This window comes from Salvelinus namaycush, chromosome 15 (assembly GCF_016432855.1).
Source record: "Salvelinus namaycush isolate Seneca chromosome 15, SaNama_1.0, whole genome shotgun sequence".
Taxonomy (NCBI): Eukaryota; Metazoa; Chordata; class Actinopteri; order Salmoniformes; family Salmonidae; genus Salvelinus; species Salvelinus namaycush.
The window spans coordinates 1,708,491-1,851,397 of record NC_052321.1 but is presented as its reverse complement, the minus strand read 5'-3'; the positions used below and the strand labels follow the sequence as shown (position 1 = coordinate 1,851,397).

The following is a 142,907-nucleotide window of genomic DNA, read 5'->3' as shown; positions in this document are numbered from 1 at the left end:
CGACAATACGGTACCCTACAGATAGCCGACAGACCTGCTATAAGACAAGACTGACCCGGCTAGTAAAGACAATACGGACCCTGCTAGAAGACAAGACAGACCTACTAGAAGCAAACAGACCCTGCTAGAAGACAAGACGACCCTGTCTAGAAGACAAGACGACCCTACTAAAGACAAGACTGACCCTGTAGAAGACAAGCAGACCCCTACTATAGACAAGACTGACCCTGCTAGAATTACAAGACGGACCCTGCTAGAATACAATACGGGACCCTGCTATAAGAACAAGAATACGACCCTGCTGAAGACAAGAACGGCAACTCTAGAAGTACAAGACGTACCACTGTTAGAAGACCGACCCGACCCTACTAGAAGATCAAGACGGACCCTGCTAGAAGACAAAGGACGGACCCTGCTAGGAAGACGATACAGACCCTACTATAAGACAAGACGACCCTGCTATAAGCCAAGACGGACCCTGCTAGAAGACAACGACCCTGCTAGAAGACAAGACGGACCCTGCAGAAGACAAGTACGGACCCTGCTAGAAGACAATACGGACCCGCTAGACGACAAGACAGACCCTACTAGAAGACAAGACGGACCCTGCTAGAAGACAAGACGACCCCTGCTGAAGTCAAGACAGACCTACTGAATACAGACGGACCCTTCTAGAACCAAGACGGACCCTGCTCGAAGACAACAGACCCTGCTAGAAGACAACCGGACCCTGCTAGAATACAATACAGACCTGCTAGATACAAGCAGACCTACTGAAGACAGACAGACCCTGCTAGAATACAAGACGGACCCCTGCTAGAAGACGAGACGGACCCTACTAGAAGCAAGACGGAACCCTGCTAGAAGACAAGACAAGACACTGCTAAAGACGAGACGGAACCCTGCTAGAAGCAACAACCCTACTATAAGACAAGACGACCCCTGCTAGAGAAACACGACGGACCCTTGCTAGAAGACAAGACATACCCGACTAGAAGACAAGCCGGACCCTGCTATAAGTACAAGACAGACCCTGCTAGAAGACAAGACAGACCCTGCTTAGAACAAGACGACCCTGCTAGAAGACAAACGTACCCTGCTAGAGACAGACAGACCCCTACTAGAAGACAAAGACTGACCTGCTAGAGACAGACGGACCCTGCTAGAAGACATACGGACCCTGCTAGAAGACAAGACGGACCCTGCTAGAAGACAGACGGAGGACCCCTTCTGGAAGACAAGACAGACCCGCTAGAAGACACGACCTGACCCTGCTAGAAGGACAAGACAGACCTACTAGAAACAAGACGTACCCTTCTAGAAGACTACGAACCCTGCTTGACGACAAGACGACCCTACTGAGAATATGTTATCCTGACTTGTTCCAATACATAATAACATATAATAAGGGCCGTAGTCCTCTGTTTTGTCTCTGTTTCGTCTCTGTCTCTGATAACCAATGTTTATGTTCAGATCTCATCAAAGAGTGATTACATCGACCATTCCTTTGGTATCGTAGGAAGGCGTCTAATTTTGACGTTTACTATCCATTCCCTTTGTTAGATACTTGGATTTCTTCAATGCATCTTTGGTTTGCCTATACACTGTTAGAAGAAATGGTGCTATATGGAACCAAAAGACGGTTCAATGGCTCACTTCATACAGTGGCCTAATAGCCCTCAAAAACATTATGTGAAAGAAACTGTGAAGATAGCAACCTTTCACCGTGTACGCACAGAAGAATCCCACTTTGTTACTTGAAAAGTTTTGGAAAGGCCAAGAGGTTTGCATTCTGTCTATTGGTGTTCCGTTTGAAGGCGTTCCGTTGCATGCGTCATTTCTCCGTGTGTTGTGTGGTTTAGTGTGTGTGTGTGTGTGTTTGTGTGTGTGTGTGTGGTCTCTGTGTGTGTGTTCTCTGTTGTGTGTGTCTCTGTGTTGTGCGTGTCGTGTGTGTGTCTCTGGTGGTGTGGTGTGGTGTGTGGGGTGCCTTGGTGTGTGTGTGTGTCGTGGTGTGTCTCTGTTGTGTGTGTGTGTGTGTGTGTGTGTGTGTGTGTCGTGTCTCTGTTGTGTCGCGTCTCTGTTTGTGTGTTGTGCGTGTCTCTGTGTGTGCGCGTCTCTGTGTTTGTGTGTTTGTGTGGGTGTGTTCTGTGTGTTCGTGTGTGTGTGCACCGTAGTTTGTTGTTGACCAGAGTTGTTAAAAATCCATTCTAGTCGGCAAGTTAGCAGACAGTGGACTGGAGAAGCATTGCAGAGTGATAGATGAGAGACAGATGATAACTATCCCTCCCTGTCTGTCTGTTCTGTCCCACTGTTACACCTACTATTAGAGCTCTCAATGTCTCCTCTGGACAGATTTCCGTGATTACAGAATTTTTCATGAACTAATGAAGCAATGCCGATGTCGAAAGGTATACGGCACCTTATCATCGCTAAATTCAAGTAGTATAGAGTTACTGTAACTTAAAAAGTAATCAAGTTTTCAAAAAAAGTTGTCGATCTATAAACTTGATATTAATGGTGATATTGTGAGATGGTTAGCACAAGAGAACACTGGGAAAATACCTGCAAAAGAGATATGGATTTTAATAGTTAAATTTTATAGAAGGGATTTGAGTAAATGTTTTCTGAAATGTTCACAAAACCTGCTCCATTCACAAAGTATATAATACGTTCTCCATCAATTCGTTGGACCTTTACCAAAAAGCTTACACAACTAATCATGGTATTTAGACCTTAACGACCCTAATCTCTGAATAATATGTCAGTAAAGACACACACTTGTTTAACAGCTTTGGAGCATTTTGGGTGGGGTCCACCCATAGAGCATACCTTGATTCTCTATGGCTGGTTTCAGTCGTGCAGAGCCGCGAGTGCGTGACAAGCGCCAGAGGAACTTGGCTACAGGCTGTTTAGTTTAACCTGAACCAGCAACAGGACCGATCCTGGCAACCCGAGGCAAAATGCTGCATAGCACACAGCCACATCCTGCAAGCTTCACTAATTCCATTTTCTTCCTGGTTTTGCAGAATCAGATACAGAAAACCTATGTTCTGTAAGAGAGACGTGATAGTCCAGCTGTGTTACGACCCTCCACTGAGAAAAAGAGACAATTCCAGCTACGTAAGTGCAAGAATATGGGTGAAGGTAAGTTTGTTAAAGTGACACGTAAGGAATTTGTGAGAGAGATGAAACATTAGTAGTCAGTCATTCGTTTCCTCTTGTGAGTACAAACAACCAACATGGTTGTGTGCTGTGGAATAACAGTGTGATTGTTTTTTCTGGGAAATGGCTGTAAAACAGTCAGGTGTCTGTATGTTAACGTCAATATCATCATAGCACGTGAAATGGACCAAGATCAAGAGCCACCTGATTCAGCACTCTTTTTTTCCTTCTACTTTCCTATAAACCTCTCCCTACCTCTGCCTCTTCCTTTCCTCCCTCCCTTCACCCTCCACCCTTCATGGGACCTTCACTTCTTTATGATGATTTGTGATATTCCCCGTGGGAATAGTGAAGCCGGAGCGCTTTCCAGGGCCTTGTTGTTGCCTCATCCCAATCACAACAGGGAACATGTTCAGTCAGACCACCTTGCCGTCTGGGAATGTACTGTATCGCTGCTCGCGATCCCCGTCCTTACTGGCCGTGGGATCAGAGGCGTTCCACTCTCCGCTTTCAAAAAACACTTCTCCGCTCTCTCTTTCTCTCTCTTAACTCTCTATCGCGAGGGCTTCTTTCAAGACGCTCAAGACCCAGTTTTTTTTTTTTTTTCAGTCTAAGTGTCTCGTCTTGTTCTGTGAGTCGAAGGAGAAACACACTCCTTTCTTCTCAATCTTGGTAAATAAATCCTGTTTTGTGCATCGTTGTTCAATCACTCCTGCGCCCACGGCGGGGGCGCATGGTCTACATTCTTAGTTCACAAATGCTGACATATAATAACTATATGTCGTAACATGTTTATCTCTATTAAGAAATTGTCCTGTAAAACTTGTTTATACTCTATATTAGACTGTCTGTAACTGTTTTATCTCTATATAGACCTTTTCTGTAACATTTTTAGGTTACTCTATATAAACTTGTCTGTACATGTTTTATACTCTATATAGAACTTGTCTGTAACTTGTTTATACTCTATTATAGAAATTGTCTTAATTGTTTATACTCTCTATAGAACTTGATCTGTACTTGTTATACTCTATATAGAACTTGGCTGTACTGTTTATACTCTATAGAGAACTGTCTGTACTGTTTCTATTAGTATCTGTACACTGTTTATATATAGTATCTTTGTACATGTTTAATAATAGTATCTGTACATGTTTATAATATAGTATCTGTACATGTTTATATACATTATCGTACATGTTTTATTAGTATCTGTACTGTTTATATAGTAGTATCTGTACATGTTTATATATAGTATCTGTACCATGTTGTCGATATAGTATCTGTACCTGTTTATATACCGTATCTGTACATGTTTATATCATAGTATCTGTACATGTGTAACGGTATTCCACCTCCTCTTCATCCGAAGAGTAGGCGCATGATTGAACCAAGGCGCAGCGTTGTGAAATGACAGGAATTTGATTAGACACGACAAAACAACGAAGACAAAAAATGACTATACTTGACTAAACTAACAAAATACCCAAACGAATGTATACAGACCTGGAGCGACGAACTTACATGAAACACGAAGAACGCATAACAGAAAACTGACTAAACCAAACCGAACGAACCAAACATACCGAGAACCAAAAGTAACCTCCCCCCCCCCCCGACCCCCCCCCTCCCCCCCCCCCCCCCCCCGTGTGTCGTAACATACTGACACAGTAGACAACCACCAACAAACAACAGTGTGAACACACCTACCTTAATATTACTCGCAATCAGAGGAAATGCAAAAACACCTGCCTCTAATTGAGAGCCATAATTTTTTTTAGGTCACCCTTTAACCAAATAGAAAACAGAAACATAGACTGCCCACCCAAAACTCCGTCCTGACCAACTAACACATACAAAACTAACAGAAAACAGGTCAGGACGTGACATACCCCCCTTACGGTGCGAACTTTACGGGCCGCACACAGCACAAAGTCCTAGGGGAGGGTCAGGGTGGGCAATCTGACCACGGTGGTGGCTCAGGCTCTGGGCGAGGGTCCCCACCCCCCCATAGTCAATCGCAGCTTACGTCTCTCCCTCAGAATGACCACCCTCTTACTCACCCACCTAATTACGGGTAACATCAAAATAATGGACGCTCCGGACAATGTAGCTCGGAAAGATAGGTAGTTCGATAGAGAGGTAGCTCGGATAGAGATGGGTAGCTCAGGATGAGAGAGGTAGCTCAGGATAGAGGGCAACTCCGGACTGAAGGCCTCTCGACAGAGAGACAGCTCTGGACTGAGGGGCAGTTTCTGGATACTGGCAGCTCCGACTGAGGGGACGCTCATGTTGCTGGCGGCTCTGTACGCTCATGGCTGGCCTGACAGGCTCTGGACGCTCATGCTTGCTGACGGCTCTGGACGCTCATGTCTGGCTGCGGCTCTGGACCTCATGCTCGCTGAACTGGCTCCTGGCAGAATCCCTAAGTCTGGTTGGCGGCTCTGGCAGATCCTGTCTGGTTTGCGGCTCTGGCAGATTCCTGTCCTGGTTGGCGGCTTGGGCATATCTGTCTGGTTGGCGGCTCTTTGCAGATCCTGTCTGTTGCGGCTCTTGGCAAATCCTGTCTGGTTGGGCGGCTCTGGCGATCCTTCTGACGAATGGCTCTAGGCGGCTCCTGACTGACTACGGCTCCTTGAACGGCTTGGGACAGACGGGCGGCTCTAATTGCTCGGGACAGACGGATGGCTCAGACGGGCGCTGGGGAGACCGGATGGCTCAGACGGCGCCTGGGGAGACGGGATGGCCTCAGAACCGCGCTGGGGAGAACGATGGCTCCGACTGCGCTGAGAGACGGCCGCTCAGATGGCGCTGAGGAGACGGATGGCTCAGATGGCGCTGCGGAACTGATGGCTCAGATGGCGCTGCGGAGACTGATGGCTCAGACTGATCCTGTCCTGGCGGAAGGCGTTGGGCTGCTCCTGTCCTGGCGGAAGGGCTCTACGGCTCCTGTCTTGGCGAAGGCTCTACTAGCGGCTCCTGTCTGGCGGAAGGCTCTGTAGGCTCTGGCAGACGGGCGGCTTTGCAGGGCTCATGGCAACGGGCGGCTTTTGAAGGGCCCTCATCACAGAGGGCAGTTCATAGCTGCGCTTGGGCAGACTGGACAGTTCAGTCTCCGTTGGGCAGACGCAGACCTGGGCCGGCTATACGCACTGTCCTGGTGCGTGGTGCCTGGGGAACTGGAGGCACCGGACTTGAGACAAACGCACTTTCAAGCCTAGTGCGGGGAGCAGGACCGGTCACACTGGACTTCCAAAGCGTACTATTTGCCTGGTGCGGTGGTACCGCACTGGTGGCAACCAGGCTGAAGTGCACGCACATCAGGACGAGTACGGGGATAAGGAACAGTGTGTACAGGTCTCTGGAGACTCACAGGTGGCTTGTGCGTGTGCCGAACTGTAGGACTGGGCTGGGTGGAGACACGCACCATAGGAGAGTGCGTGGAGAGGAACAGGGATCTGAAACGCACTGGAAGCCTGGTGCGTGGTGTAGGCACTGGTGGTACTGGGGCTGGGCGGGGAGGTAGCGCGGAAATACCGTGAACCCCCGTGCAAGCGGACTGGCTCCCTTGAGCTTGAGCCTGCCCCACTCCTTACCTGGTTGAATGCTGCCCCGTCGCCCGACCATTGCGGGAGTGGAATAACCCGCACCGGGCTATTTAGGCGAACCGGGGACCATGCCTGTAAAGGCTGTGCCCTGTATGCCGTCCCAAGGAGACCGTACTGGTGCCAGATCTGTTTATAGGCGTCTCATGCACTTGGCTCAATGCTCATATCTAGCCCTACGCAGTGTCGGGAGGTGGAATACCCCACCGGGCTAATGCAACGTAACAGGAGACACGTGCTCTCCTAAGGCGTAACACGGTGTCTGCCGTACTCCCTCGCTCCACGGGTTAGCTGGAAGTGGGCGCAGGTCTCCCTACCTGCACTTGGCCCCTACCTCTTAGCCTCTCCCCCAATAAATTTTTGGGGTTTCTCTTCTTCGGACTTCCTTGCTATCCGCGTACCTTCATATCTGCACTCCTGGGCTGTGGCTGCCTCCTCTCCTCCCCAGAGCGACCGAGTAACACAAACCTTCGCACCATGGTCCCCTTTCGTCTAGATCTCCTCCCGACTCCAGAGATCCTGCATTCGTTGGTTTTCCTGGACCACTGTTCCGTGGTCCCCTCCGCTGCTTGGTTCTGGATCGGTGGTGTTTCCTGTAACGGTAGTCCCTCCCCTCTTCATCCGAGAGGAGAGCATGGCATTGAACCAAGTGCGCGTGTGAAATGACATGATTTTATTAAGACACGACAAAACAAACAAGACCAAAAAAAAAACGAACTATACTTGAGATAAACTAACAATAACAAAACGAATGTAGACAGACCTGGACCGACGAACTTACTGAAACATGAAGAACGCAATAATTAGGAAAACTGCTACAACAAAACCGAACGAAACAAACATACCGAACAGTCCCGTGTGGCGTAAACATACTGACACAGGAAGCCAACCACCCACAAACAAACAGTGTAAACCCTACCTTAATATGACTCTCATAGAGGAAATGAAAACACCTGCCTCTAATTGAGGCCTATTATGTAACCCTTGTAAACCAACATAGACACAGAACAACATAGACTGCCCGCCAAAATCCCGTCCTGACCAACTCACACATACAAAACTAACAGAACAGGTCAGTACTTGAACATGTTTATGATTAAGTATCTGTATCATTTTATATAGCATATCCGTACATTTTATTATATAGTATCTGTACATGTTTATATATAGTATCAGTACATGTTTATATATAGTATCGGTACATGTTTATATACAGTATCAGTACATGTATATATACAGTATCGGTACATGTTTATGTACAATATCGGTACATGTTTATATACAGTATCAGTACATGCTTATATACAGTATCAGTACATGTTTATATACAGTATCAGTACATGCTTATATACAGTATCAGTACATGTTTATATACAGTATCAGTACATGTTTATATACAGTATCAGTACATGTTTATATACAGTATCAGTACATGCTTATATACATATCAGTACTGTTTATGTACAGTAATCAGTACATATTTATACCTACGGGGTTCAAAAGTTTGGACACACTACTCATTCACAGGGTTTACTTATATTTGTACGATATTTTCACATTTACGATAAATGTGAAACATCAAACTATAAAAAACACCTATGGAAATTCATGTTATAAACCGAAAAAGGTTAAAAACTATTGTTTTGTATTTGAGATTCTTTCAAAGTGCCACACGCTTTGGCCTTGATGCAGTTGCACACTCTTGGCATTCTTTTCTCTACTCAGCTTTAATGGGTAGTCACCTGGAATGCATTTCATTAACAGGTGTGCCTTCTTAAAAGTTAATTTGTGGAATGTATTCTTAATGTGTTTGAGCCAATCAGTTGTGTTGTGACAAGGTAGGGGTGGTATACAGAAGATAGCCCTATCTGGTAAAAAACCAAGTCCATATTATGGCAAGAACAGCTCAAATAAGCAAAGAGAAATAACCGCCACAGGAATGGAAGACCCAGAGTTACCTCTGCTGCAGAGGATAAGTTCATTAGAGTTACCAGCCTCAGAAATTGCAGCCCAAATAAATGCTTCACAGAGTTCAAGTAACAGACACATCTCAACATCAACTGTTCAGAGGAGACTGTGTGAATCAGGCCTTCATGGGCCTAAATGTATTCTGCATAGCTGTCCTTTTTACTTGCATAGAGCTAGCATGAAAAGCTGGAAAAAGAAATCGCCCAACTTGCGCCACGTGTCAGAATAATGATCATGCAGACTCGCTGCCTGCAGTCATGATGGTAGTTCATAAAGTTCACCCAGCAGCATTATGGAGAATATTTTTTGGTTGGTTCACACCAGAGAAATATACATGTATATCTCTATGAACAGAATGAAAGCATACCCAAATGCGCTTCAGCTCAGCTTGAGCTAAAAGGGACTCAGGTGCTCAGCTCAGGGACTTGATAATCCCCAAAAATCTTTCTTTACACCAAGACACTTCAGCAGGTGACTATGTGTAGAAAAACCAAAGCAAAAGGAACTCTCGGTATAGAAGTTTGATTATTCACAGGACACACAAACAGGCTTATTTTATTGACTTTGTCTGGTATAGTCAAACTATTGGTGTGTCCTGGGGTAAGGAAGTCTTTTTGTGATCTCTATATATGTCTCTGATCCACAGCAGAGGGATAAATGTCATGTAATACTATGACATAGGGTTGCAACATTCCTGTAATTTCCCCAAAATTCCTTGGTTTTCCTTAAATCCTGGTTGGAGAACTCCGGATTTCCTGCTTATTCATTTCTGATTCTGGGAATCTTCCATCCTGGATTTCTGGAAAACCTGGAATTTGGGGAAAGTTACCATAATTTTGCAACTCTACTCCGACATGTTCTAATTTATGACTACTTAGTTAACAGAAATTGTCTTTATGTGTGGTGAATAACGTGATGAGAGTGAGGAGCAGGTAGGTAACCTGAGTTGAGTTGACTCTGAGGGGAGCAGCCAGCGCTAGCCGGCATAAGGGAGACCATCAACAGCGGCGACTATGTTGGACTCAGTAAACCTTTCTGAATGAATACCCTGTCGGGAGAGAGGGGAGGGAAAGTGGAACGAGGGAATGGAGGAGAGGGAGTGAAGGGTGAAAACTAGGGATGGGGGAGAGAGAAGGGAAGGGGGGAACACGAGTGGGAGAGAGAGTGGAGTGAACGGGGGGATGAGGTGACTGGAGGAGAAGGAGGGAGGGGGGAGGAATGGTAGGGAGAGAATGGGGGAACCAAGAGATTGAAGGGAGGGAGGGGGTAACAGAGATAGAGGGAGGGAATGTGGAACGAGGGATGGAGAGAGGAGTGAAGGGGGGAACGAGGGATGAGAGAGAGCGGGGGTGAGGAAGAGAGGAGAGAGAGAGAGGGAGGGAAGGGGGGAACAAGAGATGGAGAGAGAGGGAGTGAAGGGGGGAAGAGGGATGGGGGAGAGAGGGAGGGAAGTGGGGGAGGAGGGAGAAGGGGGGACCAAGAGTTATGGGTGTGAGGGAAGGGGGGAACAAGAGATAGAGGGAGGGAATGGGGAACGAGGGATGGAGAGAGGGAGTGAAGGGGGAGCGAGGGATGAGATAGAGGGGGGATGAGGGAAGGAGACCCAGGAGGGAGGAGAGAAAAGGGAATGGAGAGAGGGGGAGGGAAGGAGTATGAGGAGGGAGGGAAGGGGGGAAAGAGGGATGAGAGAGAGGGAAACCGACGAGGGATGAGAGAAGGAGGGGAGGAAGGGGGAATAAGGAAAAAGAGAGAGAAGAGGGAAGGCGGGGATGAGGGATAGAGAGGCAGAGGGAGGGAATGGGGGAAAGAGCGAGGAGGAGGGAAGGGGGGACGAGGGAATGAGAAGAGAGCGAGAGGGGAGGGAAGCGGGGGAATGAGGGGATAGAGATAGAGGGCGGGAAGGGGGAAATGGAGGGTGGAGAGGGAGGGAGGGTAAGGGGGGAGAGAGAAGGAGGAAATGGGGAATGAGGGGATGGAAAGAGGTAGGGGGAGAGAGTGGGGGGAGGCGAAGGGGGGAACGGGATGAGCGAGAAGGGGGGGGGGAGGGGGGGAAAAGGGGGGGGAAAACAGGGGGGGAGAGAGAGAAGGTGGGGATGAGGTATGAGCTGAGAGAGAGCTCGCGAGGGAAGTAAGGGGGCATGGGAGCACAGGGGAGATAGAGGGAGGGAAGGGTAAAGAGGGATTGAGAGAAGAGAAGGGGAAGTGGCTGGAAAGAAGGATGAGCGGGAGGGAAAGGGGAACGGGGAGGGAAGGGGGAAAGAGGGATGGAGAGAGAGAGGGAGGGAAGGGGGGGGAAAAGATGGGATGAGAGAGCTAGTGGAGGCAAGGTGTAAAGAGGGAATGAGATATCGCGGTACATGGCATGTTGTACATCAGGGCTTAGCCGAGATCGTGGAGGGCAAGGAAGTGGTGGTGACACTATATGTATGGCAGTGCATGTGGAAGCCCATCCGTGCTTGAGAGCTTAGCTTGGGAGTCTGAACGAGGGTCAAGGATGGGATGAGAGAGAGAGAGAAAGAAGAAAAAGAGGTGCGAAGGATGACTTCCTTCAAGATGAATGTGGACTGTCATTATGTAAAACACCACAAATCAAGATTGAGTGTGAATGGAGGAGGTTTGGAGGAGATAAGAGGAAGAGGAGGAGGACAGGGTCAAAAATACTTGGAGGAGGAGAAGAAGGAAGGGAGGGGGGGTGGTAACTTGTCATTATGTAAAACGCCACAAATCAAGATCGAGTGTGAATGAAGGTTTATAGGAGATGGTCGGAGGAGGAGGAGGAGAAGGAAGTGAGGGGGGGTGGTAACTTGTCCACTCCTCTGCAACAGGTTAAACCTGAATTCAAAGCTAACAAAAGCCAGTGATTGCAGGGTGCTGAAAATAGGAAGGAACAAGCAAACAAAACAGAAGAAGAAATGAAACAGTCTTTGTTCCTCCTGCTGTCCTCTTCTCCCAGGGTTTCTCTCTCAAAGCTCTGTCTTCAGCTGAGGGTTTCTCTCTCAAAGCTCTGTCTTCAGCTGAGGGTTTCTCTCTCAGCTCTGTCTTCAGTCGCATAACGGGGGTTGGAGTAACAAGATCATTGTCACCGGACGACCTTTTGGGGGGGGGGGGGGGGGGGGGGGGTGGGGGGGGGGCAATATGTACCCAATATCGGCAACATGGCGCAAACATACAGGCTACGTCATACACAATGCACAGCACGCGACGCACACAGGAAGGCACACAACACACCACAACACACAAAGATCACACACACATGCATGTAGCACGCAGGAAGTCATAAGAAACACACCCATACAGACACACACACACTATTATGCACGAAGAAGGCACACACAAAAGCCATCATGCAGGCACACACACCATACATACACACACACAACACACACACACACACACACACACACACACACACACACACACACACACACACACACACACACACACACCACCGAATGCCGCTCCCAAATATAAATATACAGCCACTCAATTACACATAATTATACATTCACACAGCAATACTAAATCAGGCACTAGCTGACACGCTGCTACACACACAAACATACATAAATGACCATTATGAAAAATGAAAAATGAAAAAGGAGTGTTCTGAAGAAATGACAAAATATTAGTTTTAGGATTAGGATGTGTGCGTGGATTGTCTAAACACAGACCACTATGTACATACATACTTCTCACAGCACGTACAAAGGACGCTGCCAGAAGCATATGCAGCTGTGTAACAACTTAGCTGAGGTCAAAAGGTAAGACAACGAGTCCCTTTTCTCCCCTCATCTCTTTTTCCTTGATTCATTCATTGTTTCAGATCAGGGCTGTCAAAACACTAATGTTACAGCGGTACAGTCATGGCAACACTGTCATAATGTTACAGCGGTACAGTCATGGCAACACTGTCATAATGTTACAGCGATACAGTCATGGCAACACTGTCATAATGTTACAGCGGTACAGTCATGGCAACACTGTCATAATGTTACAGCGGTAGTCATGGCAACACTGTCATAATGTTACAGCGGTACAGTCATGGCAACACTGTCATAATGTTACAGCGGTACAGTCATGGCAACACTGTCATAAATGTTACAGCGTACAGTCATGGCAACACTGTCATAATGTTACGCGTGTACATCGTGGCAACACTGTCTATGGTTACAGCGGTACAAGTCATGGCAACACTGTCATAAATGTTTACAGCGGTACAGTCATGGAAACACTGTCATAATGTTACAGCGATACAGTCATGGCAACACTGTCATAATGTTACAGCGGTACAGTCATTCATAATGTTACAGCGTTACAGGTCATGCCGCACTAGTCATAATGTTACAGCGGTACAGTCATGGCAACACTGTCATAATGTTACAGCGGTACAGTCATGGCAACACTGTCATAATGTTACAGCGGTACAGTCATGGCAACACTGTCATAATGTTACAGCGGTACAGTCATGGCAACACTGTCATAATGTTACAGCGATACAGTCATGGCAACACTGTCAGAATGTTACAGCGGTACAGTCATGGCAACACTGTCATAATGTTACAGCGGTACAGTCATGGTTCATAAGAATAGTTTACAGCGGTACAGTCATGGCAACACTGTCATAATGTTACAGCGATACAGTCATGGCAACACTGTCATAATGTTACAGCGATACAGTCATGGCAACACTGTCAGAATGTTACAGCGTACAGTCATGGCACACTGTCATAATGTTACAGCGGTACAGTCTGGCAACACGTCAAATGTTACAGCGGTACAGTCATGGCAACACTGTCATAATGTTACAGGCGGTACAGTCTGGCAACACTTCTAATGTTACAGCGGTACAGTCATGGCAACACTGTCATAATGTTACAGCGGTACAGTCATGGCAACACTGTCATAATGTTACAGCGGTACAGTCATGGCAACACTGTCATAATGTTACAGCGGTACAGTCATGGCAACACTGTCATAATGTTACAGCGGTACAGTCATGGCAACACTGTCATAATGTTACAGCGTACAGTCATGGCAAACACTGTCATAATGTTACAGCGGTACAGTCATGGCAACACTGTCAAAATGTTTACAGCGGTACAGGGTCCATTGTAACACTGTCAGAATGTTACAGCGGTACAGTCATCATGGCTAAACACTGTCATAATGTTACAGCGTAGTATGCAACTGTCAAATGTTCAGCGGTACAGTCATGGCAACACTGTCATAATGTTACAGCGATACAGTCATGGCAACACTGTCATAATGTTACAGCGGTACAGTCATTCATAATGTTACAGCGGTACAGTCATGGCAACACTGTCATAATGTTACAGCGGTACAGTCATGGCAACACTGTCATAATGTTACAGCGGTACAGTCATGGCAACACTGTCATAATGTTACAGCGGTACAAGTCATGGCAACACTGTCATAATGTTACAGCGGTACAGTCATGGCAACACTGTCATAATGTTACAAGCGGTACAGGTCATGGCAACACTTGTCAGAATGTTACAAACAGCGTTACAGGTCATGGCAACACTGTCCATAATGTTCACGGTACAGTCATGGCAACACTGTCATAATGTTAACAAGCGGTACAGTCATGGCAAACAACTGTCAATAATTTTTACCAGCGGTACAGTTCATGGCCACTGTCCATAATGTTACACGCGGTAACAGTCATTGTGCAACACTGTCATAATGTTACCTACAGTCATCATAATGCGGTACAGTCATGGCAACACTGTCATAATGTTACAGCGGTACAGTCATGGCAAAACACTGTCATAATTTACAGGCGATACGTCATGGCAACACCTGTCATAATTTTACAGCGGTACAGGTCCATTGCATAGAATGTTACAGCGGTACAGTCATGGCAACAGTCGCTGTCATAATGTTACAGTACGTCGGTCCATACATGGCAACACTGTCATACAACCATCATGTTATATTAATTTTTAGAATTATAAAGTCAGTCATGGTGGCAAATAGGATGGGAATTTTGTTACAGCGGTACAGTCATTGGCAACACTGTCATAAGTTAACAGCGGTAACGTCGTTGGCACACTTCAAATGTTACAGCGTAAAATAACAGTCATAGCGTAAGTATAAACATCGTGCAACTGACATTAGCTCGCATCCCAGTCATTGCACTCAATGTCATAGTTACAGCGGTACGTCATGGCACACTGTACATAAGTACAGCGTACAGTCATGGCACACCACTTGTCATAATGTTACAGCGGTACAGTCATGGCAACACTGTCATAATTGTTACAAGCGGTACAGTCCTGGCAACACTGTCATAATGTTACGCGGTACAGTCATGGCACACTGTCAGAATGTTACAGACTTACAGTCATGTCAACACTGTCATATGTTACAAGCGGTACAGGGTCATGGCAAACTGTCATAATGTTACAAACAAAAGCGTGTACAGTCCCCATGGCAACACTGTCATAATGTTACAGGCGGTACAGTCATGGCAACACTGTCATAATGTTACAGCAGGTACAGTCATGGCAACACTTCATAATGTTAACAGGCGGTACAGAGTCATGGCAACATCACTGTCAAAATGTTACAGCGGTACAGTCATGGCAACACTGTCATAAATGTTACGGCGGTACAGTCATGGCAACACTGTCTAATGTTACGAGCGATACAGTCAATGGCAACACTGTCATAATGTTACGAAAGCGGTACAGTCATGGCAACACGTCATAATGTTACAGCGTACAGTCATGGCAACACTGTCATAAATGTTACAGCGGAAAGTTCAATGGTTACAGGGGGGTACAGTCCCATGGCAACACTGTCATAATGTTACAGCGGTACAGTCAATGGCAACACTGTCATACTGTTACAGCGGTACAGGTCATGGCAACACTGTCATAATGTTTACAAGCGGTAGTCATGGCAAACTGTCATATTTAGCAGCGGTACAGTCATGGCAACACTGTCCATAATGTTACAGCGTACGAGTCATTGGCAACACTGTATAATGTTAACAGCGGTACAGTTCCATGGCAACACTGTCATAATGTTACAGCGGTACAGTCATGGCAACACTGTCATAATGTTACAGCGGTACAGTCATGGCAACACTGTCATAATGTTACAGCGATACAGTCATGGCAACACTGTCATAATGTTACAGCGGTACAGTCATTCATAATGTTACAGCGGTACAGGTCCATGGCAACACTGTCCATAATGTTACAGCGGTACAGTCATGGCAACACTGTCATAACTGTTACAAGCGGTACAGGTCATGGCAACACGTGTCATAATGTTACAGCGGTACGTCATGGCAAACACTGTCATAAAATGTTACAGCGTACAGTCATGGCAACACTGTCAAATGTTTCAGCGGTATACAGTCATGGCAACACTGTCATAATGTTACAGCGGTACAGTCATGGCAACACTGTCATATGTTAAACAGCGGTATACGGTCATGGCAACACTGTCTAATGTTACAAGCGGTACAGTCATGGCAACACTGTCATAATGTTACAAAGACGGATACTGTCTGGCAACACTGTCATACATGTTACAGCGTACAGTCATCCATTCAAATGTTACACGCGTACAGTCATGGCAACAACTGTCATAATGTTACAGCGGTAACAGTCATGGTGGCAACACTGTCCATAATGTTTACAAGCGTACAGTCATGATGCAACACTGTCATAATGTTCCAGAGCGGTACGGTCATGGCAACACTGTCATAATGTTACAGCGGCGGTACAGTCATGGCAACAACTGTCATAATTTACAGCGGTACAGTCATGGCAACACTGTCATTACGTTACAACGCGGTACGTCTGGGCAACCTGTCTATGTTACAGAGTAAGTCATGGCAACACTTCATAATTTACAGCGGTACAGTCAAATTGGCAACACTGTCATAATGTTACAGGGTACAGTCATGGTCAACACTGTCATAATGTTACAGAGACGCGGTACAGGTCCATGGCAACACTGTCATAATGTTTACAGCGGTACAGTCATTGCAACACTGTCATAATGTTACAGGCGGTAACAGTCATGGCAACACTGTCATAATGTTACACGCGTACAGTCATGGCAACACTGTCATAATGTTTACAAGCGGTAAAGTGCATGGCAACACTGTCATAATGTTACACGGTACAGTCCATTGGCAACACTGTCATAAATGTTCACAGCAGCGGTACAGTCATGGCAAACACTGTCCATAATGGTTACAGCGGTACAGTCATGGCGCAACACTGTCATAATGTTACAAGCGGTACAGTCATGGCAACACTGTCATAATGTTACAGGCGGTACAGTCAATGGCAACACTGTCAATAATGTTACAAGGCGGTACAGTCTGGCAACACTGTCATAATGTTACAGCGGTACATCATGGCAACACTGTCAAATGTTACAGCGGTACAGTCATGGCAACACTGTCAAAATGTTACAGCGGTACAGTCATGGCAACACTGTCAGAATGTTACAGCGGTACAGTCATGGCAACACTGTCATAATGTTACAGCGATACAGTCATGGCAACACTGTCATAATGTTACAGCGGTACAGTCATAGGGTCATATGTACATGTTACAAAAAGTGTTACAGCGGGTACAGTCATGGCAACACTGTCATAATGTTACAGACGGTACAAGTCCATGGCAACACTGTCATAATGTTACAGCGGTACAGTCAGGCAACACTGTCATAATGTTACAGCGGTACAGTCATGGCAACACTGTCATAATGTTACGCGTACGTCATGGCAACACCTGTCAAATTTACAGGATAAGCGGTACAGTCATGGCAAACTGTCTAATGTTAGCAGCGGCTACAGTCATGGCAACACTGTCATAATGTTACAGCGGTACAGTCATGGCAACACTGTCATAATGTTACAGCGGTACAGTCATGGCAACATGTCATAATGTTACAGCGGTACGTCATGGCACACACGCTGTACATAATGTTACAGCGGTACAGTCATGGCAACAAACACTGTCATAATGTTACAGGCGGTACAGTCATGGCAACACTGTCATAATGTTACACAGCGGTACAGTCATGGCAACACTGTCATAATGTTACAGCGGTAGTCATGGCAACACTGTCATAATGTTACAGCGGTACAGTCATGGCAACACTGTCATAATGTTACAGCGGTACAGTCATGGCAACACTGTCATAATGTTACAGCGGTACAGTCATGGCAACACTGTCATAATGTTACAGCGGTACAGTCATGGCAACACTGTCATAATGTTCAGCGATCAGTCATGGCAACACTGTCATAATGTTACAGCGGTACAGTCATGGCACACTGTCATAATGTTCAGCACAGCGACTACAGTCATGGCAACACTGGTCTATAAGGTTACAGGCGTACAGTCAATGGCAACACTGTCATAATGTTTACCAGCGGTACAGTCATGGCAACACTGTCATAATGTTACAGCGGTACAGTCATGGCAACACTGTCATAATGTTACAGCGGTACAGTCATGGCAACACTGTCAAAATGTTACAGCGGTACAGTCATGGCAACACTGTCAGAATGTTACAGCGGTACAGTCATGGCAACACTGTCATAATGTTACAGCGATACAGTCATGGCAACACTGTCATAATGTTACAGCGGTACAGTCATGGCAACACTGTCATAATGTTACAGCGATACAGTCATGGCAACACTGTCATAATGTTACAGCGGTACAGTCATTCATAATGTTACAGCGGTACAGTCATGGCAACACTGTCATAATGTTACAGCGGCAGTCCCATGGCAACACTGTCAAATGTTACAGGGTACAGTCAGGGCAACACTGTCATGAATTTAACAGCGGTACAGTCATGGCAACACGGTCATAATGTTACAGGGTACAGTCATGGCAACACTGTCATAAGTTACAGCGGTACAGTCTTGGCAACACTGTCATAATGTTACAGCGGTACAGTCATGGCAACACTGTCATACTGTTACAGTCGGTACAGTCATTGGCAACACTGTCATAATGTTACAAGCGGTACAGTCATGGCACACATGTCATAATGTTCACAGCGGTACAGTCATGGGCCAACACTGTCAGAATGTTACAGCGTTACCAGTCATGGCAACTGTCCATAATGTTACAGCGGTACAGTCATGGCAAACTTCAAATGTACAGCTACGTCGCAACACTGTCATAATGGTACACGCGGTACAGTCATGGCAACACTTTCATAATGTTACACGCTACAGTCATGGCAACACTGTCATAAGTTACAGCGTACAAGTCATCATATGCAGACGGTAAAGTCATGGCACACTGTCAATGTTACAGCCGGTACAGTCATGGCAAACTGTCATAATGTTTAGCAGCGGTACAAGTCATGGCAACACGGTGTCATAATGTTACACGCGGTAACGGCTGTCATAAGGGGCAGATGCACTGTCTAATGTTACAAGCGTACAGTCATGGCAACCTGAATAGTTACAGCGGTACAGTCATGGCAACACTGTCATAATGTTACAGCGGTACAGTCATGGCAACTACTGTCATCATGTTACAGCGGTACGTCATGGCAACACTGTCATAATGTTACAGCGATAACAGTCCATGGCAACACTGTCATAATGTTACAGCGGTACGTCATGGCACACTGTCATAATGTTACAGCGTACAGTCATGGCAACAAACTGTCATAATGTTACAGCGGTACAGTCCAGGCAACACTGTCATAATGTTACAGCGGTACAGTCATGGCAACGACTGTCATAATGTTACAGCGGTACAGTCATGGCAACACTGTCATATGTTACAGCGGTACGTCATGGCAACCGTCAAATGTTACAGCTTTAAGTCAGCAACACGTCAGAAGTTACAGCGGTACAGTCATGGCAAACTAGGTCATAATGTTACAGCGATACAGTCATGGCAACACTGTCATAATGTTACAGCGGTACAGTCATGGCAAACTGTCATAAATGTTACAGCGGTACAGTCATGGCAACAACTGTCATAATGTTACAAGCGGTACAGTCAAAAGTCAGCGGTACATCCTGGCAACGACTGTCATAAATGTTACAGCGTATCAGTCATGGCAACACTGTCATATGTTACAGCGGTACAGGGATCATGGCAACACTGTCATAATGTTACAGGCGTGTCATGGCAACACGATCATAATGTTTACAGCGGTTTTAACAGTCATGGCAACACTGTCATAATGTTACAGCGTACAGTCATGGCAACAGACTTCGTCATAATGTTACAGGCGTGTACAGTCATACGGCAACACACTGTCATATGTTACAGCGGTATAACAGTCATGGCAACACTGTCATAATGTTACAGCGGTACAGTCATGGCACACTGTCAAATGTTACAGCGTACAGTCATTGGCAACACTGTCATAATGTTACAGCGGTACAGTCATGGCAACGAATTTACAGCGGTACGTCATGGCAACACTGTCATAATTTCGCGTACAGATCATGGCAACAAACTGTAACCTGTCATAATGTTACACGGTACGTCATGCAACACTGTCATAATGTTACAGCGATAAACAGTCATCAAGGCAACCACTGTCATAATGTTAACAGCGGTACAGTCATGGCACCAACTGTCATAATGTTACAGCGGTACAATCATGGCAACACTGTCGAATGTTTACAGGCGTACAGTCATGGCAACACTGTCATAATGTTACAGCGTACGTCTGGCAACACTGTCATAATGTTACAGCGGTACAGTCCATGGCAACACTGTCATATGTTACAAGAAAAACGTACAGTCATGGCAACATGTCATGAAGTTACAGCGTACAGTCATGGCACACTGTCATAATGTTACAGGGTACAGTCATGGCACACTGTCATAATGTTACAGCGTACAGTCATGGCAACACTGTCAAAGTTACAGCGTAGTCATGGCAACACTGTCATAATGTTTACCGCGGTACAGTCCATGGCAACACTGTCATAATGTTACGCTCAGCATAAGCGTACAGTCATGGCAACACTGTCATAATGTTACAGCGGTACAGTCATGGCAACACGGTCATAATGTTACAAGGGACGTCAGGCCAATCACTATCATAAAGTTACGCAGGCGGTACAGTCATGGCAACACTGTCATAATGGTTACAGGAGGTACAGTTCATGGCAACACTGTCATAATGTTACAAGCGTACAGTCATGGCAACACTGTCATATGTTACGCGGTACAGTCATTGTCATAATGTTAACAGCGGTACAGTCATGGCAACACTGTCATAATGTTACGACGGTTACAGTCATGGCAACCCTTCATAATGTTACAAAGCGGTAACAGTCATGGCAACACTGTCATAATGTTACAGCTGGTACCGTCATGGCAACACTGTCATAATGTTACAGCGGTACAGTCATGGCAACAGCACTGTCAAATAATGTTACTAGCGGTACTTCATGGCAACACTGTCATAATGTTAACAGCGGTACAGTCATGGCCACACTGTCATATAATGTTTACACAGCGTTACATAAGTCATGGCAACACTGTCATACATGCCGTTACAGCGGTACGTGTCATGGCAACACTGTCATAATGTTACAAGAACAGAACGTAACAGTCCAATGGCAACACTGGTCAAATGGTACAAGAAGAGCGGGGTACAGTCATTGGCAACACTGTCATATGTTACAGGCGATCAGTCATGGTCAACACTGTCTAATGTTACAGCTGTATACAGTCATGGCACACACTGTCATAATGTTACAGCGATAACAGTCATGGCAACACTGTCATAATGTTTACAGCGGTAAAATCCAAAGTACGCACATCAGGCACATCTGTCATAATTTACAGCGGTACAGTCATGGCAACACTGTCATACTGTTACAAGGCGGTACAGTCATGGCAACACTGTCATAATGTTACAGCGGTTAGTCAGGGCAACACTGTCCATAAATGTTACAGCGTACGTCATGGCAACACTGTCAGTAATGTTTACAGCGGTACAGTCATGGCAACACTGTCATAATGTTACAGCGTACAGTCATGGCAACACTGGTCATATGTTACAGCGTACAGTCATGGCAACACTGTCTAATGTTACAAGCGGTACAGTCATGGCACACTGTCATAATGTTACAGCTACGTCATGGCAACACTGTCATAATGTTACAGCGGGGTAGCAGCTCATGGACTGTCATAATGTTACAGCGGTACAGTCATGGCAACACTGTCATAATGTTACAGCGGTACAGTCATGGCAACACTGTCATAATGTTACAGCGATACAGTCATGGCAACACTGTCATAATGTTACAGCGCTGAGTCGGTCATGGCAACACTGTCATAAGTTACAGCTATACAGTCATGGCACACTGTCATAATGTTACAGCGTACAGTCTGGCAACACTGTCATAATGTATACGCGGTACAGTCATGGCAACACTGTCATAATGTTCAACGCGTACAGTCATGGCACACTGTCATAATGTTACAAGCGAGTACAGTCATGGCAACACTGTCATAATGTTACAGCGGTACGTCATGGCAACACTGTCATAATTTACAGCGGTACAGTCATGGCAAACACTGTCATGTTACAAGCGTAGCGTCATGGCAACACTGTCATAATGTTACAGCGGTACAGTCATGGCAACACTGTCATAATGTTACAGCGTACAGTCATGTGCAACACTGTCATAGATGTTACAGCGGTAAGTCATGGCACACTGTCATATTGTTACAGCGTACAGTCATGGCAACACCTGTCATAATGTTACGCGGTACAGTCATGGCACACTGTCATAATGTTACAGCGGTACAGTCATGGCAACACTGTCATAATGTTACAGCGATACAGTCATGGCAACACTGTCATAATGTTACAGCGGTACAGTCGATGTCAACACTGTCATAAGTTACAGGGTACAGTCATAACCACTGTCATAATGTTACAGCGGTAACAGTCATGGCAACACTGATCATAATGTTACAGCGGTACAGTCATGGCAACTGTCATAATGTTACAGTCGGTAAAGGTCATGGCAACACTGTCATAATGTTACAGCGGTACAGTCATGGCAACACTGTCATAATGTTACAGGCGTACCAGTCATGTCAACTACTGTCACTAATGTTACAGCGGTACAGTCTGGCAACACTGTCATAATGTTACAAGCGGTACAGTCATGGCAACACTGTCATAATGTTACAGCGGTACAGTCATGGCAACACTGTCCATAATGTTTACAGCGGTACAGTCATGGCAACACTGTCATATGTTACAGCGGTACAGTCATGGCTATCATAATGTTACAGGCGGTACCAGTCTGGCAACACTGTCATAATGTTACAGCGGTACAGTCATGGCAATACACTGTCATAATGTTACAGCGGTACAGTCATGGGCAACACTGTCATAATGTTTACAGCGGTAGCATCATGGCAACACTGTCATAATGTTACAGCGTACAGTCATGGCAACACTGTCCAATTTTTACAGCGGTACGTCATGGCAACACTGTCATAATGTTACAGCGGTACAGTCATGGCAACACTGTCCATAATGTTACAGCGCGGTAACAGTCATGGCAACACTGTCATAATGTTACAGGCGGTAAGTCATGGCAACACTGTCATAATGTTACAGCTACAGTCGTTACACTGTCATAGCAGCTACAGTGGTCGGACTGTCATAATGTTACAGCGTACATCATGGCAACACGTCATATTACAGCGGTAGCAAGTCATGGCAACACTGGTCATAATGTTACAGCGGTATTCATGGCAACACTGTCACAATGTTACAGGGTACAGTCATGGCAAAACAACTGTCATAACAGTTCAGCGGTACAGTCATGGCAACATGTCATAATGTTACAGCGGTACAGTCCTTGGCAACACTGTCATAATGTTACAGCGTGTACATGTCATGGCAACACTGTCATAAGTGTTACAGCGGTAACAGTCATGGCACACTGTCATAATGTTACGCGATACAGTCATAGGCAACACTGTCATAATGTTCAGCGGGTAGTCATGGCAACACTGTCAGAATGTGACAGCGGTACAGTCATGGCAACACTGTCATAACGTACAGCGGTACAGTCATGGCAACACTGTCAATAATGTTACAGCGGTACAGTCATGGCAACACTGTCATAATGTTATAGCGGTGACAGTCATGGCAACACTGTTCATAATGTTACAGCGGTATCAGTCATTGGCAACACTGTTCATAATGTTACAACAAGCGGTAGTCATGGCAACCGGTCCAGAATGTTACAGTCGGTACAGTCATGGCAACACTGTCATAACGTGACAGCGTAACAGTCATGGCAAACACTGCTAATGTTACAGCGGTACAGGTACATGGCAACACTGTCATAATGTTACAGCGGTACAGTCATGGCAACACTGTCATAATGGTTTACAGCGGTACAGGTCATGGCAGGACTGTATAATGTTCAGCGATACAGTCATTCATAATGTTTACGGTGGTACAGTCATGGCAACACTGTCCATAATGTTACAGCGATTACAGTCATGGCAACACTGTCTATAATGTTACAGCGATACAGTCATGTGGCAACACTGTCAGAATGTTACAGCGTTACAGTCATGGCAACACTGTCTAATGGTTCAGCGGGTACAGTCATGGCACACTGTCAATGTTTACCGCGATACAGTCCGGGCAACACTGGTCCCTAATGTTACAGCGTACAGTCCATGGCAAACACTGTCAGAATGTACGCGGTACAGTCATGGCAACACTGTCAATAATGTTACAGCGGTACAGTCATGGCAACACTGTCCATAATGTTACCGCGGTAATCAGTATGGCTAAACACTGTCATAATGTTACAGCGGTACAAGTCATGGCAACACTGTCATAATGTTACAGCGGTACAGTCATGGCAACACTGTCTAACTTACGCGACAGTCCATGGCAACACTGTCATAATTTTACAGCGGTACAGGTCTGGCACAACTTGTCATAATGTTACAGCGGTAGCAGTCATGGCAACACTTGTCATAATGGTTACGCGGTACCGTCATGGCAAACACTGTCCATAATGTTACAAGGCGTATCATCATGGCAACACTGTCATAATGTTAACGCGATACAGTCATGGGCAACACTGTCCAGAATGTTACAGCGTACAGTCATGGCAAACACTCATGTCCATAATGGACAGCGGTACAGTCATGGCAACACCTGTCTAATGTTACAGCGGGTACATTCATGCAGCACTGTCATACTGTTACAGCGGTAGTCATGGCGACACTGTCATATGTTACGCGGTACAGTCCATGGCAACACTGTCATAATGTTACAGCGGTACAGTCATGGCAACACTGTCATAATGTTACAAGCGTACAGTCGTGGACAACCTGTCATAATGTTTACAGCTGGTATCAGTCATGGCAACACTGTCACAATGTTACAAGTGTACAGTCATGGCAACACTGTCAATAATGTTATCAGCGTTACCTATGGCAACACTGTCCATAATGTGATCCAGCGGTAACAGTCATGGCAAACTGTCATATGTTACAGCGGTATAACAGTCATGGCAACACTGTCCATAATGTTACACGCGGTACAGTCATGGCAACACTGTCCCGTTGCTACTGTGACTTACGAGGACATTACTCACCTCTGCACACAAACAAACACACACACACACACACACACACACACACACACACACACACACACACACACACACACACACACACACACACACACACACACACACACACACACACACACACACACACACACGGAGCAGGACCCTTAAGCCCCAAAACCTCCTCAATTGTATTCAGCCTAATTATAGTACGTATGCCATTAAGGATCTCCAGCAGGTTGACTCCTCTGTTTCTAATGAGCGGAGTTGGACTCCTTTTCTTTCTACAGCGGCAGGTTGACTATCCTCTGTTTCTACTGAGTCAGGTTTGACATCACTCTGTTTCTAAACTGAAGCAGGTTTATGACTCCATGTTTTACTACTGAGCAGGTTGTACTCCTCTGTTTTCTACTGTGCAGGTTGACTCCTCTGTTTCTACTGAGCAGGTTTGACTCCTGTTTCTAAGGAGCAGGTTGACTCCTCTGTTTCTACTGAGGCTATTGTTGACTGATCCTCTGTTTTCTACTGAGCAGGTTGACTCCTGTTTCTACTGAGAGTTGACTCCTCTGTTTTCTTTCTACTGAGCAGGTTGACTCCTCTGTTTCTAATGAGCTGGTTGACTCCTGTTTCTACAGAGCAGGTTGACTCCTCTGTTTCTACTGAGCAGGTTGACTCCTTGTCCCTCCCTCTACTGAGAGGTTATCTTTTCTACTGAGCAGGTTGACTCTGTTTCTACTGAGCAGTTGACTCCTCTTTTTCTACTGAGACAGGTTGACTCCTCTGTTTTACTGAGCAGTTGACTCCTCGTTTCTACTGAGCAGGTTGCCCTCCGTCTGTTTTCTACTGAGCAGGTTGACTCCTCTGTTTCTACTGGGCAGGTTGATCCTCTGTTTCTAATGAGCAGTTTGACTCCTCGTTTCTACTGAGACAGGTTGACTCCTGTTTCTACTGAGCAGGTTGACTCCTCTGTTTCTAACTGAGAAGGTTGACTCCTCTGTTTCTTACTGACAGGTTGACTCCTCTGTTTCTACTGAGCGGGCAGTGTTTGACTCCTGTTTCTAACGAGTTCATGTTGTTGACTCCTCTGTTTCTTATCTTACTCGACTGAGAGCAGGTTGCTCCTCCTGTTTTCTACTGAGCAGAGGAGAGGTTGACTCCTGTTTCTACTGAGCAGGTTGACTCCTGTTTCTACTGAGCAGGTTGACTCCTCCTGTTTCTACTGAGGCAGTTTGATCCTCTGTTTCTAATGAGCAGGTTGACTCCTCTGTTTCTAACTGAAGCAGGTTGACTCCTGTTTCTAAGAGCAGGGTTGACTCCTCTGTTTCTAATGAGCAAGGTTGACTCCTGTGTTTCTACTGAGCAGTTACTCTCTGTTCTAAGAGCAGGTTGACTCCTCTGTTCTACTGAGCAGTTGACTCCTGTTTCTACTGAGCAGGTTGACTCCTCTGTTTCTACTGAGCAGGTTGACTCCTGTTTCTACTGAGCAGGTTGACTCCTCTGTTTCTACTGAGCAGGTTGACTCCTCTGTTTCTACTGAGCAGGTTGACTCCTCTGTTTCTACTGAGCAGGTTGACTCCTCTGTTTCTACTGAGCAGGTTGACTCCTGTTTCTACTGAGCAGGTTGACTCCTCTGTTTCTACTGAGCAGGTTGACTCCTCTGTTTCTACTGAGCAGGTTGACTCCTCTGTTTCTAATGAGCAGGTTGACTCCTCTGTTTCTACTCAGCAGGTTGACTCCTCTGTTTCTACTGAGCAGGTTGACTCCTCTGTTTCTAATGAGCAGGTTGACTCCTCTGTTTCTACAGGTTGACTCCTCGTCTACTGAACGGGTTGCTCCCTGTTTCTACTGAGCAGGTTGACTCCTGTTTTCTAATGAGCAGGTTCTACTCTGTTTCTAATGAGCAGGTTGCTCCTCTGTTTCTACGGAGCAGTTGACTCCTCTGTTCTACTAAGCAGGTTGACTACTTTTTCTAACTGAGAAGGGCGTTGACTCCTCTGTTTTCTACTGAGCGGTTGCGCCTCTGTTTCTACTGAGCAAGTTGACTCTCTGTTTCTACTGAGCAGTTTAATCCTCTGTTTTTCTACTGATCAGGTTGACAATCCTGTTTCTACTTAGTCAGTTGACTCCTCTGTTTCTAATGAGCTGTTGACGTCCTGTTTCTTTCTACTGAGAGCAGGTTGACTCCTCTGTTTCTACTGAGCAGTTGACTCCTCTGTTTCTACGGAGTCGAGTTTACTCCTCTGTTTCTACTGAGGAGCAGGTTGACTCCTGTTTCTACTGAGCAGGTTGACTCCTCTGTTTCTACTGAGCAGGTTGACTCCTCTGTTTCTACTGAGCAGGTTGACTCCTGTTTCTACTGAGCAGGTTGACTCCTGTGTTTCTACTGAGCAGGTTGACTCCTGTTTCTACTCAGCAGGTACGGCTACACTGTCCCTACGGCAGGACAATACATTTTCGGGCTTATGGGCCTGGCGGGATGGAAGGACAGGGATTTGAGTGGTTTTGTTCAAGTCCTAATGATTACACTTTCTGAGACCAATGATCCATATCATGTTCTATATGGCCAGGCGCTGGGATCGTGCTGCTGCCTTTAGAAATCTGGGCTTCAGAGGTTTTGTTTGGTAACTCAATACAGTGAAGACATATGAGCTTTATTATGTAGATGACCTGGCATATGATAGGTAGTGAACCTGGGGCGGCAGGTAGCCTAGTGGTTAGAGCGTTGGGCCAGTAACCGAAAGGTTGCTGCATTGAATCTCCGAGCTGACAAGGTAGAAATCTGTCGTTCCCCTTGAACAAGGCAGTTAACCCACTGTTCCCCTGTAGGCTGTCATTGTAAATAAGAATTTGTTCTTAACTGACTTGCATAGTTAAATAAAGGTTATAAAAATAAATAAATAAACATATGTAAGGTCAGTGATACGAGGACATAGAGGTTGCACGCTGTTACTAATAATAGAATGTTCTGGACTGGCAGAGTAGCTATTTAAGGAATAGAAGGAATGTAATGAAGAGGATTTCATACTGCCTGAATTCCACATTTAAAGACATCTCAAGGAAAAGAGTTTGATAGTGAGCATCAACAGTTGTAGATGCGTAAGTAACAGCCTCTCAATGGGGCTATCGACTTCTCAACCTCAAAAAAAAGCCCCATTGAACAGGAAATTACCTGATAATTTGAGGGTAGTCTTTAAGATTAAGAGATTGTTAAATTGGCACATGCTTCCGAAAGCAATGTTCCCGATGGGTGCTTGTCCTAAAACAAACATAATGATCCAATCAATGCAGAATCATAATTAAAGTCATACTCAAGGCAAAGGTATGCACAATCACACCCACCCAAACCATTCCTATAATGTTCTTCCTAGCATTGCCACTGTCACCGTCACCTTTATGAATCAAAGCCTCTGTATTCCTGAACGTGCAAGGAGACAAGTCAGGACAGGTAGAAAGGATTTAAGAAATTCCTGCTCTGCCACTACCTCATAACGACACAACATTCCTCTGCAAAATGGAGTACCACCTCATTGCTCAAAAGGAAACCAAACAGCCTTCCTGAAAAAGTGACATGCTGTACAGTAATAACATACCCTTCCTTCCTCTTGTTTTTCCTAATGTACATGTATTCTTCAGCCATGATTAGAGACGAATGTTTTGGCCGCCTGCAGGATTGTTTGCTTTTTGAAACTGGTTTGTCTGATGAAAGTGTACTTTAGGGACACTTGTCACCAACACCAACTGATGTGCATTCCTACGGAGATGGTGGGCATCGCCAACGCATGGCAACCAACGCATGGCAACCAAGGATGGCAAACGAGAATGAGTGACATCCATATAGCTAAACGCGATAGTTATATATGACAATATAAAAAATGGATACATAAATATAAATAATAGATAGTTAAACATGACATAACATAAATAAAAGATAGTTAAATATGACATAACATAAATAAAAGATAGTTAAATATGACAACATAAATAATAGATATATATGACATAATATAAATATTAGATAGTTAAATGACAATATAAATAATATATAGTTATATATGACAACATAAATATTAGATTGTTAAATATGATAACATAAATAATAGATAGTTAAATATGACAATATAAATATTAGATAGTTAAATATGACAATATAAATATTAGACAGTTAAATATGACAATATAAATATTAGACAGTTATATATGACAATATAAATATTAGATAGTTAAATATGATAACATAAATAATAGAATGTTATATATGACAATATAAATATTAGATAGTTAAATATGACAATATAAATATTAGACAGTTAAATATGACAATATAAATATTAGACAGTTATATATGACAATATAAATATTAGATAGTTAAATATGATAACATAAATAATAGAATGTTATATATGACAATATAAATATTAGCACGCATGAACATAAACAGACACACAGACACGAACACACACACCATCAATCATGTGCTTTACCTCCCAAACATCCAAAACAAAACACAATATCTCTTGCCCCAAAGACAGAACAATGTTAAATGTGAGATGCAGCAAAAAAGACAATGGTGTGATGAGAGGACTCCAACACATAACATAACGCCTACATACCCCTACTGATCCCAACACTATCCCTGAATCCTACACATGACATCTGATCCCAACACTAACCCTAACTCCTACACATCCCCTCTGATCCCAACACTAACCCTAACTTCTACACACCCCTACTGATCCCAACACTATCCCTGAATCCTATACATCACCTCTGATCCCAACACTTTACTTTGACACTGCATCCGTCATAGCGCATTAGACCAACATCTTAATGCACCCCCCCCCCCCACATCCACGACTGTGCGAGTCACACCTTCTACTGGGGCTTATGAAACGCCACAACCTTTCTCCAGTCCTACCCATTCAACCCCCCAGTAAAACGACCTGCAGCTCGCCTTTAACCTTGACTGTAGAACCAGGAAGTTGTTTGCATTCAAAGCTATTACAATGACAAAATATTAGGGGATTGTTTTTTGGAGTAGCGGATTGATCCTCCCTTACCCCCTGTGGGCTATCATAGCTAGATAGCTCAACAGCTGTAGAAACTCCAACGGTTGTTATAGGTGGGCGGATACAGGTGGTAAACTGAACTGGTCGGTCCACTATGCAGTATGTATGACCCTCTAAGGGCCCGAGTAAGATGGACCCTCTCCCCTTTGGCGCATAGCCCCAGGACCCCCCACACACACACACTCATATATGCATACACACACACACACACACACACACACACACACACACACACACACACACACACACACACACACACACACACACACACACACACACACTCATATATGCACACACACTCATATATGCACACACACGCTCACAAACACACACACACCCACACTCATATATGCACACACACGCTCACACACACACACACTCACACACTCATATGCACATACACGCTCACACACACTCATATGCAAACACATGCTCACACATACACACACGCTCACACACACACACACACGCTCACACACACACACACACACACACACACACACACACACACACACACACACACACACACACACACACACACACACACACACACATATTCATTCATAGTCACAGATCATGTTTCGAAATCTGTCTCGCCTACTTACTTATACTTATATACTGAGTACTAATCGTACTACATACTATTTAGAACATACTGTTTAGTAAAAATGGATGCAGTAAGCGTCACACACACATCCGTGTCAGGCGGTGCTGTTTAAGATGAGCGAGGACAATTTATTTTCATAAACATGGACTTATTTCTACTGCAGCATATTGGATGACTGTCATTCATATTCCATTCACCCAGCTCAATGTAACATGGATAGGTTTAGGATACTACTTGATACTCAACTTTTCCCTATACACATCATGAGGTTGCAACAACCTAGCCTACGAATGAAAGTGTTCAATGTAGGTACACAGGTCAAAAGACATTTTTAAGTTATCAAGGTGACAGACAGTGACACATTCAATCCCACCTTGCACACTTGCCTGCATCTAGCTGTTCTAAGGTGTAGTCATTAGACCAACAGTTACAAACGAGAGATTATTGGACAAATTCAGGTATGTTTATCCCCGTTTCGTTCCGTTTGTTTCCGTTTGAGAATGAATACACCCCTGATCACACGCAAACACAGTTCACTTTCATAGCAACCACATACAAACAGCATGATCACTTTGCTCATTGTATAATTCCTTCTGGCATCTATGCGCTCTCCTCCTCTCCTCCTTTTACCTTCGCTTTCATCCATGTCAATGTGCCAACTTTAGTTTGTTATTCACTGTGTCTCATAGCATCATTGCCATGGGCTTTGTCAGTTATTGTCAACACTGGCTACATGTCCCCAATGATTGAGTGAGTCTATTGGCAATTTCCCGTCTGACTAAAAACTCTGCTCTCTATGCAAAGTGATAGTACACTTCCAACTGCAAATTGACAACGTATCACATCAATTCCCTCAGCTTGTGTTGTTGTGTCCCCGTGTGAGGGAATATCCTTCCTACAGTATGAGGGTTGATTCTCTTCTTGTTCATGGGTGGGCTAAATCCAAGAGGCAGAGTTGTTCTGGTTATTAGTAATACAAAATAATTGTTTGCTTCAGGGCTGTAACTATCACTTATACAAATCACACACATATATATATATATATGTTTTATTTGTCTGCGTTTATAATGGAATTCACCTACTCAAGGTAAGGAGGACACTTTCCATGATCAAATAGTCTACAAAATGAAGCCCAGGAAAGGTACTCCCTCTACTGGACATATATTGCTATGAGATCTTGTGGGTGATTGAAGTTGAAGATGACAATGTTCAGTTTTTTCCAACAAACTAAATACAAAATATAGACTACATGTAATCTATTTGCTTATTCACCACAAGTAACAAATAGTAATACATCCTCACATTAAGACTGTCTGTCTGTCTGACATATTTCATCTTATCATAAATGTGACATAGCCTTCTCAATCTTGTCATAAATGTGACATAGCTAGCTTATTGTATCCATCTCCATCATTCACCTTTGTTTTATTATTTATATTTGACCATGGCTTTTCTCCAGTCCCCTTTGCAAATCCTCTGAATGTATTTTCATTTAACAAATTAGTTAGTCATGACTCATCTAGAACAGGTGTACAGGCGTGATCTCCGTGTGTTAAATTGGTGGGCCAAATATTTTCATCCCGTCTTTCACAGGCACAATACACCCTCCCTCTGTTGACCTTGCCTAAAGCTACAATTGCAGGGAACGCGTATGGAACCGGTGACTGTGACGCAGTGCAGGGCCTGTCAAATGCCCGTAGGACTGTATGGCACAATAGCAAAGCTTGCGTTTCATTAATCAACGTCAAAAATAACTGAATGGCATCAGATTATGATGATCTGTCACCAGGGTGGCCCCGGTTACCACCCAGTTTTAATAATAACACCATAGAAAGTACAACGCACAGGCCGATCCCAAATTGAACACATTGCTGTATCCTACCATTACACATGTCACAGGTATGTTGTGGTGGATAGACGAACAGTCATTGGAATAAAACTTTATGAACCTCTGGTTTGCAAGCGTATAGCTTTAATGTAGTGGTTATTTATTACAATTTGTTCTCCCATTATGATAAAATAAGTTTTTATTGAGGTAAAAAAAAAACATACTGTAAATAATAAACGCAAAAAACTAGACTCCTTCATACTGTAAATAATAAACGCAAAAACCTAGACTACTTCATATTGTAAATAATAAACGCAAAAACCTAGACTCCTTCATACTGTAAATAATAAACGCACGTGTTGACTCCATACATAGGTAGTTACCTCCATCATGTAGCCTTTTCTTAGCCTATTTGAAGAAGTGGCTCGTTGGCGCGGCCTACTGTACTGATGTGACAGTGCGACAGTTGAATGGAGCATATTATGCAAAATAAACAACATTGGCAAGAAAACAACTATTGTTAAATTCGTGGCAATAATTTCCATTAGCAATAGGCCTACACACAAAATAAATCACACGAATTTATTTTTTTTGGTGAATTTGTCTTCTTTATTTGCAAGATGAACAAACCATTTGGGCATGCAACTCCAATCTACTAAATTGCTCTCGTAGTCCCCCATCACCGCGCCAGTCATCCAAAGGATTGTAGTTGAAGGTTTCTCTCGCATTTTCTATCACAGCATCGGTGTTTGTTTTTGGTCTTTCTTCCAGCGGCATTCAAATGTATCTCTGTGCGTCATGCGTAACAGCTGTGTGTAAAATAGAATCCGGAAGTACAAGCATCCAAAGATGGCGTTCCTCTCGTAGAAGGGACTTACTGGAAAATTAACTATTGCTATTGTTTATTGATTGAAGTTGCATTTTGACAGATACATGATGTCTCTGGAAATGTTTGCCTGCTGTTGATGAATAGATATTTTCCTCAACCAGAATGGCGGGAGTAGAATATACTGCAGTCGGCGGCGATTCCTATACGGTGAGAATATGATGCGTCGTGGCGAGTGTTACATCCTGTTATGAACCGCAAATAGCAGTTTAAAAAAAGAAATGGTCAAATGTAGCCAAAGAGCGATGCATTAAGATACATTTTGTCAAATGTTCAGTCTGTAACTTGAAACAGCTGGATGAGTATGTCCAACATGTTTATTAGATCCACTGCCTGTTTTATTAGTTACATTAAGGCGTTTAAAGTTTTGTGATTAGTCTTATTCATTCGAAGATATCACATTCCATTAATACACTCTGTATCCATGCAATAACATAATGTGGGTGTGGCCTACATGTCACCTGTGTCACTGCCCACATATTTGAAGTGTCTCTTGAAATATTTATGACCCCTAAGTGAATGGATTTGTTTGTTTGCATTTACAGGAAAACCTAATTGGAACCTTGCTGGCCATTTTTGGTAATTTGCTTGTCAGCATCGCTGTAAGCATTCAGGTAAGCTCAGGCAACTGCCAACCCTCATGTTGTATGTTTTGGATATAACAAGGAGTGGGTGTCCAAAGAGACACAATATTTGTACAACAGTGGTTCTATTTAATAGTCTTTATTTTCCTGAATTCTCCAGAAATACAGCCATGTAACATTAGCAGGGACTAAGGACCCCCGTGCCTTCTACCGAACCAAAACATGGTGGTGTGGCCTGGCACTTACCGTTCTAGGAGAAGCAGCCAACTTTGTCTCCTATGCCTTTGCACCTTTATCTCTAATCGCTCCATTGAATGCAGTGTCTGTCATAGGTAAGCAAATTACACTTCACTCTCACTGCTCGGGAGCTTGGCCTATCATAGCCGGGGGTGTATTCACTAGAAACCAAAGAGAAGCGAACGGAACGGGGAGCGACCTACCTGAATTTGTCCAAAAGAAACTCTTGTTTTCATTGCAAAACGTTTCCCGTTTGGACAAAACGGTTTTCCGTTGCTAATGTTTTTTCTACGGTGCAAAACGTTTTGCAACAGTGTCAACTTATGAATACAACCCTGAATGTGGAATTTAATGTTGACATGAAATAAAAGGAAATGTGTCCCAGATTGAAGTTGTTTATAACTATATTATCGATATTTCGGAAAGCAAACAATGCCTACATGTAATGTGGCATTTATTTTAATCATGTTTAATGAACATTTTGTTTTTTCTTCTTTTCAGCAAGTTCAATCTTAGGTTTCATTTTCCTGAGAGAGAAATGGAAGCCAAAAGAATTTTTAAGTAAGTTCAATGGGTATTTTACATTTTATGATTCGGTGTTGGAACTGACATTCTGCTTTTGGCAAATTGTATGAAAATTATGCTGAGACAATGCAAATACTGGTCCCACTACACATGCTGCTATTTGCTATGGATTTTCGCCCATTCCCCCCATTTTGGGGAAATAGGCGAAAAGTCTCTGAATATTTGTTTGGATGGTTATTCAAAAACAATAAAAAAAAATGTACTGTATATGCAGCCATTTACCTAGCATTTTAGAAATACAAAACCCATATTTGGAAAGTTTGTGTCCCAAAAGCATTTCTATACAATGCATGTTAATGCTAACATGAATGCTTGTCTTTGACTAGAGCGATACGTTTTGTCTTTCCTTGGATGTATCTTGACGGTAGCCGGGACCTACCTCTTTGCCACGTTCGGACCCAACTATCACCAGAAGCTTACTGCGGAGAACATAGTGAAACAGGTCGTAGGATGGCCCTTCCTCTTGTATGTGGTAAGACATTTGATTCTGTATAGGAGAATGGATTGAGGGATTTCATAAATACTCTTAAGTCTACATACATTCTAATTATGCACAGAAAGGTGAAGTATCCGATTTTACGCCGCTCTGGACAAGAGCCTAACTTTTTTTCACCAGGTTGTTTTCTTTGGCAACCCGATTTCCCCCGCCTCTATGTTAGTTATGATAAATGGGCTATTTATAAGAGCCAATGTCCTGCTGTAATATCTCCTGTTGTTGTTTGGGTTTTCTACGGACAGTTACTGGAGATTATTACCTTCTGTCTTCTGCTGTACTTCTACAAGCAGCGCAACGCTAATTACCTTGTTGTCATTCTCCTGCTGGTGGCGCTGCTCGGTAAGTTGGACGACGGCAAAATATTAATGTTCAATATTTAGCAACAAAATACTATCAGCAACAGAGAACAGCAAAGGTGTGTGTGTGTGTGTGAAGACCTCAACCCACTGATAGGTAGAGCTGTGAAAAACAGTCCAATATTTGCTTGATAGGAATTGAACTCGGGTCTAAACAACGGAATTCAAAAAAAATGTTACGTTTTTCATGAAAGTTGCTCTTTACTGAAAGTTGCTCTTTTCACTAACGTTTCTCTTTTTAAAGGGCTTGTTAACCACCCTACTGCATGGTGCTTCTTCCCCAGGTTCTGTGACGGTCATCACAGTGAAAGCGGTGGCAGGCATGCTGGTTCTCAGCGTCCAGGGCACCATGCAGCTCAACTACCCCATCTTCTACGTCATGTTTGTCTGCATGGTTGCCACCGTGGTCTTCCAGGCTACGTGAGTGCACAGGCAGTTACCATTAGCTAACCCTTCATTCCATTTTCCAAGAAAATACAAATATTTGAGCATATACAGTCCCAGTGAAATGAATGCGTCCAAACTTTTGACTGGTACTGTATGTGGTAAGTACTGTATGTGGTAAGTATTCCATGAGTAGCCTACAGGGTAACTACATGTATTGTTTATATTATATATAAGGTCTTATGCTTTGTAAGACACTTGTATTGTGTTTGACTGCCACCTCATTGTGAATCCTCTCAGGTTTCTCTCCCAGGCTACTCACCTGTACAACTCCTCCATGATAGCCTGTGTAAACTACATCTTATCCACGTCCTTTGCCATTGTCGCAGGTAAGAGAGCTGCTGACATTGTCAATTTAACCTCTGTGGAATCACAGCTCAAGAAGATGTGAACATCAGTCTTTTTTTCCCTTCACATTTACAGGAGCCATATTTTACCTGGAGTTTAATCACGAAGACATTCTTCACATATGCATGTTTTTGTTGGGGTGAGTAGGCTGTTCTATAATTGTCCACTATTATATGTTTACATGTGTCAGACTGGACATATGGTGATATGGCCCCAAAACTAGGGCTATCAGACGATTAAACAAATGAGATGGTTGTTTTTTCCTATTAGTTAATGATAGGAAGTGCTATGTGATTGATAGCCATGTAATGTCTTATCTCTGTCCTTCATTAGATGTTTCTCTTGTTTCCTGGGAGTCTTCCTGATCACCAAGAACAGGAAGAGGCTAAAGGCCTTTGAACCTTATGTGACAATGGACATGTCGCAAGGTAATGAAGGTACAGTTCCCTTTGCCGCGACGCATGCCCCCCCCCCCTCCATTGTCCCCAATACGAATTCAATAGCTTGCCGACGTTGTACGGTAAATTCCTTGCATCTTCTGACTTTGATATCAAAACTCGCTTGACTGTCTAGCAACGTTAACAAAAAAAAGCTACCTGTGAATTATGATTGATGCCACCATGGTGTTCTCCACGCGACACAGGCAATCTAACGGGAACATTTTAAAAACAAATCTAGAAACAAAAAGCCAATAGGTCAATTGGTTTCTCTGCACCATTGCCATGAATTCAAAGTCACATTGAGTTAATGACATATGCCTTGTGTTATAGATTCACCTTATGTTATGAATTTACGTCATTCTCACCCCTTTTCCTAAACGCAGGTATTCCCACCATTCACGACAAGGGCTGGCGAGCGGTGCAGCCGGACTATAACGGTTCATTTTCCTATGGTGCCCTGGTTAACAATGACAGCGTGGTGCCCGCCACTCTACCAGAGCCGGATCATGACCAGCTGGCAGTCACACCCAGTCCCACCGCTGCCCCCTATAGTTCGGCTGACCTGAAGAACGACTGAGGCACCCTTCAGACGTGCTTCAAACCAATGCCCCCCCCCCCCCCCCCCCCCGTAGGCTGCGTCTCAATCCTCCACCCTTCTCCTGAAGTGGTGCACACGTCTGGAAAAGGGTTCAGAATAGGGATGTAACCATAGACTCAGTGTAGGATGATGTCATCATTACTATGTTACCCCCATCTGGCCATGTATAACATTAAGGAAGTGTTTTGTGGGTTGTCAGAATCATGCTGTACAGCAGTGGTTCCCAAACTGTGGGGTGCCCCCCCCCCCCCCCCCCCCCCCCCCAGAAAAAATAAACATTTATTATTGTTCTTTTTGGGGGGGGGCTCCCAGAATGCAGAAGGTGCAATTTCTAAATTGGGTAGTGCATCATCAGTTCCTCTTGTCATGTCAGTCATTGCCTTCCTTAGTGAGCTATGTATAACTTGTCAGAAATGTCCAGATCAACTAGCCCATGTCGGCTAACATTTTCTAGATAGTTTTTTTTTAGCCCTTAGATTTTATGTTTGAGTCACTCAAATATCACATTAAACATGACAAAATGTATAGCAATTTGAGAAAATTTGCTTTAAATGGGGGGGGATGTTCCCCAAAACTGGAAGGGGTGTTTGAGTGAAAGTTTGGGGACCCCTGCTCTACAGTAATTGAACTGAGCTGCACACTCCTCTTTTAATGTCTTCCTATCTCCGGACTGCAATGAGGGGCATTTCAACCATGAGACTTTAGCTTTATTCCTGCAATGATACATTAGCTTTACTTCTGCAAATCATTCCAAGAAAGGTACTGAAGTATCCTGAAGTTGTCACTGACCACGGACAAACATCGACCTGGATCCACGCAATCCAGGCCCATAGACATCATGTCATACCTTTGGACATTAATGTGCCTTAGACTAAAGCACCCTGCCTGTTTCTCCCTGCTGTTGTCTGTTCGCCACATAAGATTGAGTGACTTATTCCATGTTAATGCATTTCTGCAGGATTTCTTTCAATAGACTTGCCAATGAATACTGTCTGCAGTTTTCCTTGTATATTTTGCTTGAGCAGTTGAAGTCACCCCACAATTCTGCCTCTGACGAGCAAGACGGTGTACGACTGCTTAATCCGAAAATGACCAAAATGGTTATAAACTGTTATTGTTTGAAGTTATTTTAGTTGCATTTGAATCAGCAAGTTGTAGTTGGGACTATGGTCTTAAATGCACAATGATTGTGTGAATTTCATGTAAAACTGAAAGAAATGGTGGAAGATGTAAAAAAAAAAAACATATTTATTGTGTTTGAAACATATGATAAAGGTTGGAAGGCTTTACTCAAGTGGTCTTCTTGTGTTAGGAATGGATTTGACGCTCGGGCTTCGTATCTACATAGCGTCTGACTGGGAGTGCTGATCTAGGATCAGGTCCACCCTGTCCATGTAATCCTGGATCAGCACTTTAACTCTGAGACGCTTTGTGGCCCTGTTCTGCTCACCACACTGTCCATTTATAACAATGTCAATGAGTGTGACGCCACTTTTCCGCTCTTTTTAAATACATATGTTTTTTAAGTTGGAATCTACCATAGTTTAGCTGCAATTTATTATGTGGACTTATGGGATTCTGAATGTCTTAAGTTATATAGATGTTATGACCATTTCCTTGTATCACTGTGCAAGCTAAACCAATATGAAGAAATGTCCATGAGTGACTGAGCTGATTTACAATAGACTACTAATGTCTCTGGTCAACACTTGTTGTTTGTCATTCTGCCAGTCTTTTCTATGAATAGAAAATCCAGTGGCACTGGCACGACCAATGAGCTCACAGTATACTATTGTTTTCTTCCTGTAATGAATGATTTGTAACCCTTAACCTCATTGCCACCACTGCTGCTGTATTATGAACTAGGTAAGCAAATAAATAATATACTACTGACGTTCATGCAAAAGATTCATGTATAGATATGACCATATGAAACATTAAATTGGGAGGGTAACCAAATATAATTTTGGTGATGACAGAATGTCGTCGTTTTTCCACTAGGATGGATGAGCTGCAACAAGTCAATTTGGAATCTCGCCCTCTGAGGTGAGCTGAAATTGCGGAAATATTAGTTTTCTGACTTGATATTTTCCTAGTCATGCAGTTTTTGTGGTATGTTAACTATCTCAAATATTTACAACCCATTGTCACTGTCGCTATATATCACCGAAGAGCTTCAGTAAAGTACAGTGTGCCGTGTGTTTACTGCGTGCTTGCCACCAATCTTGAACACGAACATCCTCCCCTTGCTCAATTACCATTGGTAGAAAAGCGCATCAGCTGGGTTATCATTGGTCTCACCTGGCAGTGACCGGTGCTGGTGTAGGCTGCCTCAGATATTGTACAATAATCTAATGTAAAGAAACACTGCGTCAGAGAGATACATCAACAACTGTAACCAACTGTTTTTCTTCAGGCGACAGGGACTGTCTTGACCAGAAATCATATTGACATTCTGGAATATTTATTTTTGCTCAATGATAGTGGTAAGTCGTTTCAAGAGGCCACTATTCCGTCTATGTCACTATAAAAAAATATGTAAATATATGCGAGATTTTGATTCGTTGACATGTCGCTGTGTGTCATTTTGACATTGATGGAGTTTCGCCCTTAGTGACAGCTCAGCTCGCGCTAAGCTTTTATCTGGCTGCTCTTATGTAACAAGTTTTGAAACAAATCGGTAGCTTTTAAAGAGAGATAAGTAAATATTCCGTTAGGCTACAATGTTACAGCCTTGCGTTGTTGACATGCTGTGCAGTTTTGGTTTACTAATTTGTTGTAGTCTGTAGGCTATTCTGCGGTTTGGAAAGAAAAGTATGGCATGTACAGTTACGTTACCAGTCAGAAGTTTGGACACCTACTCATTCAAGGGTTTTTCTTTATTTGTACGATTTTATACATTATACAATAATAGTGAATACATCAAAACTAGGAAATAACACATATGGAATCATGTTGTAAACAAAAAAAGTATTTTATATTTGAGATTCTTCAAAGTAGCCACCCTTTGCCTTGATGGCAGCTTTGCACACTCTTGGCATTCTCTCAACCAGCACCTGAAATGCTTTTCCAACAGTCTTGAAGGAGTTCCCACATATGCTGAGCACTTGTTGGCTACTTTTCCATCACTCTGCTATCCAACTCATCCCAAACCATCTCAATTGGGTTGAGGTCGGGTGATTGTGGAGGCCAGGTCATCTGATGCAGCACTCCATCACTCTCCTTCTTGGTTAGCCCTTACACATCCTGGAGGATGTCATTGTTCTGTTGAAAAACAAATGATAGTCCCACTAAGCGCAAACCAGATGGGATGGAGTATCGCAACAGAATGCTGTGGTAGCCGTGCTGGTTAAGTATGCCTTACATTTTAAATAAATCACTGACAGTGTCACCAGCAAAGCTGGTACCTCCTCCTCCATGCTTCATGGTGGGAACCACACATGCGGAGATCATCCATTCACCCACTCTGCGTCTCACAAAAACACGGCGGTTTGAACCAAAAATCTCCAATTTGAACAGATTTTCACCGGTCTAATGTCCATTCCTCGTGTTTCTTGGCCCAAACAAGTCTCTTCTTCTTATTGGTGTCCTTTAGTAGTGGTTTCTTAGCAGCAATTTGACCATGAAGGCCTGATTCACGCAGTCTCCTCTGAACAGTTGATATTGAGATGTCTGTTACTTGAACTCTGTGAAGCATTTATTTGGGCTGCAATTTCTGAGGTAACTCTAACGAACTTATCCTCTGCAACAGAGGTAACTCTGGGTCTTCCTTTCCTGTGGCGGTCCTCATGAGAGCCAGTTTCATCATTGCACTTGATGGTTTTTGCGACTGCACTTTAAGAAACTTTCAAAGTTCTTGACATTTTCTGGATTCAAGTCTTAAAGTATTGATGGACTGTCGTTTCTCTTTGCTTATTTGAACTGTTCTTGCCATAATATGGACTTGGTCTTTTACCAAATAGGGCTATCTTCTGTATACCACCCCTACCTTGTCACAACACAACTGATTGTCTCAAACGCATTAATAAAGGAATGAAATCCCACAGATTAACTTAGAACAACAATGTACACCTGATAATTGAAATGCATTCCTGGTGACTACCTCATGAAGCTGGTTGAGAGAATGCCAATGTAACGGATGTGAAATGGCTAGCTAGTTAGCGGGTACGCGCTAATAGCGTTTCAATCAGTTACGTCACTTGCTCTGAAACCTAGAAGTAGTGTTTCCCCTTGCTCTGCAAGGGCCGCGGCTTTTGTGGAGCGATGGGTAACGATGCTTCGTGGATGACTGTTGTTGATGTGTGCAGAGGGTCCCTGGTTCGCGCCCGAGGTCGGGGCGAGGGGACGTACTAAAGTTATACTGTTACACCAAGAGTGTGCAAAGCTGTCATCAAGGCAAAGGGTGGCTACTTTGAAGAATCTCAAATATAAAATATATTTTGTTTTGTTTAACACTTTTTTGGTTACTACATGATTCCATATGTGTTATTTCATAGTGTTGATGTCTTCACTTTTATTCTACAATGTAGAAAATAGTTAAAATAAAGAAAAACCCTTGAATGAGTAGGTGTGTCCAAACTTTTGACTGGTACTCTACATCATTGTATTTCAGCTTGACAGCATACATTAAATTGTACAAATTGTATAAGGACTTCTTCCTCAACTATGATTATGAACGGTATAGTAAATTCTTATTACAATGTATTAATTTATAATCCAGGTTAGGTAGTGCTTCAATTATCCTTCTATTGGCCGCCAGATGTCACCCTATCCCACAACAGCTTTAGAAATGATCCTCAACTGATGTATTTGTTTAGGGCCCCGGTTCACCAATAGGCGCCCCGCGTGTCAAATTCGGCCAGCAGTTGATTTTATTTGCCCCCCATTCATGTTTTCTGAACACTTTTATTTATGTTGGACATAAAATACTGTGAAATCACCAGGAAATCAGTACAAAGGGATTTTAATTTAGGAAATCTGTTCCCAAGTATTCCCACGCATAAATAGAGAGACACGTGATCGTATCCCAATGTGATCAAGGTTTGAAATGATTCTGTTTTTGTCAAGTATTATATCTGGTTGGGATTCTTGCAGTCAATTTGCAGTGTACAAATTATTTATAACTATGTTCCCCCCCCCCTCCCTACCATCTGCTCAAGGAAAAATCTGCCCACTGCTGAATGTAATTGGGGATCCCTGGTGAAGGGAATACATGCTTGTGTTGAGGTCTTATAATGGGAAACACCCATAGACCTATAAGGACAAATAGGAATATCTGCAGTGTTCTGGTTTGATCAATATTCTCATCACTTGTTGACTAGAACTGTCTGTCTGACATAAGATTGTGAGACCATGCAAGGAGCAGGGAAATTGCACCATCAATGTATACAATAGATAGATTAGTTGATTACTTGAGACAAGTAAAAACAAAATACTTTATTTTTGTATCTTTCTCTCTCTCTCCAGTCTTGTCCCTGCTAGAAGTCCCAGAAAAGTTCAACCCCCCCAGCAGCTCACCTCTCCGCCTCTGTTTCCTGCCTCTGTGTCTTTGGACCTGGGTGGCCATGCTGCGGGAGGGGGCCAAGGCCTGGAGCAATGTCTCGGAGGCCTATAGCAGCGACCCTGAAGAGGAGGAGGAGGAGGACATGGTATGTGAGGAAAATGAGGACGGAGAGGAAGAGATGATGGACCTGAGTGAGCTGCCCACTGCCCTGTTCGCCTGCAGCGTCCACGAGGCCGTGTTCGAGGAGGACCGCCACAGGGTGAGACACTAGTGATGATGTCACTTCCTGGTTTGGTTTCACCACACCCCCTGGTTGGGAGCAATTCACTTTTTTTATCTGACTATCCATCAGAGGAGGCTGGTGGGAGGAGCTATAGGAGGACAGGTTCAATGTAATGTCTGGAATGGAATAAATGGAACAGTATCAAACACATCAAATATATGGAAACAACATGTTTGACTCCGTTCCATGAATTCCATTCCAGCCATTACAATGAGCCCGTCCTCCTATAGCTCCTCCCACCAGCCTCCACCGCTATCCATGCATGTGTGTGTTACCTTACATTAGTTCTGGATTAAGTTCCAAAAATAGCATGATGTCATTATTAGCTAGAATTTGCACCTCACACAGCCTCAGCCTGGCCAAATTCAGTCATCTCTCCCACAGTGGCTGCCAATGGCCCAGGAAGCACACCTGCTGCCACAGGGTTCATTGGTGACAATCGATGCCTGAAAACATCCCATGCTGGGGTCTGATATGATAACTCACACATCACACACTGTCCCTAGCTGAGCCACTTGCCATATTCAGTCACCTCTGTCAGAGTTATGTGTGCTCATGTAAGAATGGTATCATTGTATGAATGCACATGGGGTTAACTTGGCCTGTGCCTGAATACAGTACAATGATATAGTTATTGCAAGATCGTACACACACACACACACACACACACACACACACACACACACACACACACACACACACACACACACACACACACACAGACGCACACACACACACACACACACACACACACACACACACACACACACACACACACACACACACACACACACACACACACACACACACACACCGACACACACACCTAAACTGAACCTACGGGCCCTGTCCACCTCTGTGACACAGATCAAGGCCTGTCACATCTTTATCTACCAGGGATGACACACTTGGCCCAGGCTGTCTAGTGAAGGAGGGAACAAAACAAAACAAACAATACTTTTAAAATGTTCTGCCACTCTATTCCAATTAGGCCGTCACAGCATCCATCCCTCCAGCTGGCATGTTTCACATCCCACTCTCTTTCTATTCCCTTCTCTTTCACTCTCTGTTCCTTCACTAGTTCCCTCACTAGTTCCCTCACTATATCTGTTCCCTCACTAGTTACCTCACTCTCTCTGTTCCCGCACTAGATCCCTCACTCTCTCTGTTCCCTCACTAGTTCCCTCACTCTCTCTGTTCCCTCACTAGTTACCTCACTCTCTCTGTTCCCTCACTAGTTCCCTCACTCCCCCTGTTCCCTCACTAGTTACCCCACTCTCTCTGTTCCCTCACTCGTTACCTCACTCTCTCTGTTCCCTCACTAGGTACCTCACTCTCTCTGTTCCCTCACTAGTTACCTCACTCCCTTTGTTCCCTCACTAGTTACCTCATTCTCTCTGTTCCCTCACTAGTTACCTCACTCTCTCTGTTCCCTCACTAGTTCCCTCACTCTCTCTGTTCCCTCACTAGTTACCTCACTCCCCCTGTTCCCTCACTAGTTACCCCACTCTCTCTGTTCCCTCACTCGTTACCTCACTCCCCCTGTTCCCTCACTAGTTACCTCATTCTCTCTGTTCCCTCACTAGTTACCTCACTCCCCCTGTTCCCTCACTAGTTCCCTCATTCTCTCTGTTCCCTCACTAGTTACCTCACTTTCTCTGTTCCCTCTCTTGTTACCTCACTCTCTCTGTTCCCTCACTAGTTACCTCATTCTCTCTGTTCCCTCACTAGTTCCCTCACTCTCGCTGTTCCCTCACTCCCTCTGTTCCCTCACTAGTTACCTCACTCTCTCTGTTCCCTCACTAGTTCCCTCACTCTCTCTGTTCCCTCACTAGTTACCTCATTCTCTCTGTTCCCTCACTAGTTACCTCATTCTCTCTGTTCCCTCACTAGTTCCCTCACTCTCTCAGTACAAAAAAAAAAAGTATGAATGTATGTACTTGTAAGTCGCTCTGGATAAGAGCGTCTGCTAAATGACTTAAATGTAAATGTTAAATGTAAATGTTCCCTCACTAGTTCCCTCACTCCCTTTGTTCCCTCACTAGTTACCTCACTCTCTCTGTTCCCTCACTAGTTACCTCATTCTCTCTGTTCCATCACTAGTTACCTCACTCCCTCTTTTTTCTCTCCTTTTCTCTCTCTGTTCCCTCCCTCTGTCTCTTCATGCAAGTGTTAAACAACACACAATCATGCAACTAAAATTGGCACCGAATGCCCCTTTAAATGAATCACTCTCCCGTTTAATCCCCCTTTAAATCAATCACTCTCACCTTGAATGCCCCTTTAAACGAATCACTCTCACTTTGAATACCCCTTTAAATGAATCACTCTCACTTTGAATACCCCTTTAAATGAATCACTCTCACTTTGAATACCCCTTTAAATGAATCACTCTCACTTTGAATACCCCTTTAAATGAATCACTCTCACTTTGAATACCCCTTTAAATGAATCACTCTCACTTTGTGAACTTGGTTGTTTGTACATCCTTCCCTCCCCATCATTTTATTCCTGGCGTTATATAGATTCACAATTGCTTTTTTCCAGCTTTAATATTGCAGATTAAAGGCACAATCTATCAATGTAATTTTCTGCATCAAAGTTATTGCCATTTTCCGGATTGACTGACCTTCATGTCTTAAAGTAATGATGGACTGTCGTTTCTCTTTGCTTATTTGAGCTGTTCTTGCGATAATATGGACTTGGTATTTTACCAGATAGGGCTATCTTCTGTATACAACCCCTACCTTGTCACAACTGATTGGCTCAAATGCATTAAGAAGGAAAGAAATTCCACAAATTAACTTTTAACAAGGCACACCTGTTAATGGAAATACATTCCTGGTGACTACCTCATGAAGCTGGTTGAGAGAATGCCAAGAGTGTGCAAAGCTGTCATCAAGGCAAAGAGTGGCTACTTTGAAGAATCTCAAATATAAAATATATTTTGTTTTGTTTAACACTTTTTTGGTTACTACATGATTCCATATGTGTTATTTCATAGTGTTGATGTCTTCATTATTATTCTACAATGTACAAAATAGTAAAAATAAAGAAAAACCCTTGAATGAGTAGGTGTGTCCAAACTTTTGACTGGTACTGTATATCTTACTAGATCAGGATATTTAAGCTTCTATATTGTCACGTTCTGACCATAGTTCTTTTGTGTTTTCTTTGTTTTAGTGTTGGTCAGGACGTGAGCTGAGTGGGCATTCTATGTTGTGTGTCTAGTTTTTTCAGACGAAGAGGAGGAAATCTACCGTTACATATATATCCACTAGTTTTAATATATCCATAATATTCGTAATTTCCTTAAGTGTTTGAGGGTGATAGGTTGTATTGTGATTTCCTTTACTGTCCATTAAGGTATCGTATTATATTCTCCCACCATAATAATTGAGTCATGTATTAACTGTAAGCTCGCTAAATCATTATATTTTCATAGAAGCGTGGATCATCTTTAAAAGGATCCACATGGGAGAAATATACCCTCCAGCCCTTTTTTCATACAACTTTGTCTAATGGTGTATAATGATTTTCCTGTAAACAGTAGATATTATATTCCTTCTCTTTTAGCCAGGTAAAGACTGATTGTCTTTTCTTATTATCTACTAAGCCATTACAATTATAACTAGCTATACTTATTTCACCACTGACCATAACAAGTTTTGATTATACTTGCCATAATATTGACAAAACCTCCCCCCATCCCAAATTGGGTTGTCGTTCCAGTGACAGGCTGACCACCCCTGCACGCATGGATCCTAGGACTTTAAGATTTAGGGGCCCATCCTTTAAAAAGAGCACATGGTGCCACCTACAGTACAGAGCCAGATTAACAGCCAACATCATTTGGAACGCCTTCACCTCGGTTCTACTGCATCTAGTTATTTAAACATGTATACTGTGCCTTCGGGAAGTATTCAGAACCCTTGAATTTCCCCCCGTTTTGTTAGGTTACAGCCTTATTCTAAAATGTATGAAATAAAAAATGTTCCTCATCAATCTACACACAATATCCCATAATGGCAAAGCAAAAACTGTTTTATAGAAATGTTTGCTAATTTATAAAAAATAAAAAAATGAAATATCACATTTACATAAGTAGCACCTTTGTTGAAGCACCTTTGGCAGTCATTACAGCCTTGAGTCTTCTTTGGTATGATGCTACAAGCATGGCACACCTGTATTTGGGGAGTTTCTCCCATTCTTCTCTGCAGAGCCTCTCAAGCTCTGTCAGGTTGAATGGAGAGCATTGTTGCACAGCTATTTTTAGGTCTCTCCAGAGATGTTAGATCAGGTTCAAGTCCAGTCTCTGGCTGGGCCACTCAAGGACATTCAGAGGCTTGTCCCGAAGCCACTCCTGGATTTGTGAACCTTCACCACAGTCTGAGGTCCTGAGCACTCTGGAGCAGGTTTTCATCAAGGATCTCTCTGTTCTCCGTTCATCTTTGCCTTGATCCTGACTAGTCTCCCAGTCCCTGCCACTGAAAAACATCCGCACATCATGATGCTGCCACCACCATGCTTGGGATGGTACCAGGTTTACCCCAGACATGACGCTTGTCATTCATGCCAAATAGTTCAATCTTGATTTCATCACACCAGAGAATCTTGTTTCTGATGGTCTGAGAGTCTTTAGGTGCCTTTTGGCAAACTCCAAGCGGGCTGTCATGTGCCTTTTACTAAGGAGTGGCTTCTGTCTGGCCACTCTACCATAAAGGCCTAATTGGTGGAGTGCTGCAGAAATAGTTGTCCTTCTCTCCACAGAGGAACTCTGGAGCTCTGTCAGAGTGACCATCGGGATCTTGGTCACCTCCCTGACCTAGGCCCTTCTCCCCTGATTGCTCAGTTTGGCTGGCGGCCAGCTCTAGGAAGAGTCTTGGTGGTTCCAAACTTCTTCCATTTAAGAATGATGGAGGCCACTGTGTTCTTGGGGCCTTCAATGGTGCAGAAATGTTTTGGTACCCTTTCCCAGATCTGTGCCTCGACACAATCCTGTCTCTGAGCTCTACGGACAATTCCTTTGACCTTATGGCTTGGTTTTTGCTCTGACAATGCACTGTCAACTGTGGGACCTTATATAGATAGGTGTGAGACTTTCCAAATCATGTCCAATCAATTGAATTTACCACAGGTAAATCAAGTTGTAGAAACAGTTCAAGGATGATCAATGGAAACAGGATGCACCTGAACTCAATTTCGAGTCTCATAGCGAAGGGTCTGAACACTTATGTAAATAAGGTATTTCTGTTGTTTTTTTAAATACATTTGCTAAATTTCTCAAAACCTGTTTTCACTTTGTCATTATGGGGTATTATGCGTAGATTGCTGAGCAAATAATTTTATTTAATCAATTTTAGAATAATGCTGTAATGTAACAAAATGTGGAAAAAGTCAAAGGCTCTGAATACGAAAAGTATTTTCCGAAGGCACTGTATATTAAAAAAATCTTGCATATTTAAATATATTCCCACAATTGACAAATAGTATGCATAATAATATAAGTACTTCTATGAAGGATTGTTGCCCATAACAACGGTCGGTAGTAGAAATTCTACATTTTTGTCAACAGATATGGGATTAATTTACTCACTCACCCCACCCCTCCCAAACAAACACCTCTGCCCCTCTCTCCCCTTCCACCCATAGATCGACCTACACCCCCCCCCCCCCCCCCCCCCCCGCATGCACACACACACGCACAGGCACACACACACACACACACACACACACACACACACACACACACACACACACACACACACACACACACACACACTAACACACACACACACACACTAACACACACACACACACACACACACACACACACACACACACACACACACACACACACACACACACACACACACACACACACACAAGTACAAACTCAAATGTGCAACAGTTGTTCCATCCCCGACCCCAACTCAAGAGAAGACTTGATGTGTGAATGTGTTTAACTGTTTAAGAAAGTATGCCAAATTGATTAACCAATATCTAGCCCGAGCAGATGGAGCCCAGCCACACACGCTCTTCCCCCGTTGTGACCCATCTTCACAAGCACCTCTCTACAGTCAGACCATTTGATTATTCTGTGCCGCCAGGACCACAATAATATACCTCATCTTTAATTGTCCAAGTGTGAGTCCCTTCCTATGGGTTACTGCAGCCAGTGTTTGCCAGCACTGCCACTACCTGGGCGGGTGTACTCCACTGGAATTCCTACCGGCCAGGTACGAGGACGTCAAGGTTCTCATTAGCAGCTTTTAAAAATCCTTGTATATTATGTTCACCCTTCCGGGGGTCTTTGGCTTTTGGACCAACCCTGTCAGGGCTCAGAATCTTGAGGGGGCGGTTCTGCTTTAGTGGATCTCTGACCACGTTCACCTTTCTGTCACGGCTGCGTAGGTCCTTAGGGGTCGCTCAGGTCTGTGTCTAGGATATAGGGTTGGCACCGTTCCATCATGATAGGACAAAAATAAGCTAACTATATATTTTAATTAAAAAATGTACTGTGTATCCCATATCTGCGCAACAGTGAAGACTCTCGCTACAGAATGTCACAACTCCTGCTCGAAGACACACATGGGTTCTGGAAATGCCCCCTCACACTTCAGTTAGTGGATGTCAATATATTGTTCACTGTACACTTCATTTGACTAAGCCTGACTAAAACAATAACCATTTTGACACTTATTTGAATATTCAAAAACTGGCAGCAAAATGAGAAAACCTCTCAAAGGTTATGCAAAAACTCTCGACACCCCCGAATGTTGTAGGTAAGAGAGTAGGTGATCATTTTTGGTCGTTGTCTGGTTCATTGTGCATGAACACACACAAGGACACACACATGCATGAACACAGACAAGCACATACATGCATGAACACAGACAAGCACACACACACACACACACACACACACACACACACACACACACACACACACACACACACACACACACACACACACACACACACACACACACACACACACAAATATGACACAAGTAATTTTGCAAACAAAATATTACAGACAGATTATTTCACATATAATTCACTGTATCACAATTCCAGTGGGTCAGAAGTTTACATACACTAAGTTGACTGTGCCTTTAAACAGCTTGGAAAATTACAGAAAATGATTTCATGGCTTTAGAAGCTTCTGATAGGCTAATTGACATCATTTGAGTCAATTTGTCCCGAGAACCATCCTAATGGCTGCTAACCAACATGGCATTAGCTTCATCTTATGTATTTCAAGGCCTACCTTCAAACTCAGTGCCTCTTTGCTTGACATCATCGGAAAATCCAAAGAAATCAGCCAAGACCTCAGGAAAATAATTGTAGACCTCCACAAGTCTGGTTCATCCTTGGGAGCAATTTCCAAACGCCTGAAGGTACCACGTTCATCTGTACAAACAATATTCCGCAAGTATAAACACCATGGGACCACGCAGCCGTCATACCGCTCAGGAAGGTGACGCGTTCTGTCTCCTAGAGATGAACGTACTTTGGTACGAAAAGTGCAAGTCAATCCCAGAACAACAGCAAAGGACCTTGTGAAGATGCTGGAGGAAACAGGTACAAAAGTATCTATATCCACAGTAAAACGAGTCCTATATCGACATAACCTGAAAGGCCGCTCAGCAAGGAAGAAGCCACTGCTCCAAAACCGCCATGAAAAAGCCAGACTACGGTTTGCAACTGCACATGGGGACAAAGATGGTACTTTTTGGAGAAATGTCCTTTGGTCTGATGAAACAAAATATAACTGTTTGGCCATAATGACCATCATTATGTTTGGAGGAAAAAGGGGGAAGCTTGCAAGCCGAAGAAAACTATCCCAACCGTGAAGCACGGGGGTGGCAGCATCATGTTGTGGGGGTGCTTTGCTGCAGGAGGGATTGGTGCACTTCACAAAATAGATGGTATCATGAGGAAGTAAAATCATGTGGATATATTGAAGCAACATCTCAAGACATCAGTCAGGGAGTTAAAGCTTGGTTGCAAATGGGTATTCCAAATGGACAATGACCCCAAGCATACTTCCAAAGTTGTGGCAAAATTGCTAAAGGACAACAAAGTCAAGATATTGGAGTGGCCATCACAAAGCCATGACCTCAATCCCGTAGAATATTTGTGGGGAGAACTGAGAAAGCGTGTGCGAGCAAGGAGGCCTACAAACCTGACTCAGTTACACCAGCTCTGTCAGGAGGAATGGGCCAAAATTCACCCAATTTATTGTGGGAAGCTTGTGGAAGGCTACCCGAAACGTTTGACCCAAGTTAAACAATTTGAAGGCAATGCTATCAAATACGAATTGAGTGTATGTAAGCTTCTGACCCACTGGGAATGTGATGAAAGAAATAAAAGCTGAAATAAATAATTCTCTCTACTATTATTCTGACATTTCACATTCTTAAAATAAAGTGGTGATCCTAACTGACCTAAGACAGGGAATTTGTACTCGGATTAAATGTCAGGAATTGAGAAAAACTGAGTTTAAATGTATTTGGCTAAGGTGTATGGAAACTTCCGACTTCAACTGTACATATCCCAACCAGAAGCCATGGATTACAGGCAACATCCGCATCGAGCTGAAGGCTAGAGTTGCCGCTTACAAGGAGCGGGACTCTAATCCGGACACTTATAAGAAATCCCGCTATGTCCTCGGACGAACCATCAAACAAGCAAAGCGTAAATACAGATTTAAGATTGAATCCTACTACACCGGCTCTGATGCTCGTCGGATGTGGCAGGGCTTGAAAACTATGATGGACTACAAAGGGAAACCCAGACGCGAGCTGCCCAGCGACACGAGCCTACCAGACCAGCTAAATGCCTTTTATGCTCGCTTCGAGGAAAGCAACACTGAAGCATGCACGAGAGCACCAGCTTTTCTGGATGACTGTGTGATAACGCTCTCGGTAGCCGATGTGAGCAAGACCTTTAAACAGGTCAACATTCACAAAGCCACGGGGCCAGATGGATTACCAGGATGTGTACTCAAAGCATGCACGGACCAACTGGCAAGTGTCTTCACTGACGTTTTCAACCTCTCCCTGACTGAGTCTGTAATACCTACATGTTTCAAGCAGACCACCATAGTCCCTGTGCCCAAGGAAGCAGAGGTAACCTGCCTAAATGATTACCGCCCGTAGCATTCACATTGGTAGTCATGATGAGCTTTGAAAGGCTGGTCATGGTTCACATCAACAGCATCCTCTCGGATACCCTAGACCCACTCCAGTTCGCATACCGCCCCAACAGATCTACAGATGACGCGATCTAAATCGCGCTCCACACTGCCTTTTCCCACCTGGACAAAAGGAACACCTATGTGAGAATGCTGTTCATTGACTACAGCTCAGCGTTCAGCACCATAGTGCCCACGAAGCTCATCAATAAGCTAAGGACCCTGGGACTAAACACCTCCCTCTGTAACTGGATCCTGGACTTCCTGACGGGCCGCCCCCAGGTGGGAAGGGTAGGTAACAACACATCCGCCACGCTGATCCTCAACACTGGGGCCCCTCAGGGATATGTATTTAGTCCCCTCCTGTATTCCCTGTTCACCCACGACTGCGTGGCCAAACATGACTCCAACACTATCATTAAGTTTGCTGACGACACAACAGTGGTAGGCCTGATCACCGAAAACGATGAGACAGCCTATAGGGAGGAGGTCAGTGAACTGGCAGTGTGGTGCCAGGACAACAACCTCTCCCTCAATGTGAGCAAGACAAATGAGCTGATCGTGGAATACAGGAAAAGGTGGGCCGAACAGGCCCCCATTAACATCAACGGGATGTAGTGGAGCGAGTCGAGAGTTTCAAGTTCCTTGGTGCCCACATCACCAGCGAACTATCATGGTCCAAACACACCAAGACAGTCGTGAATAGGGCACGACAAAACATATTCCCCCTCAGGAGACTGAAAAGATTTGGCATGGGTCCCCAGATCCTAAAAAAGTTCTACAGCTGCATCAGCTGCATGGGCCAAGCTTCCTGCCATCCAGGACCTATATAATAGGCGGTGTTGGAGGAAAACCCATAAAATTGTCAGAGACTCCAGTCACCCAAGTCATAGACTGTTTTCTTTGCTACCGCACGGCAAGCTACACCGGAGCTCCAAGTCTAGGACCAAAAAAAAGGATTCAACATTATTTGGTATTACCATTTGGTATCAGAATAGTAACTACCGGGGCCTCCCGAGTGACGCAGCGGTCTAAGGCACTGCAGTGCTTGAGGCGTCACTACAGATCCGGGTTCGATCCGATGTGGTATCAGAATATGAGGGGTGTGTGAGGGAGTATTCAGTTAGTAACGAGAGAGAAGGAAGGGTGGAGTGGGATATGGAAAAGGTCAGGAAGGCTATTAAGGCGGCCCGTTTCTCAGACAGTCTATGCCAGCAGCCTAATCAGCAAACCGCAAGGTTTTCAGATGCTTTCAGTGCTGCTGGCGGGAACAATACTTGTAGGCTACTTTCACTGCCTATGGTGATTCAGGAAGACCCCCTATCACAAAACAATAGCACAATGCTTTTTCTGGTGCAGACATGCAGCACTGCCATTGAACAGTAGTGAAGCATCGGTAGTGTAGGGAAAAGTCCATTCTTAGTAACCCCGCACGATGTAAAGTGCTTTGAACACCAGGAAAATCCTAATCTAAAGTAATTATATCAAGCTTAAAGGGACACATCGGGATTTTGGCAGGATTAACTCACCAGAGTCAGATGAATTTGTGGATACCATTTTTATGTTTCTGTGTCCAGTATGAAGGAAGTTAGAAGTAGCTTCACAAGCCAATGCTAACTAGCGTTAGCGCAATGACTGGAAGTTGATGGGTATCTGCTAGAATGCTCATTGACAAAATCTTGAAGTATCCCTTTAACTATAATCAGAGAACATCATTACCATGATGGCATTGTATTGCCATTGTGCACTGTGGCATGTAAACCTCAGCTCATTACATCAGTGTTGGGATCAGCTCCTCACTACATCAGGGTTGGGGTCAGCTCCTCATTACGTCAGGGTTGGGGTCAGCTCCTCATTACGTCAGGGTTGGGGTCAGCTACTCATTACGTCAGGGTTGGGGTCAGCTACTCACTACGTCAGGGTTGGGGTCAGCTCCTCACTACGTCAGGGTTGGGGTCAGCTCCTCACTACGTCAGGGTTGGGGTCAGCTCCTCACTACGTCAGGGTTGGGGTCAGCTCCTCATTTACGTCAGGGTTGGGGTCAGCTCCTCATTTACGTCAGGGTTGGGGTCAGCTCCTCATTTACGTCAGGGTTGGGGTCAGCTTCTCATTTACGTCAGGGTTGGGGTCAGATCCTCATTTACGTCAGGGTTGGGGTCAGCTACTCATTTACGTCAGGGTTGGGGTCAGCTACTCATTTACATCAGGGTTGGGGTCAGCTACTCATTTACGTCAGGGTTGGGGTCAGCTCCTCATTTACGTCAGGGTTGGGGTCAGTTCCTCATTACGTCAGGGTTGGGGTCAGCTCCTCACTACGTCAGGGTTGGGGTCAGCTTCTCATTTACGTCAGGGTTGGGGTCAGCTCCTCATTTACGTCAGGGTTGGGGTCAGCTCCTCATTTACATCAGGGTTGGGGTCAGCTTCTCATTTACGTCAGGGTTGGGGTCAGCTTCTCATTTACGTCAGGGTTGGGGTCAGCTCCTCATTTACGTCAGGGTTGGGGTCAGTTCCTCATTTACGTCAGGGTTGGAGTCAGCTTCTCATTTACGTTAGGGTTGGGGTCAGCTTCTCATTTACGTCAGGGTTGGGGTCAGCTCCTCATTTATGTCAGGGTTGAGGTCAGCTTCTCATTTACGTCAGGGTTGGGGTCAGCTTCTCATTTACGTCAGGGTTGGGGTCAGCTCCTCATTTACGTCAGGGTTGGGGTCAGCTCTTCATTTACGTCAGGGTTGGGGTCAGCTTCTCATTTACGTCAGGGTTGGGGTCAGCTCCTCATTACGTCAGGGTTGGGGTCAGCTCCTCATTTACGTCAGGGTTGGGGTCAGCTCCTCATTACGTCAGGGTTGGGGTCAGCTCCTCATTTACGTCAGGGTTGGGGTCAGCTTCTCATTTACGTCAGGGTTGGGGTCAGCTCCTCATTTACGTCAGGGTTGGGGTCAGCTCCTCATTTACGTCAGGGTTGGGGTCAGCTCTTCATTTACGTCAGGGTTGGGGTCAGCTTCTCATTTACGTCAGGGTTGGGGTCAGCTCCTCATTTACGTCAGGGTTGGGGTCAGCTTCTCATTTACGTCAGGGTTGGGGTCAGCTTCTCATTTACGTCAGGGTTGGGGTCAGCTCCTCATTTACGTCAGGGTTGGGGTCAGCTCTTCATTTACGTCAGGGTTGGGGTCAGCTTCTCATTTACGTCAGGGTTGGGGTCAGCTCCTCATTACGTCAGGGTTGGGGTCAGCTCCTCATTTACGTCAGGGTTGGGGTCAGCTTCTCATTTCCGTCAGGGTTGGGGTCAGCTCCTCATTTACGTCAGGGTCGGGGTCTATTCGAAGTAAAGTCAGTCAATTCAGGGAGTAAACTGAAATTCCAATTCAATAATTTAAAAAGGTGCTTTTATTTTCAATGCCTTCTTAATAAACCTGAAAAGGATAAACTATTCATTTTAAATTGTTTTATTTATTTTTATTAAAACCACTTCCTAAATTGACTGACTTAAATTGGAATTGACCCCAACCCTGCAACCTGTGCTATAGTAGGCTAGTGGTGTAGTGGTAAAACAAAGAAAAGGTAGGTAAACTCTGATTGCCGGTCACGGTGAAAAAAGTGATTAAAATGTCTTGCAAAAAAAAAGTGGGTAAAATGCGTTTACTTGCATTTACCCTCCACTGCACCACTGGTAGGCTACAGTAAAAGCACCCCATTGGCTGTTTGTGAGCATCCATAACAACAGGAAGTAGGAGTGCTGAGCGTGCTGCAACACCCCCTGAAAAACAGAAGAAGACAAAAATATATACAGTGTATATATATACATTTTTATTTAAAAAATATATATACAGTATATATATATTTATTTATTTGATTATTTTTATTTAAAAAATTGTTTCACAAAAGTAGTGCCTTTAATAGTGCTGCATTAGCGGACCGATATAGCGTCTGTAGCGCGGGCAATCATTTTTTTTCAGCACCCCCTTTGAAAATACAGTAAAAAAATATATGTAAAAAGAAATCTACACAGCACCCCCACCCCCAAACTACTTCCCGCAGCTATGTGAGCAGCAGAGCCATATAGAGCAGAGGATAGTGTCATGGCCAGTGTGTTTGTTTGTATCTCGAACAGTGAGGTGACACCAGACAGAAGGATAGAGGGGATTGTGGAGAGAGAGAGCTACTGTGCTGCATGTGTTAAGTTGTCCTTCTATTTTTGGGACTCTGTCCCCGAGGGGGAACGTGCGGGAGGGTGTGCAGTGGGCTGAAGGTCACCTAGGGCTGGGCGATATGGACAAATATCATATCACAATATGTTTTTTTAAATTAGGTGGTTTTGAGGGTTTTTTAATAATAATAATTTAATAATTTTTAAATGTTTTTTAATAATAAAAGTTATAAATGTGCTTTATGAGTAGCGCGTGACCCTAGGGTGGCAGCACATACATTATTAGTGATGAATGTCTTGCTCGAGCTGTGTATGCAACTGGTTCACATCTGATGCTCACAGACATTGTGTATTAGAAGAGATTTCGGAATTATCTTCACCCCTCCAACCAGACATGCTTTATCTACTCATTTGCTGGATGCAGAGTTCAACAGAGTTCAAGTGAAGGTCAAGCAAATCATAGAGAAAGCAGACCGTATTGCAATCACCTTTGATGGGTGGTTGAAGTTTGTGGGCAAGGAATAATTAACTACATCATCTCCACCCCTCAACCATTATTCTACCAGAGCACAGACACAAGGGACAACAGACACACCGGTCTCTACATTGCAGATGAGCTGAAGGCAGTCATCAATGACCTTGGACCACAGAAGGTATTTGCACTGGTGACAGACAATTCTGCGAACATGAAGGCTGCTTGGTCTAAAGTGGAGGAGTCCTACCCTCACATCATACCCATTGGCTTTGCTGATCTTGCATTGAATCTGCTCCTCAAGGACATCATGGCACTGAAAACAATGGATACACTCTACAAGAGAGCCAAGGAAATGGTTAGGTATGTGAAGGGTCATCAAGATATAGCAGCAATCTACCTCACCAAGCAAAGTGAGAAGAATAAGAGCACCACATTGAAGCTGCCCAGCAACACCCGTTGGGGTGGTGTTGTCATCATGTTTGACAGTCTCCTGTAGGGGAAGGAGTCTCTCCAAGAAATGGCCACATCACAGTCTGCCGATATGGACAGCCCCATCAAGAGGATCCTCCTGGATGATGTATTTTGGGAGAGAGTGGTAAGCAGCTTGAAACTCCTGGAACCTATAGCAGTAGCCATTGCACGGATTGAGGGAGACAATGCCATCCTGTCTGATGTTCAGACTCTGCTTGCAGATGTAAGAGAAGAAATCCGTACTGCCCTGCCCACTTCGCTGTTGCTCCAAGCAGAAGAAACTGCAGTTCTGAAATAAATCAAAAAACGTGAAGACTTCGGCCTGAAGCCCATACATGCCGCAGCATACATGTTGGACCCCAAGTATGCTGGCAAGAGCATCCTGTCTGGTGCAGAGATCAACAAGGCCTATGGTGTCATCACTCCATGTCTCGCCACCTTGGCCTGAATGAGGGCAAGGTTCTTGGCAGTCTGGCGAAGTACACTTCCAAGCAAGGGCTTTGGGATGGGGATGCAATATGGCAGTCGTGCCAACATATCTCATCAGCCACCTGGTGGAAGGGACTTTGTGGATCTGAGGCTCTTTCCCCTGTTGCCTTCATCATCCTCCAAATCCCACCAACATCAGCCGCCTCAGAGCGCAACTGGTCCTTGTTTGGGAACACACACACCAAAGCACGCAACAGGCTGACCAATACAAGGGTTGAAAAATTGGTTGCCATCCGGGGAAACTTTGGGCTTTTTGAGCCTGACAACGAGCTATCCTCAACAAGGTTGGAAAGTGACAGTGAAGATGAACATCAGACTCTGAGGCCTCAAGAGGTGGACATCCAGGGAGAAGACATGGAAGCCTGAGAGGAAGACAATCAAAGCTTTAGTTTCTAGACTATCATTTTACAGATGTACGTTGAAAACGTTTTTGGGAGATGCGATGGATCATTGGAGATCATTTGATATTCCCTTTCTTTTGTTGTTCAGTGAAATCATCCAATGTGAAGAGTCAACTCACTGCCACAGGAATGGAAGACCCAGAGTTACCTCTGCTGCAGAGGATAAGTTCATTAGAGTTACGAGCCTCAGAAATTGCAGCCCAAATAAATGCTTCACAGAGTTCAAGTAACAGACACATCTCAACATCAACTGTTCAGAGGAGACTGCGTGAATCAGGCCTTCATGGTCGAATTGCTGCAAAGAAACCACTACTAAAGGACACCAATAAGAAGAGACTTTCTTGAGCCTAGAAACACGAGCAATGGACATTAGGTCTGGAATCCAAATTGGAGATTTTTGGTTCCAACCGTCGTGTCTTTGTGAGACGCGGTGTGGGTGAACGGATGATCTCCGCATGTGTATTTCCCACCGTAAAGCATGGAGGAGGTAATATGATGTGGGGGTGCTTTGCTGGTGACACTGTCTGTGATTTATTTAGAATTCGCCATCCCATCTGGTTTGTGCTTAGTGGGACTATCATTTGTTTTTCAACAGGACAATGATCCAACACACCTCCAGGCTGTGTAAGGGCTATTTTACCAAGAAGGAGAGTCATGGATGGAGAGCTTCATCAGAAGCAAATTGAGATGGTTTGGGATGAGTTGGACCGCAGAGTGAAGGAAAAGTAGCCAACACGTGCTCAGCATATGTGGGAACTCCTTCAAGACTGTTGGAAAAGCATTCCAGGTGAAGCTGGTTGAGAGAATGCCAAGAGTGTGCAAAGCTGTCATCAAGGCAAAGGGTGGCTATTTGAAGAATCTCAAATCTCAAATATATTTTGATTTGTTTAACACTTTTTTGGTGACTACATGATTCCATATGTGTTATATATTAAAGCATAGCAGTTAACTGCTATGCTTTATCTTGGCCAGGTCGCAGTTGTAAATGAGAACTTGTTCTCAACTGGCCTACCTGGTTAAATAAAGGTGAAATAAATAATAAAACATTTCATTCTACAATGTAGAAAATAGTAAAAATAAAGAAAAACCATTGAATGAGTAGATGTTCTAAATCTTTTGACCGGTCGTGTACGTAGGTCTGCACCATCACTGGTATTATCATGCTGTTTAGCTAATTATGTTTGCGCTGACTCAGTACATTTATTAGTGAGCTAGCAATTATCATTAGCAGCTAACAAGATTTAGGCCCAAGTTGCTATAAAAAGATAAACCAGCTGTTTGCAGATGTAACAAACAACAAACTAATAGTGTAATTATAGAATAGTAGTGGATTTACAGTGCAATAGGTAAGTATTGAGACCCCTTTACCTTTTCCACATTGTGTTATGTTATAGCCTTATTCTAAAATGGATTAAATTAAACATTTTCATCATCAATCTAAACAAAATTCCCCATAATGACAAAGTGAAAACAGGTTTTTAGAATTTTTTGCAAATGTATTAAAACATAAAAAAACAGAAATACCTTATTTACATAAGTATTGAGATCCTTTACTATGAGACTCGAAATTGTGCTCAGGTGCATTCTGTTTCTATTGATCATCCTTGAGATGTTTCTACAACTTGATTGGAGTCATCCTGTGGTAAATCCAATTGATTGGACATGATTTGGAAAGGCACACACCTGTCTATATAAGTTCCCACAGTTGACGGTGCATGTCAGAGCAAAAACCAAGCCATGAGGTCAAAGGAATTGTCCGTGGAGCTCCGAGACAGGATTGTGTCGAGGAACAGATCTGAGGAAGGGTACAGAAAACTTTCTGCAGCATTGAAGGTCCACAAGAACACAGTGGCCTCCATCATTCTTAAATGGAAGAAGTTTGGAACCACCAAGACTCTTCCTAGAGCTTGTTGCCCGGCCAAACTGAGCAATCGGGGGAGAAGGACCTTGGTCAAGGAGGTGGCCGAGAACCCGATGGTTTGGAGTTTGCCAAATTTGCCAAATGGCACCTAAAGAACTCTCAGACCATGAGGAACAAGATTCTTTGGCCTGAATGCCAAGTGTCACATCTGGAGGAAACCTTGCACAATCCCTACGGTGAAGCATGGTGGTGGCAGCATCATGTTGTGGGAATGTTTTTCAGCGCCAAAGACTAGTCACGATTGAGTGAAAGATGAAGGGAGCAAAGTATAGAGAGATCCTTGATGAAAACCTGCTCCAGAGCGCTCAGGACCTCAGACTGGGCGAAGGTTCACCTTCCAACAGAATAACGACTCTAAGCACACAGCCAAGACAACACAGGAATGGCTTCTGAAAAAGTCTCTGAATGTCCTGGAGTGGCCCGGCCCGACCCCGGACTTGAACCCGATCAAACATCTCTGGAGAGACCAGAAAATAGCTGTGCAGCGAATCGGAGAAACTCCCCAAATACAGGTGTGCCAAGCTTGTAGCTTCATAGCCAAGATGACTTGCAGCTGTATTCGCTGCCGAAGGTGCTTTAACAATGTACTGAGTAAATGGTCTGAATACTTATTTAAATCAGATTTTTACATTTTTTTATTTTTTATAAATTAGCAAAAACGTCTAAAAACCTGTTTTTGCTTTGTCATTATGGGGTAATATGTGTCAAGTTTCTTAAATTTGTGTTAGAATAAAGTGTGTAACCTATCAAAATGTGGAAAAAGTCAAGGGGTCTGAATACTTTCTGAATGCACTGTTATATTAAGAAGCAAAGTGAAAACAGCATCGTTGTCATTAACATTGTTGCATGTACTGCATTGATCATGTAGACTGAATGCAAGTGTCTCGTGCTCAAGGAACAAAAAATGTACTCCTTGAGTGACGGTGCGGGGCTAGGTCTGTGTGGGGCGGGGCTAGGTCTGTGTGGGGCGGTGCTAGGTCTGTGTGGGGCGGGGCTAGGTCTGAATGGAAAGCGGCATGGAAAGAGAGCGGAGAGAGATGACTCAAGTAGCAAAGTAAACTATAAAAATGGACCTTAGTCATGACATATCACATTTAACAAACCAAACATTCAAATACCATTATAGGAGGTAAAGTAAAATCCCAAACCGGTCCGTGCATCAATACAGGTATATCGTAAAATACGATATACCGCTCAGCCCTAAGGTTATCCATGATGCAGCGCAGATAGCATCCATCTTCCATCCCTCCTGCGGCCTTCTGGAAGCCTTTGGTGAGGTGAGCCTGCCTCTGGGTCAAGTCCATGGTTATCTAATGGCTAATCTCTTTGGTGAGGTGAGCCTGCCTCTGGGTCAAGTCCATGGTTATCTAATGGCTAATCTTTTTGGTGAGGTGAGCCTGCCTCTGGGTCAAGTCCATGGTTATGTAATGGCTAATCTCTTTGGTGAGGTGAGCCTGCCTCTGGGTCAAGTCCATGGTTATGTAATGGCTAATCTCTTTGGTGAGGTGAGCCTGCCTCTGGGTCAAATCCATGGTCTTGTAATGGAAAATCTCTAATCTCGACATCCAGAAGCAAATCTTCAGCAGGTCTGTCAGGAGACACTAGGTGATGGCTGACACTACACTGCTATCAAAGTGAAGTTTATAGCGCTTTTCCCACATCAGACCTCAACATAATTGGAGAGAAGGATCATTTCTCGCGCTGACCTTTTCGATTTAAGCAACGTAATGATTATAGGATGCGACATATGAAATATCATGGATTGCCTTGATCGATAATAATGACCTTACAATATCATAATCTAGTAATAAATCAGGGAGGCCAGATTACATCATTCCTATGATATAGTGTTATAATATGTTGTAGTTAGTTACATAACTGTACAACATTCAGTTAAAACAGGCAACATTCTATGTTTGTTGTACTGTGCTATCTTTGGCTTTCATGACCTGCAGCAGATGAATGTACTTCTGAATGCATTCAACCGAAATGTGTCTTCCGCATTTAACCCAACCCCTCTGAATCAGAGAGGTGTGGGGGGCTGCCTTATTTGACATCATCGGCACCCAGTTGTGGTTGGGGGTTAACTGACTTGCTCAAAGGCAGAACAGCAGAATTTTCCACCTTTCCGGCTCAGGGATTCGAACCAGCAACCTTTCGGTTACTGGCCCAACGCTCTTAACCGCTAGGCTACTTGCTGAATGGTGTGTAGCTCGGCTGAGCATGAGTAATCAAAAGAATCAACACAGGGTGCATCTTCAGTGTCAATAGCTTGTAGTTTTACTTACATCGTAAATTTGTTGGAGTCTGGCAGTGGTTAGAAGTATTGTGTTGGGAAGTCTGCCATGGTTTGGCCTCCAAAGTGTTGTGCAGGTTGTTGTTATTGAAGAAGGAGGGGGTGACATTTAAAGTACACTTCTCTTGTGCCCTTTGGAGAAAAGATATATCGACAACAGGCTTATGCTTTTGAGGGTGCTTGCAATTTGTCAGGCGGGAGTCTTGCTGGAGGATAACATGTCAATGTATTACTCTCTTTCCATCTCTTTTTCTACACATATCACTGTCTGTATCCCCCCTCTTGTCCTTACTTGCTCTCCATCTCTTAAAAAATATATATATTTTATGTACTTTTACCCAATTGGTAGTTACAGGCTTGTCCCATCGCTGCAACTCCCCTATGGACTCGGGAGAGAGCCGTGCGTCCTCCGAAACACAATCCCGCCAAACCGCACTGCTTCTTGATACACTGTTTGCTTAACCCGGAAGCCAGCGCACCAATGTGTCAGAGGAAATACTGTCCAGCTGGCGAACCGGCCCGTCACAAGGAGTCGCTAGAGCGCGGTGGTACAAGGAAATCTCGGCCGGCCAAACCCTCCCCTAATCCGGACGACGCTGGGCCAATTGTGCGCCGCCTCATGGGTCTCCCGGTCACAGCCGGCTGTGACACAGCCTGGGATCGAACCCGGATCTGTAGTGACGCCTCAAGCAACGCGCCCCTCAGGAGGCTCTCCATCTTTTTTTCATCCGTTCTCAAGCTCGTCCTCTATTTCGTCCTCGTCATTTCTAACTCTCTCGCACGTTTTCTCTGAAGGTACAGTCTATTTTTATTCCCATGGTTTGTTATCTGTCTGTATCCCCTAGATACTGTATCTCTTAATGGCATTGTTAAAAACAGAGAGAGAGAGAGAGATGAAGAAATGGGAACACTTTCTATCCTTGAGCAAAGTTCCATCCCTTCATTCAGTCTGTGATTTTCGTAAACAATAACGCTCCTTCTCTCTCTGTTTCTTTGCCTGTTGAAAATGGCACATTTAGTCTCGGAACGCTGTGCTGTCTTCAACGCTGTGCTGTCTTCAACGCTGTGCTGACTTCAACGCTGTGCTGACTTCAACGCTGTGCTGACTTCAACGCTGTGCTGTCTTCAACGCTGTGCTGACTTCAACGCTGTGCTGTCTTCAACGCTGTGCTGTCTTCAACGCTGTGCTGTCTTCAACGCTGTGCTGACTTCAACGCTGTGCTGACTTCAACGCTGTGCTGTCTTCAACGCTGTGCTGACTTCAACGCTGTGCTGACTTCAACGCTGTGCTGACTTCAACGCTGTGCTGTCTTCAACGCTGTGCTGTCTTCAACGCTGTGCTGTCTTCAACGCTGTGCTGTCTTCAACGCTGTGCTGACTTCAACGCTGTGCTGTCTTCAACGCTGTGCTGACTTCAACGCTGTGCTGTCTTCAACGCTGTGCTTTCTACAACGCTGTGCTGTCTTCAACGCTGTGCTGACTTCAACGCTGTGCTGTCTTCAACGCTGTGCTGACTTCAACGCTGTGCTGTCTTCAACGCTGTGCTGTCTTCAACGCTGTGCTGTCTTCAACGCTGTGCTGACTTCAACGCTGTGCTGACTTCAACGCTGTGCTGTCTTCAAAGCTGTGCTGTCTTCAACGCTGTGCTGTCTTCAACGCTGTGCTGACTTCAACGCTGTGCTGTCTTCAACGCTGTGCTGTCTTCAACGCTGTGCTGACTTCAACGCTGTGCTGACTTCAACGCTGTGCTGTCTTCAAAGCTGTGCTGTCTTCAACGCTGTGCTGACTTCAACGCTGTGCTGACTTCAACGCTGTGCTGTCTTCAACGCTGTGCTGTCTTCAACGCTGTGCTGACTTCAACGCTGTGCTGACTTCAACGCTGTGCTGTCTTCAACGCTGTGCTGACTTCAACGCTGTGCTGACTTCAATGCTGTGCTGACTTCAACGCTGTGCTGACTTCAACGCTGTGCTGTCTTCAACGCTGTGCTGACTTCAACGCTGTGCTGACTTCAACGCTGTGCTGTCTTCAACGCTGTGCTGTCTTCAACGCTGTGCTGTCTTCAACGCTGTGCTGTCTTCAAAGCTGTGCTGTCTTTCTCTACACATGCGTTTGAGCCAATCAGTTGTGTTGTGACAAGGTAGGGTTGGTATACAGAAGATAGCCCTATTTGGTAAAAGACCAAGTCCATATTATGACAAGAACAGCTCAAATAAGCAAAGAGAAACGACAGTCCATCATTACTTTAAGATATGAAGGTCAGTCAATCCGGAAAATTTCAAGAACTTTGAAAGTTTCTTCAAGTGCTGCAGTCGGAAAACCCATTAAGCGCTATGATGAAACTGGCTCTCATGAGGACCGCCACAGGAAAGGAAGACTCAGAGTTACCTCTGCTGCAGAGGATAAGTTAATTAGAGTTACCAGCCTCAGAAATGGCAGCCCAAATAAATGCTTCACAGAGTTCAAGTAACAGGCCTTCATGGTCGAATTGCTGCAAAGAAACCACTATTAAAGGACACCAATAAGAAGAAGAGACTTGTTTGGGCCAAGAAACACGAACAATGTACATTTGACTGGTGGAAATCTGTCCTTTGGTCTGAGGAGTCCAAATTTTTTTTTGGGGGGGGGGGTTCCAACCGCAATGTCTTTGTGAGACGCAGAGAAGGTGAACGGTCTGTGATTTATTTATTTAGAATTCAAGGCACACATAACCAGCACGGCTACCAGAGCATTCTGCAGCGATACGCCATCCCATCTGGTTTGCGCTTAGTGGGACTATCATTTGTTTTTCAACAGGACAATGACCCAACACATCTCCGGCTGTGTAAGAGTTACTTGACCAATAAGGAGAGTGATGGAGTGATGCATCAGTTGACCTGGCCTCCACAATCCCCCGACCTCAACTCAATTGAGATGGTTTGAGATGAGTTGGACCACAGAGTGAAGGAAAAGCACCCAACAAGTGTTCAGCATATGTGGGAACTCCTTCAAGACTGTTGGAAAAGCATTCCAAGTGAAGTGTGCAAAGCTGCCATCAAGGCAAAGGGTGGCTACTTTGAAGAATATCAAATATAAAATATATTTGGATTTGTTTAACACTTTTTTGGGTTACTTCATGATTTCATATGTGTTATTTCATAGTTTTGATGTCTTCACTATTATTCTACAATGTAGAAAATAAGAAAAACCCTTGAATAAGTAGGTGTCCAAACTTTTGACCGGTACTGTACAATAAAACAATATTAGACTATTGATTAAATATGCTCCTCATTCAACATAAGAACTGGTATCGACGAGATGAACAGAGTAACCAGTACCATAACCAAAACCTTTCCTACAAAATGTGCGCTAGTGCATTTTAAAGTATATTCCTTGGTCTCTTCCTATCATTTGGTCAGCGTCTTTATGGGCTGTGCTCTCGTCCAGGTCTTTTCCTGGTCAGAGTGTTTCTGGGCAGTGCTCTCGTCCAGGTCTCTTCCTAGTCAGAGTGTTTCTGGGCAGTGCTCTCGTCCAGGTCTCTTCCTAGTCAGAGTGTTTCTGGGCTGTGCTCTCGTCCAGGTCTCTTCCTAGTCAGAGTGTTTCTGGGCAGTGCTCTCGGCCAGGTCTCTTCCTGGTCAGAGTGTTTCTGGGCAGTGTTCTCGGCCAGGTCTCCTCATGCACTGCGTTATCAATCTCTATATCTGTTGTCCCCCACCTGGCTTCTCTTGTTCTCGCTCTCTCTTTCTCATTTTTGCTTTCCCCCCTTCTGCCTCTTTCTCCCCCCTATCTCTGTCTTCTCTCTCTCCATCACTCTCTTCTCCTTCGCTCTGTGTTCTCTCTCTCTTCTCTCTCTGTCACTCTCTTCTCTCTGTCTCTGTCACTCTCTTCTCTTTCTCTGTGTTCTTTCTCTCTCTGTCACTCTCTCTCCTCTTTCTCTCTGTCACTCTCTTCTCTATCGCTCTGTGTTTTTTCTCTCACTCCTCTCTTCATAATTGTTCTCTCATTTCCTTTCCCTCGCTCCCCACACTCTCTCCTTCTCTCTCTCGGTTTCCCCTGGCTCCCTTCGCCTCTACATGGCCGATTTGCTTTATAAATAGCTTGGCCTAGATTACGGCAGCTGCAGTGGCACCAGGGGGTGGCTGGGCAGGGCCGAGTGAGGTGGTGGGGCACTGGCAGCCTCCATCGCTGGGAAGGCGCAGGAATAGTGTGTGTGTGTGGAGGGGGGTGTGTATGTGTGACTATGTTTGTGTGTGCATATGTGTGTGCGTGTATTGTGTCTGTGTGTTTTGATGCTGCTACTGCCTGCATGCCTGCTGTGTACACATGCACGATGCCCAGGGCTCATACTGTCTCCCAGTCCCTCCCCCCTAGAGCCCTTGCTCCTTGCAGCTCGACAACCAAAACACACAATGACACATGACTGTTATGTCTCATGTCAGATGTAAAGAGGTTTGTTTTCTAGTGTGTGAGTCTCACGTGTCTATCCTGAATGTTTTACGAATTTGTTGCGTGTCATTGTGGGTTAGTGGGTGTCTCCTCTGTATGTGCAGGCTCAAACCAGATCAAATCGATGGTCTACTACCCTGGTTTCATGTTCCCACACACAACCATGACTTTGGGATTACAAATATGCATTATGTTTTACATAAAGTGGATTTTGTGATGGTACAGTCAATTTAGCAACAGTTCTTTAATATCTGTGTACTTCTGTGGTCTGAAGTAACCTGTTATGAGTCAATCATCTAGCAATGTCCCCATTTTAGATCCCCTATCAATCAGGGATCTGGTGAGGGTGAAGGAAGGTTGAATATCCAGGACACCCAGAATATGCACATTCACATCACAGATTTACAAGAAGCATAAACACCTCTGAAACATCACTAAAGGGGGGTAGATGATGGGATTTTATCCCAATTAAATTTTAAGATGGGTTTTGAAAATGATAGAATGCTGATAGAATGCTGATAGAACTGATAGAATGCTGACTAACTGATAGATTCCTGATAGAATGCTGACTAACTGATAGAATGCTGACTAACTGATAGAATGCTGATAGAATGCTGACTAACTGATAGAATGCTGATAGAATGCTGACTAACTGATAGAATGCTGATAGAATGCTGACTAACTGATAGAATGCTGATAGAATGATGACTAACTGATAGAATGCTGATAGAACGCTGACTAACTGATAGAATGCTGATAGAATGCTGATAGAACTGATAGAATGCTGATAGAATGCTGACTAACTGATAGAATGCTGATAGAATGCTGACTAACTGATAGAATGCTGATAGAATGCTGGCTAACTGATAGAATGCTGATAGAATGCTGACTAACTGATAGAATGCTGATAGAATTGATAGAATGCTGATAGAATGCTGACTAACTGATAGATTCCTGATAGAATGCTGACTAACTGATAGAATGCTGATAGAATGCTGATAGAACTGATAGAATGCTGATAGAATGCTGACTAACTGATAGATTCCTGATAGAATGCTGACTAACTGATAGAATGCTGACTAACTGATAGAATGCTGATAGAATGCTGACTAACTGATAGAATGCTGATAGAATGCTGACTAACTGATAGATTGTTGATAGAATGCTGACTAACTGATAGAATGCTGATAGAATGCTGATAGAACTGATAGAATGCTGATAGAATGCTGACTAACTGATAGAATGCTGATAGAATGCTGACTAACTGATAGAATGCTGATAGAATGCTGACTAACTGATAGAATGCTGATAGAATGCTGACTAACTGATAGAATGCTGACTAACTGATAGAATGCTGATAGAATGCTGACTAACTGATAGAATGCTGATAGAATGCTGACTAACTGATAGAATGCTGATAGAATGCTGACTAACTGATAGAATGCTGATAGAATGCTGACTAACTGATAGAATGCTGATAGAATGCTGACTAACTGATAGAATTTGAAATGAGGAGGAAGAAAACTCTAGAGGAGTGCACAGAAAAATGCCTCTTAGTCTATTCACACCCTAACAGAGACCCTCCATTGCCTCAGGTCTGTCAGAACCAGCTTGAGCCACCCTATAGTTACAGATCGTCATATCTGGCTCATGTGGTTGTCTATCTGACTGTCTGACTCTCTGTCTCTCTGGACAATGTGCCCTGTGATGAATGACATGACACACAGATAGACAGAAATAGCCTGCTGCTTCTTCCAGCCTTTTGCCTACTCATCATGGCTTATTGTCTTAGCTGGTGAATGATGAAATGGAGAGCTTGTGCCAGAGTTGATGAGTGTGAGGTTATGCAATGCTGAAGTCTGTTGGAAGTTTGGACCAATCAGATAAGGCTGAACGAGTAAGGGACATATGACAACTGTTTTTACTGTAGTTTACTACACTACAGGCTGCTTCTGCAACGTCCACTACGTTATACAGTAAATTAGCAGGCTATACTGGATTTGTCTCGATTGTTTTTACTTATTGAAGTAACTCTGATATTTCAATTACAGAATAGTCCTACATGGAAAATTATTTCAATGGAACAGACTCAAACTTACTAGCCTAGAGTAAAACATTAGATGGTACATTCCGTTTCTGAAGAAAGAAAAAAAGCTGCATTTATGTAACCAAGAAAATAGTCAAATTCTATTCCAGGATATTTTTTGTGGACTTCATTATAGGCAGTCCTGATTTATTGTTGCTGGGTTAGAAGTAGACCTAGAATACATAATTTCAGAGCTATTGCCGCAGTTATGTTCATGGGCTAAATGAGAAGGAAAAATAAATAACATAACCGAAGCTCTACAAGCTGCAGTGCTCCGACCAAACGGCATCGCAAATGAACAAACGAGGCTGATAATGACGTCAATGTTGTGCCCGAACGCGCGCTGGTTGGTGCGCTCGCGAATGTTTCTGACCGCCGCTCTGTGTTGGAGCGGCGAGAGCGAGTTTTCCACTGCAGCATCACTCACTTCAAATAGCGCACCCAAACTGTGACGATACCACCTCATCCGAAGCGAACTCATTACAATCACTTGCGAGGCTGCGACTGCGCTTTCTCTGAAGCAGACAAGGACCGAACGAAATAATTTATTTTATTTATCTTTTTCTCAGCTACGAAAGGGAATGCCATCAATAAATATGAAACTGGAGATGGTGACCATCATCGCCTGCGAGGTAGACACAGAGGTGTTTACGTCAGACAAGCTGCAGGTAGGCCTATGACGTTACAGTTTCATAAAACCGCACGTTGAATATTTCTTCCTTTTTTGTCTGTTCATACTCCGAAGTAGCAAAGACCCGTTTTTTCTGCATGTCCCAAAGTGCCTGTCTTGCTTACGTTCACCCTGTTTTTATTTTTATTTTTTATCAATGAAACCGCAGCTCATCAAAAATGCACGCCCTGAATGCGCATGGATGCCCTCGGTGCCATTGATTGACGTTTGTGGGTTTGCTGAAGTGTGGACGAGAGGGGGGAGATGGGGGGAGCAGACTTTTGTTTTTACTGTATGCGCTATAGACTACATCTTGCTGTCGCATCACTGGTCAATTTTAGTAGGCCTATGCAAGTTACATGCTTAAATGCAGGGGGTTAGAGGAGGGGGTTGTTGAATTGAACATGTGGAAGAGCACAGAACAGAAGTGAGGAGCAGTTTAGACGCAGTGTCAGAGTCTGACCTCCCTTTCAGCATTGCATTTCAGCATTGCAGGTGTGCCAGATACATAAGAGTGCATGCATCGAATACAACAGTCATGGAGGCAGATGGTACTATGATGCCTAAAGCCTTGACATTAGAAAGTGCCAGTGTTTACTTTAAATGCCACACAGATGGTGGTCAAAGCCATGGCTTACCCACTGAATCCTTTAAAAATTCCTTAGCCACATTTTTCCTATCCACAGACTGTTATTGTGGATTGAGGCCATTGGCCATCCATTGTAGTCTGTTGTACAGCACAGAGCCCAGCACATGCCGTACCAGAACAATAACTTATTAAGATTCCGTTATCCTAAGTCTTTCCTTAATACAGTTCATCAGTCTGAACAGAGATCCTATGCTATGAGTCAAAGTACAAGGTAATGCTGCCATGTCCTCAGAAAACATAAACATTGTGCACATGTCTGCACACCAGGGGTTGGAAACCCAAAATTATTTTCCAATCATTTAATTGTGAACAGAACCATTTATTTTTTTCATTCAGTTCCACTGTTGCGACCAATAACATAAAGTTCTGAACTGGTTATAATCCCCAAAAAGTAATGGTTAATATCATTCCTTCCTGTTCCTTTTTAAACCTCTGAAATCATATATATATATATATTTTTTTAGCTCGACATTAAATTATTTCACCAAACAGTACCGATAGTGCATCTTGCTATGGAGCAGGTAAACTATAACAGTTGTTTACCTGCATTGGACAGACAAGTGTATGGCATGAGATGCGACTGACATTTTGCGGATGGGGAGAGAGAGAGAGAGAGAGAAAGAGTGGAGGAGGGTACTTGGCTTGAAGTGCTGGGCATAATTAAACCTACAGAGGAGGATTGGCTTCTATGAAGGAACTTTGAATGTGTGAACTTCTGAGAGTTGGCTTAACATTGGACCAGAGCTAACTAGCTAGCTATCTAACAAGATTGTGTGTGCAGAGCAGCACCAGAATTAAAATAAAAACACTTCTTACCTTTTTGTAGTAAAAAGAAAAATCCAATGTGAAACGTAATAACTATAGTATCCTTGACTAGCATTGCAAAAGTTAATCCATTCTCAAATAAAATCTCTCTCCATCATTTCTGAATCGCGCTTGTAACTTCAGTAGGCTAGTAGCTTATGCTAAGGAGGAGGAGTGGCAGGTAGCCTACACACACACTAGTGCTGAGCGATTCGGTTGGTTCAAATATTTGAATTCCATTTCGTTATTGTTTTCTTCTGTGAGCTCAATGCACACATCAAACAATTTCTCTAGAGATAAATCAGATCCAGCCTGTACTGTGCGATGTAGTAGGGTGTTGTAGTTTCCAACAGGTTATTATTCTACATAGTTTAGCATATTAAACGTGGTAATTAACTACAATGACTATAATCAATTGCACATCTACTTATATACTTTTATGCCTGTTACAGAATAGAGAATGCGCAATCGTGAGGTGATATGTGACCGACCACCTCGATTCGGTATTATGTAGAAAAATTGGAAATTGTGTTTTTTACATTGGATTAAAGTAGAGACTCAGAGCTAGAAAATGGTATATCATACACTGCAGTTGAGGAACAATGGGAAAGTAATTCTGCTTTGAAAGTAGATAAACTTGGAACCCCACTTTTGAGAAAATGGCCCTTGAATGTTTTGGTACACCTACTGGAGAGCTCTTCTTTGTCTACACCCATTCAGCATCCTTCACACCGTCTTAAGCCTTAGCTCCACCCATCTCTTTCTTTAAGGATTCACATGTGAGGCCATGTGCTAATTTGAGTGAGTAGTTTAGATTTCAAGAATAAAAGTGGTAAAAGTAGTAGCCTACAATAAGGAAAAACTCCAGGTAAAAATATACTTGATCTAGTCCTTGGCCTATATCCTAATCTGACTTTTGTGTAGGTCATGTTCTTCACATTACCGTCTCTGGTAAAAAAAAAAACACACTATATCAAATAAAATCTAAGTTAATTTGTCACATGCACAAGATACAGAAGGTGTAAATGGTACAGTGAAATGGTTACTTGCATAGTAGCAATATCAAAAACAGGAAGTGTCCAGATAAAAATATTTCATAAATATTAGATGACGTGTACAGTACCCGACACACTGGTCTAAATTGATGGGTCATGTGAAGGAAATGCTATAACCACCCCCAGATACATCTAGCTGAGTGGATGGGTCACTGTTGTCTAGACATGTACACATGTTCTTGAAATACAATAGATGGCCGTAATCACCCCCAGACACACCTGGCTAACTTGATGGGTCACGTACAGTACATTCGGAAAGTATTCAGACCTCTTGACTTTTTCCACATTTTGTTACGCTACAGCCTTATTCTAAAATTGTGTCAATCTACACACAATAGCCCTTAATGACAAAGCAAAAACAAGTTTTAGACATTTTTGCAAATGTATTAAAAACAAAAAACTTAAATATCACAATTACATAAGTATTCAGACCCTTTACTCAGTACTTTGTTGAAGCACCTTTGGCAGCGATTACAGCCTCGAGTCTTGGGGAGTTTCTCCCATTCTTCTCTGCAGAGCCTCTCAATCTCTGTCAGGTTGGATGGGGAGCGTCGCTGCACAGCTATTTTTAGGTCTCTCCAGAGATGTTAGATCGGGTTCAAGTCCAGACTCTGGCTGGGCCACTCAAGGACATTCGGAGACATGTCAGAGTAGGACTGGCCACCTCTCAGAGCCTAGTTCCTCTCTAGGTTTCTTCCTAGGTCCCTGCCTTTCTAGGGAGGTTTTCCTAGCCACCGTGCTTCTACATCTGCATTGCTTGCTGTTTTGGGGTTTTAAGCAGGGTTTCTGTATAGCACTTTGTGACATCGGCTGATGTAAAAACGGCTTTATAAATACATTTGATTGATTGATTGATGTCCCGAAGCCACTCCTGCATTTTCTTGGCTGTGTAATTAGGGTCATTGTCCTGTTGGAAGGTGAACCTTCGCCCCATTCTGAGGTCCTATGTACTCTGGAGCAGGTTTTCATCAAGAATCTCTCTGTACTTTGCTCCGTTCATCTTTCCTTCGATCCTGACAAGTCTCCCAGTCCCTGCCACTGAAAAACATCCCCACAGCATGATGATGCCACGACCATGCTTGGTGATGGTGCCAGGTTTCCTCCAGACGTGACGCTTGACATTCAGATCAAAGAGTTCAATCTTGGTTTCATCATACCAGAGAATCTTGTTTCTCATGGTCTGAGAATCTTTAGGTGTGTTTTGGCAAACTCCAAGCGGGCTGTCATGTGCCTTTTACTGAGAAGTGGCTTCTTTCTGGCCACTCTAACATAAAGGCCTGGTGGAGTGCTGCAGAGATGGTCGACCTTCTGGAAGGTTCTCCCATCTCCACAGAGGAACTCTGGAGCGCTGTCAGAGTGACCATCAGGTTCTTGGTCACCTCCCTGACCAAGGCTCTTCTCCCTCGATTGCGCAGTTTGGCCGGGCGGCCAGCTCTAGGAAGAGTCTTGGTGGTTCCAAACATATTCCATTCAATTGAATTTACCACAGGTGGACTTCAATCAAGTTATAGAAACATCTCAATGATGATCATTGGAAACAGGATGCACCTGAGCTCAATTTCGAGTCTCATAGCAAAGGGTCTGAATAATAATGTAAATAAGGTATTTCTGTTTTGCATTTTTCATACATTTGCTAAAGTGGGGTATTGTGTGTAGATTGAGATTGATGAAGATCTGAATTTATTTAATCAATTTAGAATAAGGCTGTAACGTAAACAAAATGTGTTAAAAGAGAAGGGGTCTGAATACTTTCCGAATGCCCTGTAGTCATCTGGCGAAGTGGAGTCTTTTGTTTAACTAGCTAAACAATGAACCAGCATAATCCCAACTCATACTACAACCAATACAAACATTGTCATAGGTTTAGTATGAATGTGTAATACATGTCTGAGTGACAGAGTGAGGGCTTTGCATAGGCACTTTGTGTGTTTGTTATTTTTCGTTTTTTTGTTCTGTTCCCTAGATCGGTTCCAACCACTGCCACACACACACACACACACACACACACACACACACACACACACACACACACACACACACACACACACACACACACACACACACACACACACACACACAGACACACACAGACACACACAGAGAAAGCATATTGACAAGTAAACAGAACAGACAGGCTCACACCACCTTGTCTTGATAAACAGCAGCTCATCTCCAAGTCCACATTCTCCCCTGCAGCACCTGAGCTCTGCCTATAACTCTTCACCACAGACTCCCAAAACCCTACTTCCACTTCTTGAGGATGAGCGTAAAATCATGCAACGCAGACGTCCACTTCTTGGCAGAGTAGCCCTGTGTTTATGCTTGCCTATGTTTGTTGTGCATGTTATGCAAGTGCACATTTTTTATGTCATCGGAAAAACCACAACTCCTCATCCTACTATCCCGATCGGTCCTAATCTGCACTGAGACTGATCTGAGTGCAGCCTTCAGAAACATCTGTGTGGGGGAGAGAGAGAAAGGGAAGCGAATGGGCTGACTTTGGGGGAGGATGGCAGATAGATCTGAACTAATCCTGGTTTCTGGCACATTCTAGGGACAAGAGGACATTAGGTTGGGGGGGGGATTAGTGGGGAACGCACATGGTTAGGGAAGGCTCTGATTGAGCTCATCTCTCCCAGGCAGCTTGCAGTCGGTTGTTTTCATATCAATTCATCTCATCTGTTCCCTGTGTGTCTTCGTTTATTACAGCTTTTTTTTTCAATTGCTCACAAGCATCGGTCAATACTGTAGCCACTTTCTATTGGTCAATACTGTAGCCACTTTCTATTGGTCAATACTGTAGCCACTTTCTATTGGTCAATACTGTAGCCACTTTCTATCGGTCAATACTTTAGCCACTTTCTCAAAACTCTTCACAGTCCGCATTACCAACATGCATCTTGGACAAACAGTTAATCTCACCTCCAAAACTCACTCAAACCACCAAAACATGTCATACATGTCTCAAAATTACCTCGTTCGACCATCACACTGGCAACAATTCTCATTCAGAAAGCATACATAGCACACTGACCTAAAAACACTAACAATAGGGAGCATTACATAAATGATAAACGTTTTTCTTTGAGGTTTGAATGATTTTTCACATAAATCAGTATTTCATTTTAGAATAAGAATAACACCTTATATGAATGAGAAAAGAGTTCATGGATTTCAGAGAATGTGGTCATTGAATACATTTTGTGTGAAAACAATGTAACATGATTCACAGTTTGGTCCACATACACTTCTGTTTCGCTTGACTGTGTGAAGAGTTTTGTCAATGTGACTTCAGTTTTGACCAATGCATGTTAGCAATTGACCACAACTGTAATATACAGATGCCTGATCATCCCCCTCTGATTTAGAGCTGTGTATCTGGGTGAACTGAACTACTATGGTCTGTGATGGACCACGCAATGGATCACTGTGATTCACAGTCAATAACATTCATATTTCAGCATGGCGTTCTAAGCTATAGCTGAGATATGAATGTTACCGAGCTAGCACAAAATGCAATTCCTATGGTTATTGTCATGCCGTGTCAAACAGATCTGGGACCAGGCTAGTTAATTGAATCCTGTGCCTGGTCCAGTTGTGCTTGCGATGCTAGTTGATACTAACAGGGTTAGTTTAAGTGGATGGCTGGCCTAGTCCTTAGCAGTTGCTATAGGACCTGAGATAGCTGATGCTAACAGGGTTAGTTTAAGTGAATGGCTGGTAGTTGCAGTAGGACCTGAGATAGCTGATGCTAACAGGGTTAGTTTAAGTGAATGGCTGGCCTAGTCCTTAGCAGTTGCTATAGTACCGGAGATAGCTGATGCTAACAGGGTTAGTTTAAGTGGATTGCTAGCCTTAGCAGTTGCTATAGTACCGGAGATAGCTGATGCTAACAGGGTTAGTTTAAGTGGATTGCTGGCCTTAGCAGTTGCTATAGTACCGGAGATAGCTGATGCTAACAGGGTTAGTTTAAGTGGATTGCTGGCCTTAGCAGTTGCTATAGGACCAGAGATTGCTGATTTGTTAATCTGTGTTGTGTTGTGTTATTACCTGGAGAATATAGAGCAGCATCAGCAGATTAACATGCGTAAGGAATGAGCTAGATGAACCGGCTCTCTCACATGGTACATGTCAGACATCATACAGTATACACACACATACATGCAAAAACACGTCCGCATGAACATACACATTACGCACACACACCACAGAGAAAAAATACACACATGCATATGACTATCACACACACACCAATACATTCTGTTTTACTACTAAGATATATAACTATATATACGTATATATAGATATATAACTTCCCCTTAGTGTAATTACCAGGTAAATCAATAAATGCATTAAGTGTGTTAAGTTCACTGATGGATTGTAAGCTGGTTACGTTTAAGCATTAGAGGACAACAAAACGTGTAGGCTGTTTAAGACATGACCTCTTCCTAAAACACTGAAACCCATTATTAGGAAACTAAAGGTAGGAGAGAAACAACATATTCTGTGAGCTACACACTAGATACTAGACATCCTATCCACACACACACACACACACACACACACACGCACACACACACACACACACACACACAGACTCTCTCTCTCTCAGTGACTCAGCAGGATGGAAAAAGGTAGCTGTTGTCAATTCCGTCTCTGTTACTGTTCTGTCAGCAAACCTCCATCCATCCAAACTAAATCCCAGGCCTGAAGAACCCTACTTTCTTTCCATCAGCAGTTGAGGCCTGCTGGTCTGTTCCCAAGCCTACCATCATAACAATGGCAGTTGTCTGTGTCACCTCTGACTGTCGTCCTGGAAACTCAGCGTAGAGCTTTGAGCAGCCACACCTGTTTTGATGCCTGGCCAGCTCACTTCGACTCCTATATGGTCTATGTTTTTGCTGAGATCTGTGTTTTGGTCTCTTGACTATTTATCAAGCATATACTCATGGTACAGTACAGGGCTAGGTGATATGGCCAAAATATCATATGATATTTTTCAAATTTGGGGCGATATTTTTATGTTTTTTAATAATAAAAGTTCATGACCCTAGGGTGGCAACACATACATTATAAGTGATTTCAATCTTTCTCCATTCTTCATCCCTTTCTCCATTCTGGTTGTTTTATACTGTTCAATTCAACTATAATTAATTATTTATTTGGTGATGTGAATATATTTAATATATATAACTTTTTTAATGTTTCACTATTCTTATGAAATTCACTGAGGAGGATGGTCCTCCACTTCCTCCTCTGAGGAGCCTCCACTGCCAGAGATCTGTATATAATGACGAGATGCTAATTTCTCCGCCCTAACAATAGGAGTTGTTGTCCCAAAGGCGGGAAGGCAGGCAACAAGCTTTGGTCCAACCTCTCGCATCACCTCTTCCTCTCTGTCTTACCACATGTAGCTAGCTAACATATTCATTTTATCTTAACTAGGCAAGTCAGTTAAGAACAAAGTCTTATTTACAATGACGGCCTAGGAGCAGTGGGTTAACTGCCTTGTTCAGGGGCAGAACGGCAGATTTTTATCTTGTCAGCTCGGGGATTCGATCTTGCAACCTTTCGCTCTAACCACTAGGCTACCTGACACCCCATTCATGCTTCACATATTGCTCTCTGATTTAGAAGATACAGTTGCACAAACAAAATGCGTATCAAGGCCGACACCAGCATTGGTAACAGGCTGTATTAGATCGCTTGTTCTGACTAGTACATTTACCAAGCTAGCTAGCTAGCTAACTGTCAATTAGCATTAGCGGCTAACAATATTTATTTTAGCCACAACTTGCTAAGAAAATAGAAACTAGGAGACAGTAGTTTGCAGACAGTAGGATACACAAACTATAAGTGTAATTATGGAACACTTGTGGAAAGCAGCATGTCACCAACATCGTACTGCATCTATCTGACCAATGGCAGGAAAGTGTTTGTGACTCTGTGGTCGAGCAACAGCTCTCTCCTTGAGTGACTGGGGCGGGGCTTGGTGTGGGAAGTGGCATGCAGCAGAAGGGAGAAAAACGACTCAAGTAGAAAATGGAGAAACTAAAAAAACGTACATTACACGTGCCAAGTGAAATACCGTTATAGAAGGTAAAGTAAAAACCCAAACCGGTCAGTGCATCCATACCGGTAGTAAAATACGGTATACCGCCCAGCCCTAGTACAGTACATCAGCTAAAATGAAATGTGTCAAAACGTCATGTTTGAGATTATGAAATTATATTTTATTGAAAACATGGAACATTTGGATTGCTGTTTGGCTTGCAAGGTCATCCATATCATATAAAACAACCTGCAGTGATAAAAGTCAATACATATTTCAAACAATCAGCAAATAACCTTTAAGCAAGGTTGCATTCAGCTAGCCGTCACAAAGGGCAGCACTTGCTCGATGATATAACCATTCCAATACAGCTGTGTAGATGTTTGCATGGCTATAGTAGAGATGAGACAAACAGCGTGTGTCAGACGGACCGGTAAAGGAGAGGGGGAAGAGTGGCGGACGATGCGGACGGTTGTACTATGTTCTGTCCAGGTGGGAAACCAGATCTGGCCCTGGCAGGTGGACCACGCCAGGGAGCATGGGGCTCAGGTTTTTACTTCTCCCAGTCTGGGGACATGTCGAACTGGGCCACGGTCGGCTCACATTCCCCCAAAACCTTAGAGAGGCTCTGGGTTTCGAGTGTCACGTTAGAAAGGTTAGAACTATGTCCGCTGGAGTGACGTAGAAGAATGAGCACAAAAAACAAAGGTCTGTCTCTAACTCTGGCTTCTATCATTGCCGGTGTGTCGGGTTACGAGAGCCAGGATGACAGGGTTGTGAGACGATAAGGCGAAGGCTAAAGGAAAAACTTTAAGCTAAGCAAATGGAATGTGGTACAAAGCTTTTTATTCATTGATGTGGACGTCAATTCAACATCTATTCCATGTTAGTTCTACGTAATTTCATTGAAATTATGTGAAAACAACATTGTGTCAAACAGTGTGTTTAGGGATGACTTGCTGAATTTATGAAATTGCTTCTTTCAATTATTGATAAAGAAACTGTTAAGAAACTGACTGTTAGAGCTGTTCAGGCTCCATGCATTGCTGAGGAATTTAAAAACTGTATGGTTAAAGAGATGGGGAAAAAGGAGTGGCTACTAAGTCCTGTTGCACATCTGACTGGCTGACTTACTGCAAATTGAGAAATTATGTGACTAAATAAAAAATAAATATTAATAAACTATATTATGAAGCCAAGATCATTGATATGAAGAATAATGGAAAAACTATTTTGAGTACTTTAAATAAAATTATTGGCAGAAAGACATTCAACTCCATCTTTCATCGAATCAGATGACTTAGTCATCACCTTTTAATGTTACCATGTATTTTAATGATTACTTCATTGGCAAAGGGGGAAAACTTAGGCAGGAAATGCCAACAAGGAACAGTGAGCCATCATACTCATGCATTAAAAAAAACTAATAATGAAAGAAAATCATTTTAAGTTAGAATTTTGTAAATTTAGTGTGGGAGAGCTGGAAAAAATTATTGTTATCGATCAGTAATGACAAACCTTCTGGCTTTGACAACTTAGATGGAAGCTACTGAGGATGGTAGCTGACTCTATAGCCACTCCTATCTGTCATATCTTTAATCTGAGCCGAGAGGAAAGCCAAAGTCATTCCGCCACCCAAGCAAACTGTTGGAAAAAATTGTGTTAGACCAAATACAATGCTATTTCTCTGTAAACAAATTAACAAAAGACTTTCAGCATGCTTATAGAGAAGGGCACTCAACATGTACTGCACTGACACAAATTACTGATGATTGGTTGACAGAAATTGGTAATATATCTAATAGAACTCAGAGGGTTTTCTTTAATGGAAGCTTCTCTAATCTCAAACATGTAAAGTGTGGTGTACCGCAGGGCAGCTCTCTGGGCCTCTACTCTTTTCTAATTTTACCAATGATCTGCCACTGGCATTAAACAAAGAATGTGTGTCCATGTATGCTGATGATTCAACCATATATGCATCAGCAACCACAGCTAATGAAGTCACTGAAACCCTTAACAAAGTGTTGCAGTCAGTTTTGGAATGGGTGGCCAGTAATAAGAGACAAAGGAATTCCACTATTGTGCATACAGCTGATAACTATGCTCATGGATATGTGAATACTTTGCAAATGAACGGCCGCTCATTCGGGAGAATTGCAATGTACCTATTTACATGTGTATGCCTTTGCTGTCTCTCTGTTGAAACTCGATCCATCCACGGGGAGTAATTCAACAGAAAGTATCTGGTTGTGTATGTCTCTAGTTGTCCACCAGAGGTCACCATGTCCTTTGTAGCTGCAGAATGGTTCTTTCAGAGTACCACCCGGTGGTTCTCGGCCAAGTTTTACTAGACTAAAGTACTTAAACAGCTTCAGACTGAATGTTCCTGTGTAGTCTTCTTCTTCTTCGAGAGAGAGAGTTTCAGAGTTTCTAACCATTTCATACCTTTGAGCTCACGCTTTCTCGTTTAAATTCCTACCATTTCAACGTGCAGCCACGCTCCACGTTTTTCTGGTCTCGTAGATTCTAACCATTCGTGACGTCCAGTTCACACCGTCCGCCTGCTTGGTTTAGTGTAAATTTCATTAGGAGGGGTTTTATGCACTCTGGCAAAAAGGGGGCGTTCCATGGCGCCGACATAATGTCTGTGCTCATGTAACGGATGTGAAATGGCTAGCTAGTTAGCGGTGGTGCGCGCTAATAGCCTTTCAATCGGTGACGTCACTTGCTCTGAGACCTTGAAGTAGTGGTTCCCCTTGCTCTGCAACAGCCGCGGCTTTTGTGTAACGATGCTTTGTGGGTGACTGTTGTTGTATTTGTGTTCAGAGGGTCCCTGGTTCGCGCCCGGGTCGGGGTCGAGGGGACGGACTAAAGTTAAAACTGTTACACTCACGTGGGTGTGGTCACTGACTGGGTAGAACTTTTATATGAAAAACAACTCTCATTTAGAAGGCTAACATCACATTTCATCTTCTCACAAATAGTTTCATATTTAAACCTATAAATTCCACAACATTTGAATGTAAACCTGACAACTGGGAAGTATACACATTCAGAGATACAGTTATGTTGTTATACCGTCCTTAATGAGATCCCAAAACAACAACTGATCTGACATAATCGTTCTTTAAGTACCCACGGACCATTCCAACTGTTTGGATTACAGAAATATTGTTTCATTATTCAACCTTTTGATGTTACCGTACTGCAAAGTTTCTCTCTGTGGTAACAAAGGGATTTTTAACTTCCATTTCTGCAGTGGGAGAGAGAGTTTTAGGTATTTACGACCGTCTTAAAACTGTGGTGGGGGAGAGAGAGTGGGGGGGGGGGGGGGATCTGGCGCCTATGATCCTCACCCAAGAGGGCAAATCATGACACCATATAGCCAACTCCTTGGCATTAGGCACATTTGTGACTCTGATTTATCATTTGATGTACATGCCAAAGATTTATGTGAACGATTTTAAACAAGAGGGTATAAAGAAGAATTATTGGACAATTGTCTTAATAGAGTCAAACTGAGCAGAATGCATTATTGCAACCACGTCAAAGGAATCCCTCTCTTCCCTCAGCAACTTTGGTGTCCACCTACAGTCCCATTTCAAGGTCGATCAAGGAAGTGGTTAATAGACATTGGCACATATTACACAAGTGACCCCAGCTTTGGTAAAGCATTTGAACTGAGTTTAAATGTATTTGGCTAAGGTGTATGTAAACTTCCATCTTCAGCTGTATATCCATCCTGCCCTGCCTTTCTAAAATTTTCGAAAGCCAAGTTAACAAACAGATCACCGACCATTTTGAATCCCACCGTACCTTCTCCACTATGCAATCTGGTTACCAAGCTGGTCATGGGTGCACCTCAGCCACACTCAAAGTCCTAAATGATATCATAACCGCCATCATTTAAAAAACAGTACTGTGCAGCCGTCTTCATCGACCTGGCCAAGGCTTTCGACTCTGTCAATCACCGCATTCTTATCGGCAGACTCAATAGCTTTGGTTTCTCAAATGACTGCCTCGCCTGGTTCACCAACTGCTTTTCAGATAGAGTTCAGTCTGTCAAATCAGAGGGCCTGTTGTCCGGACCTCTGGCAGTCTCTATGGGGGTGCCACAGGGTTCAATTCTCGGGACGACTCTTTTCTCTGTATATATCAGTGATGTCGCTCTTGCTGCTGGTGATTGTCTGATTCACCTCTTAGCAGACGACACCATTCTGTATACATTTGGCCCTTATTTGGACACTGTGTTAACAGACCTCCAAACGAGCTTCAATGCCGTACAACACTCCTTCCGTGGCCTCTAAATGCCAAACTAAATGCATGCTCTTCAACCGATTGTTGCCCACGCCCGCCTGACTAGCATCACTACTCTGGATGGTTCTGACTTAGAATATGTGGACAACTACAAATACCTAGGTGTCTGGTTAGACTGTAAACTCTCCTTCCAGACTCACATTAAGAATCTCCAATCCAAAATTAAATCTAGAATTGGCTTCCTATTTTGCAACAAGGCCTCCTTCACTCATGCTGCCAAACAAACCCTCGTAAAACTGACTGTTCAACCGATCCTTGACTTCGGGGATGTCATTTACAAAATAGCCTCCAACACTCTACTCAGCAAACTGGATGTAGTCTATCACAGTGCCATCCGTTTTGTCACCAAAGCCCCATATACTACCCACCACTGCGACCTGTATGCTCTCGTTGGCTGGCCCGCACTACATATTCGTAGCCAAACCCACTGGCACCAGATCATCAGTAAGTCTTTGCTAGGTAAAGCCCCGCCTTATCTCAGCTCACTGGTCACCATAGCAACACCCACCCGTAGCACACGCTCCAGCAGGTATATTTCACTGGTCATCCCCAAAGCCAACACTTCCTTTGGCCGCCTTTCCTTCCAGTTCTCTGCTGCCAATGACTGGAACGAATTGCAGAAATCACTGAAGCTGAAGTCTTACATCTCCCTGTCTAACTTTATGCATCAGCTGTTAGAGCAGCTTATCGACCACTGTGCCTCCACACAGCCAATCTGTAACAGCACACCCAACTACCTCATCCCCATATTGTTATTTATCTTTTTGCTCTTTTGCACCCCAGTATCTCTACTTGCACATCATAATCTGCACATCTATCACTCCAGTGTTAATGCTAAATTGTAATTATTTCACCTCTATGGCCTATTTATTGCCTTACCTCCCTACTCTTCTACATTTGCTCACACTGTACATAGATTTTTTCTATTGTGTTATTGACTGTATGTTTGCTTATGTGTAACTCTGTGTTGTTGTTTTTGTCGCACTGCTTTGCTTTATCTTGGCCAGGTTGCAGTTGTAAATGAGAACTTGTTCTCAACTAGCTTACCTGGTTAAATAAAGGTGAAATACATTTATTTTTAATTACTATATGCAAAGATATAGAAAATCAAGGCTATTGAAGCAAATTGCTGCATTTCTGATTCATTCTTGTTACATATACTTTAGTACAGTCAATAAAGTGAAAAGGTGTTATTCTTTTTCTATAATGAAATACTGATTTATGTGAAAAATCATTCAAACCTCTGTTGGATTCGACATTTTGAACATTGAGATATTAAATAAATGATAGAGAAGAAGCATAGAATGTCTGTAGAAAGACAGATAGCTGTGGAATGTGTTGGAATGTGTTGGGGGATGGGAGCAGAGCACCGTGTTGATACAGGAAAGACAGATGGACCTCTGTGGATTAGATGAAGGAGGGGTTGAGGTCAGGAGGTGAGGACAGGTCACCTGAAGGGAGTAATAAGGGTTTGGGATCTTGTTACTCTTTTCCTGTTAAACCATAAATGTAAGGGAGGGAGTAAGGGAGTGTCTTAAGTAGGATTTATTTAACTGTGATGGAGAGACATGTTGGGTTGTATGAATACAGCTGTACAGAACCTTTGGGAAGAAATAAACTTGGTTAAAGCTTCTCTAGTGTCCGTGGGTTATTTACTCTGAAAAATAAGAACCTAACACCTCAAAGGGTAAAGTTAATTTATGTAATGCTCCCTGCTGTTAGTGGTTTTTGGGTCAGTGTGTTATGAGTGACAATGTATGCTTTCTGAGGGAGAATTGTTGCCAGTGTTACGGTCGAACAAGCTTAGTTAAACACAAGTATTAAGGGTTTTGTTGGTTTTAGATTCTGGGTTCTGACTTCTCAAACTTGAAACATTGTTATACTAGAGACATGATACATCAGAAGTAATACTATAGTATCTGAGGAGTGATAGAGACTGGTTTTCACACCAGAAGTTAATGGTTATCTGTAGGAGCCGGATGGCTTTGGAATGTGCTGAGTAGAGGGGAAGCAGTCACATGATTGCTATAGGTGATACGGGTGGAGAGCTTTGGATTAGGCATCAAGGGGGTTGAGGTCAGGTCAGGTCACCTTAAGGGAGGAGAACCGGTTTATTACCCCATCACTTTGTCTTCGTGTCGAACCATAACAGATGTACGGGTTGGAGAGAAGGAGGAGTGCATCTAAATTGGAGTATATTTACTTGTGTTGGTGGGAACATGTCTAATAAACTTGGTTGAGCTTTAATAGTGTCTGTTGAGTTTTTGACTCTGAGAATAAGAACCTAACAGTGGTTTGCGTGAGTTTTGGAGGTGAGATTAACTGTTTGTCCAAGATGCATGTTGGTAATGCAGACGGTGTGAAGTGTTTTTAAAAAGTGGTTTCAGTATTGACCGATGCTTGTTAGCAATTTTAAAAAAAAACGGTAATAAATAATTTGGTACTGGAGATGAATGAGGTGGCAACCCTTGGTAATGGATTGAGCAGTTTGTTTTTAACCCATAGATAATGTGTATGTGTGTGTGTGTGTTCTGGGTTGTGTAACCCAAGCGGAAGTGGGGATAACTAATTCATGGGCACACACACAAAAACAGACACCTATACACACAAAAACACACAACTATACATTCACAAACACACACCTATACATTCACAAACACACACCTATACAGTACGTTGTGTGTGTGTTTGTGAATGTATATGTGTGTGTGTATACAGTATGTCTGTTAACGTAGAGTTGTGTCAAATCAAATCACATTTATTGGTCACATACACATGGTTAACAGATGTTAATGCGAGTGTAGTGAAATGCGTGTGTGTGTGTGTGTGAGTGTGAGTGTGAGTGTGAGTGTGTGTGTGTGTGTGTGTGTGTGTGTGTGTGTGTGTGTGTGTGTGTGTGTGTGTGAGTGTGAGTGTGTGTGTGTGTGTGTGTGTGTGCAGATGCGTGATTGTGTGTATATTCTACACCTTGGATTAAAATGTCCGGTCGATCTTCCTTGAAAGCCCCGTGGTCCTCCGTCAGCTCCCATCGGGTTTTAGGCGCGTTAACTGTCACATTATTTTGCCCGAGCCCACATGCGGACTTGACCCCTTATTTATGAGAGAACAGATTCTCAGGTTACACCAGAGCCCAGAGGAGAACTGAAGTTATATGTACAGGCACCACAGCTGCTATGTGGCCTGCTGTCCTGACTGTCAAAATGGCACTTTCTTTGTCATAGATATTAGATACCAGACTCATGCTCTGCTTGTCTATGATTTTAAGTCGCTCTGAATAAGATTGCCTATGATAGTAATAAGGCAAAATTACTTACATGTAAATGTATGTTTGAGTGCCAGTCTGTTTGTTCCATCATGCCAACTCCTTGTCCATCATTTTCATGCTAAACATTTTTTGGCTTGACGATGACAGCAAACAGCAATGGATTTGTTATTTTTTGGTTTTGACATTTTTTTAACATTTATTTATTCACAGGGGCCCAATTGAGACTCATTCTTAATGGTGCCCTGACAACAACAAAAATGCTAAAATCAAATGAATTCAATAAAACAGCAACAACAAAAAACAACACACACTACATTTCAACAACACAAATACATTATTAAAATCAACCAAAACACTCGCAAACCTCAGTGAATTCATTCCTCATTTTAAACGACCCTATTGGCACCAGGAACTGAAGATGTCATGTGGTTAGTAAATTATTCCAAACATGGGGGACGTTAAAACTATGGGCTGGTTGGATCATATGAATGTACTGTAGATAAGTCAGTAGGTAAATAGCCTTGGCTTGTGTGAGCCGGAAGGGCTCATAGGAGCAGGAGCCTGTTTTCTGCAGCATGAGGCAGCTTGATGTACAAGTACCCACCCTGGACAACAGGATGCTAGTAAACTCAGCAAAAAAAGAAACGTCCTCTCACTGTCAACTGCGTTTATTTTCAGCAAACTTAACATGTGTAAATATTTGTATGAACATAACAAGATTTAACAACTGAGACATAAACTGAACAAGTTCCACAGACATGTGACTAACAGAAATTGAATAATGTGTCAAAATCAAAGTAACAGTCAGTATCTTGTGTGGCCACCAGCTGCATTAAGTACTGCAGTGCGTCTCCTCCTCATGGACTGCACCAGATTTGCCAGTTCTTGCTGTGAGATGTTACCCCACTCTTCCACCAAGGCACCTGCAAGTTCCCGGACATTTCTGTGGGGAATGGCCCTCACCCTCACCCTCCGAACCAACAGGTCCCAGACATGCTCAATAGGAGATCCGGGCTCTTCGAGGGCCATGGCAGAACACTGACATTACCGTCTTGCAGGAAATCACGCACAGAACGAGCAGTATGGCTGGTGGCATTGTCATGCTGGAGGGTCATGTCAGGATGAGCCTGCAGGAAGGGTACCACATGAGGGAGGAGGATGTCTTCCCTGTAACGCACAGCATAGAGATTGCCTGCAATGACAACAAGCTCAGTTCGATGATGCTGTGACACACCGCCCCAGACCATGATGGACCCTCCACCTCCAAATCGATCCCGCTCCAGAGTACAGGCCTCGGTGTAACGCTCATTCCTTCAACGATAAACGCAAAGGACGATCAGCTGTCCATCTTGTCTCCCTGTAGCGCTGTCTTAGGCGTCTCACAGTACGGACCTTGCAATTTATTGCCCTGGCCACATCTGCAGTTCTCATACCTCCTCGCAGCATGCCTAAGGCACGTTCACGCAGATGAGCAAGGACCCTGGGCATCTTTCTTTTGGTGTTTTTCCTCTTTAGTGTCCTAAGTTTTCATAACTGTGACCTTAATTGCCTACCGTCTGTAAGCTGTTAGTGTCTTAACGACCGTTCCACAGGTGCATGTTCATTAATTGTTTATGGTTCATTGAACAAGCATGGGAAACAGTGTTTAAACCCTTTACAATGAATATCTGGGAAGTTATTTGGATTTTTACTAATTATCTTTCAAAGACAGGGTCCTGAAAAAGGGACGTTTCTTTTTTTGCTGAGTTTATATCATAGTTCCTTACCCCCAATCTATCTCCTTAATGCTGAGTGTCAAGCAGGGCCTTACCCCCAATCTATCTCCTTAATGCTGAGTGTCAAGCAGGGCCTTACCCCCAATCTATCTCCTTAATGCTGAGTGTCAAGCAGGGCCTTACCCCCAATCTCTCTCCTTAATGCTGAGTGCCAAGCAGGACCTTACCCCCAATCTATCTCCTTAATGCTGAGTGTCAAGCAGGGCCTTACCCTCAATCTCTCTCCTTAATGCTGAGTGCCAAGCAGGACCTTACCCCCAATCTATCTCCTTAATGCTGAGTGTCAAGCAGGGCCTTACCCCCAATCTCTCTCCTTAATGCTGAGTGTCAAGCAGGGCCTTACCCTCAATCTCTCTCCTTAATGCTGAGTGCCAAGCAGGACCTTACCCCCAATCTATCTCCTTAATGCTGAGTGTCAAGCAGGGCCTTACCCCCAATCTATCTCCTTAATGCTGAGTGTCAAGCAGGGCCTTACCCCCAATCTCTCTCCTTAATGCTGAGTGCCAAGCAGGGCCTTACCCCCAATCTCTCTCCTTAATGCTGAGTGTCAAGCAGGGCCTTACCCCCAATCTCTCTCCTTAATGCTGAGTGTCAAGCAGGGCCTTACCCCCAATCTCTTTCCTTAATGCTGAGTGCCAAGCAGGGCTTTACCCCCAATCTATCTCCTTAATGCTGAGTGCCATGCAGGGCCTTACCCCCAATCTATCTCCTTAATGCTGAGTGCCAAGCAGGGCCTTACCCCCAATCTCTATCCTTAATGCTGAGTGCCAAGCAAAGACGCATCTGGTCTAATATTTTGTGTCTTTGGCCAAGTCTGAAACAGACAAAAGGCTCTGTTCCAATAGCCAATAGCTATACTAGAATATAGCACTTAGATTGAGGCAACCCACTGGGCATCCATTCTAAGTAGTAGCCTATGATAGCATGTACATTGTAAAGTAGCCAAAGTCTAGCTCCTTAAGTACTCCAAGAAAAAAATGTGTCCATTACCACATTACCCATGCTCCTCCACTATCTCTATGCCACCTTTATGTAAAACTCCAGGTGATTTGGACTGGCCAATGAGCTGGTAAAAAGGAGCCAAGAGAGAGAGACAGAGTTGAGTGACACAATCGCCTGAGGCAGCGCTCATCTTTCAGCAGATTGCCCTGTGGGTAATGTGGTCATTTTCCTGGTGGTAATGGAAAAGCTGTCATGGCCATAACAACATCAAGACAACACAGATAGCAAGACAGGAAGTGATTATTCCCGAAAGGAAATCAACCAAAAAACACTTGATCAAGCTGAAGACATCGATGGTTTGTGAATATATTGCAAATGTACTGTTTGTTGTTTGGCTACTTTGGTCTAGGAGCGACACAAGGAATGAGTTAGAGATCGAATTACAATGAGCTGTCTCTGTGATGTTACAGTGTGGATGAGAGGAACACACACGCACGTCTCTCACACACACACACACACACACACACAAACCGACAGCAACACACACACACGTCTCTCACACACATAAACCGACAGCAACACACACGCACGTCTCTCACACACACAAACCGACAACGAGCAACACAGTGTGGATGAGAGGAACACACACACACACACACACACACACAAACTGACAGCAACACACACAAACCGACAGCAACACACACAAACCGACAGCAACACACACAAACCGACAGCAACACACGATGTATCTGTCTGTTGTGTTACGTAAACGGAGGATGACGTTTGCTTAGTTTAGCATCGGGCTCAGTGACGATTAGCAGGGCAGCGGGCCCATACTTAAACACACACACACACACACACACACACACACACACACACACACACACACACACACACACACACACACACACACACACACACACACACACACACACACACACACACACACACACACACACACACACAAACTCTGCTGATGCAGTCAAACCAGGATAATACAAAAGCAGCTGGGCTGTACTCCTCTAAGCAGAAACAACGTCTCCCTGTTATTGCAAAGTGCTATACACTGTAACAGGGCTGTTTTCCCGACTGCTTGAATGTAGAGAAAAACAACACTAGGTAGTCATCTGGATGAAACCTCAGACATTTCATATTTGCAAAGTCTAAAGAGTTAAATGAATAACATAATGGTGACTAAATGTTTTCTGATGACATAAGCATCAGTGGAAATAAACTGATAGTGGTGATCTCAGCATAACACAGCCTTGATCCTCCATCCATGTGCCCTGATATGACCCCGGTACGACCCTGATACAACCCTGGTTGACGAGCCAAAAACTCATATCTGTCTAGTCAGCGGGTAATCAGTGCTCCCATGAAGGCAGAGCTTTAGTTAACAGAGCTTTAGTTGACAGGGCTTTAGTTGAGGACAAACCCATCGAGGCAGAGCTTTAGTTAACAGGGCTTTAGTTAAGGACAAACCCATCAAGGCAGGGCTTTAGTTAACAGGGCTTTAGTTGAGGACAAACCCATCGAGGCAGAGCTTTAGTTAACAGGGCTTAGTTTACAGAGCTTTAGTTAACGACAAACCCATCAATGCAGGGCTTTAGTTAACAGGGCTTTAGTTAACAGGGCTTTAGTTGAGGACAAAACCATCCATGCAGGGCTTTAGTTAACAGGGCTTAGTTTACAGAGCTTTAGTTAAGGACAAACCCATCAATGCAGGGCTTTAGTTAACAGGGCTTTAGTTAACAGGGCTTTAGTTAACAGAGCTTTAGTTAAGGACAAACCCATCAATGCAGGGCTTTAGTTAACAGGGCTTTAGTTAACAGGGCTTTAGTTAACAGAGCTTTAGTTAAGGACAAACCCATCAATGCAGGGCTTTAGTTAACAGGGCTTTAGTTAACAGGGCTTTAGTTGAGGACAAAACCATCCATGCAGGGCTTTAGTTAACAGGGCTTTAGTTTACAGGGCTTTAGTTAAGGACAAACCCATCAATGCAGGGCTTTAGTTAACAGGGCTTTAGTTAACAGGGCTTTAGTTAAGGACAAACCCATCAATGCAGGGCTTTAGTTAACAGGGCTTTAGTTAAGGACAAACTGTCACGATCGTCGAAGGGAGAGTGAGAGGACCAAGGCGCAGCGCGTGAAAAATACATCTTCTTTTTATTTTAAGAAGAAAAATGAAACAAAACAACAAACAGACGACCGTGAAGCTATAAATACAAAATGGTGCTGACACTGACCATTACACACTGACATAGACAATTACCCACAAAAAGCTAAAGCCTATGGTTGCCTTAAATATGGCTCCCAATCAGAGACAACAATAACCAGCTGTCTCTAATTGAGACCCAATTCAGGCAACCATAGACTTTCCTAGACACCTACACTGAACACTAAACCATCTCCTCTACTAAACCCCCTAAACCATACAACACCCTAGACAATACAAAAAACACACAAACTTCCCCATGTCACACCCTGACCTAACTAAAATAATAATGAAAACAAAGATAACTAAGGCCAGGGTGTGACACAAACCCATCAATGCATGGCTTTAGTTAACAGGGCTTTAGTTGAGGACAAAACCATCCATGCAGGGCTTTAGTTAACAGGGCTTTAGTTAAGGACAAACCCATCCATGCAGGGCTTTAGTTAACAGGGCTTTAGTTAACAGGGCTTTAGTTAACAGAGCTTTAGTTAAGGACAAACCCATCAATGCAGGGCTTTAGTTAACATGGCTTTAGTTAACAGGGCCTTAGTTAACATGACTTTAGTTAACAGGGGTTTAGTTAATAGGATATATCACTAACCTCACCCACCATGCAATAGTGAACAAACTGCAACATTTTACGATATTTACATTGACAATATCAGCCATCTACTGTTTGCCTTTGTGCTTTGTCCCTATTCTCAGATTAGCCTAGAATCAAACGTGTGTTCAATTGTAGGAAAGGTTGGTACTTGGTAGGAAAGGGTAGCTTTGAATGAGTCTAGATTAGAATATCACAGCTGTAAAAGAAACGGATGCATCTCATAATGAACAACAGGAGTGTTTGTTTGGTGTGGAAACAAGATAGCACAATGCTATCACCCCCATACTAACTGGTAGGATTGTGGAGCACAGAGGTGAGTGTTAGCGCCCAGGCTAACATCTAGTTTACTGTCTGATTCTGCCCGTTGGTAGAGTGACCGTCACCTTCACCACAGACAGACTGAGCGAGGCCTGAGGTTGGCAACGGTGGGAACTACTGACCACAGACTAGTCTGTACAACTCCACCAGACGCTATGATGAGCATTTACCTCAGAGTGGGTAGCTATTCCTCGCGTGCTAATGCTAAAGACTATAACAAAAAACACACTGCACTTAAACTTTAGCCTAGCCTTCAGCGCTAGAAACTTGCAAAACAACTCACATTTACCTCCCTCAGAGGTTTATGCTAATGCAGATAAAACTAAAACACACCTTCGATACCCTAGCCGCAATAAGCCTTAGTATTCACTGTAACAACAAAAAACCTGGCCAAACAGCTAACCAACTCATGACAATATGACTGTGAGTCTACAAACTGCAACTGAGGCTGCCTGACAGTGGTTTTGTTATTGTTGTGGGGTCAATATGAGAGTGGGAACGGTATCGACGGATGAGATGTAATGCCCCTGGGGACTCGCTCCGTTCCACAGAGATAGAAATCAGGGTATTGCGTGGGGAGCGTTAATCCTATTACCAATCTGTAATTTAGGTATTTCACATCTTCATCATCATCATCATCATCCTCTCCAAACTTCCTATGGTTGATGTAGCCCTGACGGCCATATAATGCTATGTACCGTCCCTCGCAAGGTGCTGTGACGTTGGGTAAATCTCATCTTAAGCCTTGGCAGAAAATGCAATGAAGCTCTCTACCTGGCGTGCCACCTGGTGTTACCTTAGTTGTGAAATAATCATAGCTAGGGATGGTAGAACTCCAACTAGACATCAAATAACTCAATTGAACATACAATGGCCCTTGTTAGCAGATACATATCAAATGAGTCCTTGAGAATAAAATTAAAATGGGGCTGGATATATTGGCATACTACAGCTGAAGTCGGAAGTTTACATACACTTTAGCCAAATACATTTAAACTCAGATTTTCACAATTCCTGACATTAAATCCTAATAAAAATTCCCTGTCTTATGTCAGTTAGGATCACCACTTTATTTTAAGAATGTGAAATGTCAGAATAATAGTAGAGAGAATTATTTATTTCAGCTTTTATTTATTTCATTACATTCCCAGTGGGTCAGAAGTTTACATACACTCAAATCGTTTTTGGTAGCATTGCCTTTAAATTGTTTAACTTGGGTCAAATGTTTCGGGTAGCCTTCCACAACCTTCCCACAATAAGTTGGGTGAATTTTGGCCCATTCCTCCTGACAGAGCTGGTGTAACTGAGTCAGGTTTGTAGGCCTCCTTGCTCGCACACGCTTTCTCAGTTCTCCCCACAAATATTCTACGGGATTGAGGTCATGGCTTTGTGATGGCCACTCCAATACCTTGACTTTGTTGTCCTTAAGCCATTTTGCCACAACTTTAGAAGTATGCTTGGGGTCATTGTCCATTTGGAAGACCCATTTGCAACCAAGCTTTAACTTCCTGACTGATGTCTTGAGATGTTGCTTCAATATATCCACATCATTTTCCTGCCTCATGATGCCGTCTATTTTGTGAAGTGCACCAGTCCCTCCTGCAGCAAAGCACCCCCACAACATGATGCTGCCACCCCCGTGCTTCACGGTTGGGATGGTGTTCTTCAGCTTGCAAGCATCCCCCATTTTCCTACAAACATAACAATGGTCATTATGGCCAAACAGTTCTATTTTTGTTTCATCAGACCAGAGGACATTTCTCCAAAAAGTTTTGGAGCAGTGGCTGCTTCCTTGCTGAGCGGCCTTTCAGGTTATGTTGATATAGGACTCGTTTTACTGGGGATGTAGATACTTTTGTACCTCATGTGCAGTTGCAAACCATAGTCTGGCTTTTTTTATGGCGGTTTTGGAGCAGTGGCTTCTTCCTTGCTGAGCGGCCTTTCAGGTTATGTTGATATAGGACTCGTTTTACTGTGGATGTAGATACTTTTGTACCCGTTTCCTCCAGCATCTTCACGAGGTCCTTTGCTGTTGTTCTGGGATTGATTTGCACTTTTCGCACCAAAGTACGATCATCTCTAGGAGACAGAACGCGCCTCCTTCCTGAGCGGTATGACGGCTGCGTGGTCCCATGGTGTTTATACTTGCGTACGATTGTGTGTGCAGATGAACGTGGTACATTCAGGCGTTTGGAAATTGCTCCCAAGGATGAACCAGACTTGTGGAGGTCTACACTTTTTTTCTGAGGTCTTGGCTGATTTCTTTTGATTTTCTGATGTCAAGCAAAGAGGCACTTTTGAAGTTAGGCCTTGAAATACATCCACAGGTACACCTCCAATTGACTCAAATTATGTCAATTAGCCTATCAGAAGCTTCTAAAGCCATGACATCATTTTCTGGATTTTCCCAAGCTGTTTAAAGGCACAGTCAACTTAGTGTATGTAAACTTCTGACCCACTGGAATTGTGATGCAGTGAATTAGAAGTGAAATAATCTGTCTGTAAACAGTTGGAAAAATTACTTGTGTCATGCACAAAGTAGATGTCCTAACCGACTTGTTGCCAAAACTATAGTTTGTTAACAAGAAATGTATGGAGTGGTTGAAAAACGAGTTTTAATGACTCCAACCTAAGTGTATGTAAACTTCCGACTTCAACTGTATGTTTTTTAAAGGTACTGGTGCCTTATCCAAAGAAAGATCTGAAATTTTTACTTCAGATGATACTTTTACCTGGCAACAACATGGCAACAACGTGGTAACCATGAATAAAACCTCAATTAACTACACTTCCTGTCATTTATATGATTTATTAAGATCCACATTAGCCGACGCCAATGGTGACAGCTAGTCTTACTGGTGTCCGACACATAACGAAAAAGACATTACAGACAAAGGACTTCACAATTTACATACATTTAAAAACATTAACATGTCATGTATTTGGGCATCTATCATTTACACATACAGTAGGTCTATAACAGTTTGGGTCTAGAGTGTCTCCCCCTTTGAACTGGGGGAGATAGTAATTTACATGTGAAAAATAAAAAGTTGAAACAAAAAACTATTTATTTGAAATTGCAGGGCTGCAATAATAATAAAATAAAATAATCAACAACATGTGTAGTATAATCACTCATACTGTACAGTACTGCGAGGATTCTAGTTATCCCTCTTTCCTGCATTTGGCCACAAGTTCTCATCTACATCATATCTTATGTCTTCTCTGGCGATGCATCTTGGAAAGTATCTCCTGGAATGTCTAGTCCAACCCTGGCAGTCTTCAGGAGAAGTGTCTCCACACCCTGGCAGTCTTCCGGAGAAGTGTCTCCACACCCTGGCAGTCTTCAGGAGAAGTGTCTCTACACCCTGGCAGTCTTCAGGAGAAGTGTCTCTACACCCTGGCAGTCTTCAGGAGAAGTGTCTCCACACCCTGACAGTCTTCAGGAGAAGTGTCTCCACACCCTGGCAGTCTTCAGGAGAAGTGTCTCCACACCCTGGCAGTCTTCAGGAGAAGTGTCTCCACACCCTGGCAGTCTTCAGGAGAAGTGTCTCCACACCCTGGCAGTCTTCAGGAGAAGAGTCTCCACACCCTGCATTCATGGCATCCAGTAAGGACATCTGGTCATGTGGATGGTGGTCATAAACCTTCCACCTCCACGCAGAGAAAAACTCCGCTATGGGGTTTAGGAAGGGGAGGATGGAGGCAGGAATAGTACTGACATCCTGGGATGTGCAGCAAACCAGTCTGTAACTGCAGCAGAGTGGTGAAATGCCACATTATCCCACACAACGAAGGTAGGGGAGTTTCTTGCCCCTCTCTCCTCCGCTGGCACAAGTCGATTATGCAGGTCATCCAGAAAAGAAATGAGCCTCTCTGTATTGTAGGGGCCAATGAGTGGTTTGTGTAACAGCGAACCATCATTGGACAGTGCTGCACACATTGTGATGTTAGCTCCTCTCTGGCCTGGGACATCCACGGTTGCTCTCTGTCCAATCACATTTCTTTTTTTTTTTGCCAGGTTGAATCTCCTTTACTCTCTAAAATAAAGTAAATCCACAGTTTTACAGTTCTTTACATTATGTATAGCTGTGTATGTACCCTGTTTGGTTATTGAACAGACGTCTTACCTGGACATATTGATACCTGAGTTCTTTCACACGTTCACCGTTTCTCTGAAAGGGTACAGTGTACATCTGCTTCATCCTTATTTTATGTTTCTCTAGGACTCTGGCAACTGTCGTTGTGCTGACTGTATTCACATTCCCAACAGTGACATTGTCTGCCAGCACTCTGTCCCGGGTTTTCCCGCATTTTTATTGCATTGTTGCCAATTACCATGTCAACAATGGCAATTTCCTGCGCATCTGTCACGTTCCTGACCTGTTTTCTGTTGTTTGGTATGTGTTTATTGGTCAGGGCGTGAGTTTTGGGTGGGCAGTCTATGTTTTCTGTTTCTATGTTGGTTTTGGGTTGCCTGGTATGGCTCTCAATTAGAGGCAGGTGTTTGACGTTTCCTCTGATTGAGAGTCATATTAAGGTAGGTTGTTCTCACTGTTTGTTTGTGGGTGATTGTCTTCCGTGTCAGTGTATGTTCGCACCACACGGGACTGTTTCGTTGTCGTTAGTATATGTAGTCTGTTCCTGTTCGTGCGTTCTTCATGTTTTATGTAAGTTCTCTCGTTCAGGTCTGTCTACTTCGTTTTGTTGTTTTGTAAAATTATCAAGTGTTCTTCGTGTGTTTAGTTTCGTCTTGTTAATAAAGTTCATTATGTATTCACAACCCGCTGCACGTTGGTCCAATCCTTGCTACTCCTCTTCGGATGAAGAGAAGGAGGAGGCACGTTACAGCATCTGATAATATTCTGCTTCTCCCTTCTGTGGGAGGCAACCTTTGGATCATACTGAAAAACACAAAACAATCAATGTATTTCAAAATGTTACGGTCTTATTCTAAAGTGGATTAAATTGTTGTTTTCTCATCATCCTACACACAATACCCCATAATGACAAAGCAAAAACAGATTTTTAGACATTTTTACTCATTTATTAAAAATAAAACACTGAAATTTCACATGTACAAAAGTATTCAGACCTTTTACTCAGTACTTTGTTGAGGCACCTTTGGCAGCGATTACAGCCTTGAGTCTTCTTGGGTATGACGCTACAAGCTTGTCACACGTGTATTTAGGGAGTTTCTCCCATTTTTCTCTGCAGATCCTCTCAAGCTCTGTCAGGTTGGATGGGGAACGTTGCTGCACAGCTATTTTCAGGTCTCTCCAGAGATGTTCAATCGGGTTCAAGTCCGGGCTCTGGCTGGGCCATTCAAGGACATGAGACAAGGAGACTTGTCCCGAAGCCACTCCTGCATTGTCTTGGCTGTGTGCTTTGGGTCGTTGTCTTGTTGGAAGGTGAACCTTCGTCCCAGTCGGAGTTCCTTAGCGCTTTGGAGCAGGTTTTCATCAAGGATCTCTCTGTACTTTGCTCCGTTCACCTTTGCCTCGATCCTGACTAGTCTCCCAGACCCTGCCACTGAAAAACATCCCCACAGCATGATGCTGCCACCACCATGCTTCACCGTAGGGATGGGGCCAGGTTTCCTCCAGACGTGATGCTTGGCCTCCCTGACCAAGGCGCTTCTCCCCTAATTGCTCAGTTTGGTCAGACGGCCAGCTCTAGGAAGAATCTTGGTGGTTCCAAACCTTCTCCATTTAAGAATGTTCTTGGGGACCTTCAATGCTGCAGAAATGTCTTGGTACCCTTCCCCAGATCTGTGCCTCGACACAATCCTGTCTCGGAGCTCTACGGATAATTCCTTTGACCTCATGGAATGGTTTTTGCTCTGACATGCACTATCAACTGTGGGACCTTATATAGACAGGTGTGTTTTTCCAAATCATGTCCAATCCATTGAATTTGCCACAGGTGGACTCCAATCAAGTTGCAGAAACATCTCAAGGATGATCAATGGAAACAGGATGCACCTGAGCTCAATTTCGAGTCTCACAGCAAAGTGTCTGAATACTTATGTAAATAAGGTATTTCAGTTTTACGTTTTTTATAAATTTACAAAAATGTCTAAAAACCTGTTTTTGTTTGTCATTGTTTTTTTGTTTCTTTAACCTTTATTTAAATAAGCAAGTCAGTTAAAAACAAATTCTTATTTACAATGATGGCCTACCCCGGCCAAACTCTAACCCGGACGACGCTGGGCCAATTGTGTGACGCCCTATGGGCCTCCCAATCACGGCCAGTTGTGATACAGCCTGGAATCAAACCAGAGTCTGTAATGACACCTCTAGCAGTGAGATGCAGTGCCTTAGACCGCTGCTCCACTCAGGAGCCCGAGTCTGGGGTACTGTGGGGTATTGTGTGTAGATTGCTGAGGATTTTTTTTATTTAATCCATTTTAGAATAAGGCTGTGATGTAACAAAAAATAAAGTCAAGGGGTCTGAATACTTCCCGAATACACTGTATATAGACCCTAAAGCTCTGTGTGTTGGACGATACTATTGGAACAAGAGGTGAATTACATGATATGGTCTTGTACCAATAGTAAAGTCTGACACATACGCCTACAGTACACATACCAATATTATTTTAGTTAGTTTCATTTTGAGGACTAATTCTTATTTTGTGTCGTAGTATATGCTTCATTCATTCAACTGTGTCCTTTTAGTAAAAACTACAGTATGTATGTGATTTAGAGCCTTTCTGTTCAGCCGAATTCTATCACAGTTTAAACGTTGCCTAGTTTCATGGCTACTTGTCTTCCCACCCTCCGCAACAGGTTTGATGAGACAGAAAGAATAGTCTCCTTGATTGCTCCTTGAAAATCCACTAACCGTAGCATATGCCCCTAGAGTGCCACCACAACAGAGGACGGGGGTGACAACAAGAGGATCTATGACATGTGACACCCATATGTCCCCTATTGCTCAAATGACAGGATCATATCCTGTTTCAAATGGCTGAATGATTCACCTACCCTTTCCGCTACTCCCATCTCTCCCACTGTATTTCTGCTCCCTTTGACGAATGAATAAAATAGATACATTATTGTCCCTTTTGTGAGAAACGGAAATGTGGGCCAGCCACGTAGCAGTGCCCTTGGGCTTTGCTACCTAACAAACAATGCCCAACATGATGTGGCATGCTACACGTAGCTTCTTGAAAGTCATGTTTCTTGAAAAATGGATTACTAACATGCAAAACATGTTGGTATCATAAGTAAATACCAACATATCAAACAAGGAACATCAATGCAATGGCATAGTTAGACATTTCCAAGCACAAACCTGTGATGGAGCTAGAAACATGAATTGGCGTTTTAATGAATAGCTATGTAAACAGAAAGTTAGTAGTGCTAAAACTACAGCAAACAGTAGAACTACATAATCAACATCTTGTAACATACAACAGAATGCTGTTTTTTGAATGGATTTTTCCTTTAACGGAGACATTTCAGGACAGGTGCAGGGTCATCTGTAGGCTAAAATGGCCGTCCTCTCTTTCTTTCCTTCTCTCCCAGGAGAGGTTCGAGGCCCTGTTCAGGATCTACGACGAGCAGACGTCCTTCCAGATGTTCAAGAGCTTCAGGCGAGTCCGCATCAGTTTCAGCACTCCGGAGGCGGCCGCCCGCGCTCGCATCGAGCTCCACGAGACCGAGTTCAACGGCAAGCAGCTCAAGCTCTACTTTGCCCAGGTGAGTGAGCTCTTCCTGGGGGAAGGTTTGGGCCGGTACTGGGGCCTGTTGGGAGATATGGGAGTCATTACAGTCCAGGTTAGACCTGCCTTTTTAGTCTGTTTTATTCCAGTTAGTCTGTTTTCTTTAATTTGGTGCATAATGAGCATGACCCCAGGTATTACAGAGGCTAAACTCAGAGCAGTGTACTGAATCCTAGGGCATGCACTCTACTCTCCAAGGGTGTGAAACTGGCCGCAACAACACTGGCCCCAACAACACTGGCCCCAACAACACTGGCCCCAACAACACTGGCCCCAACAACACTGGTCGCAACAACAAATACATTGCATTCTGCTATAGTGAATGCGCTTACTGTAATTATTGTGATCAACCGCTTCTAGTGATCTAATTTCCAGAATGTGATCACTACAATGCCTTCTGAATTGATTTCCCCCCTTGACTTTTTCCACATTGTGTTGTGTTACAGCCTGAATTTAAAATGGATGACATGTAGATGTTTTGCCACTGGCCTTCACACAATAACCCATAATGTCAAAGTGGAATTATGTTTTTTTGCAATTTTTACAAATGAATTAAAAATGAAAATATGTCCATTAATATTCAACCCCTTTCTTATGGCAAGCCTAAATAAGTTTAGGAGTACACATTTTCTTAAGAAATTTCTTAAGTCTTAAGTCATGGACTCACTCTGTGTGAAATAAGTGTTTAACATGAAAGACTACCTCATCTCTGTACCCCACACATTCAGTTATCTGTAAGGTCCCTCAGTCGAGCAATGAATTTCAAACACAGATTCAACCACAAAGACCAGGGATGTTTTCCAATACCTTGGAAAGAAGGGCAGCTATTGGTAGATGGGTAAAACAATTAAAAAAGCAGACACTGAATATCCCTTTCAGCATGGTGAAGTTATTAATTACACTTTGGATTCTGTATCAATAAACCAAGTCACTACAAAGATACAGGCATCCTTACTAACTCAGTTGCCGGAGAGGAAGGAAACCACTCAGGGATTTCACCATGAGGCCAATGGTGACTTTAAAACAGTTTTTACAGAGGTTAATAAATCTGATAGGAGGAAACTGAGGATGGATCAACAACATAGTAGTTACTCCACAATACTAACCTAATTGACAGATTGAAAAGAAGGAAGCCTGTACAGAATAAAATATTCCAAAACATGCATCCTGTTTGCAACAAGGCACTAAAGTGAAACTGCAAAAAAATGTGGCAAAGCAATTCACCTTTTGTCCTGAATATAGTGTTACACTATATATGCACAAGTATGTGGACACCCCTTCAAATGAGTGGACTCAGCTATTTCAGCCACACCCTTAATGACAGGTGTATAAATCGAGCACACGGCCATGCAATCTCCATAGACAAACATTGGCAGTAGAATGGCCTCACTGAAGAGCTCAGTAACACTTTGGAGAAGTCCCTTTCCTGTTTCAGCATGACAATGCCCCGTGCACAAAGCAAGGTCCATACAGAAATGGTTTGTCAAGCTCGGTGTGGAAGAACTTGACTGGCCTGCACAGAGCCCTAACCTCAACCCCATCGAACACCTTTGGGATGATTGGAACGCCGACTGCGAGCCAGGCCTAATCGCCCAACATCAGTGCCCGACCTCACTAATGCTCTTGTGGCTGAATGGAAGCAAGTCCCCTCAGCAATGTTCCAACATCTAGTGGAAAGCCTTCCCAGAAGAGTGTAGGCTGTTATAGCAGGAAAAGGGGGACCAACTCCATATTAAAGCCCATAATTTTGGAATGAGATGTTCGAGGAGCAGGTGTCCACATACTTTTGGTCATGTAGTGTATGTTTGGGGCAAATCCAATACAACACGTTACTTAGTACCATTCTCCATATTTTCAAGCATAGTGGTGGTTGCATCATGTTATGGGTATGCTTGTAATCGTTAAGGACTGGGGAATTTTTCAGGATAAAAAATAAATGGAATGGAGCTAAGCACAGGCAACATTCTAAAAGAAAACTTGGTTCAGTCTGCTTTCCATCAGACACTGGGAGGTGAATTCACCTTTCAGCAGGACAATAACCTAAAACACAATGCCACATCTATGCTGGAGTTGCTTACCAAGAAGACAGTGAATGTTCCTGACTGGCCGAGTTACAGTTTTGACTTAAATCTACTTGAACATCTACGGCAAGACCTGAAAATAATTGTCTAGCAACGATCAACAATCAATTTGACAGAGATTGAAGAATTTTGAAAAGAATAATATGCAAATATTGAGCAATCCAGGTGTGCAAGGTTGTTATAGACTGTAATTGCTGCCAAAGGTGCTTCTACAAAAGTATTGACTCAGGGCTGTGAATACTTATGTAAATTAGATAGTTCTGTATTTCATTTTCAATACATTTGCTAAAATTTCTTACAAAATGTTTTCACTATGTCATTGTGGGGTATTGTGTGTAGATGGGTGAATCTGTTTTGAATTCACGCTGTAACACAACAAAATGTGGGAAAAGTCAAGGGTTTGAACACTTTCTGAAGGCACTTGTGGTGCAGGTTGAATCAAAGCACTCGGGAGGAGCATTTTTGTGTGCAGACTTTTATCCTTTCTCTATTTCTCTACTGTACTCTCCCCATTGAGAATGTATTGGTATTTCTCTACTGTACTCTCCCCATTGAGAATGTAGTGGTATTTCTCTACTGTACTCTCCCCATTGAGAATGTATTGGTATTTCTCTACTGTACTCTCCCCATTGAGAATGTAGTGGTATTTCTCTACTGTACTCTCCCCATTGAGAATGTAGTGGTATTTCTCTACTGTACTCTCCCCATTGAGAATGTAGTGGTATTTCTCTACTGTAGTCTCCCCATTGAGAATGTAGTGGTATTTCTCTACTGTACTCTCCCCATTGCGAATGTAGTGGTATTTCTCTACTGTAGTCTCCCCATTGAGAATGTAGTGGTATTTCTCTACTGTAGTCTCCCCATTGAGAATGTAGTGGTATTTCTCTACTGTAGTCTCCCCATTGAGAATGTAGTGGTATTTCTCTACTGTAGTCTCCCCATTGAGAATGTAGTGGTATTTCTCTACTGTACTCTCCCCATTGAGAATGTAGAGGTAATTCTCTACTGTACACTCCCATTGAGAATGTAGTGGTATTTCTCTACTGTAGTCTCCCCATTGAGAATGTAGTGGTATTTCTCTACTGTACTCTCCCCATTGAGAATGTAGTGGTATTTCTCTACTGTACTCTCCCCATTGAGAATGTAGTGGTATTTCTCTACTGTAGTCTCCCCATTGAGAATGTAGTGGTATTTCTCTACTGTAGTCTCCCCATTGAGAATGTAGTGGTATTTCTCTACTGTAGTCTCCCCATTGAGAATGTAGTGGTATTTCTCTACTGTAGTCTCCCCATTGAGAATGTAGAGGTATTTCTCTACTGTAGTCTCCCCATTGAGAATGTAGAGGTAATTCTCTACTGTACACTCCCATTGAGAATGTAGTGGTATTTCTCTACTGTACTTTCCCCATTGAGAAGGTAGGGGCCTCTAAGCCAAACTTGACCTCATCCTCCTTCAGGTCCCTCAGTCAGACAGAGCTTTGAGTCATTGCAGTGTCTGTCTTTGTATGTGGTTCTACAGGGGTTGTGTATGTTTGTGTGGGGTTGTAGCTGTGTATTGTTTGTGTGTGTGTGTGTGTGTGTGTGTGTGTGTGTGTGTGTGTGTGTGTGTGTGTGTGTGTGTGTGTGTGTGTGTGTGTGTGTGTGTGTGTGTGTGTGTGTGTGTGTGTGTGTGTGTGTGTGTGTGTTCTGTGTATTTATGCATGCCTGTCTGTGTGTGTACTCAGCATGTGTTTGTTCTGAGTGTGTGTTCTGAGGTGTAGGTTCCATAAGGGACGAGCCAAGGTGTGTGTGTCTTATATTAGATATAATCCAGTACATTGTGTTCAGTCCAGGGAGCCAACAGGAAGATCATTTATATATTATACTGATCCAATCCTCTCAGATCTACATGAAGAGCCTATAGTGGTAAGAGTCTGTAGGGGTAATAGTCTACGGGGTAAGGGTCTATATGTGTAAGGGCCTAGAGGGGTAATAGTCTATAGGGGTAAGGGTCTATATGGATAAGGGTCTATAGGGATAAGAGTCTATAGGGGTAAGAGTCTATAGGGATAAGAGTCTATAGGGGTAAGAGTCTATAGGGATAAGAGTCTATAGGGGTAAGAGTCTATAGGGATAAGAGTCTATAGGGATAAGAGTCTATAGGGGTAAGAGTCTATAGGGATAAGTGGAGACAGGGTCAAACAGTAAAAAGACAAGGAGCAAACAGTAAAAAAACTAAACAGGCAGGGACTACCTAGACTTGTTACATTTTCAGTTGCTAAACGTTTTCAACATTTTCCATTCCAAATTAACATGACCCAGATTTTATCACTGACATCCATTCTGACATGTCCCACTCTCCTCTCCACCTTCTATAGGTTCAGAATTCTGGGGAGGATATAGACAAGTCGTACCTGGCTCCTCCTGCGCCCGTCAAACAGTTCCTCATCTCGCCCCCTGCCTCGCCGCCCGTGGGCTGGAGCCAGAGCGAAGACGCCACGCCTGGTATCAACTATGACCTGCTGTGTGCGGTGGCCAAGCTGGGCCCAGGTCAGTACATACATACACACACATACATACATATTGACAGTCTACACACCCTACAAACTCATATAGCATGTATCTACTGGCACTGTTATCTGAACTGAGCTCATCAGCTCCATGTGCTGTGCTATTGTGAGAATCCTAGGATGACAGTAAGATCCCAGAAAGTGCACCAAGTAGCGTAAACACATCCAATTTCTTTGTGCAGTATGCTGGACGGTTATCTAAGTATGAATGTGTATCAGAAAAAGAGATTCATCCTTACAATATTTACAATTTAGTAATTTAGTAGATGCTCTTATCCATGGGCGATTTACAGGAGCAATTAGGGTTAAGTGCCTTGCTCAAGGGCACATCGACAGATTTTTCACCTAGTCGGCTCGGAGATTCAGATCAGCGACCTTTCGGTTACATGAGCGCTATTCTGTTTCTTTAATGGCTCTCTCTTATGGCACACATACTTCCTAATGCCATACTCTGAGACTGTCTATCTGGCTGAGTTAAGGGCTAGCATTGACCATACTCTGTAATTGTCTGTCTGACTGAGTTAAGGGCTAGCATTGGCCATACTCTCTGACTGTCTGGCTGGATGAGTTAAGGGTTAACGTGTGCCACACTCTGAGCTGGTTTGTCTGGCTGAGTTAAGGGCTAGCATTGGCCATTCTCAGGGACTGTCTGTATGGCTGAGTTAAGGGCTAGCGTTGGCCATACTCTGTCCCTGTCTCTCTTGCTAGGTAAAGGGCTAGCGTTTGCAGTCAGGAGGTGACCTTTTAGAAATGCCAGCCATATCAAACAGGGAGTGTTCTTTCTACTGGAGACAAGGCAGTAGGGTCACATGGTTCAAGAGGTCACCGAGTTCTCAGAATGCTTCACTGTGTCATTTGGAGTCTTGTCTGTGCGGCCCAATACTGTGTCCATTCTTCTGAAGTGTGCACTCGTACACAACTCCCCAACAAATGTAAAAGCATTGAGCTAGAAGGAGTTTCCACCATGTTTCTTACTTCAGCCATTTCCTTCCTCGTCTCCTCCCCTTTGAACTTCTCCTCCAATGGGTTTTGAGACGAGGAGAGAGGAGAATGGATGCAAGGAGTATGCTATTGAGATCCCTATGAAGGAAAGTGAACAAGTGCACACTTCGGAAGAATGTACAGATTATTATTGTATTTGTTTTACGATGGTATAGACCCTGGTTATCTGTGGAAAGGAAAGCCTCCTCACCAGTAATATGCGAACTTAACGGCAGACAGACGCTATAGTTAGTTACACAATTATATGATTTAGTAGGTTCAGGAGGCAAAGAGATTGTCTTGGCCAATCCCAGCCTGGGTTCTTGTCTGTGGTTGTCTGGAAATCCAGACATCTGAATATTGCAGCACTTTGAGTGCCTCTATTTGGTCTACCTACAAACCTGAACGGCTGTCAAAGATAATGTCACTGAGCATTGCTTTGACTTGGCTTAATCTTTTATGCACCGACCCCAGCCCCTCAGCATAATGCATTACAGGAAAAATCATGATTCCTACATTACATGATTTACCATGTTGCAGTGATGACCCACCACCACGGTGCTGTTACTATGGTAACACCAGAAGGCATCCGGAAATAGGCCTTGGCTCTTGCTGGGGCTTCTTTAGCCTGCCTCTAAATCATATTAGTGCTCTGCTGCAGTGTGGCCCGCTGCCGCTCTCTGCTGGCCGCCTGTGGTAGTGACCTTCCCAAAACAAAACAGGACCTTTTTCTGTCAGACGCAGTGTGGGAAACCTCTTCTCATGTTTCCCTTGGCCCTGTCTGGTCTCCATGGCAACTGTGATGCAATCTGCATATGTATTTCAGGAGGTTGTGATGAGGGGCATTTGTGTTGCTTAACCCTGGAATTCTCCGGAATCAAACAGCACCGACTACATCAAATCTTATCTGTGATACCTCAATTTGATGTACTGATACTGGCTGTATTTTTTAGGAATCGTATAATATTTAATCCATGCCAGGACATTACCGTTATGGCATGGATTAAATGTGTGTATGTATAAATATACACACTACCGTTCAAATGTTTGAGGTCACTTAGAAATGTCCTTGTTTCTTAAAGAAAAGCTCATTTTTTGTCATTAAAATAACATCAAATTGATCAGAAATACAGAGAAGACATTGTTAATGTTGTAAAAAAATGTTTTAGTTTAGTTTATTAATTTGACCATTTAAAAAAACAAGCACACATAAATCTTAAAAGCCATACATGCACATGAATAAAATCATCGAGGATAACACACAATAAAGTCTGGGACTTATTTCCATTGTGGTCCTCTTGAGACAAGATGGCTAGACAAGATCAACAAAAACATAAAAGAAAAAAAACATAAAAGAAGAACATCTATCTCATCATTCCAGTTACATCATAGGGGTTATTCATATGGGCACAGAGGACATCAAACATATTTTTACTTTATTTTTAAAGCTGTCCAGAGAGGGTCGTTGTTTTTATAGGCAGAGGCAACTCATTCCATTCTGAGGCTCCAGTATACAAGAAAGTACCTTTCCCAGCATTACTCCTGAACCTGTATAAGCACAATGACTATTGTAGCTGGAAACTGCAGATTTTTTTATGGAATATCTAGATAGGCGTACAGAGGCCCATTATCAGCAACCATCACTCCTGTGTTCCAATGGCACGTTGTGTTAGCTAATCCAAGTTTATACTTTTAAAAGGCTAGTAGATCATTGGAAAACCATTTTGCAATGATGTTCACACAGCAGAAAACTGTTGTTCTGATTATAGAAGCAATAAAACTGGCCTTCTTTAGACTAGTTGAGTATCTGGAGCGTCAGCATTTGTAGGTTCGATTACAGGCTCAAAATGGCCAGATACAAAGTACTTCCTTCTGAAACTCGTCAGTCTATTCTTGTTCAGAGAAATGAAGGGTATTCCATGTGAGAAATTGCCAGAAACTGAAGAACTTGTACAACGCTGTGTACTACTCCCTCACATAACAGCGCAAACTGGCTCTAACCAGAATAGAAAGAGAAGTGGGAGTCCCCGGTGCACTACTGAGCAAGAGGACAAGTACATTAGAGTGTCTAGTTTGAGAAACAGACGCCTCACAAGTACTCAACTGGCAGCTTTATTAAATAGTACCCGCAAAACACCAGTCTCAACGTCAACAGTGGAGGCGACTCCATGATGCTATGTAGATCTGTATGCCTATGTAAATATTCCATAAAAAATCTGCCGTTTCCAGCTACAATGGTAATTTACAACATTAACAGTGTCTACACTGTATTTCTGATCAATTTTATGTTATTTTAATGGACAAAAAAATTGCTATTCTTTCAAAAACAAGGACATTTCTAAGTGACCTAAAACTTTTGAATGGTAGTAAATATATATATATACAGTTGTTTGTTGGGAAGGGCCCGTAAGTAAGCATTTCCCTGTTCATCTACACCTGTTGTTTATGAAGCATGTGACAAATAAATAAAAATGATAAGTGTAGTTTAGTAGTATATAGTATTAATATATACAGTTGAAGTCGGAAGTTTACATACACCTTAGCCAAATACATTTAAACACAGTTTTTCACAATTCCTGACATTTAATCCTAGTAAAAATCCCCTGTTTTAGGTCAGTCAGGGTCACCACTTTATTTGAAGAATGTGAAATGTCAGAATAATAGTAGAGAGAATGATTTATTTCAGCTTTTATTTCTTTCATCACATTCCCAGTGGGTCAGAAGTTTACATACATTCAATTAGTATTTGGTAGCATTGCCTTTAAATTGTTTAACTTGGGTCAAACGTTTCAGGTAGCCTTCCACAACCTTCCCACAATAAGTTGGGTGAATTTTGGCCCATTCCTCCTGACAGAGCTGGTGTAACTGAGTCAGGTTTGTAGGCCTCCTTGCTCGCACACACTTTTTCAGTTCTGCCCACAAATTGTCTATAGGATTGAGGTCAGGGCTTTGTGATGGCCACTCCAATACCTTGACTTTGTTGTCCTTAAGCCATTTTGCCACAACTTTGGAAGTATGCTTGGGGTCATTGTCCATTTGGAAGTCCCATTTGCGACCAAGCTTTAACTTCCTGACTGATGTCTTGAGATGTTGCTTCAATATATCCACATAATTTTCCTGCCTCATGATGCCATCTGTTTTGTGAAGTGCACCAGTCCCTCCTGCAGCAAAGCACCCCCACAACATGATGCTGCCACCCCCGTGCTTCACGGTTGGGATGGTGTTCTTCGGCTTGCAAGTCTCCCCCTTTTTCCTCCAAACATAATGATGGTCATTATGGCCAAACAGTTCTATTTTTGTATCATCAAACCAAAGGACATTTCTCCAAAGAGTACAATCTTTGTCCCCATGTGCAGTTGCAAACCGTAATCTGGCTTTTTTATGGCGGTTTTGGAGCAGTGGCTTCTTTCTTGCTGAGCGGCCTCTCAGGTTATGTCGATATAGGACTCGTTTTACTGTGGATATAGATACTTTTGTACCTGTTTCCTCCAGCATCTTCACAAGGTCCTTTGCTGTTGTTCTGGGATTGATTTGCACTTTTCGCACTAAAGTACGTTCATCTCTAGGAGACAGAACGCGTCTCCTTCCTGAGCGGTATGATGGCTGCGTGGTTCCATGGTGTTTATACTTGCGTACTATTGTTTGTACAGATGAACGTGGTACCTTCAGGCTTTTGGAATTTGATCCCAAGGATGAACCAGATTTGTGGAGATCTACAATTTTTTTCTGAGGTCTTGGCTGATTTCTTTTGATTTTCCCATGATGTCAAGCAAAGAGGCACTGAGTTTGAAGGTAGGCCTTGAAATACATCCACAGGTACACCTCCAATTGACTCAAATGATGTCAATTAGCCCATCAGAAGCTTCTAAAGCCATGACATCATTTTCTGGAATTTTCCAAGCTGTTTAAAGTCACAGTCAACTTAGTGTATGTAAACTTCTGACCTGCTGGAATTGTGATGCAGTGAATTATAAGTGAAATAATCTGTCTGTAAACAATTGTTGGAAAAATCACTTGTGTCATGCACAAAGTAGATGTCCTAACCGACTTGCCAAAACTATAGTTCGTTAACAACACATTTTTGGAGTGGTTGAAAAACAAGTTTTAAGGACTCCAACCTAAGTGTATGTAAACTTCCAACTTCAACTCTCTCTCTCTCTATATATATATATATATATATATATGTGTATTCTGTCTCCTCTATTGGAGTAGTTTGGCACACGATAGCAACAAGAGCCAGTGTGAACCTATCCTAGCCTGCAGTACATTTCATTAACACAGCCAGTGTTATTCCAGCTGATAACGTCCGCCATCGCAGGGGAGGTTCCCTCTTTCATCTAGTGCTAGGCTAGGCTAACACTCAGTTCATAGTTCTAGAGGAGCCATGTTATACAAGCATTTCGCTACACCTGCGATAACATCTGCTAAATATGTGTATGCAACCAATCAAATGTGATTTCATTTGATTTTCTGATCCTGCGGCTTAGTGGTTAGCGTTGTTTTTTTTTATGTCTGTCGGGCTTATTTACAGGCTCCTCTACCTCTGGTACTATAGGCTTGGATCTGTCCTGCAGTCTGATCAATCTGCTTCAATTGTAGATCAGACTTTCATTGGCCATCTAATCAAGAGATTGAACCTGTAATGCGGCTGTAGGGCTGTTGATGGATGTGTAGCATTCTAAAGGCAAATCAAGTCTGGTGGATTAAAGTCTTTGTCGGTTTTTCTTCCTCTCTCTTTTTCACGCTCTCTTCTCTTTCTCAAACCCCTTTCTACCCCTTTTCTCTCTCTCTTTCTCTATCCTTCCCTGTCTCTCTCCTTCCATCCCTCCCTACCCTCTCCTTCTTTAGGGGAGAAGTATGAACTGCATGCGGGTACTGAGTCAACCCCCAGCGTTGTGGTTCATGTGTGCGACAGCGATGCAGAGGATGACAACGACGAAGCGCGGCCCAAGCAGAAACAGCAGATCGTCCAAACCCGGCGCCCCGACGGCCCGTCGCAAGTCCTGAACTAGGACGCTCGTTACGGACCCCATTCCTACGACCGCAACACACACACGCACCAAGCCCTGTCTTCTCTGTCTCTGCAGTCGCACAGCACAGCAAGGCAACGCCCCTCATTTCAGTTCAACCCAAAACACACAAACAGCAGACAGTTGGTGGTGTTTGTGGAGGGAGCATGGCTATTGGATGGGATGAGGCGGCCTGGCCTGTATGGACGATGGAGGATGGATGAGATTTACACACACTCATCACACTCAAAGGAAAGGGAGGGGGGGGTGCCTAACTCTTGACCCCTGACCTCGGATCAGCCAGGGGCGGGTATGTAACACCTTGTCCTCCTAAAGCAGGCACCCTGTCATAGATTATACACTCAGCTCTCATCTGTAGTAGTTCCTCTCTAGTAGTACTTATTTCCTTCCTGCTTACTGTCACTGGTTAGTTGTGTCGCGCAGTGGTCTTTCGGGGACATGCAATACCTCTAACGAGGTTTTTGAGTTTCTTTACTTTTTTTATATAAATTTGTTCTTCTGATTGTTAGTCTGTTCTTCTTCTGCTATTTATGATATCAGCTGATTGGTTGTTTCTGCTAACACAGAATGAGGATTGACTGTCTGGTATTCCTCTTCTTGTCTTCATGTATATATAAGAACATACTCCTACAGAGACTCAAATACTAAACTGTTGTATAAAGCAAAGGAACCTACGGAGGTCACACTACATAGCAACAGGTGGCCATGTGGTAACATCAAAGTTATGGTGGTGTTTGCATTTTATTTACATTTTGGGGAGGGTCTGCTTATGTCCTTTTAATCAGAGAGGTGTCTATTGAAGTGTTGCTGAACTAGGTGTGCATTCTTCTTAAAATGTATTTGATATCACAAACAATTGTTTTTTTGCATGCTTACTAACGTAGTCGGGAGCTGAGGCATTTTATACTGGTCAAGACGACAGGGAAATGGAATGACGCTTTTGACGACACACATATCTCTAGTTTTATAGTGTCAGGTGTGAGGGGGGAGGCTGGCTGAGTGAGTGAAAAGACAGAGTGAATGAGACCTTTACAGTGTGAGTAAAAGCCTAAGAATTGGGCTTTAGGATAGGAGTAACGCCTAAGAGTTGGGCTTTAGGATAGGAGTAACGCCTAAGAGTTGGGCTTTAGGATAGAAGTAGAGGCTAAGACTAATCTCCTACAGGAGTGTTGACATTTTCGGAGGGCATTTATTTTTATTCCATCTTTCCGGTAATGTTTTGGGGTCTTGTTATGATATCAACACAGCTGTCTTCTTCTCAGACCTATATGGCTTGTTTTACACTGAGAATCTCTCTATCTCTGGAGCTATACTAAAGGAATGTCCTGACTTTCCTCTGTCAGCTCTTAAAAGTTGAAGACTGCTTCTTAGTTCTTGCTGTAAATAGCTCAATAGTCAGTAGCTGGAAATAGTCCATTAGGTTTTAATGATTGACATTAAGCGTTGCTGAGAAATTGAAAAAGTTTAATTAGCCACCCAGCCTCTGGAGATAGCAACCAAAGCCTTCATCTCACATTGCAGTCACAGCACAAACCTTTGGAAACTAAAGAGAAAGTTTTTTAAAATGTTATTAAAAATGAGTTTTATTGTCACATGAAATGTGTTTTACAGGGTCAGCCATAGTAGTACAGCGCCCCTAGAGCAAATTACTCCAATTTGGAATACTGCTGCATTAACAGTTGTTTATTTGCTCACAACAAGTTCTTTCCAACTCCCAAATAAAATTAAGAATTAATTAATTAAGTGTGCTTTTAGTCATTCATTTTAATCCTAAATATCTTAGGAGTAAATTTAAGAGTAACTTTTACCAGAATGATAGACGTTTCTCCTGACCATGCACTTTGAATAACAACAAGCATAACATGTCAACTATAATGTCATGTGTCTGTTATTACAATGATTTGATGCCATAAAAAGTCCCTCATGTTTTAGTTTTTTCACAAACATTCTCCATATAGTGAGTCTGTTGTATACAGACAATTCCATGTAGTCTGTTGTATACAGAACTTTCCATGTAAGAGTCCTTGATTTCATTCCCAACCTGAAAAGGTGTTTTGAAACCAGTGTTTTTTTTCATTCCAAAATAAAAGCCCAACCGTTGAGGGGGAGTGTTCCGGTGGGCCTCGGCGGTTAACCTAAACCTTTTCCGTGTTTCCGTGCATGAAAAATGACAGATATTTTTGCTCATATTAGTAAACAAAAGATGGTCTGTCTGCATGCGAGCACTTTATTGTCAGCAGTCTTTTTTCTTCTCATTGTAGAGTCAGTCTTTTTTCTTCTCACTGTAAAGGCAGTCTTTTTTCTTCTCACTGTAAATGCAGTCTTTTTCTTCTCACTGTAAAGGCAGTCTTTTTTCTTCTCACTGTAGAGTCAGTCTTTTTTCTTCTCATTGTAAAGGCCGTCTTTTTCTTCTCATTGTAGAGGCAGTCTTTTTTCTTCTCACTGTAAAGGCAGTCTTTTTTCTTCTCACTGTAAAGGAAGTCTTTTTATTCTCACTGTAAAGGCAGTCTTTTTTCTTCTCACTGTAAAGGCAGTCTTTTTTTCTCACTGTAAAGGCAGTCTTTTTTCTTCTCACTGTAAAGGCAGTCTTTTTTATTTTCACTGTAGAGGCAGTCTTTCTTCTCATTGTAAAGGCAGTCTTTTTCTTCTCATTGTAGAGGCAGTCTTTTTTATTTTCACTGTAAAGGCAGTCTTTTTTATTTTCACTGTGAAGGCAGTCTTTTTTATTTTCACTGTAGAGGCCGTCTTTTTTTTCTCACTGTAAAGGCAGTCTTTTTCTTCTCATTGTAGAGGCAGTCTTTTTTCTTCTCATTGTAAAGGCCGTCTTTTTTCTTCTCACTGTGAAGGCAGTCTTTTTTATTTTCACTGTAGAGGCAGTCTTTTTCTTCTCGCTGTAAAGGCAGTCTTTTTCCTTCTTGCTGTAAAGGCAGTCTTTTTTCTTCTCACTGTAGAGGCAGTCTTTTTTCTTCTCACTGTAAAGGCAGTCTTGCTAGAGAGAATGTTCTATATTTCTTTTGTTCTTTTAAAAAAAATCTTCTGTTTTTCAAAATAAACACCCGGGTAGCCTTCTCACTAGCAGAGCAGCGTGCGTTTAACACTCATCATCTCTCGCTACTGGGGGTTTGAAGGCTCGGAGGCCTTTGGATATATTTGCAGGAGTGTACTACTGAATAGGTGTGGTAGGAAGAACAGGAAAATGTGTCTTTTGAGATGATGGTTGGTTGCAACCACAGAACATATGTGTGTTTTTGTTAGTGTTTGTCCCTGGAACATAATTTCAAGTGCAAGCTTTGTCCTTTCAGAGGTGACTTCTAAAAACCAAGCAGCCAGCGAGTGTTGAAACATAATGCAATGGCACAGACACTTTCTAGTTGTGCCGACTGGTGATAATATTGCTGATTGATGACTAAGATAATGATTACGTTGACGAGGCTGATCTGATGTTTTCTACTGACTGCTGTCTCTGAAACTGGGAGCATTTTGGGTCGCAGGCGAAACGAGAAACATTTATAGTGATTTTGTTGCCGACGCCAGTTCCAGTATGCAGCTAAAAAAATGTGGGCTTCTAATTTTATGTTGATGTAAAGATACAAATAAATAAAAAGTTCTGAAATGCTCAATCAAATCAATTCTTATTGTGTCGTGTTAAAAATTGACTCAGTTTAAATGTTTGTTTTTTTGGAACGTCTACAAAACAAAACGGTCAATACCGTCCGTTACTGTTGTATACTGTTCTGTTGAAATCTGAATATTATGTCTAGTACTGTAGTTATCCAGAAAACGAAGTAGCAATCAAGCAATAATTTACAGTTATATACAGGTATCTGTATTTTATGTTGTGTACTAATTTCCAGAGTTGTTTTCTCTGACTGTTACAACAGTACTTGCTTATATTTGTGTGGTATGATTGTCATTCGTTTCACATGAGAAATACATAAAGAACTATTCTTAAAGATGTTTGGAGTTTGTGTTTTTTAAGCTCCGGCATAATCCGTTTTTCCTTTTGCCCTGAATGTACTGTATCTTCAAATATACAACATATGCTACGCTACAGTTGAAGTCGGAAGTTTACATACACTTAGGTTGGAGTCCTTAAAACTCGTTTTTCAACCACTCCACAAATGTCTTGTTAACAGACTATAGTTTTGGCAAGTCGGTTAGGACATCTACTTTGTGCATGACACAAGTAATTTTCCCAACAATTGTTTACAGACAGATTATTTCACTTATAATTCACTGCATCACAATTCCAGTGGGTCAGAAGTTTACATGCACTAAGCTGACTGCGCCTTTAAACAGCTTGGAAAATTCCAGAACATGATGTCATGACTTTAGAAGGTTCTGATGTGCTAATTGACATCATTTGAGTCAATTGGAGGTGTATCTGTGGATGTATTTCAAGGCCTACCTTCAAACTCAGTGCCTCTTTGCTTGACATCATGGGAAAATCAAAAGAAATCAGCCAAGACCTCAGGAAAAAAAATTATAGACCTCCACAAGTCTGGTTCATCCTTGAGAGCATTTTCCAAACACCACGTACCACGTTCATCTGTACAAACAATAATACGCAACTATAAACACCATGGGACCACGCAGCCGTTATACCGCTCAGGAAGGAGACGCGCTCTGTCTCCTAGAGATGAACGTACTTTGGTGCGAAAAGTGCAAATCAATCCCAGAACAACAGCAAAGGACCTCGTGAAGATGCTGGAGGAAACAGGTACAAAAGTATCTATATCCACAGTAAAACAAATCCTTTATCAACATAACCTGAAAGGCCGCTCAGCAAGGAAGAAGCCACTGCTCCAAAACCACCATAAAAAAAGCCAGACTACGGTTTGCAACTGCACATGGGGACAAACATCGTACTTTTTGGAGAAAAGTCCTCTGGTCTAATGAAACAAAAATAGAACTGTTTGGCCATAATGACCATCGTTATGTTTGGAAAAAGGGGGAGGCTTGCAAGCCGAAGAACACCATCCCAACCGTGAAGCACGGGGGTGGCAGCATTATGTTGTGGGGGTGCTTTGCTGCAGGAGGGACTGGTGCACTTCACAAAATAGATGGTATCATGAGGCAGGAAAATTATGTGGATATATTGAAGCAACATCTCAAGACATCAGTCAGGAAGTTAAAGCTTGGTCGCAAATGGGTCTTCCAAATGGATAATGACTCCAAGCATACTTCCAAAGTTGTGGCAAAATGGCTTAAGGACAACAAAGTCAAGGTATTGGAGTGTCCATCACAAAGCCCTGACCTCAATCCTATAGAAATTTGTGGGCAGAACTGTATAAGTGTGTGCGAGCAAGGAGGCATACAAACCTGACTCAGTTACACCAGCTTTTAAGGATTTCTTTCTTTTTACTTTTGGATTAAGTGCATATTGTTTTCTAGATATTATAACGGCACTGTTGAAGCTAGAAACCTGCGATAACATCTGCAAATCTTTGTACGACTTTATTTTATTTGACATTTCGGCCTTCGAGAAGGTGGATGTTTCCATATGTTTTTGTAAAAATGGTCCCAGCCATTACAAGTCAAATGCCTTTAATCTAGCTTCTGAGGGCCTAGCTAATGGCTGAGATCACAAAAGAAAAATCCTGATTTGGATATTTTTTTCTCTTCAGTGTTAACCCTTTCCTTTCCAACACAACCTGAAGAAATGACATCAGAATATAATTGAAAAATAATGATATAATTAGAAACCCATTGAAATATTATTGAAAAGATTCAACTGAATTTAAATTGAAATGTGTATTTTAAAACTACAACAATAATTTTTTTAATTCTTAGGCCTTTTTTTGAAGGTTGTAGAAGGCCCTCACGATTCCTCATTGTTTGAATTGTACATTGACCATGTATTCTTTCAGTACCGTCAAATTCTAATTGGGCCGGTTTCTCAGGCACAGATTGAGCCTATATACTTTTTTAATGGAGATTCTCTCTGATCTTGCTTTTTAGTCCAGGAGTAGGTTTACTGTAATCTGTTTCTGGGAAACTGGCCCATAGTGTTTTGGAGTATTAGCTAAATCGTTCAATGAACACTAGGCCTACATTAGAAAAAATAGGACAAATATGTATTTATTGCAGGTCCCTGTCATATCACACCTCGTCTGTCTGCCTTGACCGTGTTGAGAAGAAGCTTTTAATGCCATGAAGAGATAAAGGCAGAGGAAGGAGGCTAATGGCAACACTTTAATCTACACCTCCGGTGGGAGAAGTGCACAAACGTTGACTTGCTATTGTAAAGCCGCTTTGACTCACCTTTGACTGTACTGAAGTAGCAGATTTCTGTTTGTGTAGAATATATGGAAACTATCATAGGAAACATGATACGTACTGTAAGAGATATTTAGTTCTGTATGTAGGGGCTGAACTAGCAATCAAAATAGCCATATAGTGGTGTGATATCTCAATGGCAACAAAGCAAAAATTAATACTGACATATATTAAAGAATATGACATAACCAATCTCTGCAGAGTAGCATGGTGTTCATTTTCAATGATTAATCGTTAATGAATTTCAAGCTATTAATCAGTAAGAAATCAACAATCCAAAGTCACTGCATCCCCCACCGTCTGTTTGTACTGGAGTGAGATCAACATAAAAGGGATGCCATTTTGAAAGATGCATTCATTCTTCTCCTGCATCTGTGTGAAATCTAATTTAGATCTTTAGAAGTGGCTTATCTAATAACCCTTATGTTAAACAACATTTTTTTCCCGTATGGGCACTTTTCAAGCAGACAGGCAAACAGAGTTTAGCCCATTGGGAGCGGGCAGAAGAACAATTCCTGTCAAGTTTAATGACTCAGTTACACTTTCTCACAAAAGAGGTAAAGTAAGTAAATAGGTTTGGAGTCCTAGAGGGCCACCACCTAGCCTCGCACAGGTAAATATACCTGGTCAAAAATACTGTTTGAAATCATTTAAAATACTTAATCTGTGCTTGATTGAGCTTGCCTAGCTCAATGGACCAATAGAATAATCTCAAACGGCAAACCCCGCCCATCTGGCACTCCAGGAAGACTAGAGCAAACGCTCAATGTATTTGAAAGATTTCTAATAATATTTGAACCCAGGTGTGCAGGTAACATGAGGCTAACAGCTAGGAGAAAGAACCATTGGTGCCTGTCATGGGATCTGGTCAGAAGAGAGGAAAGAAGAGGAGTGAAAAGAGAATTCCTCACAGAGAGAGAAAGCATATTTCCAATTCAGCGAGACACTTGTTGGCCAAGCCTTTCATTGAGGCTGTTTGTCTTGGTAATAGAATATCCCCCTTGGGGTGAGGGGAGTGGCTTTCTGAAAGAGAAAAGGCATCCCATTACATATGTGTTCTGTTAGACCAATCCAATGACCTGTGTACACAATATATTGTACGTTAGGAGGGTATATTACATCAAATGAAATGGGAAATACCATATAGCTAGAGGGACATAAAATACATGATTTAGTTAGGGATCTTTTAGTTGGGGATCTTTTACTTGGGGAACTTTTAGTTGGGGACTTTTTAGTGATGGACTTTTTAGTTGGGGACCTTTAAGTGACAGACCTTTTAGTGATGGACTTTTTAGTTGGGGATCTTTTAGATGGGGATCTTTTAGTTGGGGATCTTTTAGTTGGGGACCTTTTAGTTGGGGACATTTTAGTTACGGACCTTTTAGTTAGGGACCTTTTAGTTGGGGACCTTTTAGTTGGGGACATTTTAGTTACGGACCTTTTAGTTGGGGACCTTTTAGTTGCTGACCTTTTAGTTGGGGACCTTTTAGTTACAGACCTTTTAGTTACAGATCTTTTAGTTGGGGACCTTTTAGTTGGGGACATTTTAGTTACTGACCTTTTAGTTAGGGACCTTTTAGTTGCTGACCTTTTAGTTAGGGACCTTTTAGTTACAGACCTTTTAGTTACGGATCTTTTAGTTTTGGACATTTTAGTTACTGACCTTTTAGTTGGGGACTTTTTAGTTACTGACCTTTTAGTTGGGGACATTTTAGTTACTGACCTTTTAGTTGGGGACATTTTAGTTACGGACCTTTTAGTTACGGATCTTTTAGTTACGGACCTTTTAGTTGGGGACTTTTTAGTGATGGACTTTTTAGTTGGGGACCTTTAAGTTGGGGGCCTTTTAGTTGGGGACCTTTTAGCTACGGACCTTTTAGTTGGGGACGTTTTAGTTGGGGACCTTTTAGTTACGGACCTTTTAGTTGGGGACCTTTTAGTTGGGGACATTTTAGTTGGGGACCTTTTAGTTACGGACCTTTTAGTTGGGGACCTTTTAGTTACGGACCTTTTAGTTGGGGACCTTTTAGTTGGGGACCTTTTAGTTACGGACCTTTTAGTTGGGGACCTTTTAGTTGGGGACCTTTTAGTTACGGACCTTTTAGTTACGGACCTTTTAGTTGGGGACCTTTTACTTAGGGACCTTTTAGTTGGGGACCTTTTAGTTGGGGACCTTTTAGTCACGGACGTTTTAGTTGGGGACCTTTTAGTTGGGGACCTTTTAGTTACGGACCTTTTTGTTGGGGACCTTTTTGTTGGGGACCTTTTACTTAGGGACCTTTTAGTTGGGGACCTTTTACTTAGGGACCTTTTAGTTGGGGACCTTTTAGTTGGGGACCTTTTAGTTACGGACCTTTTAGTTACTGACCTTTTGTGACGGAGCTTTTGTGACGGACATTTAATTTACGGACCTTTAGTTATGGACATTTTAGTTGGGGATCAGGGTTCAGGTCAGCGGGGTCATCTGGTTCTGGGCTTCCCCCTGTGGAATGCGGGCCTCGTTGGAGCAGAGATGTAGGGGAGATGTTACTAGCACGTTCACCTGCCTCTTGCTCAAAGTCTGCTACCACCCAGAGGATGCCCACAGCCAGGGTAAGCAGAGTGACCCTTCTTGTAGGAGTAAAAGGAGTAACATCTTCTTCTTTTAGATAGTCTTCTTCTGGCTCTGCTACTTGCTTACAGTGGGAGGTGTGGTACCAGGTGTCTCCCTATGCACATTACCGCTGTTGGGGTGGTGAGGGCAATCAGAAGTGGTCCCTTCCACCTGGGTTTTAAAGGTTCTTTACCTTTTTGTTGCCTCCTGACCACTACGCAATCTCCAGGCTGGAGATCGGGATGGGGACGGTCATCAAGGGGAGTTTGGGCAGCAGAGACCTGTGAGTGAACAGCTGGAATACAGTTGGTCAGAGCTATACAGTACTTCATCATAGTGTCATCCAACAGATGCAGATCTGGGACTGTAGCTGGTGGTGACGCGGGGGTCCTCAAGGGATGGGCCATCAGTACCTCATGTGAACTGAGGTCAGTTTCCTGGACTGAGGTGAAACATATTGAAACATGGCGATGGGTAGCACATCCACCCAGGTAAGTCCTGTTTGAGCACATATTTTTTTGTCCGTTTTATTTTTCATAACACCATTGTAGCGTTCTACAAGTCCAGAACTTTCCAGGTGAAACGGTACATGCAAATTTCTCTTAACTTGCATCACGTCACACAATAGCTTCCATCCTTACATGGACTGTAATGGTTTTGCTCTTCAGAAGTTGGGGCGCGCACACACACACACACACACACACACACACACACACACACACACACACACACACACACACACACACACACACACACACACACACACACACACACACACACACACACACACACACACACACACACACACACACACACACACACACACGAGATACTCACACACAGCCACACCCTCTGTGTGGGATGCCATTGAGAAATCCTGGGTATTTGAGACAGGTAGGCAGACTGGAGTGGAGGTATGGCTAGCTAGTCAGTTACCCTGAGGTTGGAGGTGTGTCGTTTTCATCAATGCCTAGGGCCAGGCAAGCAGACCTGAAAAACCAGCTGCTCTGGATTACACTTACCAGCATTACCAGCCTACACACACACACTCCACAGAGAAGTAACAGAAACCATCTGACATTCTGTTGTGCTTTTTTTTCTTCCTCCCCTGTGTGTATAGCGTGTAGTTTCTGTGGTTTCTGCGTCTCGTGGGATTTTGTGATTTATTTTCTTCTTCTTCGACCGCTATTGCATCCCACTCCCCCCCCCCCCCCCCCCCAATCCCCTTCCCCAGCTACAACGGTCTCTGAGTGGACTATGCCCCCCTCGGCTGAGGGAGTGGGTGCCAGGCGCTGCTTTTGAGGCTCCTGGAAGAATGGTCTGGGACAGAACTTGACAGACAGCGGAGACAGTTAGTTGAGCAATCTGAAAAGAGGAAAAGTTGTGACAAAGGGAACTGTCTCTCACTTTCTTTCCCATATACTATATCTCTACCAGTGTCTGCTGTATCTGTGAGTGAGTTGGTCACAATACTGGCTCTCAGACAAGCTAATCTGGGAGTGGGATAGAACCGGGTAGCCGAGAGGGGGGGATCCCAGACGACGTGACGACGGCCAGGCAGCAGGTGAGTGTCAGGTGGAACACCAAAGCCGTTCTATCTTTCTGACTAACTACTTGTTGTTGTTTTTTAACATTAACATTCATTTCCATAGCCTTGGATTTATGAAATGTGTTCATTTTCTTATATATGAAGACTGATTCCTCTCTGTATTGTTCTAAAAGTAGATCCGTGACCTGTCATTCTACTTTCCAGCTGCTAAAGGAAATGTAATCTAGCCTTTGTTTTTGTGAATGCTTTTCAACTCACACTTCCCTTAAGTATAAGTGGTTTGATAAACTCAATATGTGTCTACTATCCGATAAACAGTGTTAGATAGTACTAGATGAATGTCTTGTTTGTTGCACAGTTCATCGTTGGCAGTCTCCTTTATGTGAAATACTATAAATGTATTTTTGTCCCGACATAAGAAAGGCTGCTAACAATACATTCTGAACTGAATGAAGTCACTGCGCAGGTACACCCTTTTCACAACACGAAGACATGCTCAAGTGTTTTTTTGTTGTTGTACAGTTTCAGAGTATATGTATAACATATAACAATAGTCAATTGTATATCTATACTGTGTATCTATACTGTATATCTATACTGTGTATATATACTGTGTATCTATACTGTATATCTATACTGTGTATCTATACTGCCAGAAATCCCTGTTGATACATTTAATACATTTTACCATTACAAATATTAATATATTACATAATTACATTTTGGATTTGGATTCAATACATTCTCGTCACTTCTAGGAGTGATCTCTTAGCCTCTCAGGAAAGGCTTGTGTGCCCGGGGACTAGATGGAGCCCTTTCAAGGACACAGACACTTGGGCCTGAAAAATGGGCTATAGGTGAACGGTGAACTGCTTTGGAAACAATTAATCAAACCTGCAGTGGAAAACTAGGAGTCAACAAACATTTCTGTAGTTTTAGCATGTGCCGAAGAGCCCGAACATCGTTGATATTATAGCTGCGTGACATTATATGAAGAGCGATTAGCTGCACCTGTGCCATATTACAGCCTCAGAGCTCACTGTCTTTGATTGACTTGTTCAATATTGACTCAGACCTGCATTTGATTAAGGGTTAGGTTGCTCAGCTCATTGTACTGTGTAGAGAATGTCTAACCAGTTAACAATGCTAGGGCTTTCTGTTGTTGAGGAAACTAAATTGTCTGTTGGAAGTAAATTGTATGAAAAGAACAATACAACCATATTTGTTTGCTGAGGGAAATGGAGGGGATATTAGCTTTGTGGAACAGCATACATTACATAAGCCCCATACATGTGGGGGTCAGAGAGGGGTTAGAACTGGGTTAGAGAAGGGTCAGAGAGGGGTTAGAGAGGGGTCAGAGACGGTCAGAGAGGGGTTAGAAATGGGTTAGAGAAGGGTCAGAGAGGGGTTAGAGAGGGGTCAGAGACGGTCAGAGAGGGGTTAGAAATGGGTTAGAGAAGGGTCAGAAAGGGTTTAGAGAGTGGTCAAAGAGGGTTAGAGAGGGGTCAGAGAGGGGTTAGAACTGGGTTAGAGAAGGGTCAGAGAGGGGTTAGAAATGGGTTAGCGAAGGGTCAGAGAGGGGTTAGAGAGTGGTCAGAGAGGGTTAGAGAGGGGTCAGAGAGGGGTTAGAGAGGGGTTAGAAATGGGTTAGAGGGTTAGAGAGGGGTCAGAGAGGGGTTAGAGAGGGGTCAGAAAGGGGTTAGAAATGGGTTAGAGAGGGGTTAGAGAGGGGTCAGAGAGGGTTAGAGAGGGGTCAGAGAGGGGTTAGAGAGGGGTCAGAGAGGGGTCAGAAGGGGTCAGAGAGTGGATAGAGAGGGGTCAGAAGGGGTCACAGTGGAGTTGGAGAGGGGTCAGAGAGGGTTAGAGAGGGGTTAGATGGAGAAAGAGGAAGAACAGCAAATAGAACAAAAGGTACAGTTGAAGTCAGAGTTTATAGTCAGCTTTATGTTCAGTAGACTATTGGTTGTTGAATAAATGCAGATGATTGGTAGGGCATTGTTGTATCGGCCTACTTCCTTTCCTGAGCTCATTGTGTAATGTACTACTGAAACAGAACATGTTTCAATTTTGATGTCATCTGTTCGTTTATTGATCTCCAAACGTCCAGGGAACATCCATACAACGTCCATGACTCATCTATACAACATGTGATCGTTAGTTATTAATGGCTGTCACCTCAGTGAATAGCCAAGCTGATAAATATGTAATTACTAATCGCCCTGCTTCGCCCATGATTTAATGTTGAGTCACCAACAGAGACCTAGTTTTGTAATACTTCCTGCAGACTAAAGCCGACAGATAAAGAATGGTGAAATTGGAATTGGAAGCGTTAGTTGAGGTCTATTATTCTCTCTTTTGACTGTCTGAAAATAAGACTAATTGATTATTGCCTGAGATATTGTTTCAAACAGTTGAGAGTCAAATTGTTGTAATTTTGTTTAAACCTCTTGCACGTGCTCGGTCGAAACCTTGAACAATGTGTCAATGGAGGGAACCCTCTTTGGAGCCCTTCATAGTTTTAGTACAAGGCACATCCTCATCCGCTTTGAATACACCAACTAACTGTCTTCCAATATATTAGCTAATACCAGCTGTGCATCCAAAGCACTGAGAAAGGTCACATCTCTGTCTCCATCGTCAGCTGGGTTTCACGGGAAAGCCATGCGTGGGGGTCGTAAACCGCATCTCACCTAGCTTCCTGATTGACCAGCTCAAAAGTGGATCTTATCCAATAGGAAGTGGCCCTGGAAGTGGAATCCAGCTGGCTGACCTGTGGGTGAACCTGGCAGTGGGTGTTGCCTGGCAGTGGGTGTTGCCTGGCAAAAAGTACCCGGAAGCCATCTTTTTAAATCTTGTTGTGATGGTTTTAGTTAGTGTTGTGGTTGGTAAGGCAGGTCCAGGATCAGATCAGTATAGGTAACTTGCTTATTAGGACATGGCATGTGCTATCACAAAGGTAGTGAGGATAGTGGTGGTGATTGGACTCTGTTAACCTGAGAGGTTCTAAATAAACTCAGATATTGGCTGAGACAGCAATACTGACTTGATTCTGTCATAACCATGGGCAACACAGAAAATGGCTGATTTAAAAGACTACAAACTACAAAATGACTTAGTTTTCGGACAAGGAGAGACACAATCCATGCTTTGGTATTGTTTATCTGGCTGCTGTTAATGCTAACCCCTGACCACTAAGTTAGCATGAGATGACAACAATACAGAGAATGGTTGACCAAGGAGGTTCTGCACTGATCCTTAGACTAACTTTTCTATTATGTTATTGAGTTTTTGTTTGAACAAGGGTGTATTACCAAGAATTAAAGATCTTGAGACGGAGTAGGATCTGGCGTCATAGAATCATTGTTCTTCCCTTCTTACCAACTGTAAATATCTATGTAATTAGGGCATGATGACGCGGATAATATTAATTTCTGATTGTTTTACAGTCAAAGTCTCCATAGTGAATGACTTTATAAAGACTTCAGATCTGTGTGTTAAATCTAACATGATCTCCCGAGCTAGAGAACAGACTGCATGGAGGCCATGGTCTGAAAAAATGGGGGCAATTGTAGCGGCTGTCCTCGCTGACAGAAGGAGAGGACCAAAACGCAGAGTGGTTAGTGTTCATTATTTACTGAAAGTCAACAAAACACTTCAAAATACAAAACAACCAACAAACGTGACAAAACCGAAACAGTCCTGTGTGGCACAAACACTGACACAGGAACAAACACCCACAAAACACACGTGAAACCCCGGCTGCCTTAGTATGATTCTCAATCTGGGACAACGATTGACAGCTGCCTCTGATTGAGAATCATACCAGGCCGAACACAAAATCCCAACATAGAAAATCACACAGACAAACCCACCCAACTCACGCCCTGACCAACTAAATAAATACAAGACAAAAGAAAACAGGTCAGGAACGTGACAGCAATACTCGATACTTGTGTTTTAGGATATGTGCTGTGTACTTTTCTGTGTACTTTTCCCTCGGGTTTAGTGCCTATCTAAACTCAGAAACGTCCCTTTTTCAGGAACCTGTCTTTCAAAGATAATTCGTAAAAATCAAAATAACTTCACAGATCTTCATTGTAAAGGGTTTAAACACTGTTTCCCATGCTTGTTCAATGAACCATAAACAATTAATGAACATGCACCTGTGGAACGGTCGTTAAGACACTAACAGCTTACAGATGGTAGGCAATTAAGGTCACAGTTATGAAAACTTAGGACACTAAAGAGGCCTTTCTATTGACTCTGAAAAACACCAAAAGAAAGAGGCTCATGGTCCCTGCTCATCTGCGTGAACGTGCCTTAGGCATGCTGCAAGGAGGCATGAGGACTGCAGATGTGGCCAGGGCAATAAATTGCAATGTCCATACTGTGAGACGCCTAAGACAGCGCTACAGGGAGACAGGACGGACAGCTGATCGTCCTCGCAGTGGCAGACCACGTGTAACAACACCTACACAGGATCGGTACATCCGCACATCACACCTGCGAGACAGGTACAGGATGGCAGCAACAACTGCCCGAGACACTAGGAACGCACAATCCCTCCATCAGTGCTCAGACTGTCCGCAATAGGCTGAGAGAGGCTGGACTGAGGGCTTGTAGGCCTGTTGTAAGGCAGGTCCTCACCAGACATCATCGGCAACAACGTCGCCTATGGGCACAAACCCACCGTCGCTGGAGGAGACAGGACTGGCAAAAAGTGCTCTTCACTGATGAGTTGCAGTTTTGTCTCACCAGGGGTGATGGTCGGATGGTTGTCATTGCAGGCAATCTCAACGCTGTGCGTTAAAGGGAAGACATCCTCCTCCCTCATGTGGTACCCTTCCTGCAGGCTCATCCTGACATGACCCTCCAGCATGACAATGCCACCAGCCATACTGCTCGTTCTGTGCATGATGTCCAGCAAGACAGGAATGTCAGTGTTCTGCCATGGCCAGCGAAGAGCCCGGATCTCAATCCCATTGAGCACGTCTGGGACCTGTTGGATCGGAAGGTGAGGGCTAGGGCCATTCCCCACAGAAATGTCCGGGAACTTGCAAGTGCCTTGGTGGAATTGTGGGGTAACATCTCACAGCAAGAACTGGCAAGTCTGGTGCAGTCCATGAGGAGGAGATGCACTGCAGTACTTAATGCAGCTGGTGGCCACACCAGATACTGACTGGTACTTTTGATTTTGACCCCCCCTTTGTTCAGGGACACATTATTCCATTTCTGTTAGTCACATATCTGTGGAACTTGTTCAGTGTATGTCTCAGTTGTTGAATCTTGTTATGTTCATACAAATATTTACACGTGTTAAGTTTGCTGAAAATAAACGCAGTTGACAGTGAAAGGACGTTTCTTTTTTTGCTGAGTTTATAATACTGCAAATTTAATAAAATATCTAACGGATGCCACCCTTTACTTTTCTCAACAATAAAATCAGAAAATGTGAAATGTTGTACTAGTAGAGCATGTCTTCAGGCTTCCAGTAAAGAGATACACAACTTCCTCTCAGATTATGGATGAACTATGCCCCTTTCAGCCTCCACAAGAGGCTGAAATATCTTGATTAGGTCACCACTCTTAGAAAAAAGGGTTCCAAAAGGGTTCTCCTATTGGGACAGCTGAAGAAACCTTTCAGGTTTGAGATCACACCTTTTTTTATAGGTGCTGAACTAAGGTTGCAAGGGAATTTTAACAAGGTCTACTTTTTTTTATTACCGTTTTAATTCCTCCCCTCACTTACAAAAAAGTAAGCTGTTAAACATTTAATAACATTTTTATGGCCTTAGGTAGTGATTGACTTTTAAAACCAATGGATGGCTTATTATAACTGGCCAATTGATTGGATGCTGAATTTATATACTGTACTTTATTGGCTGTTACTATTTTGGGAGGGAGTTACTATGAGGTTGTTGTACTGATAACTGTGGAGCAGAGACACAGTGTCTGCATGTACATTGACTTCCAACATGTTGATCACTTTGGACAGAAGTTTTGATTTATGGAAAACAGATGTGGGGCCTCCCGGGTTCTGCCCTGCTCAGTTCCTTGCATTAGGAGAGGAGGTAGCTATCTACGCCCCCAGCGTGGAAAATATTCTTGCTGTCATGAAATTGTGTTTTGCATGTTTTGTGGTGGTGAAGCCATTTGAATGTAATCAGCTAGGAATGGGGCTGACTTTTTTTTCTCTCTCCGAGTGTGTGTGTGTGTGTGTGTGTGTGTGTGTGTGTGTGTGTGTGTGTGTGTGTGTCAAATCAAATCAAATGTATTGGTCACATACACATATTTAGCAGATGTTATTGTGGGTGTAGAGAAACGCATGTGTTCCTAGCTCCAACAGTGCAGTAGTATCTAACAATTCACAACAATACACACTAATCTATAAGTAATATAATGGAATTACGGTCATAAAAGGAAATCAGTCAATTAAAATAATTTAATTTGGCCCTAATCTATGGATTTCACATGACTGGGAATACAGATATGTGTCTATTGGTCACAGATACCTTAAAAAAATGTTGGGGTGTGGATCAGAAAACCAGTCAGTATCTGGTGTGACCATTTGCCTCATGCAGCGCGACGCATCTCCTTTGCATAGAGTTGATCAGGCTGTTGATTGTGGCCTGTGGAATTTTGACCCTCTCCTCTTCAATGGCTGTGCGAGGTTGCTGGATATTGGCGGGAACTGGAACACGCTGTCGTACACGTTGATCCAGAATACCCAAACATGCTCAATGATCTGGTTAGTTTACAGACCATGGAAGAACTGGGACATATTCAGCTTCCAGGAATTGTGTGCAGATCCTTATGGCATGGAGCTGTGCATTATCATGCTGAAACATGAGTTGATGGCGGCGCATGATTGGCATGTCAATGGCGTCAGGATCTCGTCAAGGTATCTCTGTGCATTCAAATTGCCATAGCTAAAATGCAATTGTGTTTGTTGTCCGTAGCTTATGCCTGCCCATACCATAACCCCACCGCCACCACGGGGCACTCTGTTCCCAATGTTGACATCAGCAAACCGCTAATCTACACGACGCCATACACACTGTCTGCCATCTGCCCGGTACAGTTGAAATCTGTGAAGAGCACACTTCTCCAGCATGCCAGTGGCCTTTGAAGGTGAGCATTTGCCCACTGAAGTTGGTTACGATGCCGAACTGCAGTCAGTTCAAGACCCTGGTGTGAACAACAAGCAGGCAGATGAACTTCCCTGAGACGGTTTCTGACTGTTTGTGCTGAAATTCTTCGGTTGTGTAAACCCACAGTTACATCAGATGTCTGGGTGGCTGGTCTCAGACCATGCCGCAGGTGAAGAAGCCGGATGTTGTTAGGGTTGCGAAAGTTCAACTGAGATAGGAACAATAGTACACCTGAACTTGGTTAAAATAATTGTTTAATTCAAAAGTTAATAAATGGCAAATACAATTTCCGTATATACGGGTTCAATGTTTCATCACGCAGGATAAGACAGAGAACTGATTTGTTTCTGACAAAGATATTATATTATACTCTGACAGAGGTTAGTTCCCACTTCCGAGCCGGCCTGTCAGAGTAGAGACTGGGCGTGGTTTAGACTTACCCAGCCTATCGTTGATGTTGGCGCCTTAAGCCAGTCCTGGCCCCTTAGCGCATGTGATGTCCCGACGCTGTTGCTGTGTAGATTACGCTCCTTCACCCCAAAGACTGAGGTCAGACAGCTTCTGCAATATTGTCTGAGCTATTCGCACCTGTATACAATGGCCACTGTTTGCGCTCAAGGCTAACCACAGCTTCCCAGCTTCTTATCTGAGCTAACTGTTACTTCCAGCACACACACACACAGACATCCAGGCGCCCAGGCCAACAGGTTATCAATATCCAATCACGTTTGTTATAGTATTCAATCACATATAATACAGTTGCTAATCACGTTTGTTATAGTATTGGGTTATAGTGCATAACTCAGAACCTCACATATGTTTTTCGTGTGTATAGTTTATCTGTTATTGTCTGGTCAGCAGTCTCCTGATTCACCCCCCTCCTGTGTCTCTCTAAGATTAGCACAGTCTCGGCCACATAGTACAGCGCAGCTTATGGTATAGAAATTAACATAAAATTCTCTGGCAACAGCTCTGGTGGACATTCCTGTTGTCAGCATGCCAATTGCATGCTCCCTCAAAACGTGATACTTCTGTGACATTGTCAATCATCAAGTTTGCGGACGACACTACAGTGGTAGGCTTGATTATCAACAACGACGAGACGGCCTACAGGGAGGAGGTGAGGGCCCTCGGAGTGTGGTGTCAGGAAAATAACCTCACACTCAAAGTCAACAAAACAAAGGAGATGATTGTGGACTTCAGGAAACAGCAGAGGGAGCACCCCCCTATCCACATCGACGGGACAGTAGTGGAGAAGGTGGAAAGTTTTAAGTTCCTCGGTGTACACATCACGGACAAACTGAATTGGTCCACCCACACAGACAGCGTTGTGAAGAAGGCGCAGCAGCGCCTCTTCAACCTCAGGAGGCTGAAGAAATTCGGCTTGTCACCAAAAGCACTCACAAACTTCTACAGATGCACAATCGAGAGCATCCTGTCGGGCTGTATCACCGCCTGGTACGGCAACTGCTCCGCCCACAACCGTAAGGCTCTCCAGAGGGTAGTGAGGTCTGCACAACGCATCACCGGGGGCAAACTACCTGCCCTCCAGGACACCTACACCACCCGATGTCACAGGAAGGCCATAAAGATCATCAAGGACAACAACCACCCAAGCCACTGCCTGTTCACCCTGCTATCATCCAGAAGGCGAGGTCAGTACAGGTGCATCAAAGCAGGGACCGAGAGACTGAAAAACAGCTTCTATCTCAAGGCCATCAGACTGTTAAACAGCCACCACTAACATTTAGTGGCCGCTGCCAACATACTGACTCAACTCCAGCCACTTTAATAATGGGAATTGATGGAAATTATGTAAAAATGTACCACTAGCCACTTTAAACAATGCCACTTAATATAATGTTTACATACCCTACATTACTCATCTCATATGTATATGTATATACTGTACTCTATATCATCTACTGCATCTTGCCATCTTTATGTAATACATGTATCACTAGCCACTTTAAACTATGCCACTTTATGTTTACATACCCTACATTACTCATCTCATATGTATATACTGTACTCTATACCATCTACTGCATCTTGCCTATGCCGTTCTGTACCATCACTCATTCATATATCTTTATGTACATATTCTTTATCCCTTTACACTTGTGTGTATAAGGTAGTAGTTGTGGAATTGTTAGGTTAGATTACTTGTTGGTTATTACTGCATTGTCGGAACTAGAAGCACAAGCATTTCGCTACACTCGCATTAACATCTGCTAACCATGTGTATGTGACAAATACAATTTGATTTGATTTGATTTGTTCTGTGACAAAACTGCACATTTTAGAGTTGCCTTTTATTGTCCCCAGCACAAGCTGCACCTGTGTAATGATCATGCTGTTTAATCAGCTTCTTGAAATGCCACACCTGTCAGGTGGATGGATTATCTTGGCAAAGGAGAAATGCTCACTAACAGGTATGTAAACACATTTGTGGCCAAAATTTGAGAGAAATAAGCTGTCTGTGCATAATGAACATATTTTATTTCAGCTCATGAAACATGGGACCAACACTTTACATGTTGTGTTTAGATTTTTGTTCATTATACATAGGGCAGCAACCACTCATAAAGTGACCAGTGTTCCATTATTAAAGTGACCATTGTTGCATGAATGTACATATGGCAGCAGCCTCTAAGGTGCATGGTAAAGTAACCGTGTGGTATCTGTCTAGTGACAGTGACTAAGTTCAGGGCAGGGTACTGGGCGGAGGCCAGTTAGTGGTGACTATTTAACAGTCTGATGGCCTTGAGATAGAAGCTGTTTTTCAGTCTCTCAGTCACAGCTTTGATGCACCTGTACTGACCTCGCCTTCTGGATGATAGCGTGGTGAACAGGCCGTGACTCGGGTGGCTGAGATCCTTGATGATCTTCCTGTGATGTCAGGTGCTGTAGATGTCCTGGAGGGCAGGCAGTGTGCCCCTGATGATGCGTTGGGCTGATCGCACCACCCTCTGGAGAGCCCTGCGGTTGCGGATGGTGCAGTTGCCATACCAGGTGGTGATACAGCCAGACAGGATGCTCTCAATTGTGCATCTCTAGAAGTTTGTGAGGATCTTAAGGGCCATACCACATGTATTCAGCCTCCTGAGGTTGAAGAGGCACTGCTGCGCCTGCTTCAACACACTTTATGTAAGGGTGGACCATTTCAGATTGTCAGTGATCTGCACGCTGAGGAACTTGAAGCTTTTCACCTTCTCCACTGCAGCCCTGTCGATGTGGATGGGGACATGCTCCGTCTGCTGTCTCCTGAAGTCCACGATCAGCTCCTTCCTTTTGTTGACGTTGAAGGAGAGGTTATTTTCCTGGCACCACTCCACCAGGGCCCTCACTTCCTCCTTGTAGGCTGTTTCGTCGTTGTGGAGGTGAGGGCCCCTGGCGGAATGGTGCCAGGAAAATAACCTCTCCTTTAACGTGTGTGCAAGCTTCCGTGTGTGTGTGTGCGAGAGAGAGTGCGGGTGTAGTACTAGCTGAATATAATGGAACAAAGGCTGCTCATCCGTGTTCCAGGGTTTTCAGCTTTTTATAGCCGATGCAAATGTTGTTATCTTTTGAAGCACCCCGTTCAGATTGAATTGTTTTGAACTCTTAGTAGCCGCCACACAATAACCCAGCAGCCAGGTTACTGGAGGAAGCTGTTACACAAAACACACTTACTGTTTGATTAGTTCACTTTTAAGTTCACGTTTAAGAAGTATTAGCTTAACTTAGGGTGTTGTAATTTCATCCAAGTCTTTTTTAGTTTTGGTATTTAGCTGGCAAGCATTTTCTGGAGCATGTTGAAAATATACAAAAACTTCCAAAAAAAGTAAGCTATCCCTTTGAGCACTAGGAGTAAGTCAGTAATCTACTAATATTCTAAGAAAGGGGGAGATGCTAAACCTATTAGCATTAGCCATAACGCCTGTGAGAATACAAACCGTTTATTTTCAATAGACCGCGCAGTGCATTCTGGGTCAAAGAGAGCACTCCTTTAAGGAGTCATTTGGGCGCTAGCTCAACCACCCAACTTAAGCATGAGATGTTTACTATTAACTTGTTCTCCCTAATATTGTATACAGTGCCTTCTGAAAGTATTCACACCCCTTGACTTTTTCCACATTTTGGTATGTTACAGACTGAATTTTAAATTGATTAAATTTAGATTTAGCCTACACATCCCATAATGCCAAAATACCCTATAATGTCAAAGTGGAATTATGTTTCTCAAATTTTTTACAAATGAATTAAAAATTAAAACCTGAAATGTCTTGAGTCAATGAGTATTTAACCCCTTTGTTATGGCAAGCCTAAATAAGTTGAGAAGTACAAATGTGCCTAACAAATCACATAAAAGGTTGCATGGACTCACTATTTGTGCAATAATAGTGTTTCACATAATTTTTTAATGGCTACCTCATCTCTGTACCCCATACATACAGCAGACATTACATATCCCTTTGAGCATGGTGAAGTTATTAATTACACTTTGGATGGTGCATCAATACACCAAGTCACTACAAAGATATGGGTATCCTTACTAACTCAGTTGCCGAAGAGGAAGGAAACTTCTCATGGATTTCATCATGAGGCCAATGGTGACTTTATAACAGTTACAGAGTTTAATGGCTGTGGTAGGAGAAAACAACTGAGGATTGAGCAACAACATTGTAGTTACTCCACAATACTAACCTAATTGACAGAGTGAAAAGAAAGAATCCTGTACAGAATACAAATGTTCCAAAACATGCATCCTGTTTGCAACAAGGCACTAAAGTAATGCCTAAAAAAATGTGGCAAAGCAATTCACTTTTTGTCCTGAATACAAAGTGTTATGTTTGGGCCAAATCCAATACAATACATTAATGAGTACCAATGTCCTTATTTTCAAACATAGTGGTGGCTGCATCATGTTATGGGTATGCATGTAATTGTCAAGGACTGAGGAGCTTCTCAGGATAAAAAAGAAACGGAATGGAGCTAAGCACAGGAAAAATTGTAGAGTAAATCCTGGTTCAGTCTGATTTCCACCAGACACTGTGAGATGAATTCAGCTTTCAGTAGTACAATAACCTAAAACACAAGGCCAAATCTACACTGGAGTTGCTTACCAAGAAGACAGTGAATGTTCCAGAGTGCCGAGTTACACTTTGTCATTATGGGGTATTGTGTGTACATGGTTGAGAAAAAAATAAATATTTAATCCATTTTGAATTCAGGCCGTAACACAACAAAATGTGCAATAAGTCAAGGGGTATGAATACTTTCTGACGGCATTCTAGCTTTGAAATCAACACAGTCATGAAGAAGGTACGACAACACCTCTTCCCCCTCAGGAGGCTGAAAAGATTTGGCATTGGCCCTCAGATCCTCAAAAGGTTCTACAGCTGCACCATTGAGAGCATCTTGACTGGCTCCATCACTGCTTGGTATGGCAACTGCTTTGCATCCGACCGCATGGCGCTATAGAGGGTGGTACGGACTGCACAGTACATCACTGGGGCTGAGCTCCCTGCCATCTAGGACTTCTATTCCAGGCTGTGTCAGAGGAAGTCCAGGAAAATTATCATAGACCCCAGCCACCCCAACCATAGACTGTTCTCTCTGCTACCGCATGGCAAGCGGTACCGGAGCGCCAAATCTGGGACCAGAAGGCTCCTGAACAGCTTCTACCCCCAAGCTATAAGACTGTTGAACAGTTAATCAAATGGCTACTCTGAGTATCTATTTTGCACTGACTCTATGCACTGACTCTATGCACTGGCTCTATGCACACTCACACATACTTACAGTGACACTCCAAAAGACACACGTGCATATTCACAGGGTGAAAGTAGATTTCATTTCTTTCCGGTTGGGGACCTCCTATGTATGCATAAGCTTAATCATAGAATTCCATATAGAACCTCTATTAATTCAATAGGATCTGTGGGCCTCAATGTAAAGATTTGTCATTTAACTTTTTTTTTTAAACGTATTACCTTTTATTGTGGCATAAACACAACCAGTCATGATGTTTTCATCTGATTGTCAAACCATCACTTCAAAGGGCTCCTTTACAAGGCGTCTGCGTACGTTCGTCCACTAGCAACATATTTCCAGCCTCTAAACAGTGGTAAATGGAAAGAGACATCTGTTACACAAAACACCACAAAGTCTCATGACATTTGGCGATCATCATTAGGCCAGAATGAATGCCTCCACCTCTGTCCTCGCGTGTCTCGGTGTCGGCCATTCATCTCTGACTTGGCTAAATTTCTGCTTTCTCATCGAACCACATCGCATTTTGGAACGTAGGCTATACAACCTGTTTTCAAGTCCATTCCCTAATTTTCATGCCTAATGATGAATAATGGTGTAGCTTAATAGCCTACAGTTTTTTTTTTTTTTTTTTACATTTTGTTTTAATTATTGTGATAGGCTCATGTTTTCCCAAGTATTTATTTTGCCTGGAAGCCTTTTCGGACCACACCGCCTTACTTTCACCCTTGTATGATGCCCCCCCACACACACACACACAGAAACACACACTTTCACAAACGCTGCTGCTACTCTGTTTATTATAAATCCCGATTGCCACACTTTTACTCATACCTACATGTATATATTACCTAAACTACCTCTTACCCCTGCACATTGACTGGGTACCGGTACTCCTTGTATAAAGCCTCGTTATTGGTATTTATTGTATTACTATTTTCTATTTTTATTTGTTAATGTTCTTACTTTTTAACTCTGCATTGTTGGTAAAGGGCTTGTGAGGAAGCAGTTCACTGTAAAGTCTACATTTGGCGCATGTAACAAATACAATTACATTTGATTGATTTTATTTGAAATCGTGACATTATGAACTTTCAAAAAAAATAAGCCCTGACTTTCTAGAAGGGAGTGTGTAGCGAATGGCTTAGAAACCGCATGACGCAGCATGACAACATAAACATGATTGGTCAAGAATCCTCATTTTCCAAGCGTTATGCATTTCTCCACCCTGTATAGTAAATATACATTACAGCCCTTAGGGTTAGGGTTAATTACAGTAGGTCAGATTAACAGATGCCCCTATTACTTGCTTTGCTCACTTATTCCTTCCTTAGTTTGTTGAAAGGCTTTTGGAGCGAGGACCTCAAACTACGCAACAGTTTCTAATTTAGAGCGAGCACCTCAAACCAGCATTTAGAAAGGGAATTTTGAAGGGAAATGTGGCCTTTGTAAAGGGAAGGTTCCATGCCAAAATAGATAGTGCTGACTGTGCCATTTACATTGTTCTGTAAACTGTACAATCAACATTGTTGAACAAGGAGAGACACAACGTCTCACATCTTTATTGTCTTGGTCCTATTAATAGTTCATGATCAGGCATTACAGGGAAGACATCCTCCTCCCTCATGTGGTACCCTTCCTGCAGGCTCATGCTGACATGACCCTCCAGCATGACAATGCCACCAGCCATACTGCTCGTTCTGTGCATGATTTCCTGCAAGACAGGAATGTCAGTGTTCTGCCATGGCCAGCGAAGAGCCCGGATCTCAATCCCATTGAGCATGTCTGGGACCTGTTGGATCGGAGGGTGAGGGCTAGGGCCATTCCCCCCAGAAATGTCTAAATGGCTGCCCAAGGTAGGCCAACTGCCCAAGGTAGAGCAACCTCCCAAGGTAGGCCAACTCCCCAAGGTAGTCCAACTTCCCAAGGTAGGTCGACGACCCAAGGTAGGCCAACGACCCAAGGTAGGCCAACGACCCAAGGTAGGCCAACCTCCCAAGGTAGGCCAACCTCCCAAGGTAGGCCAACCTCCCAAGGTAGGCCACCTCCCAAGGTAGGCCAACCTCCCAAGGTAGGCCAACTTCCCAAGGTAGACCAACTTTATTCCTGTGGCTTTTGGAATGTGTTCATTGATTCCGCCCACTTGAATTTTGTCTTCCTCTGTCCGCTCTCCCACGCCCATTCTGTTGGTGAGGATATGGCAGGCATGACTCAGGTGGCTCTTGGGCTCATAAATGATTCATGACTCATACTCTGACTCATGTCAATTGAATGACTCTGACTCAAGTCAAGTTTCATATCATTCCTATGACTGAATAGCCTCCATGCTAAGATTTCAAAATACCTGTGCAGCAGGTACATCGTTAATATGACAGACTCTCTCGCAGGGAGACGCCAAGCACCAAGTTCATTAGCAATCATCTTACAATAACCTAGGTAATAAAATTAACATATAGCCAGTAGGACATGTTTTTACCTTTTTAATGGGCCAAACTGTAGTCCTACTACCAATGATTCTTATTTCCAAGGTCTATACAGCAAATGCTCTAGCAAATGTACAGCAACGACCAGCATAATAAGCACAACAGAAACCTGTAAACACCATCCAACCTGGAACTGAGTGAGTAATGTTTAGTCTGAAGCTAAACTCAGCAAAAAAAGAAACGTCCCTTTTTCAGGACCCTGTCGTTCAAAGATAAATTGTAAAAATCTAAATAACTTCACAGATCTTCATTGTAAAGGGTTTAAACACTGTTTCCCATGCTTGTTCAATGACCCATAAACAATTAATGAACATGCACCTGTGGAACGGTCGTTAAGACACTAACAGCTTACAGACGGTAGACAATTAAGGTCACAGTTATGAAAACTTAGGACACTAAAGAGGCCTTTCTACTGACTCTGAAAAACACCAAAAGAAAGATGCCACGGGTCCCTGCTCATCTGTGTGAATGTGCCTTAGGCATGCTGCAAGGAGGCATGAGGACTGCAGATGTGGCCAGGGCAATAAATTGAAATGTCCGTACTGTGAGACGCCTAAGACAGAGCTACAGGGAGACAGGATGGACAGCTGATCATCCTTGCAGTGGCAGACCACGTGTAACAACACCTGCACAGGATCAGTACATCCAATCATCACCCCTGCGGTACAGGTACAAGATGGCAACAACAACTGTCCGAGTTACACCAGGAATGCACAATCCCTCCATCAGTGCTCAGACTGTCCGGCAATAGGCTGAGAGAGACTGGACTGAGGGCTTGTAGGCCTGTTGTAAGGCAGGTCCTCACCAGACATCACCGGCAATAGCGCCTATGGGCACAAACCCATCGTCGCTGACCAGACAGGACTGGCAAAAAGTTCTCTTCACTGACGAGTCGCGGTTTTGTCTCACCATGGGTGATGGTCGGATTCGCGTTTATTGTCGAAGGAATGAGCGTTATATTGGGGCCTGTACTCTGGAGCGGGATCGATTTGCAGGTGGATGGTCCGTCATAGTCTGAGGCGGTGTGTCACAGCATCATCGGACTGAGCTTGTTGTCATTGCAGGCAATCTCAACGCTGTGCGTTAAAGGGAAGACATCCTCCTCCCTCATGTGGTACCCTTCCTGCAGGCTTATGCTGACATGACACTCCAGCATGACAATGCCACCAGCCATACTGCTCGTTCTGTGCATGATTTCTTGAAAGACAGGAATATCAGTGTTCTGCCATGGCCAGCGAAGAGTCCGGATCTCAATCCCATTGAGCATGTCTGGGACCTGTTGGATCGGAGGGTGAGGGCTAGGGCCATTCCCCCCAGAAATGTCTGGGAACTTGCAGGTGCCTTGGTGGAAGAGTGGGGTAACGTCTCACAGCAAGAACTGGCAAATCTGGTGCAGTCCATGAGGAGGAGATGCACTGCAGTACTTAATGGAGCTGGTGGCCACACCAGATACTGACTGGTACTTTTGATTTTGACACCCCCTTTGTTCAGGGACACATTATTCCATTTCTGTTAGTTTTAAGCATTAAACTTTCAAATAGCTCTTTGTTGACTGTTCCTGGGTGTTATCGTCAACCATCAGCACCGGCCTGTACCCTACCTGCCCTAAGCTCTCTCCTGGCCCCTTACGCTAAGTCTGAATTTGTCCTGCTAAGTGACCTAAACTGGGACATGCTTAAACCACTTGACCAAGTCCTAAAGCAATGGGACTCACTACATTTAATTAGAGTTTGACAAATACTCCTGATAGATATCAGTCTGGTGTTTTCTGTAATGTCCTTAGTGATCACTGTTTTACAGCTCAGTGAAACGACCTGTCCTGATTTGTCATAGACGCTTGCTAAATAAACTTTAATGAGCAAGCCTTCCTTCATGACCTGGCCTCTGTAAATTGGTATAGAATCAGCTTGATCCCCTCTGTCGAAGATGCCTGGACCTTCTTTTTTGATATTTTCAGTGAAATTGTTAACAAACACGCCCCCATAAATAAAATTATAATTAAAAACAGGTTCAGCCCCTGGTTCGACCGTGATCTGGCAAAGTTACTCCACCTCAAGAATTTCATTTGGCGAAAGGCTTGGCACATGCACACTCAGGCTAACTGTCTCTTGTTCAGGCAAATTAGAAATAAGTGCACTCGGGCTATCCAGAAGGCCAAAGTTAGTTACTTTAAGGAGCAGTTCTCTCTTTGTGGGTCTAACCCCAAGAAGTTTTGGAAAACGGTTGAAAAGCTGGAGAATAAACCCTCTTCACACTTGCCCATGTTACTTAATGTTGATGATGTGGTTGTTACTGACAATGAGCACATGGTGGAACTCTTTAATCATCACTTCATTAAGTCAGGATTTCTATTTGACTCAGCAATGCCTCCTTGCCCGTCCAACATGTCCTCACCTCCCACCCCTTCTAATGCTACTAGCCCTGATGCTCCTCCCTCTTTTTCCCCTGTCCCGCTACAAAGTGTCTCACTGCACGCGGTCACTGAGTCTGAGGTGCTTGGAAGACGACCACGGGTGTGTCCTTTATTTAAAAGGGGAGATCAAGCTGATCCTAACTGATATAGGCCAATTTCTATTTTGCCCTGTTTATCAAAAGTGTTGGAAAAACTTGTCAATAATCAACTGACTGACTTTCTTGATGTCTATAGTATTCTTTCTGGTATGCAATCTGGTTTCCTCTCAGGTCATGGATGTGTCACTGCAACCTTAAAGGTCCTATTGATCACCATTGCCCTTGATTCTAAGCAATGTTGCTATTTTTATTGACTTGGCCAAAGCTTTTGATACGGTAGACCATTTCATTCTCGTGGGCCGGCTAAGGAATATTAGTGTCTCTGAGGGGTCTTAGGCCTGGTTTGCTAACCACCTCTCTCAAAGAGTGCAGTGTATAAAGTCAGAATATCTGCTGTCTCAGCCACTGCCTGTCACCAAGGGAGTACCACAAGTCTCGATCCTAGGCCCCACGCTCTTCTCAATTTACTTCAACAACATAGCTCAGGCAGAAGGAAATTCTCTCATCCATTTATATGCAAACGATACAGTCTTATACTCAGCGGATTTTGTATTAAACTCTCTACAACAAAGCTTTCTTGGTGTCCAACAAGCTTTCTCTACCCTTAACCTTGTTCTGAACACCTCCAAAACAAAGCTCATGTGGTTTGGTAAGAAGAATGCCCCTCTCCCCACTGGTGTGATTACTACCTCTGAGGATTTAGAGCTTGAGGTAGTCACCTCATACAAGTACTTGGGAGTATGGCTAGACGGTACAATGTCCTTCTCTCAGCACATATCAAAGCTGCAAGCTAAGGTTAAATCAAATCAAATGTATTTATATAGCCCTTCTTACATCAGCTGATATATCAAAGTGCTGTACAGAAACCCAGCCTAAAACCCCAAACAGCAAGCAATGCAGGTGTAGAAGCACGGTGGCTAGGAAAAATTCCCTAGAAAGGCCAAAACCTAGGAAGAAACCTAGAGAGGAACCAGGCTATGAGGGGTGGCCAGTCCTCTTCTGGCTGTGCCGGGTGGATATTATAACAGAACATGGCCAAGATGTTCAAATGTTCATAAATGACCAGCATGGTCAAATAATAGTAATCACAGTGAACAGGTCAGGGTTCCATAGCCGCAGGCAGAACAGTTGAAACTGGAGCAGCAGCACGGCCAGGTGGACTGGGGAAAACAAGGAGTCATCATGCCAGGTAGTCCTGAGGCATGGTCCTAGGGCTCAGGTCCTCCGAGAGAGCGAAAGAAAGAGAGAAAGAGAGAATTAGCGAGAGCATACTTAAATTCACACAGGACATCAGATAAGACAGGAGAAATACTCCAGATATAACAGACTGACCCTAGCCCCCCGACACAAACTACTGCAGCATAAATACTGGAGGCTGAGACAGGAGGGGTCAGGAGACACTGTGGCCCCATCCGATGATACCCCCGGACAGGGCCAAACAGGCAGGATAAAACCCCACCCACTTTGCCAAAGCACAGCCCCCACACCACTAGTTTAAATCTAGTTTCCTAATCGCTCCTCTTTCACCCCAGCTGCCAAACTAACCCTGATTCAGATGACATCCTACCCATGCTAGATTACGGAGACATAATTTATAGATTGGCAGGTAAAGGTGCTCTCGAGCGGCTAGATGTTCTTTACCATTCGGCCATCAGATTTGCCACCAATGCTCCTTGTAGGACACATCACTGCACTCTATCCTCCTCTGTAAACTGGTCATCTCTGTATACTCATCTCTGTATACTGCTTATTTATAAAACCCTCTTAGGCCTCACTCCCCCCTATCTGAGATACCTACTGCAGCCTTCATCCTCCACATACAACACCCATTCTGTCAGTTACATTTAGTTTAAGGTAGCCAAAGCACACACATTCCTGGATCGCTCCTCTTTTCAGTTCGCTGCAGCTCACGACTGGAAGAGCTGCAAACAACACTCAAATTGGACAGTTTTATCTCCATTTTTTCATTACATCTTTTTTTATTTAACTAGGCAAGTCAGTTAAGAACAAATTCTTACTTAGAATGACAGCCTAGGAACAGTGGGTTAACTGTCTTTTTCAGGGGTAGAATGACAGATTTTTACCTTGTCAGCTCAGCGATTTGATCTAGCAACCTTTACGGTTACAGGCGCAATGCTCTAACCACTAGGCTACCTGCCGCGGCAAAATCACGAACACTTACTGACAGTTGTGGCTGCTTTGCGTGATGTATTGTTGTCTTTACCTTCTTGCCCTTTGTGCTGTTGTCTGTGCCCAATAATGTTTGTACCATGTTTTGTGCTGCTATCATGTGATGCTTCTGCCATGTTGTGTTGCTACCATATAGTTGTCATGTTGTGTTGCTACCGTGCTGTGTTGTCATGTGTCGCTGCCATGCTATGTTGATGTCTTAGATCTCTATTTGTGTAGTGTTGTGGTGTCTCTCTTGTCATGATGTGTGTTTTGTCCAATGTATATATATATATTTTTTATAATCCCCGCCCCGGTTCCCGCAGGAGGCCTTTAGCATTTTGGTAGGCCGTCATTGTAAACAAGAATTTGTTCTTAACTGGTTTGCCTAGTTAAATCAAGAAGAAATAAACATCATGCTCAATGTGAAGGTTTTACTGCAGGTCTTGAACGTATCATATAACTGCGTGTTTTCTCTCTCTGCACAGGATATTGTTGAAGATGATTTCAACTGTCTCACCTGAGACCAACTTCACTACAGTCGTCTCAAATACCAAGTCCAAAGAACAAATACTCACTCAGAGTAAGTGGGTGTCACAGGAAGTTGGTGGCACCTTGATTGGGGAGGACATGGCTCATTATAATAGCTGGAGGGGAATCGGTGGAATGCTGTCAAACACATCAAACACATGGTTTGATGCCATTCCATTCGTTCAGTTCTAGCCATTATAATGAGCCGTCCTCCCCTCGGCGGCCTCCATTGTTGTGTGTGTGTGTGTGTGTGTGTGTGTGTGTGTGTGACGTGCGTACTGTAAGTTAGTGTGTGTGTGTGTGTGTGTGTGTGTGTGTGAGACGTGCGTACTGTAAGTTAGTGTGTGTGTGTGTGTGTGTGTGTGTGTGACGTGCGTACTGTAAGTTAGTGTGTGTGTGTGTGTGTGTGTGTGTGTGACGTGCGTACTGTAAGTTAGTGTGTGTGTGTGTGTGTGTGTGTGTGTGTGTGTGTGTGTGTGTGTGTGTGAGACGTGCGTACTGTAAGTTAGTGTGTGTGTGTGTGTGAGACGTGCGTACTGTAAGTTAGTGTGTGTGTGTGTGTGTGAGACGTGCGTACTGTAAGTTAGTGTGTGTGTGTGTGTGTGTGTGTGACGTGCGTACTGTAAGTTAGTGTGTGTGTGTGTGTGTGTGTGTGTGTGACGTGCGTACTGTAAGTTAGTGTGTGTGTGTGTGTGTGTGTGTGTGTGTGTGAGACGTGCGTACTGTAAGTTAGTGTGTGTGTGTGTGTGAGACGTGCGTACTGTAAGTTAGTGTGTGTGTGTGTGTGTGTGTGTGTGTGTGTGTGAGACGTGCGTACTGTAAGTTAGTGTGTGTGTGTGTGTGTGTGTGTGTGTGTGACGTGCGTACTGTAAGTTAGTGTGTGTGTGTGTGTGTGTGTGTGTGTGACGTGCGTACTGTAAGTTAGTGTGTGTGTGTGTGTGTGTGTGTGTGTGAGACGTGCGTACTGTAAGTTAGTGTGTGTGTGTGTGTGTGTGTGTGAGACGTGCGTACTGTAAGTTAGTGTGTGTGTTTTTCCCACGTCATTTTATTTGGAGTTCAAATTAAAAAAGATTCAGTAGTTAACTATTTCACTCAAGGATACATCTACAATCCCTCCTAACTATGCTACCTATCAACAATGAGAGGCTCAACACAGTATGCAAGATGGCTGACGAAGGAATGTTGATGACAGTATACTAAATTACCATTCACTGTCACGAATAAATAACATGTTACCTCTCTGCTCATTTCTTCCAGGTTCAGGGGCTATGATTGCGGTCATCGTCATTGGTATAATTATCATCTTAACTATACTGCTTGTC

At 43.4% G+C, this 142,907-nt stretch overlaps 3 protein-coding genes across 5 annotated transcripts in view; all 3 read left to right on the top strand.

Annotated features, from left to right (window-relative positions):
• Positions 1-33,691: 33,691 nt before the first annotated feature.
• On the top strand, positions 33,692-38,092 carry nipal3 (NIPA like domain containing 3). 2 transcript variants are annotated; one of them, XM_039009170.1, is made up of 11 exons: positions 33,692-33,893; positions 34,289-34,357; positions 34,488-34,659; positions 35,066-35,125; positions 35,476-35,621; positions 35,888-35,984; positions 36,286-36,421; positions 36,686-36,774; positions 36,869-36,932; positions 37,127-37,221; positions 37,617-38,092. In XM_039009170.1, the coding sequence occupies exons 1-11, from the start codon at positions 33,849-33,851 to the stop codon at positions 37,808-37,810; spliced, it is 1,167 nt and encodes a 388-aa protein (XP_038865098.1). In that variant the 5' UTR covers positions 33,692-33,848; the 3' UTR covers positions 37,811-38,092. The 2 variants fall into 2 exon arrangements, with proteins under 2 accessions (XP_038865098.1, XP_038865097.1); XM_039009169.1 differs by having other exon boundaries at positions 37,127-37,230.
• A 5,303-nt stretch (positions 38,093-43,395) lies between these two features.
• Positions 43,396-110,544, top strand: LOC120059799 (calcipressin-3-like). 2 transcript variants are annotated; one of them, XM_039008847.1, is made up of 4 exons: positions 43,396-43,593; positions 99,726-99,899; positions 104,360-104,531; positions 110,381-110,544. In XM_039008847.1, the coding sequence occupies exons 1-4, from the start codon at positions 43,396-43,398 to the stop codon at positions 110,542-110,544; spliced, it is 708 nt and encodes a 235-aa protein (XP_038864775.1). The 2 variants fall into 2 exon arrangements, with proteins under 2 accessions (XP_038864775.1, XP_038864776.1); XM_039008848.1 differs by lacking the exon at positions 43,396-43,593 and adding an exon at positions 70,107-70,193.
• Positions 110,545-141,555: 31,011 nt separating this feature from the next.
• LOC120059720 (non-compact myelin associated protein) overlaps positions 141,556-142,907 on the top strand; it is a 6,190-nt gene continuing 4,838 nt past the window's right edge. Inside the window, exons 1-2 of the mRNA XM_039008774.1 lie at positions 141,556-141,637; positions 142,843-142,907. The exon at positions 142,843-142,907 is cut by the window's right edge and continues 20 nt beyond it. Of these exons, the coding sequence (XP_038864702.1) occupies positions 141,556-141,637; positions 142,843-142,907 (147 nt within the window). The remainder of the gene's footprint in view (positions 141,638-142,842) is intronic.

Coding starts and splice junctions, on each gene's coding strand:
- nipal3 (XM_039009169.1), top strand. CDS start 33,849: ATGGCGGGAGTAGAATATACTGCAGTCGGCGGCGATTCCTATACG. Junction 35,126..35,475: donor GAAGCCAAAAGAATTTTTAA/GTAAGTTCAATG, acceptor GTCTTTGACTAG/AGCGATACGTTTTGTCTTTC. Junction 36,422..36,685: donor ACCGTGGTCTTCCAGGCTAC/GTGAGTGCACAG, acceptor GAATCCTCTCAG/GTTTCTCTCCCAGGCTACTC.
- LOC120059799 (XM_039008847.1), top strand. CDS start 43,396: ATGCTGCGGGAGGGGGCCAAGGCCTGGAGCAATGTCTCGGAGGCCTAT. Junction 43,594..99,725: donor TCGAGGAGGACCGCCACAGG/GTGAGACACTAG, acceptor CTTCTCTCCCAG/GAGAGGTTCGAGGCCCTGTT. Junction 99,900..104,359: donor TCAAGCTCTACTTTGCCCAG/GTGAGTGAGCTC, acceptor CACCTTCTATAG/GTTCAGAATTCTGGGGAGGA.